Source organism: Leptodactylus fuscus, chromosome 10, assembly GCF_031893055.1.
Source record: "Leptodactylus fuscus isolate aLepFus1 chromosome 10, aLepFus1.hap2, whole genome shotgun sequence".
NCBI lineage: Eukaryota > Metazoa > Chordata > Amphibia > Anura > Leptodactylidae > Leptodactylus > Leptodactylus fuscus.
Window position 1 is genome coordinate 42,463,496 of NC_134274.1, and position 139,343 is coordinate 42,602,838.

The window sequence follows — 139,343 nt, forward strand, 5'->3', positions numbered from 1 at the left end:
AAAATCCGGTCGATCCATGTTGGCGTCTCTCTGAGCTTGGCTTCGGGTCACTGCTCCCACAAAGTGGCACTGTAGATTTCCAACATCGTTGCCTAACAGAACATCGGCCGGCAGCCCGCTCATCACACCAATTGTGCATCGTTTTGGTCCATAACCATAGTCGAGTTCCACGGTAGCTTTAGGAATACGTCTTTGAGTACCCCCTGCCAACTTGATAGAAATGCCAGGGCCCTCCTCTAGGGCCTCGGGTCGCACAACTCGGGGGTCCGCTACCGTTAGGAAAGCTCCCGAGTCCCGGAATCCAACAACTGTTCGGCCATCCAGTAGGACCTCCTGCAAGTGCTTCCTCTGAAGGTTTGCGGGATGTGTGGCGGAAGGCTGAATCCCATAGACCCCTGGAGGTGGAACAGATGGGTCATTCATGGAGTCATCTGGAAATGGGGCCAAACTTTCTGTCCTAGGGGTGGTTCCCAGGTAGTGAATAGGCCGGGATGCCACGGTGGCCCGTGCCCCCATGTTAGCAGGGCAACTAGCTTGCAAATGTCCAGGCCGCCCGCACCCAAAACATCTGCGCTCTAGCATTCTTCCAGTGGGTCGTTGTCTAGGGACAGGGTTGTTCATAGCTGGAGGCCGATGGGCTGGGGCAGGGGTAGAGGGGGAATTGTAATCCTGAGGCCGGACACGAAAGGTGGGTGGCTGGCTGAAGGGTGTCTGGCGGACTGTGGTAGTTTTCCGCTCCTCTGCAAACAACCTCTTCCACTGCGGCTTGATGGTCAGGCCCTCATCTGCAAGAGAAGCAGCTTGCTCAACTGTGGCTGGGTTCCGTTCCAGCACCCACTCACGGATCTCAGCGGGGCACTGGGAAAAGAACTGTTCCTTAAGTATGACTTGGAGGATCTTATCGACTGTGACAGCCTCCTCTCCTTCTAGCCAGCGCTTGCATGCTTGCTTCAACTTGTGGGCGAACATGTGGAAGGAGCTTCCCCCATTGTAAGACAAAGAGCGGAACTGAACTCGGTAGGTCTCTGGAGTGACTGCATAATACTTCTGCACCACTCTTTTAATGGACTCATAGTCCCGCTGATCACTAGGGTCCATAGCTCTGAGAGCTTCCGCAGCCCCATCTCGTAGGTGCCCCACCAGATACCGGACCCAATCCTTTTCTGGGACTTCCATCAGGTGGCACTGGTGTTCGAAGTCCTGAAAATATCCATCAATATCCCCAGCCGCTTCATCAAAGGTCTTGAAGTGTTTATGGGAGACATATGGTGGTTCTCTCACTGTTGGGCTGGGGGTCGGCGTTTGATTATAATTCCTCGTAGTTATCTCAGCCATTCGCCTTTCATGCGCCATTCTTTCCTTTTCATGCGCCATTCTCTGTTCCTCCTTCTCCGTTTCCTGAGCCCTCTGTAATGCTCTACTCCTTTGCTCTGCAGTTGCTCCTAGCCCCAGCACTGCCAATTCCTCCTCATACAAAACAACCCATCTGCTCTTTTGGGTCTGTACCTGCCACTCCCGTATCTCTCCAGTCTCCTGGGGGCAGCCCTCCTCATGGTCGCTTTGCAGGGTCATCTCCTCCAGTGCCTCGATCAGTTGATCTTTCGTTCTTCCCTGGTAACTCAGGTTTAGTTCCCGGGCCCTTACTTGTAGACTTGCCATAGTCCAGTTCCTGTATTCTGAGGTTGTGGCTCCATTAATCGCTGGGCTGCTGTAGTCCATCTCACTGTCCGCTGTTGATCCCACCGCTGCCAACCAGTTGTCACGGAGCAAAGGTATACGTCTTCCTCCGGATGGTCTTTTGAATCAACACGGACGCAAGAGGTCGGGAGACAACAGCAATTTATTGTAATCCACAAAGTTAGTAGCCGGCAGCGGTCACATCAACCGTAATAACAATAAGTCCACAGAAGTCACAATCCAATGATAACTTTGGTTCCTTGGTCCTGTAACTATATCCTGGCTCTCTACAGAGCTGTGCACAGGCCGGCTAACACATACTAACTGCTGCTACAACTATATACTAAAACTGTTACACCTATATCTGTGGGTGGGAAGGGCTGAGTCACAGATCCTTCCCCCCTCACCTATACCAAGGAGAGCAGACTCCCTGTCTACTATGGACAATGCACCATCCAACATCTTCTTGGAGACACTGATCAGATTATCTCCACCCATTGTCCTCACTGGTCCTCACTAGTTAGAGGTATTTGCATACAATGTGCTAACACACTAGACCCGAATCAGCCAACTACACACTGATGTTTACAACAGGTTAGAGAATACATTCCACATGAAATATATATTACACATTGCCTATTGCCGGACTCTAACCATCCCGTGACAGGAACCTATCATTAAAATTCATTTTTTTTGTCCCTAACACATAGGAATAGCCTTAAGAAAGGCTATTCTTCTCCTACCTTTAGATGTCTTCTCCACGCCGCCGTTCAGTATATAATCCAGTTTTTGTCAGTATGAAAATGAGTTCTCTCGCAGCACTGGGGGAGGGCCCCAGCGCTCAAACAGCACTGGGGGTGTCCCCAATGCTGCGAGGGAACTCTCCAGCGCTGCTTCCATCTTCTTCAGGAACGGACTGTCCCTGTGTCTTCTTCCGGCGCAGGCATCAAACTTCTAGGCCTCAGGCCTAGGGCAAAGCCGACTGCGCATGCCAGCCAGCCACAATAAAATGGACGCTTACACAGTATTGTAATTGGCCATTTTCTTGTGGCCGGCAGCCATGCGCAGTTGGCTTTGCCCTAGGCCCGAGGCCTGGAAGTTTGAAGCCACTCCCGGAAGAAGATGCGTGAAAAAACTGTTCCTGAAAAAGATGGAGAGTTCTCTCGCAGCATTGGGGATGCCCCCAGTGCTGTGAGAGAACTCATTTGCATACCAACAAAAACTGGATTATATACCCAACAGCGGCGCGAAGAAGACATCTAAAGGTAGGAGAAGAATAGCCTTTCCTAAGGCTATTCCTACATGTTAGGGACAAAAAATTGACTTTTAATGATAAGATCCCTTTAAACTACTCATGTAGAAAATACCCCTGAATACCCCTTTAAGAAAACACATAAATGAATACATCTATGACATTGAGAATCCAGAGAATTGTAACAAATTGGTTGTGTGCCAACATATCCTAAAGCTGTTTCACGGAAGCCTTCAAGAACTCTCTATAATGGAATTGGAGAAGACAGCAAAACCAAGCAGAGGGGAACTGAACGCACAAATTACACAATAGAGGAGCCTATTAGATTATGACTCGGGACACACAATATCCCAAGGCCTTGAGCTTCTTCATTAATCTTATAGATTTTTATTAATATCGGTGGGTCTGATTGGTTTTTGATTCTTTTTGACTTATTACTAGTACAATTTCTCTACAAGTATTATGACATTTTTCAACTTTTCCTGGTTTCTTTCCTAAGTAGTCTCCTAGGAGCGATATGCTTTCTAAAGGTTGCCGCTTGTCAGAAGTGCAGAGGTTTGATTATAAAATGAACGTACAATAGCTTCTGGTGAATGAATCTGAAGCTGAGTCACTTTATGGCAGTTATACAAAACCTAATATTGGCAGAAAATCGGAAGCAAATCACCCCAGGCACATAGTTAGGGTCAGAATGGCAGATCCATTCCAAAGCATTTTTCACTGTATCAGTGCGTGTGTGTGTGTGTGTGTGTGTGTGTGTGTGTGTGTGTGTGTGTGTGTGTGTGTGTGTGTGTGTGTGTGTGTGTGTGTGTGTGTGTGTGTGTGTGTGTGTGTGTGTCTAAAATACCTATTTACAGATGTTCTTATCTGTCTATAATGTGCTGTGTATATCTTTACATACTTACAATAACATACAATTATTCATTATAATTACAATATGGAGATCAAAGGACAAGAATCCCTCCTGACTGGTGTAGAGTGTTGCTGAGTAGTGGGGCAGAAAATGAGGGGAAAAAAATGTCTTCTGTGAGAAGGTGACAGGCAGAGTGCTGGAGTCCAGATATATCAGCCCTAGGTTTCTGACCTATGTGTGGTCCAGAAAAGGCAGTAGATACTGCATTGCAGTGCAGTTAAATGGAGTGAAAGGAGGTGTATGGTTCTGTCCTGAGTCCTGTGAGACAATATTGCGCCTGTATTGTTCATGTGGCTGGAAGTGAGCCACATGTATAGTTAGGTTATCAGGTAGTTTAGTTAGTTGCTCAGACAAGCAGGTTTTTTATTTTGATTTGCTCATTTTGTGCCTGAAGGTTTATTTATTTTCCTGTTTTTTCTCTAAATAAACCAGTTTGCTGTATATTTTGTGTCCCTGTGTTGACCTTCCCCACACTTCATATTAAAAACAGTCATACAGGTAGTCCTCAGGTTACTACGGTCTCAGGTTATGACGTTTCGTGGTTACGACTAGAGAGGAGCTAAAAAGTAAAGCTCCCTCGTAACAGAAAGCTGCCAGCGCTCCTGACTCAAAAGGATGAGCCTGCGGCAAATCAACGCTGATTCTGCAGCAGGCTTGTCCTTGCTAGTCAGGAGAGCTGGCAGCTTACTGTTACGAGGGAGCTGACTTTTTCTCATAGGAATGAATTGACCAGCGTTGATTGGCCAGTGTACAGCATTCGACCAATCAACGCTGGTTCTGCCGGAGGCTCGTCTGTGAGAAGGCGGAGTTTATGATTGGACCACAGCAGTCACCATTGTGGTCCAATATTAGACTCCGCCTCCTGGCTAGCGTTGATTGGCCGAATGCTGTACACTGGCCAATCAACGCTGGCCAATGAATTACTATGAGAAAAAGTAAGCTCCCACATAAATGCAAGCTGCCAGCTCTCCCTGTACAGTAAGTGATTTAGTGTGCAGCGGCTTGGAACCGAGGAAGACTGTACTGTACTGTATATGGTACAGTCTTCCTTGGTTCCGAGCTGCTGCACACTAAATCTCGTTGATCCATTCCCACGCGGCATCTTATGGTATGTTTCCGACTTACATCAAAATTTGGTTTACGACGCCGCGTAAGAGCGGATCAACGTCTTAAGTTGAGGACTACCTGTACATAGGTACATACAGCTTGTGCTAAACTGCCGCTTACGCATTTCAAGGTTACATGCCTCTTAGTCTTAGTGCATGCTATGACTAAGAGGTATCAGTTTACCTCAAGCTCTCTCTAGGTTGTTTTTTAATATGAAAATTAAAAGTTAATTTTTCTAAAAATGTTTTTTTTTGGTGCTGGAATTTTATAATTTAGAATTTTCAAGGCTTCACCTTTGAGTCTGAGGGTTTTTTTCCGGGGAGCACTGCAGCATGGATATAATGACATATATATAGTCTTTAGTTTTCATCTGTATTTTGTATCCAAGAATCTGAATATGCTAACATATCGTACTGCTAGAAGGCAACTAGCAGTGGAAAGGGGCTATTGGTCTGTTCTCATAAACTTGGCAAAACCTTGAAATTGTGCAACTGTAGGACTATTAGGATATCTGTAGCACAGTGGATGTGTAATGTTCACTTTGTAGAGCTATGATTGTATGGCACTGCCTAACTTGTAGGACTATGGAGCTGTGAGTATCTAATGATGTGGAAAATCTTATAATATAGCTTTAAACTAGTCCAGGAATTGTTCCCATTAGAGGTTTTCCTGTCAGCTATTGTTATGCACCTGGTCTAACCTCCTTCTTCTTCTCTTGTGGCTGTATACAGATCAGTGGCCACATTATCGGGGAGCACAGGGCCCTTACAGAGCCAGGGCAGAGGAAATAGAGTTTAGCACATATTAGAACTATGAGCTAATACAGAATCAGACTACACAGAGATAGTCTGTAGTCTGTTATTACGGAGACACATCCTAAATATAGATATTGTGAGAAGGTGACAGGCAGAGTGCTGGAGTCATGGTATATCTCTCCCAGATTCCTGACATATGTGTGATCCAGGGCAGGTCTGGAATAGGTTTCAGCCCCAGGTGTGGGTCATAGACTCATTACTGGGCCATAAAAGGCCGCAGAGTCTGCACTTCAGGGCAGATCCTGGAAGGAGAGGAGGTGCCTGGGTCTGTCCTGACACTGAGAACCTTGTGCACGGTACAGTGTGTCCTTGGTTGATTTCCAGTGGCTGGTAGCAAGCCACATGTACAGTTAGTATTTTCTGGTTAGTTAAGAAGTGGTGATGGTGGATTCATTAAACAAGTTCAAAGAGGGCCTTGATGCCTTTCTTGAGGAGAACAATATTACAGGTTATGGACTCTAGATTTTAAGGACACATTGATCCAGGGTTTTTATACTGACTGCCAGATTTGGAGTTGGGAAGGAATTTTTTCCCCCTGAAATAGGGCAATTGGCACGAGCCTCATGGGGGTTTTTTGCCTTCCCCTGGATCAACACTGTAGGCATTGTAGGGTTATAGGTTGGACTTGATGGACTGATGTCTCTACTATGTAATTATATGTAATACATTATATGACCCAAAATGGAGCAATTACAGAAAACAATGGTTAACTTTTAAGTATGTTTTTATGGACAGTGGGGCAAACGGTATAGACTTTCTAGACCGTCTTAAACTGCATCGGTTTCATTAAAGTATCTTTTAGTCTGTCTAGTTTAACTTTACCATACAGTTGGTTTAGCTTTTTTTTTTTTTTTTTTTTTTTTTAAATGTAGATTGTGAGCCCCACATAGAGCTCACAATGTACATTTTTCCCTATCAGTATGTCTTTTTTTGGAATATGGGATGGAAATCCATGCAAACACGGGGAGAACATACAAACTCCTTGCAGATGGTTTTATGCCCTTGGTGGGATTTGAACACCAGGACTCCAGCACTGCAAGGCTGCTGCTAACCACTGAGCCACCGTGTGGCCCCCAGTTGGTTTAGTTTGGCAATGTATTCTGCTGCAAATTTAGCCAAAATTGCTGATATTTTGGCATATTTCCCCAAATTTGGAAATTTGGGCACATTTTCTGGCTCACAATTAGGCAAACTTAAGCTCTGCTTCATTTTCCAGAGGTCCCATCTTCTTGTAGGTTCAGAAACTGCTGGAAAGTGTCTAAAATGAGGTCTAAGGTATGTACCCCAGTACATGGCGTCTATACGAACCGCCGGAGAGAAGCCAACAAGCAGCCTTGCTGTGAGGGACATGAGAGGAGTATCGGCTGTGGCGACCGTGCCGTCGGTATTGAGTGCACACATGCAGTATGTCTGCCGGGTGTATCTGCCCAGCTACCTTTGCCACGGGAGGGGGAGACGCGTGGGAGTGGTGGGAAGAAGCGCAGGGGAGGACAGCGCGCAAAGGGGGGGCACACGTATCCTCCGCATATACTGAGATGCATCACAGCCAATGCTCGTTTGCAAGCGCATCACAGCCAGCAGCAATTTCATACCCATACATAGGTCGTTGCCAGTGACAACACGCGGATGCTGGTATTTAATATTCTATCGGACTCACCGTGTTCTAAATTGCACAATAAACTATATATCGTCATATAGTATCGTATATAGAACTCAATGTTCAGAGTGGTTATTGTATACCGGTCTGTGTTGCTTAGGCTTGAGACAAACAAAGACTAACAAGTTGTTAGATGTAAAGTAAATGATTGTTTTGCCAGAGGTGATCAAAGACCTTGTAAATCACATGTTGTAGAATAAAATAATTAATGGTAAAATTGTCCTGCATTAAGAAGACTTAATACCTTCTAGGTCCCTATGATCATGTTTGATTTGGCCAAGTACCAAAGAGGAACTTTGTCTCTTTACTTGTGGTCTCAAGCATCATTTCAGGTTGCCTGACATTAATTAAACCTGACTACACTCCATTTGCTGGTAGACTGGCTTTTGCATTAACGTTACATCTGCCAAAATAATCCTACTTTTTAACCAGCAGCATATGGAGATCTGATATCACATGTGGATGTTTGGTTGAGAAGAGCAAGCTGCAGTTTTCTTCTTAGCCTTTTATCATGCTGGTAGAGCGGCTCGGCCCTGTATATAGTCGTAGAGGTTGATTCTTTGATGTCATCGTGTTTATTGTTTATATATGGCTAATTTATAACTTCTTAGAAAATTTGCCTATCTACATTTAGATTTACCTTTTGTCAAGTCCCTTATGCATGTCTCATTCTCAGCATATTAATGGGTTTGTTCTGTCGTTGCTAGGGTTGAGCCGATCTTCAGATTTCAGGATCATTTTTAAAATCTGATTTTCGATCATTTTCCATTCAAACCCAATCCCGATCCCAATTCCGATCCTAATGCAAGTCATTGGGATTTTTTTTAATGATCGAAGATCGGATTTTAAAAACGATGCTATTCACTACACAGCATGGAGTCCAAAAATTGAACGCTTTATTTTTTGCACTGCACGCTATGTAGTGATTTTAAAAAAATCCGCCGACTACTTAGTACCCTAGGTGTGCACTTACCAGCACAGATCCACTGCCCCTGCCTCTCCCTGTTCTTTTCCCTCCTCTTCTCTCTCATTCACATGCCTTCAGAGCGCTGTGCGCCCCCCCTCCTTAGGCTAGTGTTAGAAATGCTGGGAGTAGGTAGGGCTTGTTGTGGCTTAGAAGAGTGTGAGCAAGTACAGGGCGGGGAGATGTGAGTGCATCACTCATGTATACCCTCCCAGTACCCACCCACACTCTCCTAAGCCACAAGTCCCAGCATCTCTAACACTAGCCTAGGGAGGCAGGGGCTCACACAGCGCTCTGAAGGCATTTAAATGAGAGAGAAGAGGAGCAAAAAGAACGGTGAGTGGCAGCAGCAGTGGATCTGTGCAGGTAAGTTGAGTGATCGGGATCGGAATTCCGTTCCAAATAGTTTTTAGGCGGGATCGGAACCCGATCGTTGCAATATACCGGACTGTGCAAAAGTTTTTGATGTGTAAACATACTGCAACATAAGAATTCCTTCAAAGATAGTGTTAATAGTTTATTTTTGCCAACAAACAAGATTTTGAGGGTAGTCTGAAAAGTTTCCGACCTCCACATGTAGATGGCTACACTCGTCAACCAAAGTTGGGGAATGCGCTCGCGCATGCGTTGGAATGTACTCACAAAAATTTCAGCCATTTTGCACTAGCGTTTTTTCTTTGACAGTCGCTGTAGTGAGTCGATGTGAGTCATTTTGCGAAAATGGATAAAATCGAATATCGAGCTGTCATTAGATCTTTGTTTTTGAAAGGCAATACGCCTTCGCAAAGTTGGACGATGTGTACGGGGATTCTGCACCATTATGCACCACCGTCAAATTTTTCTTGAACTCTTTATATATCTTATTTGCTGATTTCTGGTTTTTTTTTTACTTCTCCCTAGATTCTCCCAATATTTCCATGTCCGGACCATACAGCGAAGATAGCTGGAGTGACATCTAAAGAACCATGGCAGGAGATACTGTCTCAAGGTCCTGTTTGTCTAATTCCACTGAAGAGTAATCTCACTTTTCCTGTTAAAGTACCACCCAGACTGCAAGAGGAAACAAGGTCATTTTCTCAAATAAACAGCCAAATAGAGCACGGTGTATGCCGTTCTTGTGTTTTACATCCATGAAGTGTGCTGGATAACATCAAGTTAAAGCTGCATGTTGTCCGGCTTTGAACCCAGAGTTCATCTGGTTATCAGTGGTTGGGAAACAAGTAACTTTAACCCTATGGTAAAGACATGTAAAAATTAACTTGGCTATTATCCATTAAGGAAGCTTGATTAAAAGAGGAAGAAAAGAGCGGTAAGGAACCTCCATGAATAGCTTTCATTCCAGCTGCTGGAACAAATGTGAATCCAGTCATTGTTCGTCCTTAGGTTTTTAGACTAATGAGGGGAGTCAACTAGTCCCGAACTTGTCCCGACTACAGATATCCAATGCGTCCATGATGATGTTTAGATTATGAGTGACTGCTCCCGCAGCATCTGGCATATACTTCAGCATGGACGGTGATGTTATTGACACTTTAAAAGAGCAGCCATCGCGAACTTCTGAGCTATGTGACTTACCGAACTGGTTGTATTTGTGAAGTTTTTTTTTTCCTTCTCAAGTTCTCAAGTAGCTCCCATCATGTCCATAAATCTCAAGGGTGAACAGATGGGTCACAATCACTTAATGTCTAGAATAACATGTAAGCAGATTGACAAGCTACCCCACGATGGAGGCTAAGTGCTGACAGACATCATTATTGTGGATTTATTTCAACCAGGGATCCGTGCTTTAAACCTTTTATGAAGAACATGCCCATGGTTTCTTAGAGATTTTCCCATGGACATAGTTGTATTTCTAGACAATTAAAAGTTAAAGATTCTTGCAAATATAAATCTTCAATATGCAGAGATTAAATGGACTTCTCTAACCATCTTAGTGGAGACAGTGTTGTCTTGGTAGGTTGCCATGAGATATGACCATAAATGCTGGAACTTTCTATGTTGTTGCACCTGTCAGAAGCCCAGCCATGATTTTATTATTGTGGTTGGGTTATCTTCTTATGCCTGTAGTGTCCCTACGATCGCAACCACTAAGATGGTTAGAGGAAATTTTTTTAATGTTCCAAATTTTTTGATTTATGTTTGAAAAATGTTTACTTTTTAATTCACTTTTTAATTATATATATATCTATAGTGGGGAAGGTAGCTGGGTGGGTAGAAGCAGTGGTGCGGACTAGAGATGAGAAAGTAGTATTCGAAACTCTAGTTTCAAATGCCTTGCTCCCATAGGAATGAATGGAAGCAGCCGAACACCAAGGGGTTAAGCGCCAGCCACCGGCGCTGGCTGTTTCCATTCATTCCTATGGAGCGAGGTATTCGAAACTATATTTTCGAATACTATTCGCTCATCTCTAGTCAGAGACAGGGAAACAAATCTTGTCGCAAAGCGGTTTATTTCAAACAGCAAAATAAATAGACCTTTACGTCAGGCACAAGATCAGCAAAATAAAATGCAGCCTTAACTTCAGGCAAAACAAAACCTGCTTGTCTGAGCACTAACTACCAGTCAGAGACAGACCCACAAAATGAGCAGCAAAAACCAGTTTATTTAAGAAAAACAGCTAAATAAATAAACCTTTACGTCAGGCACAAAAATGAGCAAAATAAAATACAGCCTTAACTTCATGCAAAATAATGTCAAACCAAAATCCTGCTTGTCTGAGCACTAACTAAACAGAAAATACTAACTGTACATGTGGCTTACTAGCAGCCACGTGAAATCAACCAAAAAAAAAACAAAACACTGTAGCGTGTTTGCAACAGGAACAAAAATAGCAAACCAGTCTAGCCCCGCACAGGGCAATACCTCACTTCTTGTACCCTGACTACCTTCTGAGGGCAAGACGTTTTGCGATGGTTTCTCCTCAGAAATCTGGCTCGGGGCAACACGGTGGCTCAGTGGTTAGCACTGCAGCCTTGCAGCACTGGAGTCCTGGGTTTGAATCCTGCCAGGAACAACATCTGCAAGGAGTTTGTATGTTCTCCATGTGTTTGTGTGGATTTCCTCCCATTCTACAAAAGTCATACTGATAGGAAAAAACCCCATTAAAAACGTACATTGTGATCCCTATATGGGGCTCACAATCTACATTAAAAAAAAAAAAAAATTGGCTCACACTGTGCTCAAACTTGGAACCTGGTCCTCTTGGGACAGACCACCTGTCTGTCTCCCACTGGTCCATGGACCACTTTCTCCCTGCAGGTCACCAGCAGCACTGTCTCTGGAGTTCTAAGGTCAAGGTCCTTTTCAAACCTGTTTCCGGGTCGCTCTCCAGCGCCCTCTAGGTTCACACCCTCACAATATATAGTTATGTGCATTGAAAACCCCTTTCTAATGTGGTGTTATCTCTAGCGCCTATTAATAAAATAATACAAGACACCAGAATGAATTCACTTTGTCCATAACAAGTTGCAACATACAAGGATTTATTTCTTCCACTGATGATGAATATCAAGCCAAAAGCAAATAGATACTTGTGTACTGTATGTAATTGTATAAAGTACAGAGGCCCCGGAGCTATATCCTAAAGTAGCTTCATGTTTACATGTATACACATGTATTTCCATGATATGCCAGCGATGTGTAACAAGGCAGGTATTGCTGAGTAGATTAATATACAGATTTGTAAGAAAGAGTCAGTATAACTGAATTTATTCAAATATCTACTCTTTCTATTCTTAGGAGTCCAGTGGGCGGTCCTAGTCACTGATTGACAGCTATCTATGTACATACTCATACAGGGAAGGTTGCCGGTTTATATAGAGGGAGAGAGAGAGTGTATATAGTCTCACATATTTGGATGGGTACTTCAGATCCCTCCTATACGGTAACAACATACTCTACTTGTAGATTTATTGTCTTCCTATGAAATTGGCTATAGTCTATGTCTAAGGGTAAGTTCAAACAGGGTTTTTTGGATTGGAACCTGAGGCGGAGGTGGTAGCCGCGAGTGAAAGCCGGTGCACTGCAGCGGCATCCAGCCGCACTACTCAGGTCCGGATTTTGCCCAATGGATGGGCCTAGACCGGAGGAGGGAGTGTCTTCAGGCCAAATTGTGAGCAAAATGGCCTGAAGAATGAGCATATCACACAAGCCAGCTCCTGGAAAAAGCTCCTGAGCGTCTCCCACTGATTTGAATGGGAGCGGTCTTTTTGGTCAGGATTTTGGCCATCTTGCTTTACCACCATGGGGAACAGATGCGTCCACCTTTACCATAGTCTGTATTTAGTTAAGAACTTCTCATGACACCAGTTCAATGCATAATATTACCACTGGGTGGCTGCACATAGACACATAGATGAGCAAACCTTGCAAGATTCAATTTGTGAATATTCGCTAGTTTCGCTGGGTAGATTAGTTCAGTCTGAACCGGAAGTCTCTCCAGGCCCTAGAATATTTTAACCAGAGGCTGAGGAAGCTGCATTAAAAACATACTCACTGGTGATTGGGCCTAAGGGGTGGCATGAGACCAATGACTCCAAGGAGAGAGTTGGAAGACCCAAGGAGGCCGGAGATACCACTGTTGACTCCGAAATAGGTGAGTAGAGATGAGCGAACACTAAAATGTTCGGGGTTCTAAATCCGATTCGAACAGCCGCACAATGTTCAACTGTTCGAGCGGGTTTCAATACCCATTATAGTTTATGGGGGGAAATGCTCATTTCAGGGGTACACAAAATTCGATCAAATTCTACTTACCAAGTCCATGAGTGAGGGTCGGGCTGGAATCTTCTCCCTGCACAGCGTCGCAGAGTCCCCGCGTCCTCTTCCGGCCTTGAATTCACTCTGCTAGGCATCGGGCCTGGGCAGAGCCGACTGCGCATGCCCGCACTACAAGCGGACATGCGCAGTCGGCTCTGCCCAGGCCCGATGCCTGGCAGAGTGAATTCAGAGCTGGAAGAGGACGCGGGGACGCTGCGCAGGGAGAAGACTTCTAAAGGTAGGAGAAGAACCAGCGTTGATTGGCAATGTATAGCATTCTGCCAATCAATGCGGGTTCTGCATCGAATCTTAACTTCGAACAGCGAGTGGTACTCAATCGAGTACGAGTATTTCGAATACCGTAGTATTCGATCAAATACCTACTCGATCAAGTGCTACTCGCTCATCTCTATAGGTGAGTATAAGTGGGGAATTTTTTGCCTTTTGTAACCTCCATAGCTTCTGATTAGAACTTTTGTAGTAAACCACAAAAAATTTTGACTAAAACTGAAATTTTTGGAAAATTCATAATGAACCTGGTTCTCTTGAACTGGTTAACTCATCTCCATTACATAAAGTTACATATACGATAGAAATCTTATGACAAAACATTGTTGTTTTCTTTCAAGATTTTTCTATTGAACCTGTCCGTAAAAATAAAGATTTTGAAGATCCTAGAAGTCACATCTTGTGGTTTAAATAACATGGCTGCATAGTTGTTTGCTGGGACAGAATCGAGAGCTTCTTTGCAGGGTTTCCGACAATGTAATGACTACTTCTAGCAATATTTAAAGTGTCCAGACTTCTTTCCTGTACGGAACTGAATACTCTGTAAAGAATTCAACCAGCAGACGCCTGCAAGATAGTTCAAGTCCAGGAAGTAAAAGAAGATGTTGTGGGGCCACCGACCTATGAAAGGTTTACTTATGTGAACACGGAATAATAATCTTCCCTTTTGCCCTTATCTATTCATTTGGGAATTGTGTCTTCCATGCTTACAGTCACTTTGATGATTAGTGATATTGCTTTGGTCAGAAAAAAAATTTGCTTTTTTACTGTATGTCTACTAGGGTTGAGCCGATCTTGACTTTTCAGAATCGATTTTAAAATCCGATTTCCTTTCATTTTTCATTCGAACCTGATCTCGATCCCAATTCCGATCCCAATGCAAGTCAATGGGATTTTTTATTTTAAAAGCAATCCTATTCACTATACAGCATGGAATCTAACAATTGTTAGAATCCACGCTGTGTACTGAATCACTAAAGTAGCCAGAGGATTTTTTTTTAATCCTCTGGCTACTTAGTCCCCCCTGGTGTCCACTTACCTCCAGAGATGGCTGGTCCGGTGTCTAGTGCCTTCATTCTTCGCCTCGCTGCCGCTCCACGCTGCTTTTCTTCCTTCGCTGCCCCCTCCCTGCCAGGTTAGGAGAGTGTGGGCGGGTTCTGTACCCGCCCACACTCTAAGCCACAAGCCCCGCCTACCTAACGCTTTAAACACTAACCTGGGAGGCGGGGCAGCGAGGCAAGAAGAAGGAGGGCACCGGAGCAGTCATCTCTAGAGGTAAGTAGCTGCTAGAGATTTAGTTTAGCCTCCCATTCGAATGAATAGAGGCAACCGGCGCGCAGGGGGTTAAGGCTGTGTGTCGGCTGCTTCCATTCATTCCTATGGAACTGCAGCGGAGCCTTCACATTGAGTATACAGCGTATACTCAGTGTGAAGGCTAAGCAATGCATTGTGGGAAAAGATCACCGATGTCGATCCCACATAAAAAGATTGTGTTCGGAATTCCGATGGTGATCGTGAAATTTTCTCGATCGCCGATCGGAATCCGATCTTTTCCGAACACGATCGCTCAACCCTAATGTCTACCGATTAACACTATTTCACAGTTAATATAGAATATATCTTCATAATAAGGTAAGTAGCTTGGCCAATTCTTTATCTTGTACGAAGTCTGAGTCATAGCCTGTAGGGTTGAGTGATCGGGATTGGAAAAGATCGCATTTTTACTTTTCAAAAATTCTTCCCCTAGATGGTTAAATTTGAAGATTGCCCTCAATTTTTTCAATAATGCTGCATTTCTTTGCATAATTCTTATCTTATAATCCTCCTCCTCTGCCAACTTTATCTGCTGTTTCCTGCAATGTTAGAGGGTCTAAATAATAAAAACCCTATTATTTGTCAACCCGGTGTTCAATGTTCATATGGCGCCATAACAGTAGGCATAAAGTATTACATTATTTCTATTCAAATCAATTGACTATTCGTGTAATACATGGATATGGTGTTGGATACGAGCATTGGAGATGGCAAAACCTCCCAATATTCATTTATTGAACGTTCGTAAGGTTCACCTGCCAGTTTTGTTTCAGACCTAACTTATTAGGTGACGCTAGGTTCACACTAGCCTTTGGCTTTCCGTTTTTCTGGTCATCTTAGTAAAAAGTGGTTGGTGGGATCTAAGTAGCGGTTAATGGGGTCCACCGGGTTTCTGCCAGAAAAATGCTTTCAGGATTTCAGGATCGATTTTAAAATCCGATTTCTGATCATTTTTCAGCCGATCCCGATTGTGAAATTTGCTTGATCACCGATCCCGATCGCTCAACCCTATTAATGATATATACATGAATAGGGTTGAGCCGATCTTGAGATAATCTCTGACCTCGATCCTGCTGGAAACGATTGGGATCGGAATTCCGATCCGCGATCGTGAAATTTACTCGATCGCCGATCAGAATCTTATCTTTTCAACCCTAATTTCCGCCACTGTCTTTTTCTCAACATTTTTACGCTGGGGCTCGCTACATGGGACCTTAGCCTTAAGAGGAACCTTGACATTCTAGGGAATAATTTAATGACATTCCGAGGACTGGAAATAAGTAGATGAGAAAATCTAAATATTGAGGATTGTTTTTATGTGCTGTTTACATAAAGTTGTTTTAAAATTAGTGTAATGGCAACATAGTTGTATAAACTTTCTAGTTCTTTGAGCAAAGGCTACAATGAATTGTAACTTATTTCTAGCGATGATTTCATGAGAATCTTACCAGTGTTTACGAACCTCTCAGCTAATGTTTGTACATCCCATAATCTGAATCGGCCATAAAGCCACAAGCAGAATGGGCGTGAATGGCAGGAATTGCTATAGGGGGCAGAGCATTCAACTGGATATTTTGCATACATTTAGAATTAGGGAGACCTTATCTGTATGACCCAAAATGTAAAAGGTTCTAATTCTCTCTACATTAGAACATTTGAACAGTTATCAAACTTGGGCTTGGAAAAAAAAAGATATTTATGGAGTGAACTGATTTATAATGTACAAATATATGAATGACCAGTCCAGATCTTTCTATCGATCTTCTTACACCTAGGACTGTCATCGGTGAGATTACTTTACTGTAAGAGCAGTGAGACTATGGAATTCTCTGTCACCGGATTGTAGGTTCATTGTACAATTTGAGAAGAGACTGGATGCCTTTCTTGATAGCAAAAATATTACAAGTACGCTAGGTACACTTATCATGGGGCAACCAAGGGGTTATGACGTCCAGTCGGAGACGTTTTCGAGCCGGGGGTTAGCTGTTAGTAACAGCTAACACCCGCTCCCGATCCCCGTCAAGGAGGTCTCTGAAGATTGAATGTATTTTTACAACTGTCAGGTCATCAGAGACCAGGACCGCTGGCCGTTGTCCTCAAACGGTTAAAGCATAATGGGTAAGGAAACCCCGAGCAGAGAACAAGCACTAGTGTGATCTGGCCTTAAGAGTACCAGATTTTAGGAAGGGACATTGATTTAGGGATGTATTCATATTTTATTACTAGAGATGAACGAGTAGTATTTGATCAAGTAGGTATTCGATCGAATACTACGGTATTCGAAATACTCATACTCAATCGAGTACCACTCGCTATTCGAATGGAAAAGTTCGATGCAGAATCAGCGTTGATTGGCCGAATGCTATACAGTCGACCAATCAACGCTGGTTCTTCTCCTACCTTTAGAAGTCTTCTCCGTGGCGTCTTCCGGCTCTGAATTCACTCTGCCAGGCATCGGGCCTGGGCAGAGCCGACTGCGCATGCCCGCGCTACAAGAAAATGGCCGCTTTGACTGTAAGCGGCCATTTTCTTGTAGTGTGGACATGCGCAGTCGGCTCTGCCCAGGTCCGATGCCTGGCAGAGTGAATTCAGAGCCAGAAGACGCCGCGGGGACGCTGCATGGAGAAGACTTCTCAGAGAATCCAGCCCGACCCTCACCCGTGGACTTGGTAAGTTCAATTTGATTGAATGTTGCCTACCCCTGAAATGAGCATTTTTCCCCCATAGAAGATTATATAATAGGATAATAGGATTCAATATTCGATTCGAGTAGTCGAATATTGAGGGGTTACTGAAAACGAATATTGAACCTCGAACATTTTACTGTTCGCTCATTTCTATTTATTACCCTAATAGGGGACAACTTGCATCTGCCCGATGTTTTGTTTGGTTTTTTTTGCCATCCTGTGCATCAATATGAGACCATTATACTGTAGGTAGAACTTAATGCACCTAGATTTTCATTCAACTATGTTAGTCTGCCTAATTTTAAAAAAGTTCCAATAGATAGTATCCTGAAGTACAGCATTCTCCCCGTGTATTTTATCAAAGTCTCTACATGATATAGCATAAACTGTATGAACAGCATATGGGTTTTTCTTTCTGTTAGACTAGGTTGGAGAACAGGGTATCTCCCAACTGGTGAACATTCCAGACTCTTTATTCTCTTGTATCACCGGATAAAATTGAGACTGCTTTATTGTAAAAGCAAGCTGTTAATATCCCAATTGGCAGTAGGCCCAGACATTCATCTCCTCCAAAAAGTGTAGGCAGTAGGTACCGACAATGACAAAATCATGCCACTTCCACGTATAAACAGGGCAGTAGATAAAATATAATCAGGGCCAAGGATATTGCTCTTTCTCCTATAGCCCATAGTAACAAATCACTCCTTTAAAAGAAGTCTACCACCACCAAAATCATGGGCCGATTAGTGACATTGTGGAAGTAGTAGTTACAAACGGTAGGCCAGTGACTCAACCAAACACCGTCTAGGTGGGAATGGAAACAAGGGGGCTTGAAAAGTACCTGACAGTGGTGGTAGTGTCTACGGGGTGCTTCCAGTTGGAGAAGAGTCTTCTCTTTTCATGAGTCATATGGTGGTCTTTGGAACGGCCTGGATGATGACTCAGGAGGAGTAGTGTAATTGAGCCAAGGTGTAACTTTACTGAGGTAATTGATAACACATGCAGTTTCCCCATGGGAGTTGTATTAAGAGAAGTCCATTGTGGTGGCTGGCCGTAGATTTGGGATGAAGGATGGCTAAAATTATGTTGGTATTTGGTGCCTTTTCTCCATTCCAGTAATATATAGTCTTTGCCTCTTCTACTATGACTATGGGGGCTGAATCATATGATGCCCCACCATCCCAGATACCTGGAGGAGAATGGATCTGAGGAGGAAACCTCAACTTCTCCCTTTTGGAACACCCTTTACTATCTATGGGAGTGACAGCAAATGTTCCAAGACTCCACTCATTAAGAATATGAGAGCATTTTTACTTGATACTGGGGATTTTTTGAGTCAGATTTAACAACCACACTGTAACATCTCTGCCTGTTCGGGTCTCTGCGCCACCCTCTGCTCGCGTGCTGTGGCGCAGGAGGCGTGTGCAGTTTGGTTCTTGGCTTAAAGTTTTTGGTCGCACTGTGTGAACACGGCTCTAGTTCTGAGATTGTATTTGCACCACACCAATCTTCTGCCCTTGTTTGCCTCTGTTCATTAAGTGTTAATTTGTGTGATTGACAGCTGCCTTCCTGTCAACTCCAGGAGCGGGTTCTTCCTCCCTATTTAGTCTTGACTCTCATTCACACCAATGCTTGCTATTGCCTTGTGCATACCTTCTCCTTACTGTCACTATTTTTGCTTGCATTCTTATCCTTGACCTTTGGCTTTCCCTACTGACTATTCTTTGGACTCCGATTTGGCACTGTATCGCTCGACTGTTCCTGACCTTTGACTAGCTGACCTCTCTTTGTTGTTGTCTGTCTTGTCTCCGTTTTGTGTTTCACATATACAGGAAGGGACTGTCTTCGTGGTTGCCGCCTATTACATAGGATAGGGCCTGGCTATAGGAAGGGTCAGTTGGGGGCTTCAGCTTAGGGCTCACTGTCTCTTGTGTCCCGACCCAGGATTCAAACAGTTACTGGGGAATTGCTGTCCTAGCAATTCCTTAACATACACTTTGTTAACCATAATTGTTAGTTGGTGACTTTTGACGAAAATAGTCTGTACACATCTATCTTACACAAAAAAGATACAAAGGCCATATGGGAGTTATTAAGCTTGTCTGGAATATCCCCCTCCACTATGGAATTTTGCATGGTGATCCTAGAGTTAATTCTAACCAACACTTTTTTAAAGATTCAGGACAACTTTTTCTTGCAGATCCAAGGGACCACCATGGGGTCCAATACGGCCTCTATATAGTTTTTGCCTCTATATTGCTCCTTTTACCAAGTATCATGTATACAGGGGCAACATGGTGGCTCAGTGGTTAGCACTGCAGCCCTGCAGCAGTAGAGTCCTGGGTTCGAATCCCACCAGGAACAACATCTGCAAGGAATTTGTATGTTCTCCCCGTGTTTGCGTAGATTTCCTCCCATTCTACAAAGACATACGGATAGGGAAAAAAATGTACATTGTGATCCCTATATGGGGCTCACAATCTACATAAAAGCAAAAAAAAAAGTATCATCTATACAGAATATGTCCCAATCCCCATAGTCTGTACCCACCCGAGGATCTGTTGGTAATCTGATGAGCTCAGTCTCTGTCTAGAGTAACCCTCAGCTTTAACAAATAAGCAGGAGCCCCCCACACAAGCATCAGTTTATCGAGTACAGCAGCTTCAAAGAACCCAAATAATATTCCGACTCTAGTTTTGGCTTTGGCCTAAACCACATGAAATTCTATCTCTAAGAATTATTCATCTTGTTTAAGTAATAAGATTCGTTTTCCAGCTATATCCACATCAAGTCTCTTCATGACTTTACTATCAACAATAACATTTATATTACATTTATTTGTCTGAGCTTTGCTCTGGTTTCTTCAATTCAAGAGGACAAGAAATGACTTGGCTCGGCCGACATTGCTTTCAGAGTTCTCCATGTGAATAAATGGAACCGCGGAATGAGTCCTGTGTATAGAATTTAGTTTATTGTTGACATTCATCTACAAACAGAACTCTAAAAACACTTGAGATTGCAGACATATAAGCAAGGAACACAAGCTATTCCCTTTATAGTGCGCTAGTAGTTTTCCAAAACAGAAATTGTTAAGACATCTCTTCCAAACATGACATATTCAGACACTAGTCGGGAGTCGTAGTCTCTGCAGAATAAAAGACAGAGGGAGAATGTATTATAGCTTTATGGCAGTTTTCTGGTGGTTGCAAATTTAGTTGTATGTTAAATTTATTCTAAAATTTCCTTTTTTCTCTCCTTGACACTTATCAACAATGTTGAGGAAAGCAGATGGAGTTTAGTAGGAAGGGATACGGCCAGAAATTTGGACTAGGCAAAGTAAAACCCAAATTTATGGAGTTTGCCTCTTATGAACCACTATTATACTCTGGGGTGTCTTCAGACTGTAGAGTATAATAAGGAGGACTCTAAGGGGATGAGTAAACATAAAGAGTTACTCATCTTTCCTGGACTCCAACATGGCATCTGGTGCAGGTTCTTTAGGCTTCTTCCAGCGAGGTTTACCCAACACAACCAGAAAAGTACCATCCACCTTATCAATTCTAAATACATTGAGAAAAAATTAGTACCTGGCTTCCATTAGTCTGGGTGATTACAAATTTTCCAAAAATTTCAGGTTGAGCTGAAACCAACCTTTTTGGGGTTTACCTCCTAAGAACCTCTATTATACCCTGGGGTTTCTTTAGATGCTAATAAGCAGAGGGGAGTTTAATAAACTCAACAAACAGTGTTATGCATTTCTACTGGGCTCCATTGCAACATCCTTGGCAACATCTTCTTCAGGCCTCTTCTAGCCACCTGAATGATGTCACTGGCCCCAATTGGTTTCAATTGAAACTGCCAGATAACGCTTCCCAGATGAATCTCAAGAGGTTTACCTAATACTATCAAAATTGTCTCAACATCAATTCTGGTAGAGTTTCACAAGAGTAGTATGGCCTTCAAAATTTGACAAATTTACTGTAATTTATACTAAAATCTCATATAAAATACAGTGCAAACTTCTACCAACTAAGAGCTGGTATAGATGTGATTTTTAAGGGTGTGGACAGGGAAAGATAATACAAATTTTTAACAGGTCTGTGCCTTGTCGTATATTTGTTGCATCTTATTCCTTCACAGTATGGACTAAACTTATGTATGAAACAGAAATTATTTTCTGTCTTTAGGTCATCCTATACATGCACCAAATGTATTGAGAAGAGTGTCTCTTAATATGGTTGGTGCCATTTCCTTCACCAGACTGGCGCCAGTCTAAATAAATCTGCCCATAGACTTTATATAACATCTTCTAACTTGCAAATAATATACTCGGATAGCAGAGATTTCTGCCAGTAACCCATGGAAATATTACAGGCTGAACTTAATGTGAACTAAATATCCTTGGCAGTATAATGAGCGGTGATGCCAATAACACCTGCTCATCTGCTAGTCACTGTAAAATGAAAGCTATTTATCACAGCATCAGCCAAGACAGCAAATAATAGGAAATTCTAAGGAACTGCCTACAAGAAATGTCATTAAATATAATAACATAAAAACTCTTTTCGATGACTTATGTGATCTAGCTATGATACAAAGTAACAGAGACTAAAAAGAAAACTTTGTACCATATTCCAAGGTTTAAACTCTACATAGAAAGTTCATAGTTATAGCTCATGTCTGATCGGAAGGCCATCTATAGGGTGGAGCGATCAGGATCGGGAAAAGATTGGATCCCGATCGGCAATCAAGCAAATTTCGCGATCGGGATCGGCTGGAAAATAATCGAAAATCAGATTTTAAAAATGATCCTGAAATCTCAAGATCGGTTCAACCCTACTCCATAAACATAAAGTAACTATGGTTGAATGATCGGGATCTGAAAAATCGGATCCCAATTGGCAATCGAGCAAATTTCACGATCGAGATCGGCTGGAAGATGATCGGAAATTGGATTTTAAAAATGATCCTGAAATCTCAAGATTGGTTCAACCCTAGCCATCTAGTGCATTTTCCTGTTGCGCCAAGCTGGATTGCCCATTGCTTTTCCCATGAACTGTAATGGAGAGAACGGGGCCAATGCATGACATTCTCTCTAAGTCCATGCTCTTGGTGATACTATTGGTGGTAATTCTAGACCACATGTAGCAGGTTTACCAATGTGCCACTATTAAGTGGACCATTAAAATGTGTTACTTTTAGACACTATAGTTTGGATATGTATTGTGAGAAGGTGATAGACAGAGTGCTGGAGTCACGATATATTAGCCCCAGGTTTATGACTTATGTGTAGTCCAGGGTCTGCTATAGGCCTCAGCTCCAACTGTAGTTACTGCACTCATTACTGGTCCATAAATGTCTGAAGAGCCTGCACTTAAGAGCAGATCCAGGGAGTGAGCGTGGGCGTCTGGGTCTATCCTGATACTCTGAGTAGGGTGAGACTGCATCGTGCTAATTTGTTTGTTCATGTGTTTGGTAGTAGGCCACATGTATAGTTAGTTTATTGTTACTGTTAAGTTACTGTAAGAGCTCGGACAAGCAGGATTTTCTTTTCAGATCATTTTTTGCTTGAAGTTAAGGCTGTATTTTATTTTGCTTAATTCATTCCTGAAGTTCCTGTTTGTTTCTAAATAAATCTGTCGCTACATATTTTACGTCCCCCTGTCTTTGACTGGTTGGGTCTGAACCACTGCTGCTACTGAGCTACACCCCCTACAGTATTCAGACAAATAAACATTACTAAAGGCCACGGTTCTTCCTATCCATATTGGAGATGCAGTAAGAGACTTGGAATCTAATCAATGTTGATAATTTAGTAAACAATCTGTTCTTGACTGGATAGTGCAGTTTTTGGGGAGTATTTTCCTTGAAGACATTATAATTGTTTTCTATGGAAAACCTGTAGAGTTGCCACAGATGTCTGCTCAGCGGAGTGCTCTCCTACTGCACATCTCCCTGCTGCTCTCTACATGCAGTTTCCTATCATTCTATTGAAGAAATGAAAATACCAGTGTAGAAAATGAACATATGTGTTTTCAGTGCTGTCCTCAGCGTTTTCAATGACCAGACATAAGCCTTGTCTTGGAGCTGCTTCAAGGGACCTCACATGGAATTGCACTCTGAATTCCGATCCTTAAATTCTTACTCCAAACAAATACCAAGATAAATATCAAGAATTTTTCTATTTTGTTACTTAATAAACCATTAATAACCAACATTAATGAGGTTACCAGTTGTAATATATTTCATTTATTTCAAAATGTAAGATAAATATAATTTTATAAATATTATAAATATTCAGTAATAATTTTTAGAAATTCTAAGCCGTTATTATTGCATTATTTCTTCGCCTCATATGTGTTGTCAACTTCTACTGATATTTGTAAATATAACTATCAAAGGTTTGATAAAATTAAAATAAAAAAATTAATAATAATAATAATAATAATAATAATAATAATAATAATAATAATAATAATAATAATAATTGTATCAAGGTCTTTACTTTTTTTTTTTGATTCTTAAGGTACCGGTTCACATTTATTCATCTTCTTGAGTGAAAAAAACTTCTTTTGTTTACTTCTTTTAATGTAGATTTTGAGCCCCATATGGGGATCACAATTTATTTTTTTTCCCTCAGTATGTCTTTGTAGAATGGGAGGAATTCCACACAAACATGCAGAACAAACAAAAAAACTCCTTGCAGATGTTCTTCGTGGGACTCGAACTCAGGACTCTAACACTGCAAGGCTGCAGTGCTAACCACTGAGCCACCGTGTTGGCCCTAGGTTGGATTGTTTACTAGAGATGAGTGAACAGTAGAATATTCGCTATTCGCTATTCGTTTTGATAAGCCCCTCAATATTTGACTATTCGAACAAATATCGAACCCCATTATAGTCTATGGGGAAAAACTGCTTCGTTTCAGGGGATCCCACTCTTCGACTCAGGAGAATCACCAAGTCCACTATGACACCCCAGGAAATGATGCCAAGACCCTGGAATGCAACTGGGACAGCAGGGGAAGCATGCCTGAGGGCATCTAACATGCCCAAATCACTGTATTACGTCGGGATCCCTGTCAGCTTGCGATATGCGGGACCTGACTTTTTCCCATAGGAATGCATTGACCAGCATTGATTGGCCGAATGCCATACAGAGTACAGCATTCGGCCAATCAACGCTGGTTCTGCCTGAGGCTTGTTTGTGAGGAGGCGGAGTCTAAGATCGGACCAGAATGGAGACTGCTGTGGACCGATCTTAGACTCTGTCTCCTCCGGTAGAACCAGCGTTGATTGGCCGAATGCTGTACTCTGTATGGCAGTGCACTGTACGCTCTGCACCGGCATCCAGTCGCTGTTAACAGTTTTTTGGACAGGATTCTGAGGTGGCCTCCACCTCAAAATCCGGTCCAAAAAACCCAGTGTGAACCCGGCCTAATAGTTAATGTTAGCCTTGCCTGTGTGTTTGACAGCATGTCTTCCTATCAGGTCTGGGGTGGGTTCTTCCTCCCTGTTTATTCTTTGCTCACATTCACATTTGTGTTTGCCATTGCCTTGTGTGTTCTGGCTGTTACTCTTGCTGATTTGTTACCTGTACTCATATTATTGACCTATGGCTTTACCTTTGACTATTCTCTTGGATCTTGTTTCTGTACTGCGTTGCTCGACCTTTACCGATCCCCTGGCTTGCTGACCTCCCTTTTGTTGTTGTCTTATCTGTGTTCTGTGTCATCACCTATATCTAGGTATGATTTTGCTGTGCTGTTGTCACCTATCTCTTAGGACAGGATAGGCAAGTAGGACGGGACAGGTGGGGGTTTAAGGTTAGGGCTCACTGTCTTGTCGTGATGGTTCACCAACAGCTACTAGGGAATTGCTCCTCTAGCAATTCCCTTACAGTTAGCATTCTTCTCTGTATATATTCTAAATAATTTAAGCAACTACTACGTATACATTGAAGAAGACTTCACTATCATCTTCTTCACTAGAACTGTGAGACAGGAATATGTCTAATAAACAGCAGTACCTAATAAGAGAAGTTTGTGCCCCCCCATCCCCCCACACCCCCACACCCTGTATAAAGCATGGGTGGAACAGTCTGTGCATTCAGGGAGTGAGATTGTGACTATTGGAGACAGAAAGTCTTATACTTCCCAGCATGTTAGAAAGGAATAACTAAATAGAGGAATACTCATTGAATTATTTATACTGCGGAAATAGATACATAATCAAAGGGAAAAAATAAAATTTTGCTTTAAGGGTAGACTGGTTGGATATGTGTCTATGGGGTCTAGCTTTTACAATAACACTAAACACAGAAAATGCAGTACAGAAATAAAATGTTTCTGTCATCTTTGCTCTTCCTTTGTCTCATATTTCAATTAAATGAAAAATATATAAAGACAATTTCTATGTTTCATGAGCTCAGCCATGATCCTCCTCCTCCTCCTCCTTAGTGTCCTGTGGCTGCAGCAGGAGGACAAAGAGATTGTTAACCCCATCCTTTTGGTTAATCCCCCTCCCCATCAACCCCCTGTGTTCTGGGAAGGATTTCTACAAGACTGTCAGAATCATGTAGTAAATGGTATAGATGGTTACTATATTTCTAGTTTCCTTTCAGTCTTCCTTTAAGTATCTGTAACCAGTGTGAAACGAGTAGAAAGGAGATTGTGACATTTTCACAACACAGGTAATAACAAGCACCTTACATTTGCTATGTTCTTCTCTTCTAATGCCTTATTAGTTTACTTTTAGCTTAGCTGTTCAGATCCTTCCAGTTTAATTTGGCTGCCTGTCCCAGTTCTACAAGGATCCCTAGAAGGGAACTACAGTCGCTTACTAGGAGCTCACCTGATGGAAGACACAAACAAAGACGTACACAAGACATTCCAAGGGCATGACCCCTTTAATGTTGTATAAATGTAATAGGTTCTGATCACTTGACAGACCTCCTCCTTGTCTACCACTGTCTAATTTGATCTTCATGTCTATTTTGGAACTGGTAACGCAGACCCAGTATTGTAACACTCACTGGGGTGTTATCTGAGATGGTAAGGTGTCCTGTGGTAGACTTTACAGTACAGGGGAGTAAAGTTCTGAATGATAATATATAATCTAAGCATTTGCAAGATTTATATGGGTTAGAGAAAAGGTCCTTATTTGATGGATTATGGCATCTCCATATATCTAAGAGATTGTGGTCTTATATTACGGAGCTTAAAACACCATCTAGAATGAAGACTCCTTCTGCAAACTCAATTCTTCAAATGTACAGCATAACCATGTTACTGTGTCTGATGTTAGTGCATAAAGGTCAACTAACGTATATATAACATTTGCCATAGTGACCTTAAGAAATAAAGCTCTCCCCTCTGCCTGGGAGTGCAAGTTTTGTTGTAGCTTAGGGACCTTATTGTGCCTAAATTGTGTTTCTTGTAAAAAGTGAATTTTGGTTTAAATCTTACGCAATACATTAAGTATGACATGTTATTTATGGTTCTGGGGATAATATCATTCCTTAAGGAGAATTCACCTTCACAGGCGTATGGAGACTTACAAAAAGTCTTTTTTTGCTCCACTAGGGGAATAATGGGAAAAGTATGCAAATCTGTTTTCCAAGATGTAAATAGGAAAACAGTGCCTCTGTTTGCTGCCCTCTAGGGACAGCCCCCTTAAATATCATGCCCAACTTTCCCACAAGCCTTAATGCTATGATTCGGGATTTAGCCAAATCAGTATCTCAGCTGTGGACAGAGCTGTTTCGATCTGGTTGGATCTCCTCAGCACAGCGTAGGGAAAACTGATTTGGCAGAGGGCAGCAAACAGAGGCACTGTTTTGCTATTTGCCCGTTTTCCTATTTGCCAACAACTAACTTATTATATGTCGTCCCAGCGAGCTGAACAATCACAGGCACGGCACGAGGAACAAGTTCAGCGGCAGGCCAGCTTGAGAGCTGTTGAAACCCTGAAGCAGGCAGATCGATGCCAACAATGAGCTCATTATATGTCATCCCAGCGAGCTGAACAATCACAGGCACGGTGCGAGGAACAAGTTCAACGGCAGGACAGCTTGAGAGCTGCCAAAAAAGCCGGAGCAGGCAAACCATTGACGGCAGCAATTTGCTCAATATACTGTAGATCATCGACACCAACAACACACAGACGAAGTCACGGGCAGAAGCTAATAGATAATAAACTGTGCAGACTAAGTAGCAGTAGCTAAGAAGAAATCCAGAGTAATCCCTTTAAGGGATCTCAGTTTCTGAAGAAAAAAAAAATGCATCTTGTATCAGGCAGCGAGAAATACTCAGCAATTAGCTGCTGCCTGGGCTTGAAGAATCCGCTCTCAAACCTGTCATACAACTTTCTACGTAGAGATCTCAAGATTGTATTGTGTCCTAAAATCCTTCCAGATGTTGTCTCGGAGTACAATAAAATCTGTCACTGCAAGGGCTTATACATATATGTTTACTAGGTCGTCTAAACCCGATTACCTGCAAAATTAAGCAAAAACCATACAATTAATAACTGGGGACGGGGATAGTCATTTCCTGCAAAGAAAAAACAGAAAGGTCAATGATTGTTCCCCTTTTATTAATGAGTAAATGCTACTGAAGGGGCTTGTAAAGTGGAACAATGGTGCACACTCAACTATTCCTTTGTAGGTAACAGAATTTTTTTTTTTTCCAACAGTGCAAGACCATGGGAACAAAGAGAATTGAAGCTGAGCTTCCGGGGCTCGCTCAACTCCATCTCTAAAATGAGCAGAATCCAATTTAATAATGAGATTTTATTAGGAATTTTTTTTTATGTCCATGTCAGGGACATGGGAAATCCAGAGACGTGAATAATGTAGCACGAGGTTTGTGATTTATCTTCCATTGTGTTGTGATGCATCCTCCAGGTGTATCCATTCTCATTGAATGTTCACTAATATTATTTTTAGGACAGCAAAAATAAGTTTCTGCGCTCTGGTCTTTCATCTCATAACCGAGAGTTGTTTTGATCTCCTGTGAACAGCACAATGGATTTGTTACAAGGTTTCACGGATGATAAGTTGATAGCAGGTCATGTCTGTATTGAGACTCTAGAAAACAGATATCATGTCATGTCCTTACTGGGACTCTAGAGAACAGATATAATGTCGTGCCCTTACTGGGACTCTAGAGAACAGATATAATGTCATGTCTGTACTGAGACTCTAGAGAACAGATGTAATGTCATGCCCTTACTGGGACTCTAAAGAACATATATATTGTCATGTCCTTACTGGGACTCTAGAGAACAGATACAATGTCATGTCCATACTGAAATTCTAGAGAACAGCTATAATGTTATGTCTGTACTGAGACGCTAAAGAACAGCTATAATGTCATGTCTGTACTGAGACTCTAGAGAACAGCTTGTCTGTACTGAGACTCTAGAGAACGGATGTAATGTCGTGTCCTTACTGGGACTCTAGAGAACAGATATAATGTCATGTCCATACTGGGACTCTAGAGATCAGCTATAATGTCATGTCTGTACTGAGACTCTAGAGAACAGATATAATGTCATGTCCATACTGAAACTCTAGAGATCAGATATAATGTCATGTCCTTACTAAGACTCTAGAGAACAGCTATAATGTCATGTCTGTACTGAGACTCTAGAGATAAGATATAATGTCATGTCCTTACTAGGACTCTAGAGAATAGCTACAATGTCATGTCCTTACTAGAATTCTAGAGAACAACTATAAGGTCCTGTCTCTACTGAGACTCTAGAGAATAGCTACAATGTCATGTCCTTACTAGGACTCTAGAAAACATCTATAATGTCATGTCTGTACTGAGACTCTAGAGAACAGATAAAATGTCATGTCCATACTGAAACTCTAGAGAACAGCTATAATGTCATGTCTGTACTGAGACTCTAGAGAACAGTTATAATGTCCTGTCTTTACTTGGATTCTAGAGAACAGCTATAACGTCCTGTCTCTACTTGGATTCTAGAGAACAGCTATAATGTCCTGTCTTAATTGTGACTCTAGAGAATAGGTATAATATTATCGGGCTTTTCAGACCCGGTGACAGGTCCTATTTAAAGGCATTTAACAAGGATTCTACCTTATTCCAGGGTTTCTCTCTTCAGACACAGCCGTTCCTGAGCATTCGCTTTATAACACTTTTACAACAGATTTATTTTCGTTGTAGTTGGTGAATTCCTGAAAAGAAGAAAAATACATTATATGCTCTTCAGAAAGAAAGTCTAAAATGAAAACAATAGAATTTTTTTTGCAAATGTTTCCTTTTTACCATGAAAGGGCTTAGAACAGAAAAGTGTTTTCTTACGGTTTTTGGTGCAAAACGTTTCAGTTTTAGTTCCAGTTCTGGAATAATCCCAGTTTTTCAGAGCCATGTGTGTGTTACTTATAACCAGTTTGGTCTACATAGTCTTTTATAGGTATAATTGAAGGTTTGTTTCTGAAAAGACGACCCCTCCCCCACCATCCCATGCACCAGATCTGCCTCTGTTGTGATGTGTGCTTGTAATTCACTATAACCTCACATCAATTTGTTCCCCTGGTTTTGTCACATGGCTCCTGTTCTATAATCAAACCATAATTATATGTAATTCATATAAACTGTTATTACATAACTAGCGGCACGGCTTGTTGTCATGTTATTTACACCTCTGTATGATACTACTAATTTACTTAGAATAATTATTGGATGTACCAATTACAATTTATAGGGCTTAATCGCCGTCGAGCCAATTTTTTTTTTATGTAGTGACCTATACAAAAAACATGTTACAATAAAACATGGACCTGTATGGAAAATCCTAGAAAAGCCCTTTAGGCTGGGATCACGCAGTGGATTGAGGCCTCGTTCACATCTGCGTTGGTATTCCATCTGGGGAGTCCGCATAGAGACCCCCCAAACAGTATACCAAACACAATTGCAAGCGCTGTGCAGTAAAAGCACATGGACCCCATAGACCAGGGGTGGACAATTAATTTTCCCATGGGGCCACATGAGAAATTGTAACAGTTCTAAAGGGCCATGTGCGCCGCAGCAAATTTAGCTCCACCCACTTCTAGCTGACTCCACCCATTTTAAATCATCTTTCCATGTGCCCCCACAAAGTATAATCCTCCTACAGTCACCCTAACATTATACACCCCCACATTATAACGTTTTCCTCCAAATGCCCCACAGTATTAAGTCCCTCTCCTGGTGCCCCAGTAAAAACTAGCAGAAGCTAGAGGGGACACTAAACTGGGGCATCTGAAGGGGGAACATTAAACAGTGGGGTAGTTGGAGGGGGACATTAAACTGGGGGCAACTAGAGGCAGACATGTCCCCCTCCAGCTACCCCCCATGGTTTAGTATCCTCTTCCAGCTGCCCGAGTTTAATGTCCCCCCTCCATGTGCATTCAGTTTAACTGCCCCCCTACATCTGTCCCTAGTTCCCCCCTTTTGCTCACACATGCTGTCTCTTCTCTCTTCTTTATCATCCACCAGCCTCCATTAGTTCACATGGAGTTTTTTGGTCCGGAACCTGAGGCGGAGGCCGACTCAGGTTCCGAAACAAAAGCCAGGTAGTCGCGACTGAAAGCCGGTGCACTGCACCGACACGCAGCCACACACTCCGCTTCATATTAGGCACAATGAATGGACCTAGTCGGGAGGAGGGAGAGTCTTCAGGCCGAATCGCGAGGCGAAGAACGAGCATCTTGCTTCTTTTTCTGGGAGCTGGAACAAGCCGACTCCCAGAAAAAAAACTCTTGAGCAGCTCCCATTGATTTCAATGTGAGCCGTCTTTTTGGTCAGGATTTTGAGGCGGATACGGCCTCAAAATCCTGACCAAAAAACTCTGTGTGAACTTACCCAAAGTGTTCTCAAAACCCCAGAAACCCAAATTTCCTGGATTCCCTTTTCTCGCCCACCTTGGACTGGGCACATATAGGACATACTTTTTGAAGATTTGTCGCAGCAGCCTTGTTGGTGGTTAATCCCCTGCAACGTACAATAGTGGTATAGTAAGCTGTGGCAATTCCTTCAGGTGTGTCATAGCAAATGCCATATGATTTCTGATGTTTTCAGCTAAGGCAGCTTAAGGGTAGCGCGTTTTTTTGTTTTTTTTTGCAGATGAAACGTAAATAAATATATTTTAACTGTAAAATACACAACTGCTTTCAAAAATGCTGCAGTTTCTTGATACAGTTTTTAGCAAGGTCTGAACAGTACCCAACAGCACTAAATACATTGTAACAATGTGGACAAGATACACTCAGTAAATCGGTACTTTTCCCTTACAATTATTAATACACCTATTATAGTTTATTTCTGCTGTACTACAGACCTCTGCAGTATTAGGAGTCATGAGTGAATCAGTATAACCTGGGGGTTATCGGGAATCCCCTTTATACCATATTAACCCTATTAGGGTGCATTCACACTGAGTAAACGCTAGCTTATTCTGAACGTAAAACACGTTCAGAATAAGCGGCGTCTAAAGCAGCTCCATTCATTTCTATGGGAGCGGGGATACGAGCGCTCCCCATAGAAATGAATGGGCTGCTTCTTTCACTCCGTGCAGTCCCTTTGAAGTGAATGGGGAGTGCCGGCGTGTACGCTCCGGCATGAGCAGAGCTTGCCGTATACGCCGGCACTCCCCATTCACTTCAATGGGACTGCTCGGAGTGAAAGAAGCAGCCCATTCATTTCTATGGGGAGCGCTCGTATCCCCGCTCCCATAGAAATGAATGGAGCTGCTTTAGACGCCGCTTATTCTGAACGTGTTTTACGTTCAGAATAAGCTAGCGTTTACTCAGTGTGAATGCACCCTTAACACTTAGAAATACTGCCATACAAAGTGCATGTGTTCTGTATCCATCATTTATAAGGGTTTTACAATGATGTGTATTCATACTGTGCTGTAGTCATCTAACCAGATGGCAGCGCTGCAACACACCTGGGCCCCGGCTACAATTTTTCTCAGATATGAATTATTCCTGAAGCCTGTGCAATGTCAATGTAGGTGCCTAGATATGGATTCGTAACATCTAATTATATTATATATATATATATATATATATATATACATATATATATATATATATATATATGGATATCCAATCCTTAGGGTAAGTTCACACAGAGATTTTTGGTCAGGATTTTGAGGCCGTATCCGCCTCAAAATTCTGACCAAAAAGACAGCTCCCAATGAAAAAGAAGCGAGATGCTCATTCTTCAAGCCGAATCGCGAGGCGAAATGGCATGAAGACACTCCCTCCCGCAGACTAGGCCCATTCATTAGGAATAATCCGGAGCGGAGTGTGCAGCTGGATGCCGTTGCAGTGCACCGGCTTTCAGTCGCGGCTACCTGGCTTTTGGTCCGGAAATTATCTACGGAAATGCTTCCAGTTTCCCCATAGATATAATTGTACAGAATGTCCGTGGAGGAAAACTCGGTGAACTTTCTGTTTAAAGCGCTGCGGAAAGAAACGCGATGCGTTGCCGCCATGGTTTTTCCGGCAGCGGGGCCATAGCCTAAAAAAACCTTTTTTAAAGAAAAATATTTGCTTTTTGGTTGCCATATTCTGAAGCTCTTTTGCCCTTTATTTAGCCATCTGCCGTCTGCAGCTATTTATTGCCAAAGGTATAATTTGAATCTCCTGGTCCCAATGCAAAATCTGTAATGAAGTCCCAAACAGCCTACCTTGCGCCATTTAGAATGGTGGTAAAATTTATATGTCAGAGAGACCTTTGGAGTCCCTTCAGGGTCAAGGGCCTGGTACAACTGCTACTGTATCCCCTGCTTATTGCCATCTCTCCATTGACAACTATTGAAGGTGCATAGCCATTTTAGGTCGGGGCCCCATGGGACAGAAACGCCATGATTTGCCCACGGTGGAAACAATCGCGGTGTTTTACAGTACAGGCAAAGTGGATGGGAGTCTAGTGAATCCTATAAGATAATCCTTTAATAGTCCCACCTTGGGGAAATTTCAGCGTGTTACAGCAGCATAGTAATACAGATACAGGATAATACAGAGTAATATGTTACAGACGTAGACACAGATAAGCTGAGAAGAGAAGATATACTAGGAGTCCATGGCAGCTAAGGAAAAAACAGAAGAGAAAGAGGAAGACCTCATGGTCATCCTCATAATCATTAGTTCTCTGTGCGGAGAGCTCTTCGTTTGGTCTGATGTAGATTATACAGCCTGGTCGCGGTTGGAAGGAAGGACCTGCGATAGCGCTCCTTCTCACACTTGGGGTGAAGCAGACGGTCGCTTACAGTGCTGCCAAGTCCCATCAGGGTCCCATACATGGGGTGGGATTTGTTCCCCCGCATGGAGGTCACCACAGACAGTATCCTTCTGTCACCCACCACCTGTACTGGGTCCAAGGGGCTCCCCAGGACAGAGCTGGCCCTCCTGATCAGCCTGTCAAGTCTATTTCTGTCCCTGGTTGATATACTGCTTCCCCAGCAGGCCACACCGAAAAAGATGGCTGAGGCAACCACAGAGTTGAAGAAGGCCCTAAGAAGTGTCCCCTGGACTCCGAAGGCCCTCAGCCTCCTGAGCAGGTAGAGTCTGCTGTGGCCCTTTCTGTGCAGCGCCTCCAGGTGATCAGCCCAGTCTAGTTTATTATTGAGGAGCACGCCCAGGTACTTATAGGTCCTGACTATCTCAATACATGTTCCTTGGATCTCCACCGGGGTCGGAGCACCTCTCCGTTTACTAAAGTCCACCACTATCTCCTTGGTCTTCCCAGCATTAATCCTGAGCTGGTTCTGCTGGCACCATTCAACAAAATCCCGGTTTAAGTCTCTGTATTCCCTATCATCGCCATCAGTGATAAGGCCGACTATAGCAGAGTCATCGGAGTACTTCTGTAAGTAACAGCTGGATGAGTTGTGCCTGAAGTCAGCAGTGTACAGTGTGAAGAGGAATGGGGCAAGAACTGTACCTTGAGGTGCCCCCGTACTACAGATCACAGTGTCAGACACACAGTCCTGGGCTCTCACATACTGAGGGCGGTTTGTCAGGTAGTCTAGGATCCAGTTGGACAGGTGATGGTCCACACCACCAAGGTTCAGCTTCTCCCTCAGTAGCCCTGGCTGAATGGTGTTGAACGCACTGGAGAAATCAAAGAACATTATTCTCACAGTGTTCCCGGGTTTCTCCAGGTGAGAGAGAGCTCAGTGAAGAAGGTGGATGATGGCGTCATCTACCCCAATGCCTGGCCGGTAGGCAAACTGGAGGGGGTCCAGAGCGGAGCTCACTAGGGGGCGTAGGTGTGTCAGGACCAGTCTCTCTAGGACCTTCATTAGGTGTGATGTCAGTGCTACAGGTCGGTAGTCATTGTAGCCCATCGGGTTGGGTTTCTTTGGGACTGGTACCACGCAAGATGTTTTCCACAGTTGAGGTACCACCCCCAGCTTCAGGCTCATATTGTACATGTGCGTTATAATACCACACAGCTGGTCACTGCACATTTTAAGAACTCTTGCGCTTATACCATCAGGTCCCCCCGCTTTGTTCGCTCTAATATTCTTCATTTCCTTACACACCTGAGACTCCTGCAGGATCAGATAGTCAGATTGCAGTTGACCGCAGGTCGGTGGGGGTTGGGTCTTGGTGTGTGAGGGGAGGGCGGTTAGCTGACATGCTGGTGGAGGGAGCATTTGCTTGGAGTCGAATCTATTGAAGAATAGATTAAGCTCGTTAAGCCACTTCCTGTCCCCTACTGTTCGGTGCCTTGTCTTTTCCTTGTGTCCTGAAATTGCCTTAAGGCTGTCCCACTTTATGGTAAAAACTGCCATGCAGACACACCGTGATTACCAAAACCGGTTTTGGAAATCTCAGTATGCCAATTATACCTACAGAAACACCGGCGGTTTCCCCTATAGATATAATTGTAACAGAAAGTCCGCGGAGGAAAACTCTGCGAACTTTCTGTTTAAAGCACTGCGGGAAGAACCGCGATAGGTTCCCGCCACGGTTTTTCCCGCAGCACTTTATTGTCCCATGGGGCTTAGCCTTAAGGTTGTTACAAATAAAGCATTATAACTCACTATCCACATGTCCAGCTTCGTTGTATGACCTTTAGTCTATAGTCTCAATGCAGTACATGCTGCAGATTCTGTCTAGCCAAACTCATTACATCCATGCCATGAAGTCCATTTATATAACTATCATAAAGGGGGCGAAAATATACACATTTATCATTACTTATATGAAAATCTGTAGAAAAAAATGGCAGATTTTTTTTTTCTCTTTTTGCATTGCAAGCCCTACAAAAATCAGACCATTGAAAAAATGAAAATAATCCCACAAAAACGAGCCTCATACAGCTACGTCCATGGAAAAACAAAGAGTATTGAGGCTTACACCTCCACTAACTGGGAATAAGATGGCATGAAATAATGTAACAAACTAGCTACTGCCCATACAAACCAAAGACTGACAGTCCTTCCAGTATACAAGGCACAATTGGCCAGTCTGGACAGGTACGGGATGTTTAAGTCGTTCTTGCTCAGACAGCTGTCTTTAGCCTGAAGGTTAGTGAACATTTGAAACAGATTAGAACATAAAGGTCGCTGACCCTTGATCTGAAATCGTATCTCCTTCCAACACCTTTATTTCTTCTGCATGTTATGTGGCATCTCGCTCTTCTATTCCACCTGTAGTGTCTCCTCATAGGTCACAACTGATAATTCGTCCTTTGTCAGAAATCCCCCCAAATAGTTTCTGGGTGATAAAGGAACAAAAGATGGCTTCCATCCGCACAAATAAAAAATCCTGTTAAATGCTTTATAATAAGTCTAATTGCCCCAAGAAAACAATTGCTGCGAATTGCCGGGGTGATGGTTCTCCTTTTGTACAGAAGCCCCAACCAAGGTCTTTTTACTACGGACATGAACAAAAGGACTCGTCTACACATCCACTGATCTAATGTATCATCACATCCTAAACCTTACAATAGACTCAATAGCCTGGAGTGTTGTGCCCTTCCCCCACGTCCATATGTATTACAGTGCTTGGATTTCCTGATCTAATATCTAAGGAGGTCTCCAGCTTTTGATAAGACTAAACATTTTTTGATTTTGATTTTTCTATTCTTGATGACCAATGAACATTCACGTTTAACTTCTCAACAGATGACACAACATCAGTATTAAACATTATGTGGGTGAATTGTTAAACAAAATTCTGTTATATTTTGCACCAAAAAACTGTCTAACGTTGTGTGCCACACTTATCAAGGGTTTTAGACAGTTGTGCAACTAGGAATGGCGGGGCCCCTGTGACGTACTTTTGACATGGGCCCCCCCCCTGACACCGCCGCCGAAGACCTCGAACGACCCCCTCCTACACATTCCTGCGCGTTCTATTATCCCCCATAGTGGGCCCTGCACACAGTATTGTCCACCATAGTAGCCCCTGCACACAGTATTATCCCCCATAGTGGCCCCTGCAAACAGTATTATGCCCCATAGTGGCCCCTGCACACAGTATTATCCCCCATAGTGGCCCCTACACACAGTATTATCCCCAATAGTGGCCCCTGCACACAGTATTATCCCCCATAGTGGCCCCTGCACACAGTATTATCCCCCATAGTGGCCCCTGCACACAGTATTATCCCCCATAGTGGCCCCTACACACAGTATTATCCCCAATAGTGGCCCCTGCACACAGTATTATGCCCCATAGTGGCCCCTGCACACAGTATTATCCCCCATAGTGGCCCCTACACACAGTATTATCCCCAATAGTGGCCCCTGCACACAGTATTATCCCCCATAGTGGCCCCTGCACACAGTATTATCCCCCATAGTGGCTCCTGCACACCGTATTATGTCCCACTGTGGACACACATAAACAATTATTATACTCTGGGGTCTTTTCAGACCCCAGAGTATAATAATCGGAGACCCAGGGGAATAAAAACATAAAAAACTGCTGTTTCTTACCTGTCCCCCAGCTCCTACGCTGTCGGCCTCCGCTGCCGTCCTTCTGCATCTCTGCAACAAGGGGGCGCTGCCTAAAGCTGAGTTCACACAAAGTTTTTTGGAGCAGATTTTGACGCGGGAATCCGCCTCAGAATCCGCTCCAACAACACCTCCTGTGGCTAGCAGTGCACCGGCATCCAGTTGCAGCATTTCACTCCAGATTATGCCCAAATGAATGGGCCTAGTCAGGAGGGAGTGTCACGCCGTGGAATCCGTGGCAAGATAGGGCACAAGGGGAAAAAATGCTCGCAGAAAAAAAGAAGTGAACGGCTCCCATTGAAGTCAATGGGAGTCGTTTTTTGGAGCTGGATTCTGAGGCGGATTCGGCGTCAAAATCTGGACCAAAAAACTCTGGGTGAACGCAGCTTAAGGCCGGGGCCCACTGGCCGGAAACATCGCGTTTTACAGTACCTGCAAAGTGGATGGGATTCATGCGAATCCCGTGCCCATTTTGTGGAAAAAATTGCATCGCGGACACGCTGCGATTTCCAAAACTGTCGCGGTTTTGAAAATCGCAGTATGTCAATTATATCTACAGAAACGCCGGCGGCTTTCCTACAGATATAATTGTAACAGAAAGTCCGCGGAGGAAAACTCTATGTTGAAAGCGCTGCGGGAAGAACTGCAATGCGTTCACGCCACGATTCTTCCCAGTTTAGCGCTGCTTTTCCACCCAGTGGGGCCTTAGCCTAAATCTGAGTTGACACAGAGTTTTTTTGGAGCGGATTTTGACGCGGGAATCCGCCTCAGAATCCACTCAGAATCCACTCCAAGAAACGCCTCCTGGGCCTAGTCGGGAGGGAGTGTTGTGCCACAGAATTTGCAGCAAGATAGGGCAAAGGGAAAAAAACTGAAAAAAGTTCATTGAAGTTCAAGGGAGGTGTTTTTTGGAGCTGGACTCTGAGGCGGATTCCACGTCAAAATCCGGACTAAAAAAACTGTATTATAGGTAGATGCACATATTGGTCCTCAATGCAAAGATTCAGCTAGTACGGACTCTCTACATGGAAATCACTGAAATAGTATGTCACATAGCTATAGGTGGCGCTAGAGAGACGGTTTTTATTTAACAAACTGTTTCCAGACTATTATACAGGTTGTCCGTATAGTTAGTACACAAAATGAAAGGGTGGACTTTAGCCGATTTATGAAGCGTTTTTTATTAATGAATATGCGACCGGAAATGCACCATTGTGGCGCTGCAGGTATCCCTTGCTACGCCATGTGAAAGGAGAAACAAAGAAGAGAAAGCGCTTTAGTGGGAAATCAGTTTACTCACTGTTACTTATTATAAGAATTGCAAAGAAGCGGCAGGAACAGATGATATCTCCTCCATCCTAACTCCTGCTACATACACACAAAGTGTGGTCATCTGTGGTCAATGGCTCTGCATTGTACATTACATGAGCACAAACTACAAGAGACAGGAAACATCTTTCAACCCAATGGCATCATTTCTTTTCCTCGGAAAACATTGTAAAGGCCGATTGACTGTGCGTTTTTTACACAAGGGAAAACGCATAGGCTGAGCCACTTGGCTTTATATGAAAAGCTGTTGAAAGAATTAAAACACTAGACAAGCCGCGATCCACAAGCCCCGGGGACATAGGAAGGTGCAATAATAATGTTACGTACAAAAAAAGGCTTCCTTGTCTGCCACACACTGTAATAAAGCAGAGGAACGTAACGTGTGCGGCTGTAATAGGAGAACGTACCTGTAGCTTAGCGCAGAGGTCTCTGTCAGATATGTAAATGGCCACGGAGTCTGCTCGGGACATTTTCCTAACCTCAGGCGTCAAGTATCCTATCTCTGTCAAACCTAATAAGAGTTATGGAGGTTTCTCTAAAAACACTCAAGACGATCTTCACATACGTAACTAAACACACGTTCACTTCTATCACTGTCTTCATTGTTGACCAAGTGGTCCGTCTGTGAACAAGACACATCGGTCCACATCTACTATTCAGTTTACTTCTGATTTTGGTGAAAATTTCCCCGGTATAAAGCTGCATTTACGATTGACCTCCGTTTGTGAAAAATCCTTACGGATACAGGAATTCAGAATTGCAAAATGCTTAAAAATACTCAAATAATATTCTAAACTAGAAATTAGTAGCCTGGAACGTAAGGAAAGAGGTGACATTGGAGCAAAAGAGTAAGTTCATATGGCAATTTTTGGACCGGAACCTGAGGCGGAGGCCGCCTCAGGTTCCAGACCAAAAGCCAGGTAGCCGCAACTGAAAGCCGGTGCATCCAGCCACGCACTCCGCTCCGGATTAGGCCCAATGAGTGGGCCTAGTCATGAGGAGGGAGTGTTTTCAGGCTTGAGGTGACTCAGCCTGAAGAATGAGCACCTCGTTTCTTTTCTCCGGGAGCCCGAAGAAACGGCTCCCGGAAAAAAGACCTTAGTGGCTCCCATTGATTTCAATGGGAGCCGTCTTTTGGTCAGGATTTTGAGGCGGATACGGCCTCAAAATCCTGATCAAAAAACTCAGTGGGAACTTACCCTTAAGGTGACCACACACTTTCAACAGGTGTTGGCCAAATGTTTGTTCCTTCCTGATGTTCTTTATACATGCATGCATGGTTTGGCTGAGCATGCATGTGTTTCAGCTAGGGATACATGATTACTTTGTCCCAAATTCCCTTTGCAAGACTTCCCGTTGCAAAATGTCCAACAGTGGTCAATCTTTTTGAGATTAGAAGTCATAGTTGCAGCTCACACAATGGAACTCGGTTCACTTACAATAGTGATGGAGTCGAAGGACATCACAGAGATCACTGGTGGTTCTATGGGAGTTGCCTTCTATCGCTAACCTTAGGGTAAGTTCACACAGAGTTTTTTGGTCAGGATTTTGAGGCCATATCCGCCTCAAAATCCTGACCAAAAAGACAACTCCCATTGAAATCAATGGGAGACACTCAGGTCTTTTTTCTGGGACCTGGAAATAAGAAACAACATGCTCATTCTTCAGGCCGTTTCGCCTTGCGATTCGGCCTGAAGACACTCTCTCCTCCGGACTAGGCCCATTTATTGGGCCTAATACAGAGCGGAGTGCACGGCTGGATTCCGGTGCAGAGCACCAGCTTTCAGTCACGGCTACTTGGCTTTTGGATTGGAACCTGAGGCGGCCTCCGCCTCAGGTTCCGGACCAAAAAACTCTGTGTGAACTTACCCTTAATATTCCTTGAGAACACAGAATCATGCCTGTTGAAATTCAACATCCCCAATCCTTTTCTTCTCCAAATATACCTTAAATGGTTGGATGGTTTGGTCAGGTTTAGTCTTATGTATGGTCAGCTTTCAGAAGGACATATTGGTACTGATCTCTGTGATAACCCATTGTCCACTATGCGCCACAAATTTCATGTGTACAAGCATCCTTACGAGTACTTTCTTAAAATTGCTACTTAAACTTGGGTATACATTTCTCCTGCTAATCTCTATGTTGGTGTCTGTCTTCTATTAGCTCCAGCCTTGATGCACAATGCTCTGCCCATGTAAAGGACAAATCACAGGTTTTCCTCTAAGCTGTGTATAGGGGGGCAGCCGAGGATTTTAATTAGGACCAGACGACTTTGTGGATTGTGCAACTGCATCCAATTAGACCATGTATGTTACTAAATTAGTAAAGCCATGGCAGCGAGGAGGTTCAGCAGTATACAGTGTCTCGTACTCTCGTCGGGTTGAGAATGGGCAATCACGCATCTCAGCCACTCCATAGGACAGGCCCAATTCTTGGTTCCTAAAATGTGTATATAAGGGCTCACATGGATCCCATAGAAATCCTTTGGATACACAACCACAATATAGTCCACAGCCAATACTCCTATTGTCTTGAATCACCGCATGCACGGACACAATCCCCCGGGTGCGGACGGATTAACCATGTATAAAAGAAAAAAGATGTATCCATCACGTTGTGATATTCCGTATAAAAATTAACTTTTAATTATAAAAATCATGTCCATAAAAACTTTATATTTGCAAGGCAACGAGCATATTCAAAAAAAGGGATCTCACAAAAACATACCACACTGACGATACCGACTAGAGATGAGCGAGTACTGTTCGGATCAGCCGATCCGAACAGCACGCTCCATAGAAATGAATGGATGCACCTGGTACTTCCGCTTTGATGGAGGCCGGCCGCTTAACCCCCCGCGTGCCGGCTACGTCCATTCATTTCTATGCGAGCATGCTGTTCGGATCGGCTGATCCGAACAGTACTCGCTCATCTCTAATACCGACAAAACACCGGCTGACGCGTTTCGGGGCAACGCCCCTATATCATAGTCGGTATCGTCAGTGTGGTATGTTTTTGTGAGATCCCTTTTTTTGAATATGCTCGTTGTCTTGCAAATATAAAGTTTTTATGGACATGATTTTTATAATTAAAAGTTAAGTTTTATACGGAATATCACAACGTGCTGGATACATCTTTTTTCTTGTATACATGGTAAATCCTTTGGATGCCCACACTTTTGCACAAGTCCCTATATGTTGGCATACAAGGTACATGTAATAAGGACCAGTAACGTAGTCCTCAAAATAAAAGCTATAAAACAATTACAAGATATAAGAAGGCAACAAAATTCTATGTATGAATGCAGCCGTAGGCCTTATATAGAGATGGATGAGCCTCATGAGATTTCATGAATATTCTGGAAGTCCAAACCAGAAGTGCTATAATATACACTTGGGTGTCTTCAGGACCCGACATACATGCACCGTTCACTGTCTGCAAGCATGAGTCATTGTCAGTTGGCCTGATGAAGACACCAGACCAGGTGTCGAAACGCGTTGCCATTAACCCAATGAAGAATTAAAATCCACAGTGGCACATTTTTCATTCCCGGATTCTTTTTGCTGTTCTTTGTATCTACATTTTTACCAACAATTTTCGGTTGCTTGGTCCCCGAGTAATGCAGCAGCTGTCCATCCAGCCACTCCAGGAATAACCACCACTCTGTTGAGGCGCCATTTTTTATTCATGAGTTTTTATAACACCGTTTTTCTATGTTCAAAAAATATTTTTTTTTTAATGTAGTTTGTGAGCCCCATATAGGGCATTTTTTTTTCCTATCAGGATGTCTTTGTAGAATGGGAGGAAATCCACACAAACATGGGGAGAACATACAAACTCCTTTCAGATGTTGTTCCTGATGGGATTTGAACCCAGGACTCCAGTGCTGAACGGCTACAGTGCTAACCACCGAGCCACCGTGTTGCCCCAGTATGGGAGTCAAATTAGTTCCATACGATGTACAGTATTTTTTCTTGCAGATAGGCATATGAAGACACAATTATACAGTCACCATTCATTTCCATGGAGAAAGGTAAGTTCCATGGAGAAGAGTATAGTCCAATAATGCTATATATATATATATATATATATATATATATATATATATATATATATATATATTTAGCCTATATATATATATATATATATATATATATATATATATATATATATGGGCTAAATATAGATAAAAATGAAATCACTGAACAAAAATGAAAAAAAAACAACTAGACGTACAGCGTTACATGTGTTCTATCTGTAGTCCACACCAACACACTGACATATTTGTGGACACTGATAAAACAGGTGCTTCCTTTATATAATGATACACGCTTCTCTTCTAAATCCCTGTCTGTGAGCGCACAATGTAATCTGTTTGTGGTCAGGGCCCCCCGCTAGTGTGCACTCGCCTGATACTGAGCTATGGGACTTCACAAAATTCAACCAACACTAATAAAAAATACAACATTTTATGTTAAGAGAATCCAATTGTAGTTGAATTCCCAAAAAATGAATCACAAATGTTAATAGAATCTCTTCGATATCTAAGAGGTTGGATTGGTAAGGTCATAAAATAATGCCATTTTTTTGCATTGTAATATGTAATGTGGTCAATACCATAGACTTGTAGGGTTAACATTGTATGACATACAGTATGTAGTCAGTGCACCCTCAGACTGCGGTTTAGCGGGGTATTTTTTGCTATAGGTGACAGGCGGTATTAAATAATATGTCTGACGTTCCGTATTTGATCAGTGTTATTTTACTTTTTGTTCTTTCTTTTGTTGGAAATTGTCACTTTCGTAAAAAATGTTCATTATTCTATCCTTGTGTGGTTTCGCTGAATAAAACTGTTTTGACGTGAACAATTTCCGTCAAGAACGGCAATGTCATCCCGTATAATTCCCTTCCTACGCACATGACACAGACTTGTGTGTACAATGATGTATTATTTCTCCTATACTTATCTATGGAGACTACACAGCTAGAGCGAATATTTCATAAGGGTATTCCCATAACAGCATAAACCGCATATGTGACAATTGTCTGAATTCTGGGGGCCCCACAGCTGGGACCCCAACCAATCCCTATTCATTGTCTCATCAAGGTTACGGTAAATGGCATGGGGGTCAAGCATGTGCCCTGCTTTTTCTTTCAAAGTCTATATGACTGACAAAGATGGCGGAATACAGGGCTTCATCTGACATAGAGATATTCAATGGAGTGCAAAATGGGACTCGGAACACTATGGGACTAGGGCAACAATGCACTAAAATATTTGGGCTAGTTTTTGTTGGAAATTAAGCCAACTGATAGGTGGTAAATATAGACTAGACCAGAGGTTTCCAAACTTTTTTTTCTTGTAGACCACTTTCATAATTTTACTGGTTTCGGTGGAGCCCCTGCTGCTACATTTCTACCATATTCCCAAAACTTGTCAAAAAATGTGAAGATTAGATCTAACGATGACCCCTGTCGAATCTCCTGTGGACGCCTGGGGATCCACCTGGACCACTTTGGGAATCACTGGACTAGACAGTCTGAAGATAAATCTGGTGCAATTCAATATGGTCTAGTCTACAATTCTAGACAGTATTCGTATATCTGCCTGACTGTTCTCATGGTGGGGACCCCGGCGATCAGACACCGATCAGCTAGGCTGTACTAGATGATAAATACTGACTGTGTGAAAACTCATGGAGGTCTTATTCACATGAAAATGGCTGCAGGATGTCCGTTTTTTGACAGACAATCTTATTAGAGTTGAGTCGATCTTGAGATTTCAGGATCCATTTTAAAATCCGATTTCCGATAATTTTCCAGCCGATCCTGATCGTGAAATTTGCTCGATCGCTGATCAGGAGCCGATATTTTCCAATCCTGATCGCTCAACCCTACATTTTATGCATCCTTTAAAATCTGATATGATCTATTTCTGTCTGTTATGGTGGACACAAAAACGGACATCTAAATACAACCATAGACCCCATGTATGTATGTACAGAGTGTGCCATAAGTATGTATACACCCAGAAAAAATGGAAGTGGTTGCTGATATCACCTTACCGTTTGTGATATATTAGTACATGGGAGTGGGGAAACATTTGTGGCCGGATGACGCCGCCATTTTGGGTTCATCTTTACTTGTTTCAAAGGGAAGGGGATCATGTGACACATCAAACACATGGTGAATTGCACAAGAAAAACAATGGTGTGCTCATCTTTATCTTATTCATTATCGAGTTATTGACACGTTTCTTATTGTTACAGCTATTGCAGTGGCGTAACTAGGAATGGCGGGGCCCCGTGGCGAACTTTTGACAACCGACACCGATGCCGAAGACCTCGACCGACCCCCTCCTCCGCACTCTATTATGTCCCTTAGTAAGCCCTGCACATGGTATTATCCCCCATATTGGCCCCTGCACACAGTATTATGTCCCTTAGTGGCCCCTGCACACAGTATTATGTCCCTTAGTGTCCCCTGCACATAGTATTGTACCCCAATAATGGCCCCTGCGCACAGTATTATCCCCCATAGTGGCCCCTGCACACAGTATTATCCCCCATAGTGGCCCCTATGCACAGTATTATAGCCCATAGTGGACACCCACAAACAATTATTATACTCTGGGGTCTTTTCAGACCCCAGAGTATAATAATCGGAGACCCGGGGGAATAAAAACATAAAAAAATTACTGTTTCTTGACTGTCCCCCGGCTCCTACGCTGTCTTCTCCACTGCCGTCCTTCTTCTATGACGTCGGACGTCACATGACCCGGGACGCAGGCCGGGTTCATGTGACATCAGAGACAAATTTCATGATCGGTATCGGCTGGAAAATGATCAAAAATCGGATTTTAAAAACGATCCTGAAATCTCCATAATAGTCTTTGGGGTCTCATCTTCTTCTTGTTTGGGGGGTATCCTATCATTGGCTCAGCATATGGACAAATTATTGGTGTTGCTCCAAATGTCTCCATAGCCAGCCCAATGTTTGTGTAATAGGGGACCTTTCCTATTCTTTGAGGATGACTAGCTCTTTACTTATTCTCTGCTACAATATTAATATAGACGAGTAGTATACTATATACAAGGAGTATAACCCTGTGTGACACATGTTCTGAATTCCATGCTACTTCTGAAGTTTAGGGTCAGATAAATATGATCTCATATGCTAGAATTATACAGGCCATGTCTGATGCCGGAGATTAATCCTGAAAATGTTTTGTTGAAATGAATAACAGCCATTGTGAGGGCCTGAAAAGAGCCTTAAATACTATCAGTGATCACACAATAGCTTCACTTTAAGCTGAATAGTAGGCTTTTCCAGCAGAGACTTCATCTAGCACACGGTAGGAGGTCTGTGTAAATAAAATATATTTTAGAATATTTTATGTATGTTATTATACTTTCACTTTCTTGTAACCTAATTATATTAACCCCATCCAATGTGAGTTAAAGGGGTATTCCCACCTGGAACAGAGAGTAATGAGACTCGGCTATTCTCTGAAGTCCCATCGAAGTGAATAGAGAAAGCCAGCCATCATGGATCCCTCTCCACTCACTGCAGTTGTGAGACAAGGGCTGGACAAAGAACTTCTAGAGAGATGAAGATGGTGGTAGCCTCCCTATACTTTTTGGAGGGATTGGGGTGGGGGCAAGCCATCAGGGGCAATTTCTCTTTAAAAAGGATCTGTCAACAGCTCTGAAACGCCCAATGACATAAATCATCAGGTGCTGTCACCTTGAGCATTTTGTTGGTTTGTTTGTCCAAATCTGTTCAGCCATTCAAAAGATATAAGCCCCTTTAGTGTTGATACAAAAGATGATGTATGTCAGGGGGCTTTAGAGAGCTGGTGACAGGTCCTCTTTAAGTTTTAGGATACTAAGAGTGACCTGAGGATCTTTGTGAGACTACCAATATTACCGTAGATTTGTTATATCATGATGATGAGTTTGGTGAAACAGCTGGTATAGCCAAAGACCTATTACTGTCGTCATCCTTCATTACATCCTCTCAGTCATGTCTTCAGGTTTTCTCCTGCGCTGCACCATTTTTGTGGAACTAACTGCCCATGTTTATCAGACTTGTCTGTTTGCACCCATATCCCGCACACAAACTCCCCTATGCCATGTACTTGTCCTAAGTTAGGCCCGATGCACATCTACGTTCAGTGTTCCGTTCAGGGAGTCCGCTTGGAGACCCCCTGAACAGAATACCAAATTCATTGACAAGCCGTGATCAATGAAAGCACACAGACCCCATAGACTATAATGGGGTCTGTGTGTTTTCTGTGCAGTGTCCACACGAAACATGCGGAGAGAAAAGTACTGAACTACTCATGTAGACACCGTGCGGAAAACACACAGACCCCATTATAGTCTATGGGGTCCGTGTGCTTTCATTGCTCACCACTTGTCAATGCGTTCGGTGTTCCAGAATACAAAACGCAGATGTGAACCAAGCCTCATATAATAGTAAACAATAGAGGCAAATATAACAAATTATGTGTGGGTAAATGACCATAGCAACAAAGTGAACCAGCCACACAAAATATATGAATAAAAATTAACTTTTATTAAGTGCTCCTAAAAAGGTGTAGCAACATATATACATACAAAATATACAAACAAACATAAAACAAAATCATATAGGGGTAGACAATGCTACAAATACCAACTTGTCAGCCATGGAATGTACACTGGATGGAAACACTAATATCATGGTACAAAGGGCTCAACCATAGCTAAAACTGAAAGTGTCCAATAATAAAGTGTTGTAAATGAAAACAACAAATAATCAGTGTAATAACCCACAGATAGCTATGAGACTGCCCACATAGGATGATCCAAGATTAGCCTCCATACATACCAACAGTAAAGGGACCCGACGCGCGTTTCACCTGTGCTTGACAGGTTTCGTCAGGGGACGAAGATGACCCAGATTGCATTTGTATGTTATGTTGCTAAAACTTTGTTACTTGCATTCCTCAATAAACAATTAATAAGAAATGTAAAATACTGCATTAACCCTTTAACTGCAGACAAGTAGACACGTTCTCCTAATGTATGTGGCATTAGAAAAAGTTGCGGATTTACAAACCCTTCCTGCTGTCTCCTATATATATCTGCTGTGGGTATCACTTCAAAGCTGGAGGCAAGCTGATGAGAGGTGCTCTGGGGATTTGGAGGGTGGTGGGATAGGATGTCTCCTGGTCAGAGCCCTCCCAGACACTTTGCATAAATAAATAAATCAGTTGAGAGTGTGCAAGGAGGAGTGGAGGAGGTTACACAGAAGGAGGGGGGGGGTCTAGAGGCTCATCTGATCCCTGCAGTTCAGAAGGAGAGAGCAGTGTGTGTCATGTTACACAGGAGAGAAGATCAGCCACAGCACAGCTCCCAACCAGTTGAGAATTACACCTTCCTAATGGGGACTTCAATGCCGGATTCCTTTACAACTCTCCCAAGTCACTGAAGTTTGCAAAACAAGAGAGGGAAAACTAAAGAACTTTCCAAGAACTTTTCTTCTTCTTCCTCTTCTCTCAATATTGTTTGGTGGAGTTGGATCTATAATATTTATTTGTGGCTCCTGTATCCAGCCGGGCATTTACCAAACAGCTGCTAGTGGATCCACCTTGGGTTTGACTCTCGCCCCTTAATTCTGGATTGTACTCCTTGGATTGAGATTGTGGCTTATTTATTCTATTTATTTATTTATTGTTCCTCTGGACAGCATGGAGGGGAAGGAGGTGTGGAGAGCTGCTGCTAGCACCAGTGTCTTCTCTAGGACCATCCCCTGTAGGACAGAGGACTGTGGGAAGTGCAGCAGGTTCCCTGCACTCTTGGGATGTGGGTTTGCCTTATTATCAGTGTTTTCCCTGGTTCTCAGTCTCCTGGTTCTCTGTAGAACTTACGATTTACAGTCCAGGGTTTCTGATTTAGAGAACTTCAGATACACTCACTTATCTGCCATAGTCTCTGCAGACCAAACGGAGACAGCTATTTTGGGAAGAGTTGACCAACTGCTGGAAGAGGTCGGTACATATTTACTTATTGCACCTTTCTACTTTGCTCAAATATTGAATGAAAACACCAATATCTGCACATTTCACGCTGCCACTGCTAGGACGAGCATTCTTCTCTATTCTAGTCTATTGCAAGCACGCTTGCTTTTATGTAATGTCCTTTGATAACTTGTTGTCGTTGTTGTCAGTTCTAGAATAGTCTTGCAAAAAGTTGTCCAAGTAACCAATAGATCAATGAAAATAGAAGCTAAAATTACAGATGTCCTATTAGATTGCAAGCTCCTTGGCATCACCGTGGGCAGGACGTCTTAGCTTCACTTAAAATTGTCATTTTGTCGTAAATGCTGCAGTTTGTGCGCGATAAATTCACACCATTCGAGAAAACTATTTTACAATATACAGTTTGGTGGAGCACATTTATCTTCCCATTTATCTTCCCATAACTTTGCTTTTTGACAATTGTACGAGATTTACTATTCATTGGCGCCGGTTTTGTAGACAAATCTATAAATTCGTCATATTTAGAGTCACTTTTATTCGACACTTTTAGAACGTGTGACGATTTTCAAAAGGGTCAAAAAGGTGCAACTGCTCTCCTGTACACGGTCAGCGTAAAAAGCTCCGTCAGGTCAGACAGCATCGGTATCACAATTTCTATGATCCGAATGACGAGGCACCAAAAAAAAAATGGAAAAACAATTGCGCTAATGACAAATACCCCTAGTGTATATATTATTTATGGTGACTTCTCTTGCATAGACACTTGCCTGAAACAAATCCATTGCGGATTGCGCTGCAATTTCTTACCTTCTTTGCAGATTTAGCAATGAATTCAGCACCTTTGTTATTACGCCATATTGGAAAGGGTTCAATCTGGAGTGAAAATCTGCAAAGTCCTCATTGTACAGTATGTCACTTTCAGTGCAAGTTTTTTTTCTGCAGTATGTGGATGAACCTTGTTAAAATCTCTACGACTTTGCTCCTACTATCTCACGTAGTTGATTTTCTGGCTACAAACCTGAACGAAATATCATCCATATATCCATATGTATGGATGGATCATAACTGTCTTGGATTTTCTACATCTGTTGATCTCATTCACCCAGTGGCTTGATATTCAACTGTACAAAGTTGCTATATAGTAATATACTATGGTACGGCTTGGAATCACAGTATAATGTATAGCACTGGCAATGTGCGGCATTGATTGCAAAAAATTCCGTAAGTGGCTTGGTTCAGTAAATTATTGATAAGAAAAGTAATCATATTAGATATTAATAATCATAATAGTGCTTATCATGTATGATAACTGTAACTGAGTTGCCACAGGGTCCAGTATATATTACAGCAAAAATAGCGCCCATGAACGTGCCCTAAAAAAACAATGGAATGGCCAATATGTAAACCGACATTTTATTTCAAGCAAATTCTATGGGCATAAGATTTTATATCGAGGGTAAAGTTGGTCTTCGAGGTGAAGACATCCAATATGGATTGGGCCCTTAGGAGTCCTCGTTCCCATGTCCTAAACTTTTTAGCCAATGTCAGTATATCTCGTCGCTACAGCTATATTTCATTATTTTACAAGCGTATGGACTAAATCTTCTCATTATACCTACAGACGCATAGAATGAATGAATATGTTGTCCTGGGAATGGGTCACCCACCATGGATCTCCTTCCTTTATAGGTTAAGTAGAAATGATAGGAATGGTGACCTCTTGTCTGTGACTCCTTTTGAAGTTATTTTCAGTCCTGAAAACTACTGCTCCAAACCCTCCGTGTCTGACTGACGTGGAGAAGCCAGCCGGGACGTACAGTGTATAAATCTGATCCCTATCTGTTTCCCAGACCGCTAGCAGAGATTACACGCACAGATTTCAGTTTTCGGACAGTTTTACACTATAGCCATGTAAGGGGTCGATAGATGGTTATGAACGTCTTTGTATCTACAGTATCATTAATCTGACATTATTTGAAGACGTTATGCATTGTTATTAGAGAAAGGATATAACTTATATCCTTAATAGGCAAATCTGTTTTCCAAGATTTGCGTATTTTTTTCCCCATAATCCTCCAGTTGAGCAAAAACGTTTTTTGGAAGTCTCCATACACCTGTGAAGGTGAACTCTCCTTAAGGAGTGATAAGAACCTGATATAACTTACAGATTGTTAGAGGAGACCAGTCAAGTTCCGTGTTCCGGTCATAGAGCAGGAGCAGACCAGATTGAGATGTGGTTGTATGGGAAAAGGTTCAGTAGAACTTTCAATCTTTTGAGTCTTAAGAGTCCAGTGGGCGGTCCTACTTAGTGACCGAGATGTATATGCCACTAATAAGAGCACCTGAGAATGAGGCTACATGCGTATTATGGTGGTGAGACAGCATGGACAGCACATGGATGACATCTGTGTGCCATCTGCGCTTTCACAGACCCATCACCTTCATCTAGTGACCCCGGGCCGCATAATGGACAGGTATAGGAGTTGTCCTGACCTCTGTTCACTGCCACCTACATTGGCCTGAGATAACACACAGGAGTGTGTACGAGACCATAGAGATTCCATACGGTTGTGTACATCTAGACTAATAGAGATGAGCGAGTAGTATTCGATCGAATACCTCCCTGCCATAGGTATGCGTGTAAGCGGCCGAACACCAAGGGGTTAAATGCATTGAATATTCAATGCGCTTAACCCCTTGGTGTTCGGCCGCTTACACGCATACCTATGGCGGGGAGGTATTCGATCGAATACTACTCACTCATCTCTATAGCCTAACCAAAAAGTTCTACTGAATCCTTTCCCATAGACTTCTATATCAATATTCTCCGCTACTCCTGCTTTTTAATGTGCCACCCACATGTCATGTGAGTTCAGCAGGACAAGCTGTTTTTAATGAGACATGATCCGATGTAACATTATTCAGGATTATTTTTTATACAGATTGTTTTTGAACTTGTGGATTTTAAGTGTTAAGTCGGGGATCTATAGCGCCAATTTATACTACGCAAAAATTAGACCATGAGTAATATAGGAGGTTTTGTAGAGAATGAATGCGGATCATTTCCAGTGTTTGCATAGGAAATAGTTAAAGTACAAGGGACAGATGATGATGTAATAGTGTGTTACTCAATTATTTCCTATGGGAGTAAGAGTCACATTAGTCCTATAGGAAGTAATGAGCTGCATGTCGGAGATTTACATGGCGTCACTTTCAGATTTATACGATTCCACGTGATACATTATAGCATCGTCTTTATGTGAAACATTTTCTCTTTACTTTTCCATTGTTTCTAAACAACTTCTACAAGATCTATAAATCGTAGTTCACACTTTCTTAGGGTATGTTTGTAGGAAAAAACCTCCTATTACAATGTTCACACATAGGAAATGGGTGCTGATTTGGAGGCTCAAAGTCCACACTAAATTTTGCCCAGATTTTGCCTTCCATGATAAAAAGAAGGCATCCTGTTCGATCTTGCCAGGGATTCCGTGGCTGATCGGCAGCAGAACCAGCAGCACAAGACATTGAGTCCCATTCATCTGGCGAGGGAAAGCTGCGGAGGGAAGAAAGAAGAGGAGTATGCCGCAATTCCTCTTCAGCCATGTATAAGATCCCTTACAGTTGTTGTCTGTTCTCTGCTCATATACAAGATACAAACAAGATACAAAGGGGGCTTTATTAGCATAACCGAAGAAAAAACATTTGGTATTGCCAAAGCAAAGAATGGTTGGGGGTGGGAGTGGGCGTGGGGTGGGGTGTGTGGTTTGGGGGTGCGTGCGTCCTTGGGGTCTCGTCGTTCTTGTTTGGGATGTGTGGGTATGGGTGGGCATAGAGTGGGTGGGGGGAGGGGTTTAAAGGTCTTTGGGTGGTGCGGTTTAATAGTCTTTGGGGCTCATCTTCCTCTTGTTTGGTGGCAGCTGGACACGTATTGGACAGCGATCTCCACCGTAGACTCTTCTTCGCCCAGTAGGATGTAGAGTTTCCTCTTCTCGTCTGCAGATGTGAAGTCTGGGATATAACTAAACTTCAACTAAACCTCTGCCTGTCATTAACAGACACAGAATGCATGTCCGGTCCATACGGCAATCCCTATGTAGTTATATGGTCCGAATGTGGATGTGCATGTTCAAGCAAAGACACTATATAGTGGTCCCTTGACTTTCGCGGGGGATACCTTCCAAGGCCGCCCGCGAAAGTCAAATTTCCGTGAAGTGGAGATGCGGTGTTTAATCTCATGTTAGGGGATGTCCTGCAATACTGTTCATATCCAAAATAGTCTACGTACAGTACAGTACAGTACAGTATATGAAACGATATGGGTACTACTACTCACCATTGAAGAAGATACACAAAACTTTTCCGATGATATTGATGAGCGGCCACGGGAAAACCCGTGGTGTTCAAAAAAACAACAGAGTATCCTTCCATTAATATTAATATTAAAACCCGTGGTATAGCCCTTCCGCGAAGGTCGGACCTGCGAACGTCAAGTGACCACTGTAGTCCTGCAGCTCCAGTCCTGGACGTCTCAAGACAGAAATCACTTTTTGTTTTTTTTTACAAATGGAGCAAAAAGTCATTTGAAGAACTTCATACAAGCCCAAAACCCTGTAACTGCAACTTTATATAGACCACCATCATTGACCTATAGGACTCCTACAGTTCATTTAAAGGGAACCTATCACCATGAAAATGCAGCCGGCATGTTACAGAGCAGAAAGGGCTGATCAGATTGATATATAGTCTTGCATGAATTTGCAATAATTTGTCATTTATTGGTGTAATTCCTTGCTCATTCTAGGCTTAGGAGTCCAGTGGGCGGTCCTAATCCATTAATGACAGCTTAGATAGTCCAATAGGCCGACCCACTGGACTCTTAAACCCAGACCGAGCAGGGATATAGATTGATAAATTGCAAGTTACTTTGAAACTTTTCTAACACAACTATATATCAATGTCTTCATCTCCTTCCGCTCTCCAGCCTGCATTTTTAATGTGACAGGATCCCTTTAAGCCTCTGCATTGTGATCTTGTAGATGTCACATTTCCTAGCTGCTGCTGGTCTATATGATTTTGCTTTTTTAGTGCCGATGTCTTTGAGCTAAGAATATATCTAGTGCAAGTGCCTGTACGTAGTGGCCTAGGTGACATGTCTGACAGTAGGATTTCACAGTTTATTGCTTTTACTATATCCGTTTTCTTTGGTCTGCTTTGTGTCCCACGAACTTGCTTTATTTTATATATTCATGAGTTATTGCAAGAAATGAAGTTTCACTTCAACTTGTTTGCTTATGAAGTTTAACATTTAACAGCTCAAGTTACAAGTTAGAGGGAAATGTATAGGGTTGTATAGGATTTCAGAAACATGACTGCTATCATTCACAAACAGCACTACACCTGCCCATGGGTTGTGCCTGGTATTGCAGCTGACCTAAATAGAGCTTGTTGGAAAGTCAGGCATGATGTTCAAGGGAGCTACCCCTAGAGGCACTGTTTCCCTATTTACATCTTGGGAAACACATTTGCATATTTTTCCCATAATCCCCCTATTGGAGCTAAAATGGGTTTTTTTTGTAAGACTCCACACGCCTGAGAAGGTGGTCTCTCCTTAGGGAGTGACAATATCCCCATAACCATAAATAGAGCTAAAATGTAATTCTGCAAATAATGTGTGGTGGCGCCATTTTGGGTAGAAAATGGACGTTATTCTGAAAAACCCTTTAAATATTGACACCTCGTATAAGAGACGCTCCAAAATCTCTCCATAGTGTATCCAGATTCAGATCCATCAAAAAGGTGCAAATGTTGTCCCAACATTTATTTCATTGATCTAAATCTTTACCAGTTTTGGGCTTGGGAGTCCAGTGGGCGGTCCCACTCAGTAACTGGCTGCCTTTCCTGTACAGAGATAACTGTCAGTCACTCAATAGGACTGCGCATTGGGTTCCTAAGCCCAGAATGAGCAGGTTATAAGAGGGTTATTCTGACTTTTTCGTGCACATATATATATCACATATCACACCTATATCTGTTTTGCACGCAATACCCGCACATTGGATTAAATTTGCATCTCCAACAACTCTAGCACTCTGCACCCTTTACTAGGCACCACTCCACTTGCAATTTTTTCTCTAGTCCCCGCTATTCCTGAGCAATGACTGTAATTAGTTTTGATGGCTGATATACTAATTAGGCTTTTTACAGTCATGTGGGTGGTCTTGGGTCAGACAAGGGGGCGTGATTCTGAGCTCCAATCAGAGTTGCACAGTATCAAGGCTCAGCACCCCCACCCCAAATGTTCCTCCCTGACAATAGAGAGTATAATTAGAATATTAGGCACCAATACTAACTGTGCGGATTGCTCAGGAATGGTGTGGGCTAGAAGAAAAATTCCAAAAGCATCAGACTACGTGGCTTTATGTGGTTTTAAGTAGTCATATTTGATTTTTTTCTCATGGAATCAGTAAAGTATCTATTACTTTTAGTGGTTGCTACTATTTTAATGGGATATTCTGGAGGTTCTTAGATTGGTTAGGTTTGGGCTCCATGTCTGGTGATAGCTGATCGCTAGACACTGGAGAAGGTAAAATTTTCCCCATCAACTGATGTGTCTGGAATGTATTCTGCTTAATAAGGGGTTGAAGGATCTACAGGTGAATCTGTTGGGTTCCTGCAGTGTATCTCAGTCTGTATCTCAGTCTGCCTATCCCATGTCTAGTATTGGGATTATTTTTGTTCTTTCTATATAAAACTATGTAAATGTTTCTTCAACAATCGCACCAAATGTTGAGGTGAAGAATGCCTTTGAGCAAGTGTCTGCTGAGTTTTCTTTTCCGGTTTGGGTATGTATCATTGGTGTAGTGTTGCTGACAGGTGTCATAGCAATGTGTGTGGCGCTATAGATGACTGCATCGATGTGACTCACAATTGCTCAGTGTTTGCTTCTGTGCTGAGCACGGATTATAAATCTGATACTCGTCTATCCGAGCTCTATCTTTCTTCTCTCTGCGGGATTCGTTCTGTCTCCTGCTGGGAAGTCGCTTCATAAACAAGAGTTTACCATTCACTGAAATAGTTTAATTCTCTTATTAAGTTGTATCAACATTTTATCATTGCAACCGAAAAAAAAAAAGTAACACGTTCCTTGCCAAGCTGGCACCAAAGCCTTATGTTACAACTGTTGCAACAGTTGCTGTGCCCTACAGCCATAGTGATATTAGGCTGGTGTTTAAAGGCAGCCGGAGCCCTGTAATCTGCACATTAATGATACCATTACACTGTGTAATTATTCCAAGTTGGCTCGGCTATTCCGGCATGTTTGGAGGCTTTTCTGGGATGGATGAATCATATATTTTTTATGGTAAAACATTTACATATGTACTGTGATTCCACTAGCATTAATCTCCAAAAACAGAGCGTGCAAGAGTAAGAAGTATAAATATTATGTGTGTCTCTGTGTTGGAGAGAAATCTGTCAATCTGCCATAATTCTCAAAATATTATGGGAAATCCAGGAAAATGAATTAAATATTATATATTATAATATATTAAAAATAGGATGAAAAATAATTATCTAAAACATGAATCTGTGTTGGAGAGGAATCTGTCAATCTGCCATAATTTTCAGAATATAAGGGAAATCCAAGAAAATGAGTTAAATATATATTATAATATATTATAAATATGGTGCAAAATAAATATTTAAATCTTGAATCTGTTGCAGAGAAATCTGTCAATCTGCCATCATAATATAAGGGAAATCCAGGAAAATGAGTTAAATATATATTATAATATGTTAAAAATATGGTGCAAAATAAATATCTAAAACATGAATCTGTGTTGGAGAGAAATCTGTCAATCTGCCATAATTTTCATAATATAAGGGAAATCTTGGAAAATGAATTAAATATGATATATAATAATAATAATAATAATAATAATAATAATAATAATAATAATAATAATATATTATAAATATGATGCTAAAAATATATCTAAAACATGAATATAAAGTGAAATAAGGAATAAAAAAAAGAAAGAAAGGAAAAAATATGTTTTTGAGGTGTCTTTTTTTTCCACTGGACTGCTCTTGGTTGATCTTTTAGGCACCAGGGGTATCAGAGGTTATTTTCTTCACAATGGTCCATTAAAGGTCCATTACAAGGGCAACAAACAAAATGACCAATATAAGACTTTTCTGCATTTTAGAAGGACTGTACCAGGTCCCATGCTTAGTCTTGATCGATGGGTGCCACTTATTCTAAGGACGCATGCCAGTGTAGAACTCCCCTTAGAAATGAGTTGTTGACCAGCAGGAAATTGCTAATAATTATACAGGGACTTCCTGGTGACCTTTGACTTCTTGTATTTCCCTGAAGGTATGTATTTCAGTATCCAGAACTTCCCCTAATTGTTTGTTTACAGATTCAATGTTTGAGAATTTGAGAAATCTCCTTTAGGCCGGGGCCACACGTGGCGTAGACTACCAGTGGCTATCCTACAGCAATGCCCTTTTCCCATCCACTGGTTGAACTTGACGGACATATCTCTTTTTTTTTTCAACCATACTATGTTACTATGTTACAGGTATAGCGGATGGGGTCTAAACAAATTTAAACAAATCCCATCCATATACTGCAAGGAACCAGGTCTTCTATGGGATGTCTGAGGTGGACATCCCACAGAAGACCAGATGTGTACCGCCTTAACCTAAGGCTTGGTCTTACACGACCGTATTGGTTTTATGGTCCGCAAGTTGCTGATCAGCAACACTACCATTTTACTTCAAATAGACATTCCGCAGACGTCCGTGTCCTGCCGCACGCGCCAAAGGAGTTCTATGGGCGAGTCCGTGCAGTGCCATGAATTCATGGCCTTTGCGGACCTGCGGTATTCAGTTCGGACGGCACAGCACACCACACCACGGATAAAATATCCAGTGGTGTAAGAGGCTGCACTGAATATAATGTGTCCACAATTGAAAACCCGCAATTGCGGACTTAAATTACGGTCGTGTAAGACCAGCCTTATAGCCAAATTCTGTGATTAAATAACTTGTGTATAACAATGTTACAAATGGATAATCCCTGCTTGGGACCCCTCTCTACTATCCAGAGAGCCACTGTAAGCCCCCATGCACACAACCGAGTGTGCTTCCGACTTGGCGCCAAGTTTTCCGTTCTGCATTATCGTCTATGTGGCCTTCTGATTCTATAATCATTGGTGATAATAGAGCAAATCCTATCCTGATATGTGTTGTCGGAACAGAATGCATAACAGAATGCACTCTGTTGTCACTGGGATGTCACTCCGAACAGGACCCAATCTCGGGTTCTAACCAGTTACAATGGTGATTGTAAAGACAAGATAACAACTTCAATTGCTTTAATCTTGCAATAAAATAAGTCTCATTGTTATCGCTGTTCTGCCATATGTTCCCACCTATTATTTTGGAAGTAGAGGCAGCCATTGTAATTGTATCTCAGACTCTGAAGCTGTTGACTCTGGTGATGGCTCGCTGGATATCATGTGGAAACCTTTCCGTAGAGATTCCAGATTCTTCTACCGGTACTAGGAGTAACGTATGCATCTCGTGTGTAGTTTATGGTAGCAGAACGTAAAACGTCTGTAAATAGTTGTTGGCAAAGAGAGGTCTTGTCAGGTTGCCATGCTTAGTGAAATGTGGCGGATTCGTGCAGGGTTTGGCAGTCTGGACAGGATGCTGCTGTTTAGCTGCTCATGGTGGACAGCTGACAGTATTAGTAACACATGGAGTTCATAGTATTCACCTACCTTTCATTACTATATGAGAAGATATTCGGAAAAAGCTTTAAAAATCCTTAAATTGTGTATTTAATATGTTTATGTTGATTTTCACAATTATCTATTAATTGTTACATTTCTTAGTTCAGGGTTAGTTTATCTATATGGTTCATTGTGAGGATAAATGTGACATCATAGACATCTGTTTAAGCAAAAACGATTGAGATTTTTCCCAACTTGCCCCTTACTTAGTTGAGTGGTCTCCTTTAAGAATGTACATTCCTGGGGCAATACAGTGGCTCAGTGGTTAGCACTGCAGCACTGGAGTCCTGGGTTCAAATCTCGCCAGGAACAACATCTGCAAGGAGTTTGTATGTTCTCCCTGAGTTTGTGTGGATTTCCTCCCATTCTACAAAAGACATAGTGATAGGGGAAAATCAGATCGATCTCACCTCTTATACATTGGATAATTGATGTGGGTCCTACCTCTGGGGCTCGCACCATATGGAGCATGAATTCTAAGGATACATGGAGGGGTCTACCCCTAAGGTCTTTAAATCTGTGAGGGAAAGGTGGTAGAGACAGTAGATGAGGGTAGACGCTCTCCATATGGTGGTATAGTGACAGCAGTGTTGTTAAAGGTTTGTAGGCTTCCTGAATAAATTAGTCCTCAAGGTCCTCTTGAAGGTTGGATATTAACCTAATATTATGCATTCAGTAGGATGGAAGCTTCTCATCTAATGACCACCACACAGAAGAGCCACCACAGGGGTATAACATGGAATGTCTGAACTTCTGCTGTGTCACAAATGATTTGTAATGCGCCAAAAATCTCCGCGCCAACAAGATTATTAAGCAATTGGGAATTCTTCCAATGGCTACATGACCGTGAATAGTAAAATATGGTGTATCTATTTTCTTCTGTTTACATATGAAGCAAGCAATGGAAATTGATCTCCTAGAAGGATGAGTAGTCAGGATGAGGTCTGCTCAATGCCTCAGTCTGGACATTGAGATCTGCTCCAAATAAGAATGTGTAATGCCATCCACACACATAGGATAACCAACAACTGAATCCTCAATGTCCCCAATATATATTCTGGGTGGATTGGCATGAATGTTTACTGTAAGAGAGAGATAAGCCATTGCCAGACTCGCCTGGTACCACTTATCTCATAGAAGAACAAAGAATGCAGCATGTTGAAAGCCAGCACTAGCCATACATATATTGTATGATAGATGGCCATAAACAGGCCCAGTAGGTTGCCCACTGCCATTAAGCACATGCACGTTCCATTTGGGTGAGTGTCCATATGCCCTGAATGAGTTGAGTGGAGTAAGCAGCGGTCAGTAGGGTTGAGACGATCTTGAGATTTCAGGATCGTTTTTAAAATCAGATTTTCGATCATTTTCCAGCCGATCCCGATCGTGAAATTTGCTTGATCGCCGATCGAGAGACGATCTTTCCCGATCGCTCAATCCTAGTTACTTTATATGTATGGAGTAGGATTTAGCTGATCTTGAGATTTCAGAATCGTTTTTAAAATCTGATTTTCGATAATTTTCCAGCCGATCGCGATCGTGAAATTTGCTTGATCGCCGATTAGGATCCGATCACTACCAATCCCCATTGCTCAACCCTAGCGGTCAGACATCTCTGAAGGCAACTTATCTTATCAGTACAACAAGATCAAGAATGCTGAAACTCAACTGTCCAATCCTTATTGCCCTCAAAATTTACCATGAGAAATGGAAACAGAAAGTAAATTGGAAAATTGTATAACTTTTAATTACACAAACAGTAATGTATGTCTGAAATTGGACAGCACCTTTAATTTATGCATAAATTATCTGTAGTCTGTAATTTGATCTGTGATCCCATAGTACCTATACTATGATATAACAGTGTACGTGACAACTTTGCTTGTCTACATTATTTCTGTGCTATGATATCATATTGTTAGCTCTATCATGTGACATAACTAAGTTTGTTATCTCTTCTTGGTGACTTTACTGTGTATATTATCCCTGTACTGTGACATCACTGTGTGTATTATCCCTTTACTGTGCCATCACTGTGTATTATCTCTGTACTGTGACATCACTGTGTATTTTTTTTTTAATGTAGATTGTGAGCCCCACATAGGGCTCACAATGTACATTTTTTCCCTAACAGTATGTCTTTGGAGTATGGGATGGAAATCCACGCAAACACGGGGAGAACATACAAACTCCTTGCAGATGTTTTTTTGTCCTTGGCAGGATTCAAACCGGGGACTCCAGTGCTGCAAGGCTGCAGTGCTAACCACTGAGCCACCGTGTGTATTATCCTGTACTGTGACATCACTGTGTGTATTATCCCTGTACTGTGACATCACTGTGTGTATTATCCCTGTACTGTGACATCACTGTGTATTATCCCTGTACTGTGACATCACTGTGTGTATTATCCCTGTACTGTGACATCACTGTGTGTATTATCTCTGTACTGTGCCAGCAGTGTGTGTATTATCCCTGTACTGTGACATCACTGTGTGTATTATCCCTGGACTGTGACATCACTGTGTATTATCCTGTACTGTGACATCACTGTGTGTATTATCTCTGTACTGTGACATCACTGTGTGTATTATCCTGTACTGTGACATCACTATGTGTATTATCCCTGTTCTGTGACATCACTGTGTGCATTATCCCTGTTCTGTGACATCACTGTGTGTATTATCCCTGTACTGTGACATCACTGTGTGTATTATCTCTGTACTGTGACGTCAATGTGTGTATTATCCTGTACTGTGACATCACTGTGTGTATTATCTCTGTTCTGTGACATCACTGTGTGTATTATCTCTGTACTGTGACATCACTGTGTGTATTATCTCTGTACTGTGACATCACTGTGTGTAATATCTCTGTACTGTGACGTCAATGTGTGTATTATCTCTGTACTGTGACATCACTCTGTGCATTATCCCTGTACTGTGACATCACTGTGTGTATTATTCCTGTACTGTGACATCACTATGTGTATTATCTCTGTTCTGTGACATCACTGTGTGTATTATCTCTGTACTGTGACATCACTTTGTGTATTATCTCTGTACTGTGACATCACTTTGTGTATTATCTCTGTACTGTGGCATCGCTGTGTGTATTATCTCTGTACTGTGACGTCAATGTGTGTATTATCTCTGTACTGTGACATCACTCTGTGCATTATCCCTGTACTGTGACATCACTGTGTGTATTATCCCTGTACTGTGACATCACTGTGTGTATTATCCCTGTACTGTGACATCACTGTGTGTATTATCTCTGTACTGTGACATCACTGTGTGTATTATCTCTGTACTGTGACATCACTGTGTGTATTATCCCTGTACTGTGACATCACTGTGTATTATCCCTGGACTGTGACATCACTGTGTGTATTATCCTGTACTGTGACATCACTGTGTGTATTATCTCTGTACTGTGACATCACTGTGTGTATTATCCCTGTACTGTGACATCACTGTGTGTATTATCTCAGTACTGTGACATCAATGTGTGTATTATCTCTGTACTGTGACATCACTATGTGTATTATCCCTGTTCTGTGACATCACTGTGTGTATTATCCCTGTACTGTGACATCACTGTGTGTATTATCCCTGTACTGTGACATCACTGTGTGTATTATCCCTGTACTGTGACATCACTGTGTATATTATCCCTGTACTGTGACATCACTATGTGTATTATCCCTGTTCTGTGACATCACTGTGTGTATTATCCCTGTACTGTGACATAACTGTGTGTATTATCCCTGTAGTGTGACATCACTGTGTGTATTATCTCTGTACTGTGACATCACTGTGTGTATTATCCCTGTACTGTGACGTCACTGTGTGTATTATCCCTGTAGTGTGACATCACTGTGTGTATTATCCCTGTAGTGTGACATCACTGTGTATATTATCCCAGTACTGTGACGTCACTGTGTGTATTATCCCTGTACTGTGACATAACTGTGTGTATTATCCCTGTAGTGTGACATCACTGTGTGTATTATCCCTGTAGTGTGACATCACTGTGTGTATTATCCCTGTAGTGTGACATCACTGTGTGTATTATCCCTGTACTGTGACGTCACTGTGTGTATTATCCCTGTAGTGTGACATCACTGTGTGTATTATCCCTGTACTGTGACATCACTGTGTGTATTATCCCTGTACTGTGACATCACTATATGTGTATTATCCCTGTACATCCCTTTGCTCCAGATTTATAGATAGTTTGACAGTGTAAATTTATAAAACCGTATGAGAACATGTAGGATTGATGAGAGTGACTGAGGCTGGATGATGTATCTGGTTTATGTTTAGACAGATTAGGTTGCGTTTATATCACATGGTGGTTGGCTTACTTTGTGTCATAATTATTTTGACACATTTTTGTCACTTTGCGGCACATTTCAAACCCACATGTCAATTTTTTTTAACACAGACTACCGGTAGATGCACCAGAGATGAGTCATTGCACCAAAGATATGCCAGTGTATGGTTGTAGCCACAATAGTAAATCTGGCCTTGTGTGTTATGTGTGTATGGTGAGGTCACTGTGTTCTTTACCTGTGTACTGTGACATCACAATGTGATCTATCCATCTCTGTTGATTAAGAAGACCAAAGTTTTCGGTGTGCCCAAATACAAATTTTACTATTGTACAATATTACATGGTTACTTGATACTTCCCCAGTCTAGAAAGGCACCAGGCAGAATATTACCTCCATATTAGAGCTGTATTTCATTTGAGTTCTTAAGTCTTCTACACTTATTGTATAATATATGTATAGATTAGACCATGCAGAGGATATTTTCATATGGTCCACCCCCATGTACATGGTATCATAGCTGTTGTGGTCATATCCTTCATTGCCCACATACACACATTATCTGTATCAAAAGAGACGCAATGTTGTTTGGTAATGTTTTGTCTTCATTCTTCCTGTGTTGGAGATCCCACCAAGATCAAAAAGCCGGCTGTTTAAGGTTGTGTGGGAGGAACTGTTCATAACACCAGGGTCTTGTTTATACAGCACATATGTATACGTGCACATACAATGTATATCACTGCTCGTATATCTGCGAATGAAATGTGATGAGGATTTCTATAGAAACTAAGCAGGATGTAGAAGTAAAATGGCAGCTGTATCCAATTGGTTGTTAGTAGTGTAGAATAGTATTAGCTGCTGCTCGAGAGTTGGGTCTTTTTTGGCTTTGCTGAATAGTTCCTTGAATAGACGTCCATTAGGCTAAATGCACATAAATGTATCCAGTAATGGGTCCATGTATCACTGGCACATGGATGATATCTGTGCACCCATAGACCCATGCTTCTATAATCCTATGCTGCACTGTTTAGGCAAAGATAACCCAACATAGGAGATGGCATCTTCACAGAGAAGTTACAAATGGTTTTGGCATTGATTCATATCTGAAAGACATTTGTCAACAGCATCTATTGTTAGGTACAACTCCCTGGTGGAGAAAGTAGCATTATTTTCATTAATGAATTTAATCTACATGGATGTGTTGTACCACCTGACCATAGGACGATGAATTATATGGTTGATATAGACTTGTATTTGATAGAACACCCCATAGGTACCCCAATATCTGGAGCTATATCTGGTAGAAGATACCATTTTGTTTGGATGTGTAGCATTTTCTTAGCTAATCATCTCAGTGGTTTATTCCACCTAAGGTCATCTACTCCAGAGGCTGAAGAAGTCACAAACTCTTTAAAGGGATCCTATCATTAAAACTCAATTTTTTGTCCCTAACACGTAGGAATAGCTTTAAGAAAGGCTATTCTTCTCCTACCTTCAGATGTCTTCTCGGCGCCACCGTTCCATAGAAATCGTGGTTTTTGTCGGTATGCAAATGAGTTCTCTCGCAGCACTGGGGGTGTCCCCAATGCTGCGAGAGAACTCTTCAACGTCGCCTCCATCTTCTTCAGGAACAGGCTCTCTTCACATCTTCTTCTGGCGGTGGCTTCACAGTATTGTAAGCGGCCATTTTCTTGTGGCCAGTGGGCACGCGCAGTCGGCTGCCCAGAAGTTTGAAGCCACCACCGGAAGAAGACGCGAAGAGAGCCTGTTCCTGAAGAGGATGGAGGCGGCGCTGGAGAGTTCTCTCACAGCATTGGGTACGCCCCCAGTGCTGTTTGAGCGCTGGTTCTCACCCCTAGTGCTGAGAGAGAACTCATTTGCATACCAAAGAAAACCGAGATTTCTACCGAATGGCAGAGCAGAGAACACATCTAAAGGTAGGAGAAGAATAGCCTTTCTTAAGGCTATTCCTAAATGTTAGGGACAAAAAATTGAGGATCCCTTTAACCACTTTTGACCTTGCCTAACTTTCATGCCATGCAATATTGGAAAGCTTAATGCTTAGTTATCTGGAAATAGGATGGAAGGATCTCCATCTTCAGCTGCCTGCTTCCTGCTCCATTATCTATGTATCCAACCATAGGGTTGGTTGTCAGACCCCCATAGATCTGATATTAGTCACTCTTTAGAATAAGTCATCAATATATTTAACCTGGAAATCCCTTTAATGTGCAATCTTCAGTGCATGCAAGTCATTGGGCTATCAATGGAAGAGTCAAAGCCTCTTTACTACACAGTTCCTTTAGACTTTCCTCTGTCTTAATATTTCCTATCTTGCGACAACATAAGACAATGTGTTGAGCGTGTTCTGCAACTAAACAGATTTGCTTTAGGGTTGACAATTTCCTGTTTTAAGATAAATGGCTCTCATCTTAGCAGAGCAGTACAGTATATGTCACACAATTGTTTACTCCTCGGGGTGGGGGAGGGTACTTAACCAGTTCTGTGCATATTCCCACACTGTCCTGCAAGTATCTGTATACCATGCTGTTTCCTGTATGTATTAGGTTTGTGCATTTTCTTACAGTGACCCATGAGGTGTTATTTGGCAGATTGACTTTACTGCTATATGGTCTCCATTACTAGTGCCCTCCACCTCCCCCCATTGTGACCATTTCAAGGCATGGCTGCTTTGATGTTTACAGACCTCATTGATAATGTTTTGTTGGCTTTAATGGACACCCTATTAATGCTCCTCCTGTTGGGTTGTCATTTGAAGTGGTAAAGACATCATTAGAAACTGATAGATCTGTCCAATGGATCTGTAGAGCTCCCATCAATCATGGGCTTGGTATAGTTTACAACCAGGGACCATCTTGAGCAAAAAAGTCAATAAAATAATTCACTGTGTTCTCCAGCTTTGTGAAAATATTCCAATCAAAATATAATTTTTTTCTAATTACTTTATTTTTTAGGGTTTTTTATTTTTTTTATTTTTTGCTACTGTATGTAATGCTCAGTGTAGATTTTTAAATATATTTTTCGTTTTAAATTGCTAATTTGCATTATTCCTATTAGATGATCTGATAACAGTAATAATTACCCGTGATTAATTTAATGGAAAATTAATTGAAATCTATTAATAAGCCTTCTTTATCTACTTGTAACTCTTATCATTCACCGCTGTTGGGAAGAGAAGTAATTTAAAGGAATCCATATTAACTGATCTTTCCGTCCATAGGAATATTCTGGGCAGCTTGAAAATCGCTTTATTTAAGGTGTTTTCTGAAATTTTATGAAGCTTTTGAGATCTCTATATAGTAGGATTTCCAAGTTATTAAAAAAATAGTCGCTTCGTATTTGTTCCATAGAGTTACATAAAAATTATTTTGGAATCTGTTTACAGTCACTCGCTAAGTACGTAAAAAAGGTGAATTTTTTATGGCAGCTTTTGAGCAAAAACCAGAAGTGGAATTAATAGAAGTGGGCAGTGTAAAGGAAAGACTAAGACCTCATACACATCTGGGGGAGTCTGCATGAGGACCCCCCAAACAGAATACCAAACGCAGTTGCAAGCAGTGTGCCAGTGAAAGCACACAGACCTCATAGACTATAATGGGGTCCGTGTGCTTGCCACCAGATCTCCGCAGGGATCATGCAGACCGGAAAGTAGTTCACAATCTACTTTCCTGTCCACATGAATCGTGTGGGCAGCGCGCGGCAAGCACACGGACCCCATTACAACCGGAGCATTACTTACCCCAACACTCAGCCTCGGCGCTCAACCTCAGTTGTTGTAACGGTGTTGGTGCAGTCAGTCACTGGTCTCTGTGGGGTGACTACCGTGATCATGTACTGTGGACATGACTCAAACTGTCCCACAGGTAAATAGGCGAATTCCCAGTGGGCCCTTGAGCTGGGTGGGCCCAGCTCACCAATAGAATGGCACAATACACTCACTGTACTTCATACATGATCATACCTAAACCAAACTTTGTTATGATATAATATACTGGGTAGATGATTTAGGAACTAACCTTTTTTTTTAAGATGTTTTTTTTTTTTTTTTTTTTTTTTTCCCTGGGCCTCAACTTCCCAATCTTCAATGATCTTGCAGTGTCTTGTTGCTGCCTAAGGTCTTCTACTGTGTAGGAATATAACATTTTCTCACAGAGCTAAGAGCAGCTTAGGTGAAGGCAAGAGCCAGGCAGCAGGATATAGCTGAAAAAAAAAATTGTTGGAGATATGTTGCCTTAGGGTGCATTCATACAGAGGATTTCGGTGCGGATTCTGGCGCAGAAAAAAAAAGCCTCCCACTGACTTCAATGGGTTCTGTTTTCCGCGCGAAACCCATTGAAATCAATGGGAGGCTTTTTTTTTTCCCATTGATTTCAGTGGGTTCCACACGGAAAACGGAACCCATTGAAGTCAATGGGAGACTTTATTTCCGTGCAGATGCTGATGCGATTTCTGTGCCAGAATCAGCGCACTGAAATTCCGTGTGAACGCCCCCATATACTGGGCCAACAGAATGAATGTTACTGGTGGGCCCTAGGCACCCTAGTCCGATACTGCCTCTCTATGGCCTCTCCACTAAGTCTTCAGCCTATAAATTCCATCCGGAACGTCCATTTGCTGAGACTTACATATATTACCCCTGCCATAATCTCTATAAGGTCCAGCTGTATTATTCCTATATGCTGTACAGTATATAGAGAAGCTAACATCACATTTTCACTTCACCCCAGGACTGAAATAGAGAGCCAGCATAGTATTTTGAGGTCCATTGGCACATTCACGCAAAGGGAAGAGAGGAGCGTTGCACCTGCCTGCACTATGCCTGGCTCCCAGTCATACAAGAAACAGAATCCGGCTCTATCCAGAGGTGCAAAGACTGTTTAGTTCAATATGTTTATCAGCAGGTGCTCAGAGACAGGAAAGTCTAATTTAACATCTTAAATCCTGGTCAAGATCATGGAAACGGAACCGCAGATGAAACGTTAAAAGCAATTAGACTTACAAGAAGCATGGATCTGAGTATAGGCCAACATGCGCGCACAGGACTGTATATTCTCGGCTTTTCATTCTCCCACCAGATGTGTTACCATAATTTAGTTCACGTCAGTAAATGAGCCTTGCTCCATTAATGCTTTGGTTAATGAAACCTAAATCTATTTCTCTTCCTTTCCTCTGCAGAAACTGAAATCTCATCTGCCAAGACTTCGAGAAGTAAGAGACACGAGTGTTAAATGTCTGTGTCCACCTGGTAAGACGTTAAGAAGCTCTATCTATTCTTTATATGTGCTTGCAATGGATAAATCTAAGCCGATAGATATATATAATTCATATAGGACCACGTATGATGGAAAATAAGGAAGAAAGCTTTTCTCCTGTTCTTTATCCTACTGGTAAAGCGCCACCGATCGAGAGATCTTTGTTTCCATTGTTGCATGAGTCACTGGTCTTAGAAGTCATATGGGATAGTTGGAGATGTCATCTTTGTAGAGAACACATAGGGTAGCCATGATGTCTATTCTTGATAGTTATGGTTACGGGTGCTAAGGAGTTTAATCCACCTTAGTGTGGTTTGGGTAATCTATGGTGTCCTTGGTTTATGGGCCAGATGGAAGCTGCAATCTCAATAATGAACTCAGTGCCTATGGGCCCCCCAAGGCTCCTGGGCCCCGATGCGACTGCACCCTCTGCACTCCCTTAAAGTGATCCTATCTTTCAAACACATTTTTTTCTGAGTAACACATCGGAATAGCCTTAAGAAAGGCTATTCTTCTCCTACCTTTCGTTGTCTTCTCTGCACCGCCGTTCCGTAGGAATCCCGGTATTTGTCGGTATGCAAATTAGTTCTCTCGCAGCCCTGGGGGCGGGCCCCAGTGCTCAAACAGCACTGAGGGCATCCCAAATGCTGCAAGAGAACATCTTCATCACCTCTTCATCCTCTTCTTCCGGCGCTGGTTTCAAACTTTTAGGCCTCAAGCAGAGCAGAATGCACATGACCACAGGCCATGGGAAAATGGCCGCTTACCATACCGTATAAGCGGCCGTTTTCTTGTGGCCTGTGGGCATGCTCTGCCCAAGGCCCGAGGCCTAGAGGTCTGAAACCTGCACCAGAAGAAGACGGGTAAAGAGGCCATTGCTGACGAAGATGGAGGTGGCACTGGAGAGAGTTCTCTCGCAGCATTGGGGATGCCACAAGTGCTGTGAGAGAACTCATTTACATACTGACAAAAAACGGGATTCCTACGGAATAGCGGCGCGGAGAAGACAACAAAAGGTAGGAGAAGAATAGCCTTTCTTAAGGCTATTCCGATGTGTTACTCAGAAAAAAATGTGTTTGAAAGATAGGATCCCTTTAAGTTACACCCTTGTTCATATGTCAAAGGCTAAAAACAATATTAAATCTACCCTATAGTTGCAAGAGATATAAGCACCCTTTTGCTTATTATTACAATATTTTGTGATGAGACATCCCCTTTATAATATGATTGGGATTATTTTTGCTATGTACTATATAGTGATATGGTCGGGCTCCGCCATACTATGTCAGAATGTGCAACGCTCTTATGTTTCAGTCTTTACACATAACTGGCATAGTATATGATTTCAGCTTTACAAGTGACCTTAACCTATACATAAAACTAAAGAACATGATTTAATATTGAGTTTATTCCTCGCGGCATAAGCAGATCCTGGCGGTGCGGGACCCTTAAGTCTTATGGAGATGCTTCCAGTGTTACTTAATACACAGTTTGTGTTTGTAGTTGAACTTTGACACGAGGGAATCCTCGGTGGTAATCGGGGTCATTTTCTAGTGACCTGACCCCTCTGCTTTAATATTCATCAAAACCTGCTTCTTTAGAAATTATTCAGATTTAATGGTATTCATGTGTGGCGGGGTACAATGGTTTGACCTCTTCGGCATGCGTTGTTGCTTGTTACTATCACCACAATTGTTTGACGTTTTGTCTCTTGTTATTTCACGATTCGTCATTACAAGGGATCTTTGTATATAAAATCATAGAGTTCTTATCCCGACCGTCTTCTGTACTTTTATGGGTCGTGAGAGCAATTTTTTGTTTGTTTTTCCCTTTAAAAAAAAAAAAGTGCCCCCCCTCCCCCCACCGAATCAAATCCCTTTTTCTCTTTATGGAATCGTCACTGTATCTGACATTAAGCAGGCACCCAACATCAAAGTATATCAGACTATCAGGGTTTTTCTGGTATTGCAGTTCTGGCTGAATCGAGTAGGATTCAGTTGCAATACCAAGCATGGCCACTATACAATTTATGGCGCTGTGCTTGGTGAATAGCAGAACTTGTACGAATGATTCATAATCTTTGAACGGCTGATCGGTGTGTGTACCTGGTGTCAGATCCTCACTGACCTGATATCGATGACTTATCCTAAGGGTAGGTCATCGATGGAAAACACCTTTAATACCATAGTTGTGAACAACATCATTTCATTTTGTAGTCATTTGGATAAGGACTCTTGATGCTAAATAAAAATGCTAAACACGTATATTACTTGCTCAAACAATCCATGCTGTGTTGCTTAGCGCTTTCTCTGTTTGCTAATCCATCATTATGCAAAGTGTATATTGTAATTTTCCTGATGTATTCACACAACGCAGTTTTAATACATGTAATTTCTGTAGCAGTGTAACTGTAAATCTTTACATGCCGGTTTTGCTGTGGCGTGTTATACTGCCCTGTATGAATACACTTAGGCCCCCTTCACACGGGGCATGGGATGGCGTATTTTGGTCCTGATTTTGACGCGGAGTAGGCCCAAATGAATAGGCCGAGTCCGGAGCGGGCTGCTGCGAGGCGGACGCTGGAGCTGAATCATCCACAGAATCCTCCTGAAGAAAGGGCAGCTCGCTTCTTTTTTTTAGTGAGTAGGAAAAAACCGCTCACGGAAAGGATGCTAGCGGTCTACATAGACCTCTATTGTGAGGGGACGGATTTTGAGGAGGATTCATCGCCAAAATCCACCCCCTCTTGCCCCATGTGAACAGGGCCTTAGTGGATTTAGATCAATATTAACTCTTTTAGGCTAAGTTCACACCTGTGACTGCTTCACATTTGGGATTTCCGTTCCCAAATCCGATTGAAAAATGCATGTATTTTCAGGTAGAAATCGGTCTGCTGGTAACTGCTTCTTATGGGGTGGAAAAAATCGCAGTGTTTTACAGTCAAGGCAAAGTGATTGGGATTTTAGTGATTCCCATGGCCGCTTTGTGGTAAAAACACAGCGTGTGTACACGCTGGGCTTTCCAAAACCGGCACGGTCGCAGTATCTACAGGCAGTTGTACATATTGACTCCTTCTTGGCATATATTTAGCCATTAAAGGGATTCAATAATTAAAATTTAATTTTTTCTCCCTAACACTTCGGAATAGCCTTAAGAAAGGCTATTCTTCTCCTACCTTTAGATGTCTTCTCTGCACCGCCAGTTTTCTTCTGTATGCAAATGAGTTCTCTCGCAGCACTGGGGGCAGTCTCCAGCGCTCAAACAGTCCCCAATGCTGCGCGAGAACTCTCCAGCGCAGCTTCTATCTTCGCCTGGAACGGCCTCTCCCTACATCTTCTTCTGGCGCTGGCTTCAAACTTTTAGGCATGCTCAGTCAGCTTTGACTTGGGCCTCAGGCAGGGCCGACTGCGCATGCCTGCGGCCATTTTCTTGTGGCCGCTTACCCCAGCTTACTGTCTAAGCAGCCACAAGAAAATGGCCGCTTACACCAGTTTACTGTGTAAGCAGCCACAGGAAAATTGCTGCGGGCATGCACAGTCGGCTCTCCTGACGGCAGAGCCGACTGCACACGCCTAGAAGTTTGAAGCCAACGCCTGAAGAAGACGCAGGGAGAGGCTGTTCCAGGCAAAGATAGAGGCGGCGCTGGAGAGTTCTCGCGCAGCATTGGGGACGCCCCCAGTGCTGCAAAAGAACTCATTTGCATACCGAAGAAAACCGGGATTTCTACCAAATGGCGACGCAGAGAAGACATCTAAAGGTAGGAGAAGAATAGCCTTTCTTAAGGCTATTCTTACGTGATAGGGAGAAAAAAATTTAATTCTAATGATTGAGTCCCTTTAATATCTATGGAGGAGATTTTCTGTGCACAGGTGACCTGTAGTATCTTATACATTTCGGATACATTTGTTACTTTCTAATTCTCTTTTTCTGAAATCGGACGGTTGTGGCAGATCAATCTTGGCGAATTGGTTTTCAACACATCGGCGGTCTTGTTTTCCCACTTAATTTGCTTTCTTTGCAGACAATCGTACCTGAGGAAATATTTGCTATTCTTCTCCAGTCGCATCTGCCAGTGATTTCTTAATAGGTTTTATTGGTCAGTAATAAAGTCAGCCTTCCTTCTGTTATCGCTCTATATGGAGACTGACATGCACAATGCTTCTATTTAAATGCGCACATTTCTTGAAATGACGGTACACGGGGTTCAGATAAAAGCTTCTCTATGCATGAAGGGAATACAAAGCTTGTGATGCCCACGTGTCATTTGATTTGCTTTGTTCATTGTGGATATTGCCGCCGCGAGGTGTGTTGAAATGGAATGTCTGTATTGCTAGGAATTTACAGTTTTTATTTTATCTGTGTATACAAATGGGAAAAAAATGGCAAACTACAATATCGATGTAACATAAACAGTAAATACATTGGGGAATTTACTAAGGTTTCTACACCAGAAAACTGGCATAGAAGAGGTGCATGTTTGGCGTACAGCTTAGGTCTGGCTCACATCTGCATTCGGTATTCCATTTGGGGACCCCCCGAATGGAATACCGAACGCATTGACAAGCAGTGATCACTGAAAGCACATGGACCCCATAGACTATAATGGGGTCCGTGTGTTTTCAGAACATGCGTAGAGAAGAGTACTTCATGAACTACTTTCCTCTCCACGTGACATGTGCGGACACCGTGCGGAAAACACACTCACCCCCTTATAGTCTAATGCGTTCAGTATTTCGTTTGGGGGATCGGAATACAAAACGCAGATTTGAACGAAGCCTTATATTTACAACACAGATGTACCATTGTGATATTTTTCCACCCTGTTCACCACTTTACAAGACAGTGGGTACAGCATCGCAGGGTTTTGATGGTGAGGACGCCTCGGCCCATCACATTTACTATGACTCGTGCTACAAAACTGATGGGAATTATATATGAAATGTACACCAGCCCTTGACTGGCATAGATTTCAGCTATTGTGCATGGGAGCCCCTGAGACCCACAAGAATAAAGAGACCAGAGCCTCTTAATAATTCTGTGCCAATGCAAGAATGGATTAAAACTGGCATAGGAAATGGCAGTCTTGATAAATTCCCCCATATTGCCTGTATGAGCAGACTTCTATTTAAAGGGGGTATCCAAGAATAATAATAACCTATCTTAAGGATACCACCATTGTGACCCTCACCAGGAATGAGAATTGTGGTCTTGTAGCCCGTTTCAGTGAATCAGTGGTTGCAAATGAATACAGCTGCACCATTTCTAGTCTATGTGACTGATGAAAACAATCAAGCTTTATACTCTGTAATCTCTGTCAGTCCTGTAGGGAAGGTAGCTCGGTAGAAGCAGTGGTGCGGGCCCAAACAGTCAAGACAAGGACACAAAATGTGAAGCAAACTGGTTTATTTAGAAAAAATAGATAAACCTTGACTCCAGGCACAAAATGAACAAAACAAAACACAGCCTTAACTTCAGGCAAAAACAAAATAAAAAACCTGCTCGTCTGAGCCACTAACTAAATAGAACTGATAACCTGACTATACGTGTGGCTTACTATCAGCCACATGAACAAAACATGCTGTCTCAGCGGACTCGGGGTTACAGGACAGACCCACACACCTCCTTTCACCCCATGCAACTGCACTGGATCTGCAGCCTTATTCTGGCCCAGGATCTACACCTGGGCTGAGGCCTACTCCAGATCCACCCTGGACCACACATATGTCAGAAACCTGGGGCTGATATATCCGGACTCTAGCACTCTGCCCGTCACCCTCTCACAGTCCCATAGAGATTGAATGGAGCAGCCATATATGATTATTGCTCCATTAATCAGGGGATAATAGACCCCCGTTTTGGTGACTGAGGGGACCCTCAGCGATCACACATTTATTTCATATTTTGTTTATAAGAATAATGTTTTTTTTTCCTTCCGAACTGCTATTAATTCATTTTCCGTAGAACCAGCAAAAATCAAAGCCGAGAAAGTAATTTTTTATGTATCGCATTAATGTCGTGTACTGTCACACTGAGGTCGGATGTAGCCTGTATGGTAGGATATAAAAGATTTTAGTAAAATATTCATGGCTAATAATAAGTTGCATCCACGGGCAGTCAGGATATGGATTTCACCTTCCAATTCAAGGCAAAATACATAATGCACAAAGAGACCAAATAAATAAAGCAAGAATCTTATTAGATGTGAATGTGCATAATAATGGCTCCCCTGCATTTACATTAAATACGTCGCTTCTCTTCTGCCAGCACAATTTTATTAGGTTTTACAGATGTATTCAGCTTAGAAGAAAACTTAAGATCCCATGAATGTAAGAACTAAATGAGTGCCCTTGATCCAATTTTTATGGCGTCTGAAGTAACCACATATTGTTAATTTTAGTCACTTGCATGGACTGTCGGTGACAGTCACCTGTTGTGTGGTTAAGGAGCACAGTCACCGAAATAGACCAGCAAATATGCTGCAGCAAGTGGAAGGTGTTGACTCCGTAGTCCTGACTCCATGCATGAATTTTTATAAAACAATGACAGCTGCCGGGATTATGGCTATGGCCACATTAAGGTCCTCAGTTGGCCACATTTGAGAAGCACTGTGCACAGATGACTTTCATTCTTCTGGGCTATAAGGAATGACTCTGCTGGGAAATGACAGGGTTGTACTATGTATGATGCATTTGTCTATGGTTGGTTTATATTTTCTGCATGACTATGAGATTACATCAGAAAGATATACTTGGGCGGTCTACACCATTTATACACATATAATGGTCCAGAAATTCTGAAATTCATTCACCTAGATAGGGTCTAAAGTGGATTATGACGTACAATTTTACCAAAATGTTCTAGAATGTTTTCAGAAAAATTATTAATCCTTGTACTACCAGTTTGACTGAGGATAACCATCACTATGAACTAAAATGTCTATGGCTGCACCAGCGAAACCATCATTGACCATTTGCTTGGTTTCTCAACCATCGACCTTCTTCTCTCTAGCGTGTATCTGTCTGCCAGATGGCACATAGTAGGTGAAGGGCCCTGTTACCGAGATTGTATGACGGCCCTGAAGACGCAATTCTACTTACTGGACTTTGAAATGCACTTGTATAATCGGTGGGAGGATCAGTCTAGGGAACTGGAAAACCTGCAGAAATTTGTCTGGCATCTGATCCTATAAGGGCGCCATCTTAAAAATCAGAAAAAATTATCTGCAGTAGAAACTGATAGGACATCATTAGGGTGAGTACACATGGAGTTTTTTGGTCAGGGTTTTGAGGCTCTATCCGCCTCAAAACCCTGACCAAAATGCCGGCTCCCATTGAAATCAATGGGAGCCACTCGTCTTTTTTCCGGGAGCCGTTTCTTCCGGGTCCTGGAAAAAAAAAAAAGAGATGTTCATTCTTCAGGCCGAGTCACCTCACGATTCGTCCTAAAGAAACTCCCTCCTCCGGGCTAGGCCCCTTCATTGGGCCTAATCCAGAGAAGAGTGAGTGGCTGGATGCCGCTGCAGAGCACCAGCTTTCAGTCGTGGAGACCCGTTTTTTGGACCGGAACTTGAGGCGGCCTCCGTCTCAGCTTCTGATCCAAAAAAACCCTGTATGAACTTAACCTAATAGTGTACAATGTATTATCTTTATATATGTAGAGTGACATTAAGGGTAGTATCACATCTAGACTTCCATGCCCAAGAATCCTAGTGGCCTTATCTCACATTAGTAAACCACAGCACTATAATGTAAGTGGTCTGTAAAGGATACAATGACTTATAGGGCTACAGTATACTATGTAATGGATTGCTCCACTATTATGTACATAGATTATGTCATCACGAACAACAACAATACAACATATACCATTGATAGTAAGGTGGCAAGTACCGGTATAACATTTGTATCAGTATTAAGCTACATTTCTGTTCTGATAACAGTCCTTCATTTCTATACCCATATCCAAGCTCTAAAGAACAAGTTCCAGTTTTGCTCATGAAGATTTGGCACTGCGTCCATGCGCCATGTTTGCCAAAATCTCCTGGTTCAGTGAAGTTAATGATGAAAACATTAAACATCTGTAGACTATGGAGATGAGACGGTGTAAAATAAATGGTCGATCTAAGTCCGGTCAGACCATGTGTAGCTGATTAAAGAACATGTATATGGAAGTAGCTCAATCTTTCCATTAGCGGAAGTCTCCTGATTCTCACGTAAGACACAAGAAAGAAAAATTATACTAGAAAATGGGGGAAGACAAAGCCAAGACTCTCTAGACCAAGTCTACTGGATGCTTCTTTTTATGGTTTCTGGTCATATTTTTTTTCCATGATTTTATATTTGGCCCTTTCCACAGGAAAGCTCTATTTTCTGCCGTTGTATCTGTTGATTCACATGGGAACAATTTACCTTGCTGTAATTATGGATATTTTCTAATTCTGTATAAATGTACATGGTCTATGTTATGACCTTATTACTTACCGAGACAAGAAACACTCTATGGTCTATTAAACGTCAGCTGCTTCCAAACACTGGAAGATGATGGTGGAAGATTATTCTCAAGGGAAGGATTGACATATTCTTGCTGCCTCTCACTGGTTTGGGACTTGAGGAAATCTCTGCAATTACTTGGGTTTAACCATTTGTTTTTCTACCATAATCCCTAAATGTTTTCCACCTATAGCACGGTCTCTCCCATAAAATGCGTGCGCGATATCGATGTGAACTATTAGAAGGATAATCAGCTTTTTCCTGTTATTTAGCTGAAATCCCAGTAATATGTAGTAGTTTTATTACTTTAGTATCAGCTACACATACTACATAAGGGGGCATTCACACGGAGTAACGCCGGGCGTGTATCACAGCTGTACACGCCGGCGTTACGGCAGACTGCCGAACACTTCCCATTCACTTCAATGGGAGCACTCGTAACAGCGACGTTTACGAGCGCTCCCATTGCAGTGAATGGGAAGTGTTCGGCAGTCTGCCGTAAGGCCGGCGTGTACGACTGTGATACACGCCCGGCGTTACTCCGTGCGAATGCCCCCTAAGATATAGACACTACTCTATTAGTGCACGCATCTATATTTTTTCTTATCTTTAGTTATTAGGTAAGATTTTCTGTTTCCAGCCAGTTTCCGTGGTTCCTGTTCCAACAATGATGACCTGATATGGCCATCATAGTGACCATGTCAGGTCATCATTAGGGTTGAGCGATTGGGATCGGAAAAGATCGGATTCCGATCAGCAATCGAGTAAATTTCACGATCGCGATCGGAATTCCAATCCCGATCTTTTCCGGCGGGATCGAGGTCAGAGGTTATCTCAAGATCAGCTCAACCCTATTCATGTATATATCATTAATAAGGTTGAGCGATCAGGAAAGATCGTATCCCGATTGACGATCGAGCAAATTTCACAATCGGGATTGGCTGGAAAATGATCGGAAATCGGATTTTAAAATCGATCCTGTAATCTCAAGATCGTCTCAACCCTAGTCATCATCACTAGTGTAAGATGACTATAACCATGGGGTAGAATGAGGGCCACTTCACACTACTGATACGCTGCCTGATTCTGAACGTTAAAACACGGTCAGAATCAGCGCGTATAAAGCAGATCCCATTCATTTCAATGGGGAGCCGGCATACGAGTGCTCCCCATTGAAATGAATGGGCTGCTTTTTACTCCACGAGCGCTCCCATTGAAGTGAATGGGAAGCGCTCACGTGTACGGCTCGCCATGTAAAGGGGCCCGGCGCTCGGCTCAGTCCGAGCCGTACACGCGGGCGCTTCCCATTCACTTCAATGGGAGCGCTCATAGAGTAAAAAGCAGCCCATTCATTTCAATGGGGAGCGCTTGTATGTCGGCTCCCATTGAAATGAATGGGATCTGCTTTATACGCGCTGATTCTGACCGTGTTTTAACGTTCAGAATCAGGCAGCGTATCCGTAGTGTGAAGGGGCCCTGAGACTCATGGCAGGTTGGCAAAGTGAGTGTCTTCTTTTATTATTCTATGATATGCTAAACTGTGTTTCAATCTGGTGATCCGTGCAATATTTTACAGTGTATATCCACTATGTCATAAATTCAATAATAAATCCGCCCAATTGTCCTCACTCTTCTGTGCTGTGGTATCTCCTAAAGTGGATGTCTCAACCCTTTTCATTAGACCTACTATGCCATATGGAAGTGATAGAGCAGACGCCATTGCTTGTGGCCCAAACACCCCCCACCCCCATGGCCAGGATGGAGAGGTGATAATAAGCAGCAGGCTAGGTCTATCCTTATATTCCATGGGTGACCATTTATTTTCTGATGGCTGCAGATAAAACAACATTCCCCTTGTAGCAGATGCTTTTTTATGTTTCCAATATGTAGCCTTCCATAACTTTTTTGATGATCTTCTAGAAATTCTAAAATATAGATAAAGAATGAACAAATAGAAAAGTCACCGACAATTTCCATGAACTTGGAATATAGAACACATCGTCCACAGCTCGTTCACTAATAGAGATGAGCGAACACTAAAATGTTCGAGGTTCGAAATTCGATTCGAACAGCCGCTCACTGTTCGAGTGTTCGAATGGGTTTCGAACCCCATTATAGTCTATGGGGAACATATACTCGTTAAGGGGGAAACCCAAATTCGTGTCTGGAGGGTCACCAAGTCCACTATGACACCCCAGGAAATGATACCAACACCCTGGAATGACACTGGGACAGCAGGGGAAGCATGTCTGGGGGCATAAAAGTCACTTTATTTCATGGAAATCCCTGTCAGTTTGCGATTTTCGCAAGCTAACTTTTCCCCATAGAAATGCATTGGCCAGTGCTGATTGGCCAGAGTACGGAACTCGACCAATCAGCGCTGGCTCTGCTGGAGGAGGCGGAGTCTAAGATCGCTCCACACCAGTCTCCATTCAGGTCCGACCTTAGACTCCGCCTCCTCCGGCAGAGCCAGCGCTGATTGGCCGAAGGCTGGCCAATGCATTCCTATGCGAATGCAGAGACTTAGCAGTGCTGAGTCAGTTTTGCTCAACTACACATCTGATGCACACTCGGCACTGCTACATCAGATGTAGCAATCTGATGTAGCAGAGCCGAGGGTGCACTAGAACCCCTGTGCAAACTCAGTTCACGCTAATAGAATGCATTGGCCAGCGCTGATTGGCCAATGCATTCTATTAGCCCGATGAAGTAGAGCTGAATGTGTGTGCTAAGCACACACATTCAGCTCTACTTCATCGGGCTAATAGAATGCATTGGCCAGCGCTGATTGGCCAGAGTACGGAACTCGACCAATCAGCGCTGGCTCTGCTGGAGGAGGCGGAGTCTAAGATCGCTCCACACCAGTCTCCATTCAGGTCCGACCTTAGACTCCGCCTTCTCCAGCAGAGCCAGCGCTGATTGGCCGAATTCCGTACTCTGGCCAATCAGCACTGGCTAATGCATTGTATTGGCGTGATGAAGCAGTGCTGAATGTGTGTGCTTAGCACACACATTCAGCTCTACTTCATCGGGCTAATAGAATGCATTGGCCAATCAGCGCTGGCCAATGCATTCTATTAGCTTGATGAAGCAGAGTGTGCACAAGGGTTCAAGCGCACCCTCGGCTCTGATGTAGCAGAGCCGAGGGTGCACAAGGGTTCAAGCGCACCCTCGGCTCTGATGTAGCAGAGCCGAGGCTGCACAAGGGTTCAAGTGCACCCTCGGCTCTGCTACATCAGAGCCGAGGGTGCGCTTGAACCCTTGTGCAGCCTCGGCTCTGCTACATCAGAGCCGAGGGTGCGCTTGAACCCTTGTGCACACTCTGCTTCATCAAGCTAATAGAATGCATTGGCCAGAGCTGATTGGCCAATGCATTCTATTAGCCCGATGAAGTAGAGCTGAATGTGTGTGCTAAGCACACACATTCAGCACTGCTTCATCACGCCAATACAATGCATTAGCCAGTGCTGATTGGCCAGAGTACGGAATTCGGCCAATCAGCGCTGGCTCTGCTGGAGGAGGCGGAGTCTAAGGTCGGACCTGAATGGAGACTGGTGTGGAGCGATCTTAGACTCCGCCTCCTCCAGCAGAGCCAGCGCTGATTGGTCGAGTTCCGTACTCTGGCCAATCAGCGCTGGCCAATGCATCCCTATGGGAAAAAGTTTATCTCACAAAAATCACAATTACACACCCGATAGAGCCCCAAAAAGTTATTTTTAATAACATTCCCCCCTAAATAAAGGTTATCCCTAGCTATCCCTGCCTGTACAGCTATCCCTGTCTCATAGTCACAAAGTTCACATTCTCATATGACCCGGATTTGAAATCCACTATTCGTCTAAAATGGAGGTCACCTGATTTCGGCAGCCAATGACTTTTTCCAATTTTTTTCAATGCCCCCGGTGTCGTAGTTCCTGTCCCACCTCCCCTGCACTGTTATTGGTGCAAAAAAGGCACCAGGGAAGGTGGGAGGGGAATCGAATTTTGGCGCACTTTACCACGCGGTGTTCGATTCGATTCGAACATAGCGAACACCCTGATATCCGATCGAACATGTGTTCGATAGAACACTGTTCGCTCATCTCTATTCACTAACATTGTCTTAAATTTTTGTATTTTCACCATTTTTATTCCGAATGGTTGGAAATCCTAGGAATGGAATCGTTTTTTCTGAAACAGTGACAAATATTACTTGAAACGTCAATTTCCTAGAAAGGGACAAATCTATTTTAAACTTTGAAAGCAGAAAAAATAAACCTTTATACCGCTTACAACCATCCGGACCGTCAAGAGGAGTGACAGGGAACAATAGATTTTCTTGACCTTGTGCTTTTTATATATAGAACACGATAATGGTTTCTACAAGGAACCCAACCCCACGCAAGACCCTGGGAGCCTTCACTTAGGAAGCCGCCACTTGACATGTCACGCCCGAATTTCCAGGTGAAGATAGCACCAACGCACATCTAAAGAATAATTTTAGCATGTTGCAGAATGAAGATATACACTGAGGAGTTAGATTTCCTACATGTGTACTATCAGCGGGTGGTTGTACTTGTCTGATTCTTGGTATGGATTCTTTGCCTTGTCAGTGATAGATGGGTATCGCTCAACATATGTGCAATACTGGCACCGTTCCAAGATTGTCATTCAATACAGCATCTCAGACGTCCTCACTTCTTGACTGTCAAGCCGAAAACGTTAGGTGGCTCTTAGGACTGAAATCAGATCAGTCTTTAATACGGAAGTCTTTGAGATTGGCTATAACATGTGGGCTTTGCATCCTGCGCACAGATTCGTCATTTCCCTTTTGCTTGGAAGGACCGTTAAAAAAGGCTTTGTCTTTAGGTGTGGAAAAGCTGGATGCCACATGTACTGTATGATTTAGTAAAGATTATTCCACAGTAATTGCTTGGTTCATTGGGGTAGTAGAAGACTTCCATAGATATTTTGCCAAGTGCTGATATATGTGACTTGTTTCTTGACTCAGAAGTAGGGTTGAGCCGATCTTGAGATTTCAGGATCATTTTTAAAATCCGATTTCCGATCATTTTCCATCCGATCCCGATCCTAATGCAAGTCAATGGGATTTTTTAATGATCAAAATTTGGATTTTAAAAACAATCCTATTCACTACACAGCGTGGAGTCCAAAAATTGAAGACTTCAAATTTTGGTCTCCATGCTGTGTAGTGATTACTTAGTCCCCCCCTGCTGTCTGCTTACCTGCAAAGAACCACTGCCACCTGGTGTGTACGCCGATCCCCGGAGCTTCGGCCTGTTGTTCTCTGCCCGTTTCTCTCCTCTTTCATTCAGAAGCCGGCAGAGCGCCATACGTGCCCCCGCCTCCCTAGAGAATCACTCACGTCTCCCCTCCCTGTACCCGCCCACACTTTCCTAAGCCACAACAAGCCACGCCTACCCTCAGCATCAGTAACACTAGCCTAGGGATGCGGGGGCGTGCATGGTACTCTGCCGGCATGTGAATGAGAGAGGAGAGGACAGAGAACAATGACCGTAGCTCCAGGGAGCGGCAGCGGTTCTGTGCAGTTAAGTTAAGTTGCAGGTAAGGGTTGAGCGATCGGTATCGGAATTTTGTTCTTGATCTTTTTTAGGTGGGATTGGAACCCGATCATGAAATTTACTCGATCGCCGGTCGGGATCTGATCGTTTACGATCCGGATCGCTCAACCCTACCCAGAAGTTCACTGAATCTGAACTCAGGCTTTCAATTTATTCCTATGGAACTTAGAATTTTATTATTTTGCTTACTTGTAAAGCACCATCATATTCTGCAGCGCTTTACAGACATTGTCAGTCACTGGTTCACTATTTAAATTCCCTTTCAGGTTTTCCGTCCTTTTTATAGCTGCTGACTGAACATTCATTTACCTGACAACTATTCCTAAGAAATACATTATACATACATGCTAAGTAGAGAAGGGAAAACCTCATGAGATTTGTTCTTATGAATACTCATGAGGTTCGGCCTTGTTTGTGGGGGCCTAGGGTAGGTGAGTAAAAATAACCTGCCTAACCTATCCAGAACATCATGGCGGCTTCCGATAGTCCCCAGTGTCCTCTTCAATGTTCTTCTAGCCTATGGCTGACTTCGCATGCCCCCGGGTCACTGATGAGTCCTGTGATTGGTGACACTGGGGTGTGAGAGACAACAGCCAGTGGCCTGAAGAGGATGCCCATGGATCATTAGATGCCCAGGAAAGGTGAGACAAGTTAAGCATTTCTTTGGGGACAAACCCCAAATGTTTTTGGTTTGAATCTAGTTTGATCCAGACTGGTTTTCAGAGTATGGGGAGAGAGAAATAAGCTGCTGCCAGATATCCATTGGGAGCTAGGGTTGAGCCGATCTTGAGATTTCAGGATCAATTTTAAAGTCGGATTTCCGATCATTTTCCAGCCGATCGTGAAATTTGCTCGATCACCAATCGGAATCCAATCTTTTCCGAACTTGATCGCTCAACGCTAGTCAATGTTTCTGTATAGTAAAAGTCACTTTTAGGGTTGAGCCGATCTTGAGATAACCTCCAACCTCGATCCCGCTGGAAAAGTTCGGGATTGGAATTCCGATCGCGATCTTGAAATTTACTCGATCGCCTATCCGATCTTTTCCCATCCCAATCGCTCAACCCTATTGGGAGCTCATCTTTCCATAGAACAAAATGATGTCTGATGCCCCAATACACATTAGGTGGTAGGCTGACCCCACCAAAAGTAGGCTCAGCTGACATTGGACTAAAGTGTATGGCTCCATGTTTATAGGATTGAAGGTTACTATGATGATATCAAGGCCTTGTTCGCAAGTATTTGATCCTTTTTGCATACTAAATGATACTGTATATAGCACTTGTGGCAGTTAAAAGGGCAAATAATATAATGTCTTATTTGCATTTCTCATGCGGCCTCAGATTTAGCGCAGCAAGCTAGAACATAAATTATACAGCGACGTCCTTTTAACCTACTGATTTGTATTCAAGTAAACATTGAGGGACGCCATGCTGTGCCAGTATTGGCCAAATCCTACACATAATGTTGCATAATGTTTCCTTTTGATCCAATATGGAAATGTGCACAAGCTCCAACTAAAATCACTCCTTGCCGCTTCTTTGTTATTCAGACAAGACATTTTGTCTCCGATTGCCCCTGGCACCAAATTTAGATTGCTAGCAATGGGCTCACTATGCCCTCATTGTATATTATTGTATAGCTCGCTTTTGGTGATTTCAGCTATACAAGATAAAAGAATCATTAGTATTTGCATAGCTATGGACCTACAATGGATAATGAGCCAACGACAACTCGAGACGGGCTCTAATACGAGCAATGTTCTATTTTTTTCTGAATCAATGCTAACAAAACAGTCGCCGACTGCATCCTCGCTAATATGTTTTGTGTTCTTCGGAGCTTAGTGTAGGCAGTATACTGTTTATTTTAGTCGTACCGTTATTGTTCAAAGTTATATGTGTGCGGGGGAGAAGATGGTTGTCAAGCCTTGTTTGCAGAGTAGCACAAAGTGAGTTTGTCAGCTGAAGCCTAAGATCACGTTGGGACTAAAATCTCCCATTCTAACTTTCCCATAAAGCATATTCATATACATTTCAATAGCTTGTTTCTAAAGGGTTTTCATGTGAATATTTATTTAGCCTCTTTTAGATCTGCAGGGCTTTTGTGATGTGTCCTGGTCTGCATTCCAAGTAACACGTCAAAAAAGGCACTTGAGAATAGTGTGGCTCCGTAAAGGAATCTTTCTGCAAATAAGATGTCTTCCTTTGTGTTGTTTTTCATGCTAGTTGCTCTTTTCTAATTTGTGCTTATAATATCATCGAGAACACGCAAGACATTAAAGCCACCAAGGGGAGAGGGGAAGGAAAGGGAAACGTCTTCCCTGCTTATCTTTTTATCTTAATCCATGATCGTGTTTATCCCGACCTCCTTGCCAGACTACATACTGGACACGATCCTTTGCATAAAGGGACTGGATCACCAATTTCCCTAAATTGTTGTTTTCCTTATGGAAAAACTTGATCTAGTCTGGTTTATACATTAGCTTCCCGTTATTAATGTTCTTCCAGTGTTTTCACACATGCTCTGCTAAATAATCCCAGCATTGTATATCCCCTTTCTGTTTTAGTAATACTATTTTAGTTGGTTTGAGGTTACCACTAAAACCCCCCAACACTTGACTGTATACATAGAGCCAAGACGTTTAGTGGCCATACACTTTAATAGCTGTCTCCATGCTAATGAACAGGAAAAGAGGAGTAACTTCTAGCCAAACAACTCTAGAGATGAGCGAACCATGCTTATGATGAATTCCCAAAAATTTCAGGTTCTGTAAACCTAACATTTTTGGAGTTTGCCACTTGTGAATCATTATTATATTCGTGGGTCTCTTCAGACTGTCATTGTTCTTGGCCAGGCATCTTCTGGTTACCTGTTGTCACAACCTGAATGCTTTAGTAAAATGCGTGCGTTTTGCTGGTTGGGGATTTGATCTGGTGTTCTGTGGTCTTCTGGTTGTTTTCTTGCCAGTGGGCCATTGGTTTGGATATTAAGCATCGGCTTTCAGAGTACACTTGAGGTTTCTTAGGTTTGAGCCCCAGTTGTTTGCTGTTACCATCATCCTTCAGTTGTTGCCGGTTTTCGTTGTAACCAACTTGAATTTGTGGCTCAGGGAGGAGGATTGTTTGTGGAAACTACAACTGACTTGGAAGTGGTGTGAGTCTGGTTTTCCCCTTCTCACTTCTACTCTACCCCTGTCCTTCAGTTCTGTTTGCCTGACACTGTCTTGAGATTTGTAAGGTTGTTCGGATTTCAGTTTGTTTTGCCCCAGTCTTGTGTTAACCCTTGCCTCACCTCTCCACTGTCCCTCTCCTCAATCTCTTGTTGCGCATTGTGTTGTGCTGCGTGTCTGTTGTCCAGCACATCCCATCCTGTTTGTTTTGTCTGCAACTGCACCTTGGTTTCTTTAGGGGTGACCACCTTAGTATCCCCAGTCCCCAACGCTCTTTTAGCTCTTTCCCTATCTGTCGGCTAGGTCTCCATGTTTAGAGAACCAGGAGTTGTTGGGGCCAAGTCTAGCTTGGGTACAGGCGACCAACACCCACAGGCAGGGCCTAGCCAGCCGCCGTAGCGTTAGGGAAAGTTTTCCTACCTCTGTTCCCTTAGCGGTGCATTCTGCAGTCCGTTTTCTGTGTCTGGGCATAGACACGAATGTAACACCTGTGTGCCACTGGCGACCCCAGGTTACCGCTAAGGTCATTGAATAAATTTTGTATTAACTTATCTCTTCTGTGCACAAAACAAATCGGCATTAAAATTCAATATGCTCAATCCTTCTCTCTTCAACAATATTTGAGAGGCCCCCATACATATTAAATGGTTGGTCCGCCCTCCAAAATCAGCTGGTTAAGCCATATACTGTCAATCATAGTATTTTAGGCGCTAACAAACTCCCCATATACATGCATGCATACACATGCATGTTATGAATGCATAGCATACGCATATGCCCCTCTCTTAAAGAGGACCTTTCACCACTTTTGGGCACAGGCAGTTCTATATACTGCTGGAAAGCTGACAGTGCGCTGAATTCAGCGCACTGTCGGCTTTCCCGATCCGTGCCCGGTGTAAAGAGCTTACGGGGCCGGTACCGTAGTGCTCTATGGTCAGAAGGGCGTTTCTGACCATTAGCCAGGAACGTCCTTCTGCCTCGCGGCGCCAATCGCGCTGTGCTGTGGAGCTGGGAGGAACGCCCCCTCCCTCTGCTCACACAGCTCGTCCATAGACGAGTATTATCAGTAGCGGGAGGGGGCGTTCCTCCCCGCTCCACAGCACAGCGCGATAGGCGTCGTGAGGCAGAAGGACGTTCCTGGCTAATGGTCAGAAACGCCCTTCTGACCATAGAGCACTACGGTACCGGCACCGTAAGCTCTTTACACCGGGCACAGATCGGGAAAGCCGACAGTGTGCTGAATTCAGCGCACTGTCAGCTTTCCAGCAGTATATAACACTGCCTGTGCCCAAAAGTGGTGAAAGGTCCTCTTTAATGGAAAGAGACAAAAGGATTGGGTATTAAAATTCAATATGCTTTAGCTTTATTTCTTCTGACATCCGTTGGTAGACTCCATACATCTTAGATCCTTGGTTCAGCCTACATTCATCTTCAGGGTATGGCCATCTTAAAGAGGACCTTTCACGACAGAATTTAGCGCACTATCAGCTTTCCAGCAGTATATAATACCGCGGGGGCCAGAGGATGTCAAAGGCTCCCTTTAAGGCTTTATAAAGACACTCTATGTGTTGCCACGTGCAGTTTTGTGTTATTTTGGAGTAACCTTCCCCTAGAAGCTTAGATTCCAAAGGAGTAGACACCCATAAAACCACATCCAATGGAGTAAGGCTTGGTTCACACTACCGCCACTGTCTTACCCAGGGTTTCCATCGTAAACCCCGGGGAAACTAGACAGGGGACGGATTGCCAGCGGTCAACTTTAAAACCCAAATGAATAGCAAGCCGTCCCCTGTCCAGTTTCTCCAGGGTTTACGACGGAAACCCCGAGGCGGACAGTGGCGGTAGTGTGAACCCAGCCTTAGGTACATCAATTTCTCTCTCTGATTTATTCAGAATCTAACAGACAAAAATACAAGAAAACCCTGGAAGGAATTCATACATTTTTATGGGTGCTTTAAAGTTGTATGGTCAAGTCACGATGGGGGCATTTTCACAAGCCATCTCAGAGCCTTGCAGAAAATTTCATATCTGGAAATCTCGAAATTTTTGTTATTTGTTTCTACATAATAAGCAGATGCGAGCTCTACAATGCATACTATATCTTAGTAATCATTTCTATGAATTCTCCCTCTTTCTATTTCTTCCTCTCTGAAATGCAAACTAAGCTAAAAATACAATGGGTTAATAAAGTCGGTTTAGTGCAAGAACCGAAGGATATTGCTTTTCTTCTAGAGCCCTCTTGTGGCAATCCGTATTCATAAGTAATGACTTTATCGACCCCTGTTTTTATGAAGCAAGGAGCACGGTGTAAATTTATTGAGTGATCGGACTGCAGTGACTTACTTTTGCTTTCCTTGCTTATTGCAGATACCTTGATCTGGAAGGGTTATATAAGATAAGGTTTCCAATAAGACTGTTGATTTGGCAGTATGTGTGTGGCCCTCCTATGTAATAATAAGGAAATGCACTTTTAGGAAAAAGCAGATATTCCACTAACTGCAGCTTGTTTGCAGAGTGATAAAATTATCGTGGGATAAGGGCATGACTCGAGTTCAGGAACTGCTCCAGATTTAAAGATATATTTTCTGCAGACTTACAAGGAAGATAGAGAAATGAATTACAGATAGCCTGGCAGACGTCCAGGGAGAAATGAAATCATACACTATAGCGAGCTCCCTACTATATCCCACTTGTCAATGTGTTCATACAATGCGCTGAGCGGTAGCATTGTATATGTCTTCTGTAATTGGGTGTATGACACAAAGCAGACAATTATTGTCAAGGCATTGCCTCTCCTGGACATGCGGCCCTTCTTCACCACCGTTTGCAGCGGAGGAGGATGAAGGGGTGAAGGGTGAAGGTAAATATAGAGAAAAGGTGAAAATATAACTCCAATTTTTGCTCTACCTAAAGGTTATTTTCTTTGCAAATCTAAGATTAGGCATATAATTTACAGCAAATCCTGAACTAATTCAACATGTTTGAAGTCAATGAAAGTTCTAGATTTTCTATAGAAGAGAATGCTCACTTGGGTCTTTACAGGTCATCGCCATACCCTGCCAGCAGCATGTATAGATGGTTATATCTTCCAATGTCTACCATCCCTGAAGTGATAGGTTACTTTCTGGCGCCGTAAAGACTCCCTTTAAAGAGGACCTTTCATGTCCTCGGGCACATGCAGTTTTACCTTTTATACCACTCGAAAGCCAACAGTGCGCTGAATTCAGCTTTCCCGGGTAAAGAGCTATCGGTTCCGATACCGATAGCAATTCACTGTAAGAAGGGCGTTCCTGACAGTGTAACTGGGAACGCCCCTCCTAAAGATGATAGGTGAGGAACGCCCCCCCTCCTGACAGTACTCATCTATAGACTAGTACTGGGGGGGTGTTTTTCACCACTCAGCATCATGGCTGGGCAGTAGGGAACACCCCCTCACAGTATAACGCTACAGGAAGACTGTCAGGAGGGGCGTTCCCAGTTACACTGTCAGGAACGCCCTTCTGACAGTGAAGAGCGATCGGTATCGGCTACGATCGCTCTTCTTCCGGGGCACATAATGGGAAAGGCGATGGTGCACTGTCAGTTTTCGAGTGGTATATAAAACCACGTGCCCAAGGATATGAAAGGTCCTCTTTAAGCTGGGTTACTAAACCCAGCATATCTTGATATATAAAATTCACCTATGGGACCCTGAGCTAACGTTGGCCTTTGGGCATGTATTCCTGGCTCAAAAAGCTAAGAGAGTCCTAGCCCAAGGCAAGAGCCAGTCAGAAGGCTACAGAGAGGGCCCACTGGATAGAAACCATTCCAGGCAAGGTCTGGGAAGCAGTTAAAGAAATTTTCAAAAGTATATTGAGTATTATTTTCATGTTGCCACAACTTGAACCTTAGAATGAATTTGCTAGTAGAACCTAGGCACCCCAGTCCGGCACTGCTTGTAGGTATCTGTTCTCAGCTGAATAATTCTCTGTGCACTCTGTGCTGGAGTCAACTACAACTGAATTTTGTGTAGTCGAAATGTTGCGCAAAAATGTACAATTGAAATGGGTGCAAATGGGTGCCCTTCTATACAATGTCACATGACCTTTATCGCTAAACATTTAACTATATTATTCCATAAATTTAAATTGTTAATATAAATTATACAAATGAAAATGAAGAAAAATCAATTCCACAGTAAGGCTGGAGCCCCATGTGGTGCAAACGCCATGGTTTGGCCGTGGCGTTGTACAGTCTAGCGAATCCCATCCACACAATGCGGGAAAATTTTCACAGCAAACATGCTACGATTTCCCAAACCATTATAGTTTACCATTACGGAAACGCCGGTGGTTTCCCTGTACTGAATCAAAAGGCTCGCAGAGGAAACCTGCGGGAAAAACCACAATATGTTGCCGCCACGGTTTTTCCCGTAGAGCTTTTTCACTGCACTCTGCTGTGTGCAGCTCTAGCCTAAAGCTGTAAAAATGTATATTTTTGAAACTTTTTGTCTTTTTTCTCAGCAGTATTAGATTCATGAGACACACAGCTTTCAATGTAGGAAATAACATCTAGAAGTACAAGTGCAGCTCCATCCTAACCAGAAGAGAGCAGTCATAATAAATGAGTCATTTATTTATAACTAGTGAGTCATTGTCCCACCAGAATTCAGAGCCGGAGCACAGTAGCACTCACCGATCGTCATCTGTCTAATGGAAAAAATAATACTGCCGGAGGGAACGCTCTCCAGTAGGTTTTTCCAGGACTGTGATGGGTGACTTCCTTCATAGGTTTGCCCGATTTCATAGGCACGCTACTTACTGGATTTTTTTTTTTTTTTGCAATGAATTGTTATATAAATGTTTCATTTTCCTAGCACAGATACTGTGTAGCGGTACGTTTATATGTTACTGGTATGGCAGGATGATCAATGGAGGTAATTGGCATAATCATGCGAGAGGATCTGAGATAATGTGATGAATATTTGCTAATCTATATATATATATTTTCCAGGATAGTCTTTTTTACTGCTGACAATATACTATTACGCGACTTGATTATTTTCCCAGCTTTCAGACCTCCAGCACATCGGTATTATCTGCCTTAGTGGGAATAGACACAAAGAACTGTTTTACTGCAGCTAATAAACCATTGAAGACAATGATTGCTATGCAGGAAATCTCCAATTACCTCTAGCACACCATACACACTACTAGTATATAGCCAGCATACTTGTATGTGCTGATTACAGGGCTATAGATATGTCTTGGCTTGGAGAGTCATTTTTATCACAGCAGGGTATGCCAACGCCTAGCCGAGGCGGACAAAATGTAGGCAGGTAGCCAGGCTTCGACAACGTAAATGTCACCGTGCAAGTCACCCAGATGACAAGTGAAGCACTGAAGGCTCTGCTACATCACAGACCTTTACATTTAGGACACTAAGTCCATGTTCACATGGGGCATCTTTTTATTCACATATAAGGAGGATAAAAATTGAATATCAGGTTATGCTCATGATATAGAATGTGCAATAATGTTACTTCAGTTGTCAATGATTATAGTAAAATACTCGTATGGACCTGATAAGCCAATAGTTTGACCCATTAGTAATGTGCACTTACCATAGGAAGCCATAAATGGATGCATGGAAGAGGGTGAATCTTTGTTCGGTAGTGACTTTTGCTTACTTTGCAGGGTCACTTCAGGCTCACTAGTAGTGTTGCTTGAAAGAGCCATTACACTGATATTCTACGTATGATAAGGCTGACAATAGTAAAAGTATACATTCAATACCGAAACATATAGCTGTGATATCATGTTGTAAATTATACATATCTATATGCAATCTCTACTCCAAAGTGGCCTTGAGCATCCTTACCTAACAATCTCAGTTACTTCTGAGTGAAGCAAGAGTTTCCGAGTTTCCTTTCAACGTGTTGTGTTATGGCTCTACTGTAAAGTTGGCCATACACATAGGTGACGATACATATTATATAGAATGACTGAACCAACTGATTTCAAGGGGACTATTCCATCTTCTAAGACTGGATTCACACCAGGGCTTGTTCTACGTTCGTGGGGTTTCTGTCTCTGAATACGCTTGGGTGGAAACCATGTAAACTTCTTTACAGTTCATGAAGTCCGCGGGTAACCACTTATTAAGAAGATCGGGTTTCCGTTTTTCAGGTCCCAAAGTGGACATAAAGGATGGAAACCCAAGCGCAGATATGAACATAGACTAATAATGTTCATGGGGGCTCCCTGATGTCAGATGTTGGAGGTGAGAAGGAGCAACCATTTGGATTTCAAGATTTCTCCAATACAATACGGTATATGATAGTAGAATGGGGTATGCATATCTATAGGGGAATCTGGCTGGAGCGGACAGTCAGGCACCGCCCACCTGACAGAGACAAATTAGCATACCAGACACTGAAAGTAACAGAAAATATTGTCCAGCAATGGTAAAGGATAGAGAAAAAATTCTAAAGGCATCAACACTAGTGGATCAAAACCTACTGAAGAAAGAACAGAGCTGGAGTTGTTGGGGATGGTGAAAGGTCCTCATTAGTGTTGAGCGAATAGTGTTCATCGAATACCTCACCGGCATAGGAATGCGTGTAATCTGGTGAACACCAAGGGGTTAAACGCTTCAAAGATTCAATGCGTTTAACCCCTTGGTGTTCGGCCTATTACACGCATTCCTATGCCGGCGAGGTATTCGAATGCTATTCGCTCAACACTAGTCCTCATTCCTACTAAAGGCAACCAAAAATGTAACATTTTCACATACTCTTGACCTCTGGAAGCTTTCATAAGTCTAAGGGCTAGTTCATACAGGGATTGCGCCTGTGCACTTTCCATCGCGGCTGCCGCAACTGGATGCCAGTACAGTGCACAGCATCCCGTTGCGACTTTACGCTCGAGATTAGGCCCAAATGAATGGGCCTAGTCCGGAGGGTGCTGTCGCGAGGCGGACTCGCCTGAAGAAAGGGCAGCTCGCTTATTTTTTCTGCTAGCAGGAACAAACCGCTAGTGTATAAAAGAATGCTAGCGGTCTAAATAGACCTCTATTGTCAGGAGGTGGATTTTGAGGAGGAGTCCGCACCAAAATCCGCCCCCTCTTGCCCCGTGTAAACTAGCCCTAAGGGTGCCCATATATCTTCAATAGCTGTCAACTGCCTACAACTAGACCTGTAGACTGGATTTGGCCACGTGTGAAGTGGTGAGGGGAGCATAAGCCACTGCGCGACACCTATGGTGGTAAATTACGTTATTTAACACCGTTGCTCAGTGACAAAAAAACCTGAATAATGGGAAATATTCCTGGACACGCTTCATAGCCTTAGTTCTTGGGGTCTACTATTTTTTCAGGATATATTTCCCCTGCATTGCAGTTTATTGCTTGCTCCAGCCCTGTGCACTCTCTGCCCTGGGCCAAGAACTAGATCAGACTAACTGAGGTGTCGGTGGGGATGAGCAATGCACTGGTTTAATTATGCTGAGTGTCCTCAAAGGAGAGATCAACAGGAAGGGTAATGAACTCTCCTTACGGACGATCACTTTTCAGATCAGCTGCCAGCCTGTATTCTTGACTCCAGGTTTCTACGTCTGGTGCCTGCTTGTACTGGGCAGGCATGGGGAAGGACAGAAGCAGGCATAGCAATGCTGGGAGAAGAGCGGGTATACAGAGAAACATCATCTGTTAAATACATAGCTGCCTCTGCTCCTCCACCCATCCCCCAGGAACCTTCTATCCTTCCTTTGATGGACGTCCAAGAAAATACTTCTTCCACATCCTAAACTTGTTAGCACCAGTTAATCACCTTAACCTTCCCCCTTCCCTATACACACTCCACAGAGTTTCTCATCTCCACAGGTCATTAGAGCCGCCGGGATCCTTAACATTAGAAGCCGCAGCAAAATTAATAATTAAGTCGTTGTGGAAAACCTCTTTATTTTCTACCCCCGTGAATTTTATCTAGCCCTAGATTCAACTTCTATTAGGTTATAATTTTTTTTATGTATTATATTTTTTTATTTGTATTATTTTTAATATAAAATTGCATCTATTGGTCCTTACTTGTCCTCCGAATAACCTAATAGTGTTATTTACTCGTTCCATTAATCTAGTTGCATTCAGATCAGAACACTGATGAAGTGGATAAGTAGAATATACAGTATTACTGACCAATATTACACATTACCGATCCGATTTACTGACCATAAATGATAGGACTGTAGTAATAAATGTAAGTGTCTCTGATGATGGTCACAATCTGCCATTACAAGGTTGTAAAAAAAAAAAGCAAAAAAAAGCAATTAAAAATGGATGAAACATTTGGTTTCTTACATCCGTTCTGCACTTTTTTCATCAATTTTCTACCCACGTGTCGATTTTCATATCTACTTTGTATCAGTTTGTCATTCACTTTTAGCTGATTAATTTCATTCACTTCAATGGTCCATTTTTAACTTCAGTGAAAGGGATAAATCGGCAAGAACAATAGACTTGTGTTGGGTCCATCGGGTCGGAAAAACAGACGAAAATACAATATTTTAAAATGACAATAGTCCTTTAAAAAGAAATGGACATGTGTATGTACTGATGGATTCCAATTGTTGTTGTTTTTTCACGAGTGTGTATGGGGCCTAAGGCCGGAGTCACGGAACACTAGTTAACCAAATGTTCTTCTTGTTATGTAGAAGAGATATAGACATAGGGGCAAATTGAAACATTACATGTTGTCCTGCCTTAGGGCTGTTTCGCACAGCAGTGTTCAGGACGAGAAATACAGCTAGTCCATGTATCGGCCGGATTTACTAGCCCGAGCACATCTCTGCTGAAATGACATGAAATGTTGAGTTGCGATCACGAGTCACATTTGGTCCAGTAAATCCAGCCTGTCTTTCCGGCCATAAACTTGGCTTACCCCTTTAGAGGGCATAGAGGTAAGGACTGCCCCACAGGGAATATTCAGGTTTTTTCTCTCCAGAGTAATTTTAGCTAGTCCCTTGAACCAGGGCATTTGGACAGAGACATATAAGAGTGTCAACTGGAACTACTATCCCTTTAAGAGAATGGAATTTGTGCATGTGTGATGTCTATAGAAGAGCTGTGTGATGCCAAAGGACTGTCCATATACTGCACAATGGGTGGAATGTGCCCAATTTATTCTGTGCCTAATTCAATCCAACTATTCCTAATACAAGTACATGACAACCTCTACAGGTAATGTAATAAAGCTAATAGATCTAAGAATATGCTTGATGTGTAGGACAAACCAGAGTGTCTGGCAGACAGCGGCATACACTAGGAAAACATACAGATCATACCATGCATACCATACCGATCATTTTCCAGCCGATCCCGATCGCTCAACCCTATTAATGATATATACATGACTAGGGTTGAGCCGATCTTGCAATAACCTCTGACCTCGATCCCACCAGAAAAGATAGGGATCGGATAGGATAGGGATCGTGAAATTTCCTCTATCACCAATTGGATCCGATCTTTTCCAATCCCAATTGCTCAACCTTAGTAACCACATTTCAGTTTTTTGACAGTCCTTTTTAACTGTTTTTGTCCGTTTTCACGATGCTACGTCTATGAGGGCATCCACAAAGACTCATGGCCCACAGATGCACAACAGCTGCTGCATCCATATTTCACAGTCATTGTTCATGTGCCTATAACCTAAGTCGTGTCTCCAAAATCTTCTTCAACGAAATTCAGGTCACATTGGGTCTCAGTTATTCCATTCCTTTTGGTCTTGAAAATTGTATTGGAAATCAATAAGCAATGTTTCTCTCTCGCCATGTAACCCGAAGTAAAACAATGCAATGTCTGAGGCAATCGGTTTGGGATTCACTTGGCAATGTGCTTGTTGTTGTTCTCCAGCCTTTCTTATCTATGTGCAAACACTGCAAAAACATTGTCGTTTTGTTTAGTTTTCAGCAATTTCTTCATCATGTTTCTCTGGTGTTGTGTGAGAGAATCCTGAATCTGTTAGTTCAGCTGGGGAATTTAGGAAGATCTCTGAAACCATGCAGAGAGAATGTTGGAGAGGTGGGCGTCTGTGAAACATGTCTTCTCCTTAGGTTGTGGAAAACTAGTCTTGATGAAGTGACTAAGGGTTAACCCTTTATTGAACACTCTAGCTTCCCATTGGCTAGTAGATCAACTTGAATCCACTTTCCGTACAATAATTGACTGTATTACAATGAGTTTTTCTTATACCGGGACACTTTCTAAGTAACTATATACCACAAACACCCCATAAGATATGCTGTTATGGAGATTCTCCGACATGGTCTTCTAGCCATCATGCTCCTGCAAATGTCATTTACTAGACACATGAGTTTACTGCTATTTACCGGGACGCTCCTGTATAAAGATGAGCGAGTAGTACTCAATCGAGTAGGTGTTCGATCGAATACTACGGTATTCGAAATACTCGTACTCGATCGAGTACCACTCCCTGTTTGAATGTAAAAGTTCGATGCAGAACCAGCATTGATTGGCCGAATGCTATACAGTCGGCCAATCAACGCTGGTTCTTCTCCTACCTTTAGAAGTCTTCTCCGTGCAGCTTCCCCGCGGCGTCTTCCGGCTCTTCATTCACTCTGCCAGGCATCGGGCCTGGGCATAGCCGACTGCGCATGTCCGCTTGTAGTGCGGGCATGCGCGGTCGGCTCTGCCCAGGCCCAATGCCTGGCAGAGTGAATGAAGAGCCGGAATACGCCGCGGAGACCCTGCAAGAAGACTGCTCGGAGGATCCAGCCCGACCCTCACTCGTGGACTTGGTAAGTATAATTTGACCGAACGTTGCCTACCCCTGAAACGAGCATTTTTTCCTCATAGACTATAATAGGGTTCGATATTCGATTCGAGTAGTCGAATATTGAGGGGCTACTCGAACGAATATCGAACCTCGAACATTTTACTGTTCGCTCCTCTCTACTCCTGTACATTCCCATTAGAATTAAGGACAGAACATGTCTAGGAGACTATATGGCAGCACCCTTAGGGTAGTGACACACTATGTATCTAGAGCTGTAGCTGCGTACACATGATGTGTTTTTACACACAGAAATAAATTCCTGTATTTTTTGTGCAAAAACACACTGTTATACAGAATAATGTCCCACAGAGGCCCCTCTACACAGTAATGATTCATAGTGGCCCCTCCACACAGTATAATGTTTCATAGTTGCCCCTCCACAATGTATAATGTCCCATAAATGACCATCCACACAGTCCCATAGTCCCAGTCGCTAGTCCCATAGTGGCTACTCCACATGGTATAATGTTCCATAGTGGACCCTCAATACATTATAATGCCCCATAGCGGTCCCTGCACACAATGTTACTCACCTCTCCTGTGCTCAGGAGCAACTCCCTGTTCTCTTCGGTGCTTCTGCCTGACATCAACAAACGCTGATTGGGTCTTGGGGGTCGCGTTGGTGTCATTATGCGCCATGAAACCAACGTAACCCCTGAGCCCTACCAGCAGTCTCTGATATCAGGCAGAAGCGCCGAAGACAGCAGTCAGTCGCTCCAGAGTGCAGGAGAAGTGAGTAACCATGTTTGGTCCGAACAAAACTGCTGGGTGAGAAGTCGGGCTGCCATGCCAGGAAAATGTGTCTCGTGTTCTACTCTTGGTACGCATGCCAGGGGTTGCCGACCCCTGCTCTAATGCCATTTTTGTACAGTGTAGGAATGATCATTCTTATGTACTTGAAAGGGTTATTCGGGGACAATTCTCACTATATACCATCCGCAGGGTCTCTATTATAGAAATCTGAGCTATTATCTGAAGTATTCTATGTTGACATTGCAGACAGTGATTTGTGTCTCTTTTATCATGATGCTATACAAACATGCGTTTTTGGTCTTTTATGTACCGTACACTTTATTGTCATGGCACCATTTATCCTGATCATTAATCCTTATATATACATTGATCATTCACATTCTTTAAGGGATCAATAAACTAAAATGACTCTCTACAGGTGGCGATGATCAAAGCGTGCATAGTGCTCATTCTGTTCTCCCCATTACTCCCCTTTATTCCTCCATCTATAGGTTATTGTGCATGTCCGGAGTTTTTTTTTTTTTTCATGTCTGGAAATTCCACTTTTTATTACTGATGAAAGATATTGCAGCGCAGGCAATTTCTTTTTTACAGATTGCATTCGTTCTTTTCTTTTTACTGTATTGCATTGTGCAAACTGGTTTGGGAATGCGTTCCCAGCTGTGAGGGGAAAGCATACACTTCCATCCAGGTGCAACCCTGCAAGCACCAAGCAAAAGCAAATATCCAACATTATATTCATTCCAAGTGATTAATAAATAAAAAATCAATAAATATTAAATATATAATGATACTCTATGTACTTTATCGGCATGCCTGGACGGTGGAGGTGTATTATTAACCCCTGCTCTACACCTCTGCTCTAGTCTAGGCAAATATATGAAATTTTGCAATGTATCTTATTATAGAAAAAATTCACTTTTTCCAGTTATCAGAGTCTTATGCTGTCCTCCTTCCCTAAACTGTTCAATTCACTGCTTAGATCTGTCTTTGATGTAGTAGAGCTCACAGACAAATTGGGTTACATAGAAGTCTATGGAAAGCCTTCTTCGCCTTCCCCTCTCCATAGACTTCTATAAACTGCAGCCTTTCGTAACTGAAGACAGGTTTGAGCTATTGACTATATGGTGACTTTGGCTGTTACTCTGTTCAAGCAACCAAGGATTTCCATGTCACCTATGATTCCGTCATCAGCGTAAGTGAATAGAGTTACATTGTGACCTATGGTGCGTTGCAGTGGCGCCTTCTAGTTCGATAAAAATCAAGCAGTTTTTGTGTAATCCGAAATCATGGTTACAACATCCCCATTGACTTCCATTAGTAAAGAGTTGCAGGGTGACACAGTGATCATTCATTATGCAACAGGAGTCACGGCCAAAATCTGTGACAGGTCCTCTTTAAATCCTATTACTGTATCATAGCAAGTCATATTTTTAGTACCAAAAATGTCAAAGCATCCTGTTATAGAGATTTAGGAAAAGGTTTTTAGGGAAACGTTTTCTGCTTCCCGTGATAGGCTTCAATCCTGTACTTGTTGCTAAATATACAGTGTTCACATGGAGCTGTAATACAACCGTGTGAATAAAGGCTTAGAGCACAGTAACCTGATAGACACCAGCAAGTGTCGCTGCCTTAATATGTGTTGTTGGCAGTCACTAGATGACAATCCAGCACCTGACACATCTGTATATCTTTTCCAAAGTAGCACTAGAAGAAAATCAAAGCTGCTCACATTGACCTTTGTATGAATAGTGAGACTGTGTCATCCCCGTTGCTTCTGGGCTTCAGTAGTCCTAATGTTCAGCCACAGGGTTCAACAAACCTGAAGACAGACTTACGAATTACGTCTACAGTAAATCTCAGAAGATACATATTGCAGCATCCCATGTTCCTGCACCCCAGCAACTGGACTTTGGCCCAACCGTCAGCCATTACAGCCTCAAGGAGGATCACCTTCTGTCCCAGGCTCATCCAGAGACTTTTGCCAGCCGTGCCAGGAGGAAAAACGGAGGACTCTGACAGGAGGAACCTATTCGGGCCTAGTACCTGGTACTAAGATCCATGTCAGAACTCACTGTTCAACTACTAGCCCCAACAGTAGTTGTGGACTTATTTGTGGAGCCTGTAACATCACCTAAAGCCAAGGCTGAAGGATTGGACAGACTACTGCCCCCATCTACCAGCTGCTGTTGTTCTTGTTCCAGCCAAGTTAACAAATAGTGACCTGGTTTCACTGCACACCTCGGCTCCATCAAGGCCCTTCTGAACAACGTCTCAGAGAGGAGAGGTCCCTCCTCCAACTAGAAGTGCCCCGGGGGAATACTACTACTACCACCACCATCTGGTAGAGCTGCAGGACCTCCCTTGACTGTGTCTGGCTATGGAGTGGGGTTGGGGTATATGTGAAGTGTACTTGGCCTACTACTCCCATCTTCCGGTCTCCTCCACTGGGTTGCGGCAATAATATCTGATAAATTTGAAGTTATTAGGAAGCACTTTGGGAGACATCTTCAAAGATGTTCAACAACAGCATGAGTAGCATTTCCCTATATACTCCCATTAAAGAAACTCTCCTGCACTTTTCACATATATACACATATATAGTGCAATGTAGGCTATTATTAGGAGTAATGTAAAGGCTGCATTTCCCATAATGAATGTGAACATTCATTGAGGAGACAGAGTATCATCACACTGCACTTACTCTGGAAGTCATATGTAAGGACAGCAAGTAGAGATGAGTGAACCAGTTTGTAATGAATTGTTACAACCCCCTCCCCCTACTTACTAACCTTTTTAGGGCTCTGTCATGGCATCTGGTCTTTCTCTAGTTGTCCTTGTCAACTTATGACGTTTTCATGACACCCAGGGAAGAGGACCAGATGCAACAGCAGATATTGGGAGGCATTAGTAAATTTTGCGGTTTTCTTTCCAATCTTAATGTACCTTCACCTCCACCTTATACTTTTAGGCCTGATGTTCTGAAGAACCTTGTGAATATTTAAAAGATGAATGGTGCCCATCACTAGCAGTAGGTCATAGATCAATGACATAGAACGCCTGACCCACATACACTCATGGAATCTTAATGTATACTATGTGACACAGCATGAGCCTGTCTTTCCTGACTCCAGTTTGTGAACATTCTCACAATCAAGAAGGTGGGGAAGGCAATGTAAAATTACATCTTATAGAAATACACTGAAGGTTCTGCACACAGAACACACATATTTTATAGTTCAGCAGTTTATTATAGTTGGGATTTACCTATTATATCACTGCATTTCTGCTCTATTCGATATAAAAGAAATTATCTACAGAGGAACAAGGAAGGTGTAGCTGAGTGTGGAGAACTGCCGGGAAGGGATTGGGTAGGTGATGATTAGAGATGTCATCTGTCCCAAACTGATACATAGAGAGTGCTATACACAGGGTGGACTGACCTCCTATGTACACATGAGAGCAAGCTCTGGGCTGCTATTCAGATGATGGTGCAACTTTAAGTCTTGTTCATGGACATACACTCACCGGCCACTTTATTAGGTACACCATGCTAGTAATGGGTTGGACCCCCTTTTGCCTTCAGAACTGCCTCAATTCTTCGTGGCATAGATTCAACAAGGTGCTGGAAGCATTCCTCAGAGATTTTGGTCCATATTGACATGATGGCATCACACAGTTGCCGCAGATTTGTCGGCTGCACATCCATGATGTGAATCTCCCGTTCCACCACATCCCAAAGATGCTCTATTGGATTGAGATCTGGTGACTGTGGAGGCCATTGGAGTACAGTGAACTCATTGTCATGTTCAAGAAACCAGTCTGAGATGATTCCAGCTTTATGACATGGCGCATTATCCTGCTGAAAGTAGCCATCAGATGTTGGGTACATTGTGGTCATAAAGGGATGGACATGGTCAGCAACAATACTCAGGTAGGCTTTGGCGTTGCAACGATGCTCAATTGGTACCAAGGAGCCCAAAGAGTGCCAAGAAAATATTCCCCACACCATGACACCACCACCACCAGCCTGAACCATTGATACAAGGCAAGATGGATCCATGCTTTCATGTTGTTGACGCCAAATTCTGACCCTACCATCCGAATGTCGCAGCAGAAATCGAGACTCATCAGACCAGGCAACGTTTTTCCAATCTTCAATTGTCCAATTTCGATGAGCTTGTGCAAATTGTAGCCTCAGTTTCCTGTTCTTAGCTGAAAGGAGTGGCACCCGGTGTGGTCTTCTGCTGCTGTAGCCCATCTGCCTCAAAGTTCGACGTACTGTGCGTTCAGAGATGCTCTTCTGGCTACCTTGGTTGTAACGGGTGGCTATTTGAGTCACTGTTGCCTTTCTATCAGCTCGAACCAGTCTGGCCATTCTCCTCTGACCTCTGGCATCAACAACGCATTTCCGCCCACAGAACTGCCGCTCACTGGATGTTTTTTCTTTTTCAGACCATTCTCTGTAAACCCTAGAGATGGTTGTGCGTGAAAATCCCAGTAGATCAGCAGTTTCTGAAATACTCAGACCAGCCCTTCTGGCACCAACAACCATGCCACGTTCAAAGGCACTCAAATCACCTTTCTTCCCCATACTGATGCTCGGTTTGAACTGCAGGAGATTGTCTTGACCATGTCTACATGCCTAAATGCACTGAGTTGCCGCCATGTGATTGGCTGATTAGAAATTAAGTGTTAACGAGCAGTTGGACAGGTGTACCTAATAAAGTGGCCGGTGAGTGTATAACAGCCAAAGGGAGCATTCACACAATGTAACGCGGCGCTGATTCTGGCACGATAACTCGCGTAAAAATCAGCGCTGCAAAACAGAATCCCGTTGACGTCAATGAGTTCCGTTTAGCGCACGAAACTCATTGAAATCAATGGGTTAAACGGAACCCATTGACGTTGATGGGATTCTGTTTTGCAGCGCTGATTCTTACGCAAGTTCTCGTGCCAGAATCAGCGCCGCATTACATCATGTGAATGCCCCTAAATGCAGGCGCTGAACTGTATATGAGTCAGAACATTTGGTAAGCCTTTCCCAAAGCTTTATCCTATTCTAAATGACCCCACTAGATCTGTAATGCTGGCAGCATCAATGCTTGCAAATGAATGAACGTCGAAGGATTATGTGTAGGGTAAACTTCAATCCCACTGTCATAAAGTCTGCAACATTTCCTTATATCCAAGGATTACATAGGAAATAATCATCTATTCTAAACATGTAAGTAATCCGTTCTGACAATATAAACAGATGATTAGGGAGGATATATAATCTTATCTGTATCTATGTCATAAAATGGATCCATTAGATCATAACCACTAATTTCCTCCGCAGACAAGTAAAATAAACCATCGTCTTTTACATCAAAAGAGCCTTGGTTGAGTGATGCCTGGCGGTATGGTATGTTAGTAGCCTGTAGTGCATGCAGAGCTGGACAAGTGGGTGAGATTCTCCTGGAAATCATTTGTATGGCATAAAGGGATTAGCGTTGCTCTCTTAGCTTTTGATATTTGATTGTCAGCCTGTGACCTCTGTTGAACTGATGTCCGCCTCTACAAGAAGATTTCATTAGTGCACCTATCTTCCAGGCAGCATAACAAATAGTGCAGGGACGGAAAAGTACAGATGCCCTTGAAAAACAAACTTAACAGATGGGAAATTGGCCGGAAAAGTTACTTTTGTTTTTTTACAAAAAGCAGACGTCACGTTATATTTTATTTAAATATCAATGCAATATGTTAAAATAGTTCTTAGTCTTGGTCTTAGTTCCCAGAATACATGGAAAATACTTTACAAGAACCTGCTGCTAAATAGTGTGTATGTGTCCTTCTAATCTAATCTAATCTAATCTAACATATAAATGTGAAAGTTTGTGTTTGGATGTTTGTTCCCTAATCACGCCTAAACGACCGAACAGATTTGTGTGAATTTTTGTATATACTTACCTTGGGTCCTGGAATGAAACATAGGCTACTTTGTAGAGCCCTACCCCACCGGACTTTGGGAGGGGATGCCGTGGTAGGAGGGGGGGTAGTGGGGTACGTGAGAGGGGGGTTGGTGCGGAGGCACCCATAGTATGCTCGTTGCTGATAGGTTCATTAGTCTGCTAATGTGAATGAACTGACCAATATCCTACTCTATTGTATAAGCTATTCCAAAGTTATAGTCCCTGCACCCACTCTATCCCCTTCCCTTCATACTGAAAGATCTAGGACTTCAATTCCACTCTGATTTAGCCAAACCTTCCCCTATCCCAATTGTGCTGGCCCAGCCAATGAGGGGCAAGGATTCTGCACCAAAAGAAGTAATATTATTGTATATATGTCACCTCTACTTGCCTATTGGTAATGCTCCAGATTGTCCCAGTGTTTATGACTATTTGATACAAATTGAAATTCACTGGAATAAGAGTTTACTAAATATGGTTAAAACTTTTCCTTTCCCCTCTTTCCTTGGAAGTCTGGTAATGCCCGGCTTACTCATCCCTTTGTTTATTTCTCTTCACCTTTCCCATGCATGTCTCTGATACCTAAGACCTCAAGGAATTAGTAAGAATCAAATAGCATGTACAGATGCCCTACTCATCTCTGAGCTTTCTTCTCAGCATGTTCTGAGGTTGAAGGTCACTAGACTTCTTATTTGCTTTGTCTGAACAGGAGGTACCTTGTGAAGGTGATGATTTCTTAAGTCGTGAATCTTCTTGGGAAGCTATTGATATTCTACTGAATTTTTTTGCTTCTGCTAATTTGGTCATTATACAATAACTGACATTACACTATCTGTATTCTCTTACAGCCTTCTGATCATATCAAATTCCCTTAAAAAACATTGCTATGAACTATCCTGTCTGGCGCTATTCTCTGTATCACTGCTGATGTATAATAACTTGTAGTCATATGCATCGGCTTATGTATTTCTTTTCATCATCCAATTCAATGCAACTAATACTCCATTGCGATCCAAGGATCTCTCTGCTTTGCCACTAACAATGAGCTGATCACAAAGTGTCCGCAGAGATTTGCTTCAATAGTTACATTTCAGTGAATTCTCCATTTCTCTGCACTGCCTCCACAGGCAAAAATTAGTACTACACCTTTATGTCTTTTCTACAGGACAGGGAGATGGTATCACTGCTCTTCACTTTAACCAATAGAAGAGGACTCCTTAATATATGAACATTTATTTCCTAAACTGGACAGCCCCTTTAAGATCCATTAGCATGTGTATACATGTCTTACCACTTCCTTCCGCAGGTCATGCTCCTCTAATTCTATTGCAGTTGGAATTTTTTTTTTTAGCCTTGCCATTCCTGAGAAATCATTTCTGCTATTTTGGGAACAATTCTGCTCTCTATTGTCAAGTGGGCGGTCCTAGCCGGTCTGCTCTAGCTCAGGAACACCTACCTGACATTAGAGAGCCTAATTAGTATATTGGAAACTGAAACTAATATCACCAATTGTGCTGTACTAGAGGCAGCAGAAGTTTAGCTGTGTCTATGTGTCCCTGCTACCTCTTGTGTCACCCCCTCTACCTCATAGATTGTAAGCTCTTACGAGCAGGGCCCTCAGTCCCATTGTGTGAAATGACTTTCTTTGTAATGTATCTTGCTGTCTGTATTTGAACCCTACAAATTGTACAGTGCGGCGGAATATGTTGATGCTACATAAATAAAATTTATTATTATTATAATATTGTCTATGGAAGGCTACAACGTCATGGGGGCTGTGATAGGTCCCCTTAATTAGGACCCCATAAAAGTATTCTAAATCCAGAATATCTGCATTTACACTTACATGAGCAATTGAGATCTCAATATACTCACAGCATATTGTACATACAGTACAACCTTAGAGCCCGTTCAGATTGGGCTACTTGTCCCTTTGGGTAGAGTGGACTTTCTTGACACCTCAAGTTTATCAAGTACAAACTACAAACTGGAACCAAGTAGACCAAATTGGTACCCCACCAATTGGGATGGGGGACCATAAAATGAGGCACCGTGCTTACTCTGATTTGGAAAATTATACAAAACTTTATTGGAGACCCATTGGTGTGTGATAGTGTGTCTCCAATAAAGTTTTGCATGATTTTCAAAGAGCGCAGTGCCTCATTTTACAGTCCCTGCCCCAATTGGTGTGGTACCAATTTGGTCTACTTGGTTCCAGTATCTTTTCATCCCTTCTTGGGATGTTGAAGGCTTCTCCCGCTTTCCCTATGCCTGACGTTCTTTGAAGAGGACGTCCATATACAGGGGGATTTCCAATGGTAGTCTCCCCTGAATCTACTCAATGCTCAGTGCTCCTGTTGTTTGTTTGCCACAAACTACAAAGGGAAATCAATCTCAAGGTCTATAGTTATGGAATAAGAAGAAAAACCTTGGGATCCTCCCATTCCAGGATGGGAAGTTGTGATGCTACGGTAGATGTGAAACCAATTTGTTATATACAGATTAGAGATGAGCGAGTAGTATTTGATCGAGTAGGTATTTGATAGAATACTATGGTATTCGAAATACTCGTACTCGATCGAGTACCACTCGCTATTCGAATGGAAAAGTTCGATGCAGAACCAGCATTGATTGGCCGAATGCTATACAGTCGGCCAATCAACGCTGGTTCTTCTCCTACCTTTAGAAGTCTTCTCCGTGCAGCTTCCCTGCGGAGTCTTCCGGCTCTTCATTCACTCTGCCAGGCATTGGGCCTGGACAGAGTCGACTACGCATGCCCGCTTGTAGTGCGGACTGTTCGCTCATCTCTAATACAGATGCGTCCTTCTTTATCTTTCGTCTTGGCTCAACACATTCCAAAACAGGTTAATACCCACTCTTTAAAACAATATGTGATTTTCTGGTACTCTATTGGGGGCGTGAGTTTGGCTACCATGGTGTGATAATGTATTAAATTTTTAATGTTAGAAATTGGAGTCCTTATGACACTTGCAGAAGGACTGGGATGTTTGGTGTTAAGACTTAGACAACGAAAAAGACTTTGGGCAAGTTTAGACGTAGTTTTTTGGTCAGTATTTTGAGGCCGTATCCACTTCAAAATACTCACCAAAAAGATGGCTCCCATTGAAATCAATGGGAGCTGCGCAGGTCTTTTTTCCGCCAGCCGTTTCTTCCAGGTCCCGGAAAAAAAAAGCGAGATGCTCATTCTTCAGGCTGAGTCACCTTGCAATTTGGCCTGAAGATATACCCTCCTCTAGACTAGTCCCATTCATTGGGCCTAATCAGGAGCAGAGTGCGTGACTAGATGCCAGTGCAGTGCAGCGGCCTTCAGTCACGGCTACCCGGTTTTTGGATCAGAACCTGGCTCCAATCCGACCTTCACCTCAGGTTCCGATCCAAATAACCTCGTGTGAACTTACCCTTTATTTTCTATTTCTCTCTCTAGTCCAGTTATTCTCTCTGCAAACAGAAGTCCTTTATGATTCCTGAACATATGAGATTTGCTACAAGAGAGTAACACTATCAATGCTAATCCCCAGATCTATACCTAGAAAATACACAGCTGCATAAATAAACATAACTGCAATAAAGCAAGTCACACCAAAGCCGTACACAAGAGCTTTATTTATCCAGCCCATAGAAAACGAGTTGTTTCATGGAGGCAAACTGTATAAAATGTTGCTGTGACCTCTGTGCGGAACTGCTTTAGAGAAGTGAAGTGTTTTATACTCTTTTACATCTGTGCCTTCGTTCATTTTCCATGTAATGGAAACAGTGAGGAGGAGACGGTGTGTTTGCTCCTTGGCAGGAGTTTTTAACAAGAGATCACATCTTCGAGGGTAAAATAATATATTTGCTTCAAACTCCTCTGCAATTTTTAATGGATTTTAAATCACCTCTGTGTTTAACCCATTCACTTTGCATTGTATAGGGGTTTACACTTTATGACTTTTGCGTTGGGTATGGTCACAATTCCATGCAGTGTTCAAGGAACACATATATATATATATATATATATATATATATATATATATATATATATATATACATATAGATAGATAGATAGATAGATAGATAGATAGATAGATAGATAGATAGATAGATGTTACTCCTATGTCACAATCATAGGAGTAACTTATGGGCCCCAATACTAAATCTGTAACAGGGACAACCGCATATTCCTATGTTAGTAATGGGGTCTTCTCATGTGGCAGGGGGTCTTATGATCTCCCTCCAATACCAGTGCCCAGGTGCATCTACTCCATATAACTATACACTCGCTTAAAGCCATTTATAAACAACATTTCATAAATGAATAGTACAGGTAAAAATAAGAAACTTTGTAATATATCTTATTAAAGAGATGGTTTTTCTTCTTCACTTTTCAGGCAGAGTAACTTTCTACATATTGGTCTATGAAGTGGGGAAGTGGGATAGAAAGAACACTTTAAGTGATTGCTTGCTATGCTGTTACTCTGTACACTTGTAACACCGCTATGTTTGTAGATAAGAGGCTACCAGTGCACAGAATGTGGCAATATATCAATTAACTAGCCAGCAGGAAAATGCTACTCCACTCCTCCCTTCTCCATAGTGTATTCTATATATGAGGCTGAATATGGAGATGATTATAGTGTAAACCAACTGTCAGATTGAAGATAAGGAGTAGGAGAAGTTGACAAGTTTTATGCTTTCCAGTCTCATAGTATGCAGAAAACACATGCTACATAGTGTACCCTTTGTGCAGTCAGTGGTAGATATACTCTGTGCAGCAGTAGAAAAAAAATCTAAAAATGTCACAAAATACAGTATGATGCAGTCAGTTCATTGTCCCTGCCTAGAAAGAGATTTGTACTTCCTTTATAATGACAATACAATACTAACTAGGGTTGGGCCGATCTTGAGATTTCAGGATCGTTTTTAAAATCTGATTTTCAATCATTTTCCAACTGATCGCGAAATTTGCTCGATCGCCAATCGGGATCCGATCTTTCCCGATCCCAATCGTTATGTTTATGGTGTGGGGTTGAGCCGATCTTGAAATTTCAGGATTGTTTCTAAAATCTGATTTTCGATCATTTTCCAGCCGATTCCGATCGTGAAATTTGTTTGATCACCCATCGGGATCTGATCTTAGTACTAACATATGTTCGGATGTAAGGAAAAACATGGCAGGCAAAGGGTCATTTGCTCAACATGCATGAACTCATGAAAGCTACAGTATTAGCCAACTCAAATTTCTATTCTATTCTTTGTTTTGGGGGTTTGTTCGATTTTTTGTTTTTTCTCTGGTGACTTCTATTTTGTTTTCATTGTTTGAACATTGTATCCATGGCCTCTGGATATTACCAGTACTTGCCATCCATCACATTTATTACTACACAGTGACTTGAGACATTCTCCTGTCTGCATCACTATATATCTCTGAAGTGACGGCTGTGATTGAGTGTTTTTCTTATAGTTCAATAAGGATTTTCCCTTACAGAACATGGCAATGATGTGACTTCTTCTCGCAGACCAGGCCCCCATTCAGCGAGGCTTCTCTAGTTGACTGCACTTCCAGAGTCATGTTATGTTCTTCTTGGGTTAGCGTGGTTACAAGTGGCGGGTATTTTATGATGTGCTGCTAGAAGTGCCACCTACTACAGACAGCAGCTGGGAATTCCTATGGAGCCGCCAGATTGCATAAGAGCCGGTCTTGCATCAGGACTGTTTACAAATGTGACAGCAATGTACGAGTCCTATATAGATGTATCTGATTCATTCTCTCTGTTCATTCTTATATATTAAGCAGACAGATCAATCCACCTGCCGTGTAATCTCACATAAAGCTATGTACAGGCGAAAAGCAAAATGGGCAGAATACCCCTGGGATGCTAGTAAAGGGTTAAGATGGCTATTTTTTTTTTTAAATGTAGATTGTGAGCCCCACATAGAGCTCACAATGTACATTTTTCCCTATCAGTATGTCTTTTTTGGAATATGGGATGGAAATCCATGCAAACACGGGGAGAACATACAAACTCCTTGCAGATGGTTTTATGCCCTTGGTGGGATTTGAACACCGGGACCCAGCGCTGCAAGGCTGCAGTGCTAACCACTGAGCCACCGTGTGGCCCCTAAGATGGCTATTTAAACAAGAACTTACGTTACAGTAAAAGCAGAATAGATACGGTAGTTGGTGTGTGGTCATCGATGGCGCGTACTGTATCATAGAAGGAGGGTGCTTGTGTTGTGTCTAGGTTGGGGCGCTCTGGGTATGTCGCTTTTCTGATTATGGGCACTTGTCATCCCTCTCCGGAGCACACAGTAATGCCTACTACTATATTTTCCAGATATGTTGATACTTTGCTTTGTTAGTGATTAATGTTTCTCAGCACAGTTTGGTTTACAGAAAAATAAAGCGGTCAATGGGTTGTCGACCTTACTTAACACTGAAATAACCATTGCTCAGACCTCCATCAAAGACCCCTAGAAAGGGCCACAGCAGACTCTACCTGCTCAGGAGGCTGAGGGCCTTCGGAGTCCGGGGGCACTTCTTAGGGCCTTCTTCAACTCTGTGGTTGCCTCAGCCATCTTTTTCGGTGTGGCCTGCTGGGGGAGCAGTATATCAACCAGGGACTGAAATAGACTTGACAGGCTGATCAGAAGGGCCAGCTCTGTCCTGGGGAGCCCCCTGGACTCAGTACAGGTGGTGGGTGACAGAAGGATACTGTCTGTGGTGACCTCCATGCGGGAGAACAAATCCCACCGCATGTATGGGACCCTGATGGGACTTGGCAGCACTGTAAGTGACCGTCTGCTTCACCCCAAGTGTGAGAAGGAGCGCTATCGCAGGTCCTTCCTTCCAAACGCGACCAGGCTGTATAATCTACATCAGACCAAGCGAAGATCACTCCGCACAGAGAACTAATGATTATGACGATGACCATGAGGTCTTCCTCTTTCTCTTCCGTTTTTTCCTTAGCTGCTATGGACTCCTAGTATATCTTCTCTTCTCAGCTTATGTGTGTCTACGTCTGTAATATATTACTGTGTATTATCCTGTATCTGTATTACTATGCTGCTGTAACATGCTGAAATTTCTCCAATGTGGGACTATTAAAGAATTATCTTATCTTATCTTAGTCTCACCACTTGCTGGAAATGGGAGATTCATCATGCCTTATATGCCAATTTCTCGCATACAAGGAATTGAAAAGTTGCAGATTTTTGGGTTCTTTTACATGACTTTTCCTCCATTGTCATCACTTTTGTGAAAGGGGGCACAGTAAGGGGTGAGATATGCGTCAGGGCTGTCAGATATGCCAGATTTATGATGCCTGAACTTTACACCAGCTACAAGCTGGTGTGGATTTTGATGTAGGTACATAGTCTGGCGAAGGGTGTATTTGATTCATTAAATAGCATGTGCTAGATCTCCCTCAATATTGTAGCTCTAGAAAGAAAAAGTCTTAGGCTAAGTCCCCACATAATGAGCAACAGCCAAAAAGCGCTGCGAGAAACGCGTTGTAGTTTTTCCCCCAGCACTTTTCACAGAAAGCCTGCAGAGTTTTCAAATATGGAAAATTTCAGGGTTTCTGTAAATATAATTGACATGATACAATTTACAAAAGTGCAACAGTTTTTAAAATCGCAGCATGTGGATATTTTTCTGCAATTAGCCAGAATCCCATCCACTTTTCAGGTACTATAAAACGTAATGCTTTTGCACAGTAGGGCTCTAGCCAAAAGAGGACCTTTCACCACCTCCAACAACCCCAACTCTTTACTGTCCCATTCATTCCAGTACATTTGGTATTTTTTCTCTAGTTCCTACCACTTCTGAACAATTTGTGCTGTCAGTTTCAGCAGATGATATATTAAGCTTTCTGTAGTTAAGTGGGCGCTCCTTGTCTTGACCAGATAGTCTCACTGCACACCTTAGGGATAGTTCACACTGGGATAAGTGCTGCGCATTTTGGTTCTGATTTTGACGCGGGAAGCCATGTCAGAATAGGACCAAAATGCGGCTTCCCACTCCGGAGTAGGCCCAAATGAATGGGTGGTGAGGGACCGCGAGGCAGACGCCAGGGCTGAATCAACCGCGGAATCCGCCTGAAGAATGGGCAGCTTGCTTCTTTTTTCTGTGAGCGGGAACATACCACTCACAGAAAAAAGGAAGCTAGCTGACTTCATAGACCTCTATTGTGAGGGGGTGGATTCTGGCGTGGATTCAGCGCCAAAATCTGCCCCCTCTTGCCCCGTGTGAACGAGCCCTTACAACAAAGAGCAGAATTGTGCGGAACCCAACTGAAATAGTTGCTGGTGAATGGTAGGGACTGTGTGCTGGAATTAGTAGAGCGGCACATATTGAAGGATGCAAAGAAATTATTACCTCTAATGGGGAATGTAAATCCATTCAATAATGGCAAGTCAATCATCAGTCCAGATAAACTCGAATATATTATTAATCTTCATTTATTTGTGAAGCAGATCAGTTTTATAGATCTTAATTCTATAGGAAATCTGCCATTTGCCTGCTAAGCTTGTCTGCTCTATTTATTGCATGTGAATAAATATGATGGAAATGTGCAATAATCATATCATCTACCATCTTCATATGAAAGCTCTTTGTTAGCTTGGCCCTAAAGATCGCTTTGACATCTATCACTTACCATCCGTCATCTCCATAAAATATTCCATAGTATTTCATCCTCCCACTCCCTAACTGGTTTAATTCTCTCAAACCAGGGCCTCCTGGAGCAAGGGGCAAGAGAGGACAAAATGGGGAGCCAGGTACTGTATATTTTGCTTATGGTTACTGGGATTCTATCATTTTTTTAAATTGTTTCTATTACCCATTTAATTATTATTAATATTATTAATATTATTATTATTTTATGTTCATTTTTATTGATTAAACATTAAATTTCCAATTGTGCAGCATACACATAAATGTACAGTCATACTAATATTGTCACATTACATATCTAAATTTTATATATATATATATATATATATATATATATATATATATATATATGACACTGCACATCATATTTGCAGACTATCCCATAGTACAATAACCTATGTAATGTAAACCTAGAAGTGCAGTAAGAGATAATAAAAAGGAATAAACTTAGCTGATATTATCAGTCTTCAGGATTTCCTGGATGTTCCTGGATGCAGAGAGCACAGGGTTTCATTTCCCCCTGATTTTTTTTTTTCCTAAAAATAATGGAGATGGTGGGACTTACCCAAAGAGAAAAAGCTTGACAAGTGCTAGTCTTCTACTGTAGACAGACAAGTGGGGGGGGGGGAGGCTCCTGCTGCAGATGGTTACTTTAAATGGAGTCTATCAGTAGGAAAAGTGGTATAAGACTAAGGGCGGGTTCACACCTGCTCCCGGTCTCCGCTTTGCAGGTTTCCTCTTCTGCCCAAGAAATTGGACAGGAGACAGAAACTGGCAGTCAGTTTTCAAACCTATTCACTTGAATGGGTTTGCAAAGTGCCCGCCAGTGAGCGTCTTCTGGTCTCCGCGGTGAAACCATTTTTTTTTAACCAGACACGAAGTCGGACATGCAGGACTGTGTGTCTGATTAAAAAAAAAACTTTTTTGCTGCGGAGACCAGAAGACGCTCACAGGCAGGCACTGACTGCCGGGTTTCCGTCTCCTGTCCAGTTTCTCGGGCAGAAGACGGAAACCCACAAAGCGGAGACCGGGCGCTGGTGTGAACCCACCCTAGTGGATGGTGGAGAAACAGCACTACAAGGCAAAAATGCCTTTCTTATCCTGCATTGCAACTCATAAAAATATGTGTTGTATTCCTATGCGAATTAGCTGACAAGAGCATTAGGAGCTTAGATAACCAGCCTGGCAGGAGAGGACATATACCTAAAGACCATTCAATTAATACTGAATGCGGATCTGCTATGCAGAATAAGAAAGGTATCATTGGAAAATATAGAAGCCGCCTTACAAGGTTTTCATTTGGTCCCATTTCTTGACATTACACATTGTATACCAAATGTCATGCCTAAATCAGTGGAGATAAAATTCCAGTCAGATTTAACCCCTACCCTTCAAAAAATGGCCTAGTAAAATTTATACTACAAGGTGACCAAGAAATGGGAAAGTTGTATATCCTGTAGGTAGTCTTAATCTGAATATGTGCTTGTGAAGAGGACATTACATTGTACCCTCCACAGTAAGTAGGGGTCTATCGTGTCCTACTTAGGGTAAGTTCACACAGAGTTTTTTGGTCAGGGTTTTGAGGCTATATCCGCCTCAAAACCCTGACCAAAAAGACAGCTCCCATTGAAATCAATGGCAGCCTCTCAGGTCTTTTTTTCCGGGAGCCGTTTCTTCCGGCTCTCGGAAAAAAGAAGCGAGGTGCTCATTCTTCAGGCCGAGTCCCCTCACGATTCGGCCTGAAGACACTCCCTCCTCCGGACTAAGCTCATTCATTGGGCCTAATCCAGAGCTGAGTTCGCAGCTGGATACTGGTGCAGTGCTCCGACTTTCAGTCGCGGCTACCCGGTTTTTGGATCGGAACCTGAGGCGGCCTCAGGTTCCGATCCAAAAAACCCCGTTGGAACTTACCCTAACTCTGACAATGATCCTAATACTAGTAGCCTGAACCATTGCACTTGTTAATGAATACTTGTGAATAAGTATATAGACATACAATTCTAGAAATATCTTGAGTCGTGACTTTGTTTTTGTCATTTATCAGTTTCATCGTATTTATACATAAATCTCCCGTATTCGTGCCTTCATTTGACCCATGATGCTTTGCAGTAAGGCAATGACCTCAAACTTTTAGCGTAGGCGAGTTTTCTGTTCTCACCACAAAAGGTCTATTTTCCCCATTATTTCTAAGCAAGTAAGGGAGATTACCCGAAAAAAGTCTTCCTGGCCCCCTAAATCCTCATGGGGACGTTACACTGCGATACCTTGTTTGTGCAGTACTTAGCCGGTCTGAGTATAGTCTTACCCATCGGCCTGTGTACAGCCATAGAGCTGTCATTGTGCCATTACAATGGACTCATATGACACTAGTATGATATGTGCCGAATGCCAAAACACATGACTAGAGGTGAGAATGATGAGAAACAAAAGGTAAAAAGACTTGGTCTGGAGGAGACAAGGACATGTTCTTCTACGCCAGCTTGTCTAGAAGGGTTACAGTGTTTACCTTATGGCGCTCAATGTCATTGTGGTACCGAAGTGGTGCACAAGGTGCTGCTACTCCTAAAACCAGAAAATACTAATACCATGTTGAGGGATTATTGCCAAACTAGTATATCTACTCCAAGAGAAACAGATTGCCAGCTGTGGACAGCGCTATTTCGATCTGGTTGGATCCTTAAACATCACAATAATCCTGATGCCTGATGTTTAAGGGGCTGTCCTAGGGGCATTATTTTCCTAACTACGTCCTGGAAAACAGATTTGCATATTCTCCAGAATCCCCCAGTGGAGTAAAAATGGCTTGTAAGTCTCCTTACACCAGCAAAGGCACTCTCCTTAAGGAGTTCTCTTGGTTCAAGAACTTTACTTACTTGGTAAAGCCTCAGGCAATCACCCCCCCCCCCCATATAAAACAACATATGGGGATTGACCCCTATAAACACCACCTAGTCTCAGAGATCTCACAGCCTTACCCACTTCTGCTCCTTCCATATTGAGAGTAGACCAGATTCCTTCTCTGCTTGATTCACTCAATTTTACGATGGATCCAGACTCAGGTCAACTATTTACAAGCTGCTCTGGAACAGGCTGCCAACCAATAAAAACGCTGCCATTTCCTTCCGACTAGTGTGCCGTTGTGTCTGCTACACCAGAGGAGAGTCCTGTACCTGCCTATTACTCTGCACATGACTATCCTAGACTCGCATGGCTCCCAGCCACTTCTCACTGACAGCCAGTCTTTTTCTTAGGCCTAGTTCAAACGGACTATTGACCACATATTTTGGTTCTGATTTTGACGCACGAAGCGCGTCAGAATCAGGACCAAATTGCGCCTGCCACGGCTAGTCATGACTGTCGTGGCTTCTGACAGTCATGGCTTTCCGCTCCGGAGTAGGCCCAAATAAATGGGCCTAGTCCGGATGGATTGTTTTGACCTAGACGCACCACGGCGATTTCCGCTGCAGTGTCCGCCTCAAGAAAGGGCAGCTCGCTTCTTTTTTCCGCGAACGGGAACAAACTGCTAGTGGAGAAAAGAACGCTACCGGTCTACATAGACCTCTATTGTGAGGGGGCGGATTTTGAGGAGGATTTAGCGCCAAAATCTGCCCCCTCTTGCCCCATGTGAACTAGCGTTTAGGGATATATTCACAAGAAGTTTTTTGCAGATGTGGAATCCACCTCAAAATCTACCTGCAAAACCGCCTCCCATTCATTTCAATGGGAGTCTAGCAATTTTTTCACACTAGCAATTTTTTTCACAAGCCCTTTCTTCATGCGGATTCCGCAACCAAGTCAGCCATGGCGTCCGCTGCTCGAGACACCCTCCTGCTTAGGCCCATTCATTCGGGCCTAATCAGAAGCGGGATGCGCTGCATCAGCATCCCGTCGCAGCTAGCCGTGCAAAAATGCCACACAGCGGAAAAGGTTTCCGCCGTGTGAATTTACCCTTATCATGCTACCAACAGGTATCTAAGTTTGGCACCATCTCTTATATCATTTTGTGTTGAGTTATCTACATACCTCAGTTATAATAATTCTCACAAAATGACCCACAAAGTATAAAAACACTAATATGAGGCTGTCTATAGCATTAAATGAGTAATATAGGAGGAAGCTGAATAATTATTCCTGATAACCAAGATGTGATGAGAAAAAAAACCCCATCTCTCTATAGTGCAGATATCTCTCTGCTTTGAAGAGCTCTCATCTCCTTCCCCTCCCATAACCATAGACCTATATTGTTCAGAAGAAGACAATATGTGAAGAAACAGTCATTTTCTTTAATAAATTATATTTTCAAAATACATCTTGGCCCCCAAGATGGATTCATGTAAAAAAAAAAAAAAAAAAAAAAAAAATGCTGTAAATCCAATATGCTCACTCCTATTTAATATATGGGAATTTATGAATACCTGTTCACCAGAGTGAACCTAGCCTCTCAGCCTGGACAGGTGAGTAAATTATCAACAGATACCTACCGGAATAATCCAATAGGTTGTGGCCAATTACAAAAAGAATACGCCCGCCCGCCCCCCATGCCTGTTCATATATTGTAGTCTCCTACTGTTCGCACCTGTTTAAATGGAACCTTGGCAGAGGTGTTACTATGACCTCTGTGTGAACGTGGTTTTATTGCCTTGTGACTTGCTGTGTAGTGGAGCATGCTGTACTATTTTATGTAGAATATTTCCTTTATAATATGTGGAGCAGTGATCTTTACCTTGATCATCTGTATCCATCGCTTCTCATAAATATTGATAAAAGGGACATTGAGTTGCTAATATTATCGCTAGTACTTTGGCTGTTTACTTCTATGCTTTCTAGCATTCGGCTACATAATAGATGACCTGCTTATAAAGGTTTATGTTGGACTTGATACGTATAATAGTTTACATCCTCCCTATTAGAGGCCTCTTGGCAACCAATAGATGTTTATAGCTAAGATGTGTTATGTCACGGAGCGAAGGTATACGTCTTCCTCCGGAAGGTCTTTTGAATCAACACGGACGCAAGAGGTCGGGAGACAACAGCAATTTATTGTAATCCACAAAGTTAGTAGCCGGCGGCGGTCACATCAACCGTAATAACAATAAGTCCACAGAAGTCACAATCCAATGATAACTTTGGTTCCTTGGTCCTGTAACTAAATTCTGGCTCTCTGCAGAGCTGTGCACAGGCCGGCTAACACATACTAACTCCAGCTACAACTATATACTAAAACTGTTACACCTATATCTGTGGGTGGGAAGGGCTGAGTCACAGATCCTTCCCCCCTCACCTATACCAAGGAGAGCAGACTCCCTGTCTACTATGGACAATGCACCATCCAACATCTTCTTGGAGACACTGATCAGATTATCTCCACCCATTGTCCTCACTGGTCCTCACTAGTTAGAGGTATTTGCATACAATGTGCTAACACACTAGACCCGAATCAGCCAACTACACACTGATGTTTACAACAGGTTAGAGAATACATTCCACATGAAATATATATTACACATTGCCTATAGTATAGACTCTAACCATCCCGTGACATGTTATGTGACGATTTATAGCTGAAAGTCTAACAAAGCGAATACAAGCGAATACCGGCCATTGGTGATAGAAGGATTACAGCCAGATCAGACAACAGAATCTAACACAGTTATTATAGACCCCAACTCAATATCTTCTATCAGATGTTCCTCTTTATTCTCTGCCAGGTAAATGTTGGAAATAGAAACAAGAATATATGTCTTTATCGATACCCAGACAGGCACAAGAAATATCTGAATTATTAATAGCTCTCGATAGATCAGCCAGAATTTAAGTGTTAGGAAACTGATGCGACAATCATGGACAGTAAGTCCTGGGCAACCAGAATCCCCAAATACAGAGGCAAAAACAGACCTGAGTGTACAACGCTCTCCTAACCAGAGCAGAACCAGGCCCCAGAGGTCTTCGCCAGAGCTCCTGATGGTGGAGTTGGACTTGGTAAATTCTGGGATCCCGCAACTGCCCCGAGAGCGCCACACACTCAGCGCACCCCAAATAGCAGAGGACCCAGAAACAATAACCTCAGCAGATGAGGAGACGGATGAGCTGGTCAATAGGAGGTAGCAGAAGCACAACAGGAAGGTTGTACAGGCCAAGTCGGTACACAGGAGGTCTCGCGGGTTCCAGGATAGCCAATAACGAGGTCAATCTAGCCGGGTCGGTACACAGGAGGTCACGTGGTAGCAGGAGGGACAAGCAAATGCGTAGTCAGGAGAGCCGGGTGATACACAAGAGGTCATGGAGTAGCCAAGCAGAGGTCAAGCAGGAGTAGACAGGAAACAAGCCGAGGTCATCCACAGGGGGTCATACACAGGAACACAGAAGGGCAAACAGGAGATTCAGGGGGTCAGGATAGGAACAGAAGCGCAGGAGGAGCTGTCACCAGGTCATCTGAATAACCAGCAATGGGCCGGAGCTAGAATGAGGCCTAAATATCCTCTGGCCCACTGCTGACCCCAGAAGTAGGCCTTTGGGTCCATGGAGGAGAACGGAATCCCCGCAGACTATTGTGGAGGTTTCGACCCTCCTCCATAAGACCGGAAGTGCCGATGTGCGTTAACAGAGCAGGCCAGCAGCCTCCACGCGATGCAGTGGGGGCTCAGGACCAGAGTATTAAAATAAAGTCTGGACCAACTCACATACAATTCAGGTATAACTCACAAAAGTTTTCATGCTAGAGTTAGAATAAACTTGCCAGGCTGACCCTGGCCCACCTTGCTCCGCCCGAAAAGTGGTGGGTGAGATAGAGTTGCCCACGACAAAGATTACCTTTGTAGGAGGCCATTGTAGAGGAAATAAAGCATTACTGGAGTGGTTAATATCTCTATGCACATTGCAAGGCTTGTTACATGGTTAACCTTTGATTTACATGATGGATATCTCCAATGCTTGGGACCAGCAAATAAAGATTTCCTCCTACTGAAAGAGAGGTGATTTGCATATTTTCCCCATGGAGCATTGCCAATAAGACTTCATACACAGCTGGGTCTCCTTAATAAAAAACAGTATCCCCCAAAGCTGCATTACACGGTGGGATTACCAATGAAGGGCTCTCTGTTCTGGTTCGTAGATGGGGTTCTTGAACAGTAGACCGACCATATGGTGTCATTCTGGTGATGTCTTAACCGGGCATATGAGGAGAGGCTATCCTGATGGGCTGGCCACTTAAAACCAGATATTGACATACATCACTTTTTCTAATTTGTATTTAATTTAATTTTATTTATTTGCAGATTTTTTAATTCTATTTTTTTATGCCTGATTATGGGGGCTGCCATCTTGCCTGAGCTTCTCCTTTGAAATGAAATACTTTGTAGCATAGTCATGGCCATAGGCAGCTGGAGCTCGTTCATTAAGGTCTATGGGCGAGTTTTCTACACATGGTCTGTACAGGGAGTAGATAAGACGTGGCATCAGTAATGGGTGCTATGTGGTGTTATAATCAGAGGAGTTATCTTCTATCCTATCTGCCTTGTATGATGATGTAAATGAGATGACTGCTGCAAAGAAAACTCCTGCAGAATTTGCTAATTGTCAGACTATTATTAGGCTTAGTTCAGAATCAGTGGTGTAACTAGGAATGGCGGGGCCACGTGGCGAACTTTTGACATGGGGCCCCCCTCAACTGACAGCAATGCCGAAGACCTCGACCGACTCCCTCCTCCGCATTCCTGCACGCTCTATTATGTCCCTTAGTGGCCCCTGCACACAGTATTATGTCCCTTAGTGGCCCCTGCACACAGTATTATACCCCATAGTGGCCCCTGCACACAGTATTATCCCCCATAGTGGCCCCTGCACACAGTATTATGTCCCTTAAAGGCCCCTGCACACAGTATTATGTCCCTTAGTGCAAAGACCCCCGAGTATAATGATTGTGTTTGTGGGGCCCGCGGTGTCACTTACCGATCCCGGCCCCTGCCAGGATCGGTAAGTAAATAGGGCCCGTAACGGCCTATTAAACGGCCTATTAAAGAAAAAAAAAAAAAACGCAGCAGTAGCGGCTGTCGTCGGACCCCTAATGTCCCAGGCCCTGTGGCAGCCGCTATCACTGCTACCACCACTGTGCAGAATATAATATTTTGGCACTGAAAGGTAAAAAATAAATAAATTAAAAAATTCTTTAAAATTCTAACCTAAAACTTTGTTAAAAAAAAAAAATAGATCATTTTCTGATGACATTATTTCTTTGCAGACTTTATAATATATTGCAAGTATTGATTTCAGGGACTGTTGTTGGCTTCTATACAGTTAAGGAGGACCTTTCATGGTCCGGGGCACAGTCAGAAGGGCGTTCCTGACAGTCAGCCAGGTACGTCCTTCTTCAAAGCAGTGCCTATCGCGCTGTACAGTGTGAACAGGGAGGAACGCCCCCTCCCTCTGCTCACAGTGCTCGTCCATAGACGAGTATTATCAGGAGGGGAGGGGGCGTTCCTCCCCGCTCACACTGTATAGTGCGATAGGCGCTGCTGTGGAGAAGGACGTACCTGACAGACTGTCAGGAACGCCCTTCTGACTGTAAAGCGCTACGGTACCGGCACCGATAGCTCTTTACCCAGGGCACAGATCGGGAAAGCCATCAGTGTGCTGAATTCAGTGCACTGTCAGCTTTCCAGCAGTATATAGAACTGCCTGCGCCCTATTTGAAAGGTCCTCTTTAATGTTGTTGATTTAGTCGAGCTGCTGTATACGTTGGTTATGTATATATATATATATATATATATATATATATATATATATATATATATATATGTTACCATGATTGTCTAATTCTCTATCTATATTGTCACACAGTAATTTAATTTCTCTCTTCTCTTTCAGGACCACCTGTAAGTAACTGACATATCGCCTTGTCACTCCGTGCTGTGTTCCTGCTGGTAACATGTTTATAAGGGTTGGGGGTGGCGGAACTCCAATAATATCCAGATAATGAACATGCCAATCATTGTACATAAACTACAACGCAGCGAAAATGCGCAAACCTGGGAAGTTCTGATATATATATGAACAGTTACACATCATGTCTGACAGGTCTAGAAGAAGTGAGACATGAACAAATGCAGTAACACCAATTATTATTATTATTATTATTATTATTATTATTATTATTATTATTCTTTAGTTAGAAGTTTAGTTACAATTTATGTTTTTCAGTTCATGTACAGAAATCCGGTTCCATGATTTTTACATGACATTGACTATTTTATTTGTTGGAAATGTGATGAATTGTGGACGCGCTTGTATTGCCGAGAAATGTATCACACCAGTAGCCAATCGTAAAGTACCATACGCAAAGTCAAATCTGGTTACAAGCAATACCTACAGGATCCAGCCGCTACAAAACTCAAATACAATGCCCATTTTCAGTTGTCTGTCCACTAGGGTTGAGCCGATCTTGAGATTTCAGGATCGATTTTAAAATCCGATTTCCAATCATTTTCCAGCCGATCCCGATCATCAAATTTGCTCGCTCGCCGATCTTTCCCAATCCCGATTGCTGAACCCCAGTAATGAAATATTTATGAATAGGGTTGAGCTGATTTTGAGATTTCAGTATCGATTTTAAAATCCGATTTCCGATCATTTTCCAGCTGATCCTGATCGCGATCGTGAAATTTGCTCAATTGCTGATCGGGATCCGATCTTTCCAGATCGCTCAACTCTACTGCCCATGTTCAAGCATATGTATTATTCAGCGTCTGATGGACAGTATAATTTTACATCTTAATATCCACTCTCATAATGCAGATACAGCACTTACTATTTGACTCAAATTTGTATGGATCTGGTCTGTGCAAGTAATATTAATCATAAAAAGATGCACATTTACAATACATACATTGGAACCGTGTTGCAAAGATATTCTTGAGCACTTTTCCCTGACACATGGGAGTAACTACCGGGGTAGCAGTGGTAGCAGCTGCCACTGGGCCGGGTACTTTAGGTTCTTTCTTTTTTTTTCAGTGGGCCATTGCCTGCCAGAGTAATGCCTATTTACTTACTGATCCTTGGTCCTCCTCATGGCCACCGGCACTTCCTGTTCTGTGGAAGCCGCTATGAGCAGGAGCCAGGATCCAGTAAGTAAGGCCACGGGCCCGCGAACGCCACAAACACTGTCATTCTACTCGGGAGGGGGTGGTCTTTTCAGACACCTGAGTATAATGACTGAAGGCCCAGGGAGGTTAACATAAAAAAAAACACTGTTACCTTAGACTTTGGGCTTACTTGTGTGACGTCCCAGACGCCAGAGGCTCCGCCATTCCTAGTTACGCCACTGCCCAGACAAATGATACACGTTAACGAGTCACAGACTGTATACTTACATACACTTGTAGCAATGATATAGCTGTTTACCTCCCCACTTAGATCCAACAGATCCTCCACTTTTACCTAGGAGAAAATATCTTCCTTCCTGGAGTGATTCTGCTGGATGATGGAAGTGTCAGCCTTGTTCATAATGTACATACTAGATACAATGTAGGAGTCGTGGCATCCACCAATATTCAATAATGCTCTACATTTCAGTATAACAGCCCCCATGGGGTCATGTAAGGTTTTACCATCCTGGGCCAACTATGAGGTTGGTCACCTAGGTATATCACACATTAGGTAGTTATCCCCTTGACATCATGTACATGCATACATACTCAATATACGGAGGTGGCATGTGCTCTACATGGTGACGGTGGGGATTGGCTCTGGCTTTGAGTTATCTCCCATTGAATGAAAGAATTGGGCATGTTGAAATCCAACTGCCTCATCATGGTAGGAGGGACCCAAACACATTATGACACCATGGCCATTCTTCATAACATCCATAGTTAAAGATACCAGTGTGGTCATATGTTGCCTTTGAAGAATATATTCCAGGAGAGATTGTAGCATAAGCGGCCCCACTTTTAGTGATCCCTGCAATTAGGGGGATAGGGTTGAGCCGATCTTCAGATTTCAGGATCGTTTTTAAAACCCGATTTTTGATCATTTTCCAGCCGATCGCGATTGTGAAATTGGCTTGATCGCCGATCGAGATCCGATCTTTCACGATCGCTCAACCCCATTAATGGTATATACATGAATAGGGTTGAGCCAATCTTGAGATTTCAGGATCGTTTTTAAAACCCAATTTTCGATCATTTTCCTGCCGATCGCGATCATGAAATTTGCTCAATGGCGATCAGTATCCGATATTTCCCGATCGCTCAACCCTATAGGGGGATTTATCTACACACTTCCATCCTGAACACAAAAATCCAATTTTCAATGAATTATGTATTATGGATAAGGTTTATTACTGTACAATCTCTCTCTAATCTCTTTTAGAGCTTTGTAGCTATGTTTGGCCATATCTAACCCATCTTCTTTTATTCCAGGGCCCTATTGGACGACCTGGTATTCCGGTAAGTATTCTTTCTGTCTTCTGTGTCCTTTCCATCCATTTAGTGCTGACTAGGCATAAAGTAGTTCATCTATTTTTATTTTTGTGCTCCTTTGCCGATTATAGTAAATGGGCTGCAATGTATTACATAACATATACAATGGGATTATAATTTCATTATGTGCCATTTGTAATAACAGTAGGATGTAGCTAACAGTCAGGACGTTTTTAATTTCTTATATTAAGCCTGATGTAAAATCATGGTATTTTCTGAAAAAAAAGTGTGTATAGGACCCTAATAACAATTTTGGAGATGTTTGGTTCTTTTTGCTTATTTCATTATTCCCAGACATTACTTATTGATGTAGAGCTCTTAGGGCTAGTTCACACGGGCACAGAGGGGGCGGATTATGGTGCCTTACAGTGGTGGTCTATGGAGACCGCTAGCATTCTTTTTTCTACTAGCGACATGTTGCTGCTAGCAGGAAAAAAGAAGCAAGCTGCCCTTTCTTCAGGAGGATTCTGCGGCTCGTTCAGCCGCGGCATCCACCTCGTGGCAGCAACCTCCGGAGTCATCCCATTCATTTGAGCTTACCTCGGAGGGGGAAGCCGCGATTGTCGGATTGTCCCCGCATCACTCTCGGTGCCAAAATTTGCCCTTCCACTTCCCGTGTGAACGGGGCTTTAGAGTATCCTCTGCCCGGCCTCCTGATCATGGCCTGGAATGTTCTGCCAAATAATCTGCAAAAAGTAGCAAGTGAGCAGGGTGGGTGTAAGGCCTGGTTCATATCTGCATTCGGTATTGCATTTGGGGAGTCGACTTGGGGACACCCCGAACAGAATAACGAACACATTGACAAGTGGTGAACAATGAAAGCACACGGACCCCATAGACTATAATGTAGTCTGTGTGTTTTTCCGCACGGTCTCTGCACCAGTCATGTGGAGAGGAAAGTAAAAATGTTAGAAATATCCCTCCAAATAAGTTGATCCCCTTTTTCCTAATATTATCATCCAGAGTAATCCTCTATAAGTTGCAAGAGAATCCATCGGCAAGTGTTTAGTTTCCCTGCAGCTCCTCCTCAGGCAAAGTGAAGTATTACATGGTGGACATAGACATGATGTATCTTCCAGTTAGGGAGAAGATCTTAGTAGGCAACTCATGGACGTTTCTAAGACTGAACCTTGAATGTCCAGTTTTCGGATGATCTTCATACACTTCCCACTGTATAGACGTTGGTTTCACCTGAAATCTTTATTTTAGTTGAAATCATGAGCATAAACAGAATGACTAGTCTAAAAATATAATATGACAAACATATGTGTATGAATACATGTCAAATATATCTGCATATGTTTTCTATAAACTTCATGCAGTTTAGGCCAACAGAAATTATAGTGCGTTTTAATCATACACTATTAGGCATCGAGAACATGCCTGTGGGCTGGAAAATTGTGTAGACAAATGGCCAGGCATAGGATTATTTTTCCTCTTTAAAATACTGTATTTCCTACCTAGCAATTTACCCTGAAAGCATCTAGCGGTAAAAAAAGGAAAAGTAAGACCAATTTATTTCACAGACTCAACAAACTTCATCCTTATATTGCTCGCCAGTCTGTTATTCTAGAACTGCAAACAGGTTGTCTTGCATTTTTGTAGCTTATATAGCGCCAACAACAGATGTCACCACGTACAACCATCTAATTTCCCTAATTTTATGCACGTGTTTGCATAGTACGGATAGCTGTGGGCAACAGAATACGTAAAGATTCTTTTTAATAATAAAAAAAAATTAAATGAATAAACTCTTTGAAATCCATCAATTGTGCCCCGTGGCCTCTAGGCAGCTGCCTGTTTAGCCTGCCCTGGTCCATGGTTATTACAAATCCATCATGTGAGGTCATCCTGAAAATGAAATCACTTGAAAATTTATTCTTTTAAGATCTTCTACCACTTAGCCTGGCCATACGCATTAGGTTATTGTCAAACACCTGTTTGGCCTGCAGATATCTCTGCTGACCTTCATACACATGCGCTTTCCATTGAACCGAAAGGAATAAGGGAATAAGCGGGTACCTTGGTGGTATCTTAGCTCCATAAAATTCCCCTGCCTGACCCTTCTCTTTCCATGATTGTCCCTGTCGGTAGAGTCAGGATGTCCCCATACATGTCAGCTCGGCCATTTAGCAGGTTTAACGGACATTAATATATTGTGTATGGGCAGTTTTAGATTTCTGTAGTTTCTATTCATTCAACTGTAGAGCGACCTAACATGGTTGACAATCTCCAAGAGAAACAGTTTTTAGGCTGAAGACCCCACGTTGCAGAAACACAGCTTTTTTTGTTGTAGATTTTGTTGCAGTTTTTTGAGCTAAAGTCAGGAGTGGATTGAGCAGATTGTAGAAGTATAAGAACTTCAACATATCCCCCATTCCTTTTGAAGCCATACCTAGGTTTGACTCCAAAAAAAGCAGCAAAATCTGCAACAAAAGAAGCTGCATATCCGCATAGTTGGGCCTCAGCCTTAGTGAGATTTGCGGCCCAAACTAGCCCAAACTCTTGGTCATACAGCATTCAAGACATTTTCAAGAATTCCTTGTGCAACATCTGCAAGGAGTTTGTATGTTCTCCCCGTGTTTGCGTGGATTTCCTCCCATTCTACAAAGACACACTGATAGGAAAAAAAATATATGTACATTGTGATCTCTATTAGAGATGAGCGAGTAGTATTCGATCGAGTAGGTATTCAATCGAATATTACGGTATTTGAAATACTCGTACTCGATGGAGTACCACTCGCTATTCGAATGGAAAAGTTTGATTCAGAACCAGCATTGATTGGCCGAATGCTATACAGTCGGCCAATCAACGCTGGTTCTTCTCCTACCTTTAGAAGTCTTCTCCGTGCAGCTTCCCTGTGGCGTCTTCCGGCTCTGAATTCACTCTGACAGGCATCGGGCCTGGGCAGAGCCGACTGTGCATGCCCGCTTGTAGTGCGGGCATGCGCAGTCGGCTCTGCCCCAGCACGATGCCTGACAGAGTGAATTCAGAGCCGGAAGACGCAGCGGGGATGCTGCACGGAGAAGACTTCTCGGAGGATCCAGCCTGACCCTCACTCGTGGAATTGGTAAGTGTAATTTGATCGAATGTTGCCTACCCCTGAAACAAGCATTTTCCCCCCATAGAGTATAATAGGATTCGATATTCGATTCGAGTAGTCGAATATTGAGGGGCTACTCAAAACGAATATCGAATCTCAAACATTTTACTGTTCGCTCATCTCTAATCTCTATATGAGGCTCACAATATACATTTAAAAAAAAAAAGAATTCTTGCCTTAACCCCTTCCCACCGTGGACATTGTTCGAGTTTTGGTTTTAGTTTTTGATTCCCAACCCACCCACCCCTCCTTCCAAACGCCGGGCACCGATTGCAGACATTAGCACTGGGTGTCTGCTGTATAAAACAGCAGATACCCGGCACCCATGCCGTTGCCCGGCTCCCGAGTGGCCACCATCTTTAAACACTTGGCATCCACTATTCTAGATGTCAGGAAAGGGTTAAAGGGAATCTATTTCCTTTACTTTAATTTATTAAAACCAGATAGCAACATATATACATTTTTAAAATTAGTATTATTATTTATTTTTATTTTTTTTCCCCATGATTATAAGGGCTGCCATATTGCCTGTGCTTCTCCTCTCCCCTGGTAATGCATTTAGTATAGCAATATATATATATATATATATATATATACATATATATAACTAAGTTAGACTTCATGGACTGGTGTCTTCATCCAACCTCTTCTACTTTACTATAGGCATGACAAGTGAAGATGAGCGAGTAGTATTCGATCGAATACCTCGCTCCCATAGGAATGTGTGTAAGCGGCCGAGCACCAAGGGGTTAAGTGCATCAAATATTCACTGTGCTCAACCCCTTGGTGTTCGGCCACTTACACGCATTCCTATGGGAGCGAGGTATTCGATCGAATACTACTCGCTCATCTCTAATGACAAGTTATCACAATTCTTAAACATGTGTGACCTAAGTACCTGGTCTTCGGGATGGATCATCTTCTGGTTTCCCTTTAAGCCTTTTTCTTTCCTAGTACGATATCCTGGGATAACCTTCATATTTAATGTATATATAAGTGAGGGCAAATAGCACAACTTTTACAGATGTGTAACATCCTCTGTTAAACATGAAGCTCTTTATGAGGAGAGGAAACCGTTTAGTGTCCCAGATACAATAGTCAGGCGCCTGTACAACGTAGAAGCGACCATGTAAAACCAACCCCAATGGGACAGGGAGTCTCTGCAATAAATGTATAAGAGGTTGTAACCTGTCTTTGAAATCTTCATATAATGACTATAAAGCTATTTAAAAGATCAGCGACAAACAGGAAAAACCTTAAGTGCCGACATGGTCCTCAAGATGCATGCGCCGCGGGCCAGATGGTCTCCTACATAAACTGAAGACATTTTCAAAGAGAATATTCCGTGATGACTTTTTCACTGTTTTATTTTCGTCCTTCTAATCCATTCATTGCATGACTATGTTTTACAACTCTTTGATAACAAGCCAGATCCCACTTATCAAAGTCACACACGGACTTTTTGTTTTTGAGCATCATTGCGGAACATCTTAGAAGATAAATAAGACTTCACGTTCTATTCTGAGCCATTTCGTGAATCATCTTCATCTTGCTACAATTTCATATGGCGGTGGCTACAAGTATGCATTTAAATAGGGAGCGGAAGACCTAGAAAATAAAGTGACCAAATAAATATATTTAGATAATCGTTGGCTGTAGAGCGAAAAGAAAAGCGACATCACATAGTAATTTCACGGGGAACATATAATCTTGGTGAGTCACTGCAGGGTCTTCTTTCAACTTACCAGTTAGTTCAAATGAAAGCTTTCATGTTTAGCCATTTTATCCTTGAGGCAAATGATGGGATGTTGTAGAAAAGCAGAAACGGCATCATCATCCCACAAAAAAATAGATGGGTACGAGCCGGGCAATGGGTGATCCAGTAACTTTACTGTACTAAATTTCCATTTGTGACAAGTTGGTTTGCTTTTAGAGATGAGCGAGTAGTATTCGATCAAATACCTCGCTCCCATAGGAATGCGTGTAAGCAGCCGAACACCAGGGGGTTAAGCGCATCGAAGAATCGATGCGCTTAACCCCTTAGTGTTCGGTCGCTTACACGCATTCCTGTGGGAGCGAGGTATTCAATCGAATACTACTCGCTCTTCTCTACTTGCTTTATATAGCAGCAACCCTATTACCTTTAAAGGGGTTGTCCCATCTCAAGGATCCTATCTATACTGATAGCTTATGTAAATTGAAGACTTTTCCTAAGTATATTGCTTTAGAAATGCTGCTTTGTTTGCCTGCTATGTGAACTTATTCCTCCCAGCGTTGCTATAACCTTGGACTTATAGAACAAGTGATGTCACTCACTGCTCTTGCTGGCAGGACAATCGTTCAATTAATTGCAATTTGCTGATAGAGCCCAGTCTGTTATCTCTCTAAGTAAACATACAGATAACACTGAGTCCCTTCTGTACAAGCATCTGCATATTATCTGATCTGTATAAGTATTGTGTGTCCCGTTCAGCAAGAGGGAGGAGGGGTGAAAGAAATACAGGAAGTGAGAAGCAGACACTGCAGACAAAGCTGATGAAACACTGAGATGGACAACTCCTTTAAAGGAGAATGTTAATTAACAAGGGATGACATCTGCAATGGTATAATAGGTATGGGTTGTATAAGTACTAGCTAAGGTATGGGTAACATGTATAGTGTGGCATTAGAACTTCAGTTTTCCATAAGCTTTGAGCTTTTGCTCATCGAACAGATAGACACTAGAGTTGAATGAGTAGTTAAATACTCGATATTCGATATTCGTTTCGAGTAGCCCCTCAATATTCGACTACTCGAATCGAATATCGAACCCTATTATAGTCTATGGAGGAAAAATGCTCGTTTCAGGGGTAGGCGACGTTCGATCAAATTGAACTTACCAAGTCCACGAGTGAGGGTGAAGCTGGATTCTCCGAGAAGTCTTCTCCGCACAATGTCCCCGCGTCATCATCCGGCAATGAATTCACTCTGCTAGGCATCGGGCCTGGGCAGAGACGACTACGCATGCCCACACTACAAGAAAATGACCGCTTACAGTCAAAGTGGCCATTTTCTTGTAGCGCGGGCATGCACAGTCGGCTCTGCCCAGGCCCGATGCCTAGCAGAGTGAATTCAGAGCCGGAAGACGCCGTGGGGATGCTGCGCATAGAAGACTTCTAAAGGTAGGAGAAGAACCAGCATTGATTGGCGGACTGTATAGCATTCGGCCAATCAACACTGGTTCTGTATCGAATTTTTCCATTCGAATAGTAAGTGGTACTCGATCGAGTACCTACTCAATCGAATACTACTCGCTCATCTCTAATAAACACCTTCATAGAAACCGTTCTAGCACTTGAGCTTTTTTTATGGTTCTGCCTCTGATCCAACAAATATTCGGTTTCTGAGGGATATGCCATAACATTTTATTGGACCGACACCAACATGAGCTCTATATCTAATTTTACTGATCACAATTGCGGAGTGTGTATTTCCATACAAAGGAGTGGTTCTGTATGTAGTATACAGTACTGTGCAAAAGTTTTATGTAGTAACAATGATTTCCAAGACAGAAGTTTAATAGTTTCTTTGTTAACTGATACATATGAACTATTAACACTATTTTTGAAAACATTCTTACGTACCAGCATTTTTCCTGCAGATGTCTAAAACTTTTGCACAGTACTGTAGATCTATAGTCCTCATAGATCTCGTCCAGAAAGGACTCCTATACTGACAAGTGGTATATAAATAAACCTACCGTACCCATGGCCAGAACTTGTACAGTACATGGTAACAAGCGTGAGCACTGCATGTGCGGTGTTATCCAAGCTTCTTTTGATGTCAAACCATACATCCCCTAAAAATAGATAGAAGCTTTGATCACCACGTTAGAGCCGATTTAGAGGATCAGTCACCTCTCTTGACATATCTGTCTCCTTGCATACTTGTATGTTCCATGAAATAACAACTCTGGACTATCTTTTCATAGAACTCCGTGTTCTAGTGTTTCCTCCTAGAAATATAAGAATTTGCCCCCAGTTGTAACCATTTAGTGGTGTGTCCTTGGCAAGGGTAATGGTAACATCCAGTCACTTTACCCATACATTTCTAGGAGGAATAACAGAGGAACTGTGCAATATAGAGATGCTCCAGAATTATCAATTCATGAGGAGTACAGTTATTTATATACCAACAGCCTGGCCAATCACACCTGACCAACTGGGCAAGTCTGTGATGTCTGTGGGCTTAAGCTGGTTAATTGGCTGCTCAGCCGTCAGACAACCAGTTTTAGGTACCCGAACTCATGAAGTTCGAAACAGACCCGAAATTTGTGGTCCGTGTTCGCTCATCACTAGTCAATGGGGTTGAGCCGATCTTGAGATTTCAGGATCGATTTTAAAATCCAATTTTCCAACCGATCGCGAAACTTGCTCGATCGCCAATCGGGATCTTTCCCAATCGCTCAACCCTATTAACGATATATACATGAAGAGGATTGAGCCGATCTTGAGATAACCTCTGACCTCGATCCTGCCGGAAATGATCAGGATCGGAATTCCGATCGCGATTGTGAAAGTTACTCGATCGCCGATCGGAGTCCGATCTTTTCCGATCCCGATCGGTCAACCCTACTGGTCAACACTTTACATCTAATCTTTCATCTCTCTTTATTTTAGTATTACTCATACCCTTGTAAATTTTTAGCTTCTACTCGCTTCTGTGTCTTCTTTCCATCCCTGGTTGGGATTCTTTCATTTATTATGCATACAATATGTCCGGAAGCAGGTCATTTCTGAATTATATTGGCTATTGGTATACAGTGCCTACACATTTCATGGATCCTATGTATAACAATTACTAAGCTTAAGAGAAAACATGTGTAGAAACATCTTAGACCATGTCATTGTTCTTAACGCAGCTCCCAATACATGTTCACTTCCTCATAAGGATATGAGCTTGGGTTTACTCATGGTGGCTCCTAGTGATCAGTCTGGAACGTCTTCATCTCTAGGTCTGATGTTTGGTCATGTTTACATGGTGGTTATTCATACGTCTTAGAAATCTCTTACAGTCCATTTATAAAATCTTTATTGTGAACTCAACCTAACAAACGTGAATTATTTCCGTCTGCTCCCCTCCCCTTGATAAGTAGATAGACCATTTCATGGTTAGTTTACCTTCCATGGTTTCTAATATCTGGACGTTACTTTGTTTCTGCTCATCAGAATCTGTATTAAATGATAATGTGCACAACAAAGCTGCTTGGAAATCTCAACCATATGGGCAATTCTTGAAAGTTTATTGAATATCCTGAAAATTTCTCCTTTTGAAGATTTTATGACATTCTTAATTGTGAATAGATGCGAGTCTCATAATTGCTAAAATTCCTAGTCCTTAGTCTTAGAAGAGTGAATGACTCAAGCCATGTAAAAAATTTTGGTCTATTTCTATTCTCAAATGGAGTCTGTATCATCTGTTTCTGAAAACTGTCACCTCCGTGGTCATGAAAGGCGTTGTCCAGGATTAGGAAAACGTGGCTTTCTTCCAAAAACATTGCCACGCCTGTCCATGGGTTGTGTGTACGATTGCAGCTTGGCTCCATTGATATTAACGAGTTTGTGAAGCAATACCAGACACAATCTGTGGAAATCTGTGGTATTGTGTTTGGAAGACATCTGCCATGTTTTCTTGTAATCCTGGATGACCTCTTATACAGTACGAGCAGAAGTAAAGGTACCATAAAGCTTCTAACCTGTACAAGATGTGCAATAAATGTGCAAAACTTTAGAAATACTGAATGAAGTCCATGGGTGAAACTCGGTGGCTGATCAGGTTCTTCTGAGCAGTCGGACAGAAGATGAAGTTCTTCGTTGACTTCTTATAAAAGTAGTCCATTTTATTGATGAAACAAATGTCACAATGTGTTATCCCGTGTTAGAATCTCTGAGGAGGATTCCAGTACGAGGTTGAGACATGTTGTGCCATCTGTTCATCGACCGTAAAATTTACTACTTTTGTAAGTAGACAACGTGGACCTGTATCTTCTGTCCTACTTCTCAGAAGCTCCTCACAATGCCGGAGTAACCCTTCTTGTTTTTGCGTCTTTACCTTTTCATACTACAAATCTTTTAAAATCAGATATTCTATCAGTTATGGTCACCCAAAAATCCATGTTTTTGTTAATATAGCAGTATAACCTCGTTGCTTCTGGGGGTCGAACAATTTGGAACTGTCCCTCAGATTTTAGAATTAGTAGGTCTATCCATGCTTTCAACTTGGGAATCGACGTGCGTGTGCCAAACCATTGATATGTTGCCCATGTACCCATGGGAGTGCATTGTTGTACACCTCTTATTTTTGGTAGACAATCACCAGAAAGTATTCAGATGATGCCTAGGTCACAATGTGTGTCTGAAGGATAGCTCTTATAAAAACCAACTATGGGAAAGTCTCCTTTTAAAGATGTCTTGTGCTCAGTCTTCCCTCCTCCTTCCCGACCTCTGACGCTGCGCTGTTCTAGTTGAAATCTTGGGCATGCACAGTACTGCTCCGGTCAGAGCATACTGCGCATGTCCAAGCAGCCATTTTGGTGTGTCGGTTGTTTTGCAGACGCAGTAGACTGTAATTGACCACAACAAAATGGCCGCTCGGACATGTACAGTCCGCTCTGACCGGAGCGGTACTGCGCATGCCCGAGATTTCAACTAGAACAGCGTGGCACCAGAGGCCAGGAAGGAGGAGGAGAGACGAAGCACAAACAGTGGAGGGGCGGTGTTAAAGGCATGATGTGAGGGGTGCTCGTAGGCCTTGGGGAACGCCCAGGGTGCTCCGTGTGGTTCATTTGCAAAGTGTTTTAACAAGAAACAGCGGGGACAAGACAAAAAGTAAAGGTAGTAGCAGAAAAGTCTTCTTAAAGGGTATTCAAACGTGTGTTTAGCTAAATAGGACTTTTTGCAATGATAGACTCCCTTTAAAGTGAAATACTGTAGTAATTCTGTAATATTGTGCTCATCCAAATTATGTGATGTGTTAATGTAGTAACTAGTGATGAGCAAGTAGTATTCTATCAAATACCTCACCGGCATAGGAATGCGTGTAATCGGCTGAACACTAAGGGGTTAAACACTTTGAATATTAGAAGCATTTAACCCCTTGGAGTTCGGTCGATTACACGCATTCCTATGCCGGCGAGTTATTCGATCGAATACTACTCGCTCATCTCTAGTAGTAACCCAATGTGGGAATAAGTAGTTAGACACATTTACACGGTGTAAAGCGCCATCTAATGTGCGTGGAAGACAGTTTTCCACTTTCCGTCTGCTTAGAGTCTGTAAAGTACTTAACATAGTTGAGAATCCATCTTAAAGTTCCCTGTGATTTCCATTGATTATCAGGGAGATAAAGGTGGTCTTGGGATGCCGGGACGGATGGTGAGTGTCATTCTTCGCTTTTTTTGTGTGTGAAAGCTTTTTAGCCTTAGAAACAAATTGAAGTCGTATAAGGGAGGGCTGGCAATCTTTGGCCTTGGGGGATATAGTAAGTGGTGCATGATGAAGACGTCTCCAGGAATGCCGAGGTAGAAGGCCATCGTGCTGTAGGATTACCTCGGCACTACTTAGTTCCTTTTTGTGCCTAAAAGACATTGTAATGAGTGACTATAGCTTTGGGCCATACAGCTATTTAGTAATAATGACACTATATACAGCCATTGTTCAAAGTTTACCAATGGATTGACCCACATCCATAAAGCCGAGGCTCCCAAGGGCGTTTGCCCTCTTGCCCCCTTGCCAGCCCTTCCTTGCCTTGTAGTGCTGCTTTCCAAAATGCTAAGCGATACATAGAAGTCTTTGAAACACAATGACATTTTTATAAGACTAGTAATTGGAAATGTAACGCTCATGTTAGCTGCTGCTTTCGGATTTGCTGTTTTCTTTAGCAGCGTGTGATGTATGTCCCCGTGCACGGTAACCTGCTGAACTGCATTAAGGTTAATTTACTGGTCTGGATCCCGCAGTCACAACGAGGAAATTGAGACCCGTATCAAAATCCCTTTTCTTCCTTGGGAACCAGGGAATACATGTTGACTTTTCCTTATTACTGGTGTCATGAACTTTTATAGAGGGGTTGGAGATATAGACAGAGATTGGGGATCCCACTGCTAAAGAAAGCAGATTGATTTCCTGCTGAACATGAGAAAATGAATGTGAAGAAATTGTTCGTTTTTCCAACAAGTCATTAAATTTATATTTATATCGGAGTAGTTTCCGTTTTGTTATTTTATCAGATAGATTAGTTCGTTCTGTGTTTTACAGCAACATTAAATCCTTGGCTTCCAGCTATATTTTAAGCTTCTGGAGGTAAAACTATTGGCTCTGTTCACACCATGGTAGAGTCTTACATCAGACTGAGAGTATTGCTTATATATACTGTATCTGTGATGTACACCATTGCATAGGCATACAATGACACGCGCCACCCATAGTCTTTCCATGCTAAATAAAGTATATTAAACAGTCATTAAACAGTGGAGGTCGAATGACTTTTTTTTGGCTTCTGTTTGTTGGATGATGTCTAGGGTTGAGCCAATCTTGAGATTTCAGGATTGATTTTAAAATCCGATTTGCGATCATTTTCCAGCCGATTGTGATGGTGAAATTTGCTCGATCGCCGATTGGGATCTGATATTTCACAATCCCGATCGCTCAACCCTAGTCAATACTTCTCTATGGGAAAAGTCACTTTAGGGGTTGAGCCGATCTTGAGATTTCAAAATCTGATTTCTGATCATTTTCCAGCCGATCGCGATCCTGAAATTTGCTGATCGGGATCCGATCTTTTCCGAACCCGATTGCTCAACCCTAATGGTGTCCCATGTATACATGTAGCATCATGGAGCTTAACGTATATGCAGGGCTCTAATGTGATGTGAACAAATGCTGTGAAGCTATAGATTCGCTAGATCAAAGTTGAATATTTGTTTAGCTGTAGGATGGCCTATAGACAATCATTCTGAGGTCTTCACCTCCTAATAAAACTTTTAAGGCTGGGGTCCCATGTAGCGTAAAAGCCACAGTGCAATAATTGCAGAGAAAAAAAAAGGGGGCAACACGGTGGCTCAGTGGTTAGCACTGCAGCCTTGCAGCGCTGGAGTCCTGGGTTCGAATCCTGCAAGGAGTCTGTATATTCTTCCTATTTTTGTGTGGATTTCCTCCCATATGCCAAAGACATACTGATATTGAAAAATATACGTTGGGAGCCCTTTATGGGGCTCATAATCTATATTTTAAAAAAAAACATGGTCCCTGCAAAGTGGATGGAGTTCAATAGAACACACTGCAGTTTTGTAAATCACATTATGTCAATTATACCGACAGGTACATAGGTATAATGGAAGCATAATGGGGCCTTAACTAGGGTTGAGACGATTTTGAGATTTCAGGATCATTTTTAAAATTCGATTTTCAATCATTTTCCAGCCAATCGCGATCATGAAATTTGCTTAATTGCCGATCGGGATCCAATCTTTCCCGATCCCAATTGCTCAAGCCTAGTTACTTTATGTTTATGAAGTAGGGTTGAGCTGATCTTGAGATTTCAGGATCGTTTTTAAAATCTGATTTTCGATCATTTTCCAGCCGATCCCGATCGTGAAATTTGCTCGATCACCAATCGGGATCCTGTCTTTTCTGATCGCTCAACCCTAGCCTTAACCTAAGTCATGATTTTGTGTATGAGCATCTAAAGCCGGTCATAAATGTATTACTTAGTGTTACCAAATTATTTTATGGTTAAGGATAACCATTGCTCTCGAGGTGCCCATACACCTTCAAAAGCTGTCACCTGGCAGGTCTTCCTCCCCCATGTATATATACCATTGGTTCACTTGAACAAGCATGTATTTTTAATAGAGAATGGAAAATAAGCCACTACCAGGTATGGTAAAATTTAACATGCCCAAAACTTCCAGGACGCCCCCCACAGATAAGACTCCATACAGAATACAGGGTAGGTTAGCTAAATATGCTTTTACTGAGCTTGATATCCTTTCATGTATAAATTTTTTTAGAAAAGAACATTCGTTGTAGAGATGGAAATCTCTAGGCCTTTGGCCAGTTTAACAATCACAGTTTAGTACATGTGCACTTCATATTATTCAGCTCTCCGGGGTAAGGATTGTTTGTCCACATTTGTACATTTCGGTTTTCTGCTTCATTGGCTTTGTTTCGAAATCTGCATGAAGTGAATTTTCAGTAATATGTGTGGAGCTGCACTTGAATGCATGCAATTGTATCTACTCTACTGTATCCCCATGTAGTAACTTACATAATATGTATCATTAAATGTGCTGAAAAGGAAAATTTACTCATTATGTAAAGTATGGTGCAAAACTCTCAGACAGGTTTGGGGGGAAATGCAGCAAAGTAAGGGTAAGTTCACATGGGGTTTTTTGGATCGGAACCTGAGGAACCGGCATCCAGCTACACACTCTGCTCCGGATTAGGCCCAATGAAGGTGCCTAGTCCGGAGGAGGGAGAGTCTTCAGGCCGAATCGCGAGGTAACTCGGCCTGAAGAATGAGCACCTTCCTTCTTTTTTCTGGGATCCAGAAGAAACGGCTCCTGGAAAAAAGACATGAACCGAGGCTGCCTCAGGTTCCGATCCAAAAACCAGGTAGCCGCGACTGAAAGCCACTGCACTACACCGGCATCCAGGTGCGCACTCAGCTCTGGATTAGGCCCAATGAATGGGCCTAGTCCGGAGGAGGGAGTGTCTTCAGGCCGAATCGCGAGGCAACTTGGCCTGAAGAATGAGCGCCTCACTTCTTTTTTCCGGGACCCAGAAGAAATGGCTCCTGGAAAAAAGACCTGAGCCGTGGGAGCCGTCTTTTTGGTCAGGGTTTTGAGGCAGATACGGCCTCAAAACCCTGACCAAAAAACTCTGTGTGATCTTACCCTAAGATGTTTGGAGCAACCTCTGGTTGTTCCTTAAAAAACTGCCCACCCCTGCCTAAAACTTTTGCGTAGTACAATACAGAGTTATTATGACTCTATTACATTACGTTTCTCTATCAGGAGACAAAATCCGTATTCGCCTTTACACTATGTGGTAGCAAACTAAAAGCAAATACTGTACACATCCATTACTGCCAGCATAACATGAGGATTGTGCAGATTTTGGCAATGGCCGTCGTCCTGTCAGGTCTTAGGTAATTAAAACTAATTAGCATTCTTAGTACAGCTAATCCCGTCACCTGCATTCTATCAGCCTAAGTCGATAAACAGTTTGGTTTTTTTTTTCCACGAAGAACAGATTAGTCTTTTGCATGTGAGATTTTATGTAATGAATACAAGGAATAGGCCACAAGATATGATGGCAGAAGCCCAGTGACTCAGGGTCACATCTGTATCCCACATTGCTGCGTTGTATGTCCTCGGCAAGGCTTTGGGCCTCACAGAAGTTTACTAACATAGGGGGTCAATGTTGATGATGCGCATGCTAACATTGGTTCAGTCTCTGACGCTCACCTATCTTTTCTTTCTGCTTCTCTTAAATTTTCCGATCCGGCGTTATTACATGGGAACCTGTCTGCTGTAAATGATCCAGGGATTAAAGGGTCATCACGGAGAGAAGGTGAGTCAGCTCCGCCTTTCTACAAAATACCCTCTAACCACATGTTTAGCCATCTGGAAACTGTTTACGTGAAGCAAAAACAACAAGATGACTCCTCTTTCGAGATTCTGCTTCCCCTCTTCCATGTCTGTAGATAAAAGACTCGGCTACACATAATAACTCCCATCCTAAACACTTTGCTCCTTAGGATTAATGGAAACACTTAATGCTTGGTACCAGTACACCATCTTGGCTCTAGCAACCACATGGCTGAGCGTTGGCTTGTGTTGAAATTACAGCCTCGTAAACACCCACAGGAGCCATGAAAACTTTATATGGACCAGAAATTTTCCCCACAAAGGTCATGTGTGGTTGCTCTTATAAACCAGACGCTCAATTCTCCCGGATCTGAAAATAGAAAGTTCAGCACTTTGTGAAAACTGCGGAAAGCTCCTCCAGTCTGTAAGATAAGCTACGAAGCAATTAATAAGCTGCAACCAAGTGAGATGTACTATAGACGAGTAGGAAGTAATATGTCATTAAGATGTATGGAAAGACTGTAATAGAAAAAAAATACAGTAGAGAATCTAAAAAAAATGTATTCATACATGAGGCCATTATATGTGAGAAGTAGGGTTGAGCCGATCTTGAGATTTTAAATCCGATCGTTTTTAAAATCCGATTTCCGATCATTTTCCATTCGAACCCGATCCCAATTCCGATCCAAATGCAAGTCAATGGGATTTTCTTAATAATCGAAGATCGTATTTTAAAAACGATCCTATGCACTACACAGCATGGAGTCTAAAAATTGAACGTTTTAATTTTTAGACTCCACGCTGTGTAGTGATTAAAAAAAAATCCCCCGGCTACTTAGTCAGACCCCCTGGTGTCTGCTTACGTGCACAGATTGCTGCCGCTAACACTCCCTGTTCTTCTTGGTCTGTTTCTCTCTCATTTATAGGCCTTCAGAGTGCCCCCGCCTTCCTAGGCTAGTGTTAGAGATGCTGGGCATCGGAATTCCATTCCCGATCTATTTTAGGCGAGATCGGAACCCGATCGCAATCGTGAAATTTACTCGATCGCCGATCAGGATACGATCTATTCCGATTCTGATCGCTCAACCCTACTGAGAAGTGAAAAAGCAGACGTCAATGCTCTTGTTTTCCCCATAATATAATAGTCCTGACTAGAGATGAGCGAGTAGTATTTGATCGAATACCTCGCCGCCATAAGAATGCGTGTAAGCAGCTGGACACCAAGAGGTTAAGCGCATCGAATATTATGGCGGTGAGGTATTCGATCGAATACTACTCGCTCAACACTAGTCCTGACACATTTTGCATATGAATACTATACTAATGTAAAAAATGGATGTAAAAAAAAAAGATAGACGCAGATCTGTCAATTTTTACACTGATATCCGTGTTACGACATGAGCATTGATTCACATCCGATCTGCCATATAGATGTAAAAGCATGATGTAAACATACCCTACATTGGCGTTCCTATATCTTGCAATGAGTGTAG

At 42.5% G+C, this 139,343-nt stretch overlaps 1 protein-coding gene across 1 annotated transcript; it reads left to right on the forward strand.

The window, feature by feature from the left end:
* The first annotated feature begins 48,368 nt into the window (after window positions 1-48,368).
* LOC142183002 (collagen alpha-1(XIII) chain-like) lies at window positions 48,369-120,625 on the forward strand. The gene is made up of 4 exons (XM_075257852.1): window positions 48,369-48,792; window positions 68,119-68,188; window positions 111,704-111,748; window positions 120,507-120,625. The coding sequence occupies exons 1-4, from the start codon at window positions 48,493-48,495 to the stop codon at window positions 120,524-120,526; spliced, it is 435 nt and encodes a 144-aa protein (XP_075113953.1). The 5' UTR covers window positions 48,369-48,492; the 3' UTR covers window positions 120,527-120,625.
* Window positions 120,626-139,343: the final 18,718 nt, after the last annotated feature.

Coding starts and splice junctions, on each gene's coding strand:
- LOC142183002 (XM_075257852.1), top strand. CDS start 48,493: ATGGAGGGGAAGGAGGTGTGGAGAGCTGCTGCTAGCACCAGTGTCTTC. Junction 48,793..68,118: donor TTGACCAACTGCTGGAAGAG/GTCGGTACATAT, acceptor TTTCCTCTGCAG/AAACTGAAATCTCATCTGCC. Junction 111,749..120,506: donor AGGACAAAATGGGGAGCCAG/GTACTGTATATT, acceptor CTTCTCTTTCAG/GACCACCTGTAAGTAACTGA.